The sequence below is a fragment of the Anomaloglossus baeobatrachus genome, chromosome 2, assembly GCF_048569485.1.
Source record: "Anomaloglossus baeobatrachus isolate aAnoBae1 chromosome 2, aAnoBae1.hap1, whole genome shotgun sequence".
In the NCBI taxonomy this organism is placed as follows: domain Eukaryota; kingdom Metazoa; phylum Chordata; class Amphibia; order Anura; family Aromobatidae; genus Anomaloglossus; species Anomaloglossus baeobatrachus.
This window is the reverse complement of record NC_134354.1, coordinates 510,808,383-510,952,561: the sequence shown is the minus strand read 5'-3', so window position 1 is coordinate 510,952,561 and position 144,179 is coordinate 510,808,383. Positions and strand designations below refer to the sequence as shown.

General features: G+C 43.3%; 1 protein-coding gene across 1 annotated transcript; it reads right to left on the bottom strand.

Moving 5' to 3' along the window:
* Positions 1–43,798: 43,798 nt before the first annotated feature.
* Positions 43,799–141,044, bottom strand: IMPG2 (interphotoreceptor matrix proteoglycan 2). The gene is made up of 22 exons (XM_075334291.1): positions 140,966–141,044; positions 138,870–139,127; positions 91,220–91,386; positions 85,469–85,497; positions 84,391–84,393; positions 83,654–83,677; positions 79,073–79,105; positions 67,628–67,677; positions 67,377–67,459; positions 63,587–63,745; positions 63,352–63,410; positions 62,842–62,862; positions 62,307–62,560; positions 61,022–61,101; positions 57,221–59,059; positions 52,243–52,462; positions 51,385–51,595; positions 51,068–51,256; positions 47,217–47,421; positions 45,846–45,925; positions 45,349–45,422; positions 43,799–43,850 (listed from the first exon to the last, which is right to left on the bottom strand). The coding sequence occupies exons 1-21, from the start codon at positions 141,042–141,044 to the stop codon at positions 45,389–45,391; spliced, it is 4,077 nt and encodes a 1,358-aa protein (XP_075190406.1). The 3' UTR covers positions 43,799–43,850; positions 45,349–45,388.
* Positions 141,045–144,179: the final 3,135 nt, after the last annotated feature.

Sequence of the window (144,179 nt, the reverse complement as noted above, 5' to 3'; positions counted from 1 at the left end):
AAAAACGCACACAAGTGCACCTGTACGCTGCCACCGACTGCCACACACGTGCGTTTTTTAAATGCAAGCACGGACGCAATAAGAACCTAACAGGTTTTTAGGAGCGACAATTACTGAGAAGTTTGACACTATCAGACACTGCTGACTGACGTGTATTATTCACTAGACTTGTGCGTTATATACTAGTTTGTGCAAAACGCACACAAGTGCACCTGTACGCTGCCACCGACAGGCACACACGTGCGGTTTTTAAATGCAAGCACGGACGCACTAAGAACCTAACAGGTTTTTAGGAGCGACAATTACTGAGAAGTTTGACACTATCAGACACTGCTGACTGACGTGTATTATTCACTAGACTTGTGCGTTATATACTAGTTTGTGCAAAACGCACACAAGTGCACCTGTACGCTGCCACCGACAGGCACACACGTGCGGTTTTTAAATGCAAGCACGGACGCACTAAGAACCTAACAGGTTTTTAGGAGCGACAATTACTGAGAAGTTTGACACTATCAGACACTGCTGACTGACGTGTATTATTCACTAGACTTGTGCGTTATATACTAGTTTGTGCAAAACGCACACAAGTGCACCTGTACGCTGCCACCGACAGGCACACACGTGCGGTTTTTAAATGCAAGCACGGACGCACTAAGAACCTAACAGGTTTTTAGGAGCGACAATTACTGAGAAGTTTGACACTATCAGACACTGCTGACTGACGTGTATTATTCACTAGACTTGTGCGTTATATACTAGTTTGTGCAAAAAGCACACAAGTGCACCTGTACGCTGCCACCGACAGGCACACACGTGCGGTTTTTAAATGCAAGCACGGACGCACTAAGAACCTAACAGGTTTTTAGGAGCGACAATTACTGAGAAGTTTGACACTATCAGACACTGCTGACTGACGTGTATTATTCACTAGACTTGTGCGTTATATACTAGTTTGTGCAAAACGCACACAAGTGCACCTGTACGCTGCCACCGACAGGCACACACGTGCGGTTTTTAAATGCAAGCACGCACGCACTAAGAACCTAACAGGTTTTTAGGAGCGACAATTACTGAGAAGTTTGACACTATCAGACACTGGTGACTGACGTGTATTATTCACTAGACTTGTGCGTTATATACTAGTTTGTGCAAAACGCACACAAGTGCACCTGTACGCTGCCACCGACAGGCACACACGTGCGGTTTTTAAATGCAAGCACGGACGCACTAAGAACCTAACAGGTTTTTAGGAGCGACAATTACTGAGAAGTCTGACACTATCAGGACTGTTTTAGACTGTGTACACCAGCCCCAGATATGGTGATGAAGGCTGGTATACGGTCACCACTAGGAATGGCTATATACCCTGCCTGCCTGCCTGTATACAGCTACAAAAGTCCTGAGAAGGACTCTTCTGGTCACTAGCCTGTATTCCGACCTGGCTATACCCTGCCTGCCCTGCCTGTATACAGCAACAATAGTCCTGAGAAGGACTCTGCTCCTGTACTCCGACCTGGCTATACCCTGCCTGGCTGTATACAACTACAATAGTCCTGAGAAGGACTTCTGGTCACACTGTTTGCAGCCCTGCTACGTTAATAACTATAAAGGGCCGCAAACCTTTCCCTGAAGCAGCAACACTCTCCCTGCACTGACTGTCTGGATGGCTGTGTGCAGAGCACAGCGCGCCCGCCGGTATAAAGGCTCGGTCACGCTGTGCAGGCCGGCCAATCACTGCAATTCCACAACTAACAGGGCTGTGGCATTGCAGTGGTCTGCCAGCCAATCCCTGCATGAGGGCTGGCTCTCAAAAGAGCGCCAACATGCAGGGATGAAGACCACGAGTACAGCATGAGTATCGCGAGATTACTCGGTCCCCGCCAAGTAGCCGGAGTACAGTGATACTCGTGCGAGTACCGAGTAGTGACAAGCATACTCGCTCAACACTATTCAACATATCTTATGTAGCTCTGCAGTGTGCAGCTCTTTTTTTTGTTACTATGTTTCATATTCAGTTTGCACCTGTTCACATTAGAAAGATAGGATGTGCCATCAGTCTTTTTCTTAACCCAGTGCCCAGTCAGCTAGATGTAATGCCTCCAGCCATGCTTTCCCATCCATTTGTCAGTGGAGTTGTTCAAGGAGAAGGTAATGTTGCCTTTGACATGATGGTGTAGCGCAGGCACAGCTTTATTAGAGAAATAATGGCGACTGGGCAACTGGTACTGGGGGACTGCGATGGCCATCAGGTTTCGGAAACCATTTGTATTCCCCAGGTGTAAAGGCAGTATTTACGTGGCCAACAGTTTAGATATGGTGAAGTTCAAACTCTTCATTTTGGCATGTGTGGGAGGAAATGATCTTTTATGTAACCAAAACTGCAGGACGAGGGCTGGCTGCTGTGCTGAGAGAGGGAAGAGTGGGTGTATACAACCATCTGGTGGACTGTGAGGGAGATGTAGGCGGAGATGTAATGTGGATTGAGAAACATGTGGTGTGCTCGGTGTCTCACATGGGTGAAAAATAAAAGGTCAGTTCCATAACAGCTGACGGGTTCTCATTTACCCCGAGAGTCACGGTTAAACAAGTGGAGGTTCTGTGGTCGGAGACCTGTGTGAAAATAGTTTAGACATTGACACAGGAGGAGGAAGAAGCAGCAGACATGGTTCATTTATTGGACGATGGTTTGGTAGGCCTAGTAGTCAACATTTTAGTGCAGTAAGATTCCCACAGTAATGCATGTTGATTGCCCATGTGCCAGTTTATGCATGTAGTAGTCAAATAATTTGAATTTTTCCTCTTCTGAGTTGTTGTTTACAATGTTCGCAGATACCTAAAGTTGGGTCATCCTTTGCAATCTCAAAAAAGGCCCAAGCTAGTCAACCCTGCCAGTGAACTGCAGACCCTTGACCCCTGCTGGTCCCAGCCAGAGTTGTGGGTGAGAAAGCAGTGCTTCTCATGATTTTATCACTATGTGTTTGTGCAGGAATCCTCAATGTAACATCCCCGTCTTCCTCCTCCTCCTCATCTGCTGAGCTATTCAGCTGCATGCCTCTGGGTTCCCAGCAAGTGAGATCTAGAACTTCATAGTTATGCCCTATGTTGTACTACTCCTCCTCTTCCTGACCTGACATCACAGGACAGTACATGTGCCCCTCAGGCTGATGTACCGTCCTTTTTATAACAGATGTTTCACAACCCTACACCCACATCTGTCAGACACCTGACACAAAAGATAAATTATTTATTTCCTGCCTGAGTTGGCAATATTGTGAAGGCACTAAAAAGTACCAATAACTCGAAATGTGGTCCACTGCGTAATTTGGTGCAGACACTGAAAAGTGCAAAGATATTTTTAGTGAGTACACTAGCAAATTTATAGCAGGCAGTATTAACTAACAATACCTAGAAATGTGATTGACTGTATAATTTTGATCAGGCAATGAAAACTGCCAAAACCTTTTTAGCTAGTTCAGTAGCAAATTTATGGCAAGAAGTACTAGCAATACCTAGAAATGTGATTGACTGCGTGAGTTTGAGCAGGGAATAAAAACTGCCAAGACCTTTTTAGCTAGTTACAGAAGGCAGTACTAACTAACAATACCTAGAAATGTGATTGACTGCGTAATCTTGAGCAGGCAATAAAAACTGCCATGACCTTTTTAGCTATTTATTATAGGTCACTGACCGAGACCTAGCATTCTTGTATAGGAGTCCACCAATCAATACAGTTACAACAGCGAAAAAAAGTGGTACAAACCCAATAATTAAAATTATATTTTTATTTAAATTAATGTAATACACATTATAATAAAAATAGAAAACAAGGAGTCCATAAGGTAGGCTAACCACTGACTTGCAATACAATCATTTAATTTTTGTGTACAGTCATAATAGATCTGTATAAATTATATATGGAGATGAAAGTAGTATGTGTACTGAGTGATAAAAGGGCTGTTGTAAACAAGGTTATAAATTAGTTATCCTATTGTGGACAAAATACCCAATTTATGTCATAGCCAGAGTATTAGAGTATGTATTCCAACATTATTGATCTCACTGAATGTGCCTATACATTATGCTATAACATAATTACTGTAATAAACTATAAATTATGTAGCCAAAATATAAAATTGCCCAATCACAGTTACCAGCATTACATACTCTCCATACATGCTAAGTGAAGGGATAGGGAATTTGCAGTATAGCAATGTAAGTATACACAGTGTAACTAGTATAAGGTGCTCAAGCAAAATTCTCCTAAAATCCTCCAACTATTAGTAGACAATACTGACCCGTAACAACAGTGGTAGAAAAAGGAGATTTCCAGCAACCGATCTTCTAAATTTCCAATTTTTTATTTATAAATTTAAAAAATTAATAGGATTGGTAGTACAAAATAATTATTAGACAGGCAAGGTGTCACAAAACAGATGCATTTCGGAAGATTCTAGTCCTTAATCATTGTTTATGACAAGAAACTTGTGCTGCATGGTGTTTTATGTCGTATCCTCAAGATCATGTGGGATGAAACCACCAATACCGATTCTGATAGCAATATAAGTATACACAGTGTAACTAGTATAAGGTGCCCAAGCAAAATTCTCCTAAAATCCTCCAATTATTAGTAGACAATACTGACCCGTAACAATAGTGGTGTACAGCCTCACTGACCAGTCTCAACACGCGTTTCACCTCTTCATCAGGGTACGTACTAACTAACAATACCTAGAAATGTGATTGACTGCGTAATTTTGAGAAGGCAATAAAAACTGCCCCAACTGTTTTAGCTAGTTCACTAGCAAATTTACAGAAGGCAGTACTAACTACCAATACTTCCAAATGTGATTGACTGCATAATTTTGACCAGGCAATGAAAACTGCCAAGACTTTTTTAGCTAGTTAACTACCAAATTTACAGAAGGCAGTGCTAATTAACAATATCTAGAAATGTGATTGCCTGTGCAATTTTGAGCAGGCAATGAAAACCGACAAGAACTTTTTACCTAGTTCACTATCAAATTTACAGCAGGCACTATTAGCTAACAATAGCTAGAATTGTGGGTCAATACATAATTTGTAGCAGGCACTCAAAAGTGTGAAGACCTATTTAGCTAGTTCACTAACAAATTTACAGCAGGAAGTACTTAGTAACAATACCTGGAAAAGTGATTGACTGTATAATTATGAGCAGGCAATGAATAAAAACTGCCAAGACCTTTTTAGCTAGTTCACTAGCAAATTTACAGCAGGCACCACTAATTAACAATATCTAGAAATGTGATTGACTGCGTTATTTTGAGTAGGCAATGAGAACTGCCAAGATCTTTTTTTACCTAGTTCACTAACAAATTTACCGCAGGCAGTACTAGCTCCCAATATCTAGAAATGTGTTTCACTGCCTAAATTGGAGCAGGCAGTAAAAAGTAGCAATAAGCAATACCTAGATATGTGTTTCACTGGCTAATTTGGAGCAGGCAGTATTAAGTAGCAATGGCTATTTAGATCATTCACTGTCAACTCTTTAGCAAGTACTGACAAGTAGCAATCACTATTTCAATCATTAAGTGCTGCTTTGTGGCACACAACTTTCCCTACACTGCACATCCCTATTCTATACTATTGCTCTCCTATCTATCTCAACTACCTATCAATAAACCCCTAGCTAAGCTAACTGTCTAGGAGCCACTGTGGTAGCACCTTTCCTAATGCTTAACATTCACAAAATGGTGCCGCATGTCCGTATTTTAAATCGCGCCACGTGCCTCTGGCTTCTCCTGAGTCCCCATCTCTTCCACTCATTAAACATATCCCCCCATTCATTATACAGCATTATAATGCTATGTAAAAGCATAGCATGTTAGTTGAAAAGCATTTTTTAAAACGCGATCAGGGATCGAACAAAACCAAACATTGCCGACTTTTGGAGAAAGTGCTCGGTGTACCGAGCCTGAACCACCCAGGCTAAGGCTTGTACAGAATTTGAAATTGGCAAACCTTTATTGAACAGGTTCACTCATCTCTAGAATAGGGTCGCCCACTTGGGGGGTTGGTTAAGGGGGGGTCAGGAGTGTCAGGAGCAGTTCAGTGTAGTGTTGGAGGAGAGAGAGAGGAGGTCAGGAGCTGGGCTCCTTGGAACTACTAGGTAGCAGAAGTTGATCTGGGCCTGGTAGGAGCTGGACCCCGGTCGCAGGGGATCATGACGAGGGGCATGGACTGTCGAGGAGGACAGCCTTGTGCCATCACCGGGCAGGGGCCAGGGCACGATTGGGTTTGTGGACCCTGGGTCAAGGAGTAGCTTTAGGCAACCTGACAATTTACCCGACGAGGACGGAGCCTTCAAGATCCGTTCTCCACCTGCTCCAAAATCGGGGTACTAGCGCAACGAGGGGGATAGGACTTTCCACACATATGGTCCAGAAAATCATAAGCATGAACCCTGAGAGCAAGCTCCCTTAGTTAGCCATACTGGGGAGCGGGACCTGATTAGTTTCAGACTAAAGGGACCAACTAGAAGATAAGGTGCCACGGGAAAAGGTCACAGACTAACAGGCAACACCAACAGAAACGGGACCCAGGCATGCTCCCCTCAGCGGCAGCAGTGTCCAGAACTTTGGTTTACTACAGTTGTCGATGTCAGCGTTATTGGACTGAGTGAGTACGCAAGTGACCCTTACCGTCCCCATGGCACATCCCCGACATTATCACCGAGACCCAGGGCATCCCCCTACCCGTGGAGGGGTTAAAAACCTGGCTGCCCACACCATCTCCACCGGGTACTCCCAATCGCAGCGGTGGTATTCCATCTTACCACGCACCACGGGTAGCGTCACAAACTTTCCACACCATCCCCTGTACATGTGACGCCCTGGACTAGCCAAGTAGTCACAGGTAGACCCCCGCATTACACCTGTCCCCCAATTAGGTAACATCAACCAACAATAAAAACCTAGTCACCTCCCTCAGGGCTTGATGGGCACACCAGGGGGTGGAGCCAGGTGGTAGGCCATGCCCACCGAGGAGTTCAGAGGGCCTGAGGCAGGAAACACATGCAGTTCAGAGATCAGTAGTCAGTGAGTGAGGAGTGAAAGAGTCTGACAGGTGCCGAGGTTGGAGCCCGGGCACCTTTGGCTAGGAGGCATACGGTGGCCTTAGCCTGCAGGAGCCAAGAAGACGGCTCGTGGAACCGTGGTGGACCGGGACAGGGTAATGGCCCACCGGTACCGACCCGGGGAACCGACTCGGAAACCGGAGCACACAGGGGGGTACTCAGACCCTGAAACGAGGTCCAGAACTGACTGGACTGAGTTAATTGACTGATTGCGGTTTGGACTATAGGTCCTTTCCCACCCAAGTCCCGACTGAAGACAACAGCCCACCAAGGGGGATAGAAAGCCACCGTACAGGCAGAGAGATCCAACGGGCCAGCGTCTGCGGGCAAAAGGGCTCTCCCGACACTCACATAGCCGGGGAGCGGACTCCCGTCACTGAAGCGCATGCAGCCCAAATACATTACATGGTGCAGGAGAAAGGAAAAGACCACCAAACCGGGTGGGGGACCAGACGCACGAAGATGGCCGCGCCAATGCAAGACCTCCTCGTGGGACAGACCAAGAATGGTAGATCTCCTGGACCCCCGTTTGTCTGGGGTGAGAAGCACGAGGAGTCCTTCCAGCAGCTGAAGTCGGCCCTGACAGGGGAAGAAATCTTGGCTTATCCTGATTCTGGCCTCCCGTTCATCCTTTACACTGATGCCAGCAATGTGGGCCTGGGTGCGGTCCTGTCCAAGGTACAAGATGGAAAGGAGAAGGTGATCGCCTACGCCAGCAGGAAGCTCCGGCCAACAGAGAGGAATCCTGAGAATTACAGCTCCTTCAAGCTCGAGTTCTTGGCCCTCGTGTGGGCGATAACAGAAAGGTTTAAACATTACCTCGCGGCGGCGAAGTTCACGGCCTACATGGACAACAACCCGTTAACACATCTGGATACGGCCAAGCTGGGCGCCCTGGAGCAGCGGTGGATGACTGGACTGTCCAATTACGACTTCACCATCAAGTACAGGGCTGGCCGCAAGAACACCAATGCGGATGCGCTGTCTCGGATGCCACACTTGCCCGATGAAGGGATGGAGGAAGACCGCCTGGAGGAGATTGAGCTACCCACATTCCATCGGCCATGGGGTGAGAAGCCCTGCGTTACCCAACAGCAGGCGAACCTTGACCCGCTGCCCAGCCAGGGGTGTCAAGAAGCCCAGGATCAGGAACCTGCAGTTCAGCTGGTCAAAACAATGATTGCCCAGGGTTCTTCCAGGATGAACCCCACAGCCCCCTCCGAAGCTCAGCGGTTGTGGTAAGAGAAAGACCATCTGTACCTGCATCAGGGGAAGCTGTATAGGGGGTTGATCAACCCGAAGACCCATGAGAAAGTTCACCAACTGGTAGTGCCCCAGGCATGCGTACCTAAGGTCCTGCAGGCCTACCATGATGGCGCAGGACTCTTTGGCTGGAAGAAGCTGGAGATGCTGTTGAGGGACCGGTTTTACTGGAGTGGGATGCGAGAGTCTGTGGAGGCCTGGTGCCGAGAGTGTGTTCCCTGTACGCTGAGAAGACAGGACAAAGCCAGCCAGAAGGCCCCGCTACAGCCAATTGTCACCCACCAGCCGCTAGAGTTGGTCGCCTTGGACCACGTCAAGCTCACACCCAGCCGAAGCGGGTACACTTATGCCCTGACCATTGTCGACCACTACTCAAGATTTATGGTGGTTGTTCCCGTTAAAGACTTGACAGGTCGCACCGCAGCCAGAGCTTTCCAGGCCTAGTTTTGCCGGCTGCACAGCTACCCCGAGAAGGTGCTCACAGATCAGGGCCCGGCCTTTGAAGCAGAGGTGTTCCAGGAGTTCTGCCACTTGTAAGGATGCAAGAAGATCCGGACCACGCCCTACCATGCCCAAACTAATGGGATGTGCGAGAAAATGAACCATCTGGTCCTTAACCTCCTCAAGACATTACCCCTGGAAGAACGGAATCTATGGCCGGAGAAGCTGCCTGATTTGGTGGACATGCACAATAACATCCCCTGCAGCTCCACTAAATGCACCCCCGCGTACCTGATGAGAGCCCGGCCAGGGCGGCTGCCAGTAGATCTAGAAATGGACATAGAAGTGCCCAAAACGCTTCCTCCCACTGGCAACTGGGATGCCAAGCGACAGGCATAGTACCGACGGATCCAAGAGTATGTGGAAAGGAATCTGCGTTAAAATCAAGAAAAGCAAGAGCAGCACTTCAACAAGCGGGCTCAAGCTGCCCCTTTTGGACTCGGGGATGTGGTGCTGAAGCGCAAAAGGAGAACACATAAGCTCGATGATCAGTGGGAAAGGACCCCCTACGTCATACAGCCAACTGGATGGGAGAACGAGAAGACCTACTTGATTAGTCGGGACCAGGGGAAAACTACGGCCACTGTTTCCAGGGATCACCTGAAGAGATGCCCGGGTCCCCTGAGACTGGTAGATGATGTCCCTGTGCCCACACCAAGCGTGGAGGAGAAAAAAGGGGTGATCCATACAGTGATGGGTGACTTTCCAGCTAACTGGCCTACACAGAACGGCGCGGTGATTGTTCCTGTGATAATGTTCCCACAACCAGTGGAAGAAATGGAGCCGGAGATGCCCGCCAGTGAGCCACCCGAGTAAGCGCCCAGGAATGCACCTACACCACGCCACCGCAGGTCTCTACCCGCCATACCTGACACTCGGGAAGAGGGACCGGATGTTCCCTCTCCCCCCTTGCCTCCACCAGAAAGCGTTGGGCCTAGGAGGTCCATGCGCCTTAATCTAGGTTAGCCCCCGCTTAGATACAGGGAAACTGCCAACTAGGGGTGCAACATGTTGATTGTGTAAATAGATGTATGAATGAATGCCAATCACCCGAGACTCTCACCTGATTCTAAGACAGTTGAGCAAGGTAGCGGTTCCCGGCTACCATACTTCCCGTCCCCGTTGGGACTTTGTTTGATTCCCACTGTTTACCCCATTTTAAAATGAACTTGGCTGAGAACTCGCAAGCCACCCAAAAACTTTTGGGCTTTTAAATAATCCCCGGACCACCCTTTCAGGTCCTACAGTCTCCGGAGAGGCTGGTTGGAGGGAGGGCCTGCGGCAGAGTAGGCCGAGGTCCCGTCACCATTGGAACCGGTGACAACCCTCCGGGTCAGGGGTCCCCTGGACGTGGGGCCTCTGAGAGACTGCTGGGCAAAGAACATTTTACCCGGCCCGTATGGGCAATACCCGGACCTGAATCCGATTCCTGGACTGGGGAAAAGAGGCAGCATCAAGGTTTAGGTTTGCTTGGGTGGGCAAATGAAAGGACCCGGTCCCGTCCCCTTCCTGGTTAATAAAAATGTTTTTATATGTTTGCAACGTTTAAGTAACATGCCTCCCGCAAGGGAAGAAATACCATATGCTTAATTGTAAATACTGTTATTATAATTGTACATCTGTTCTCCTTTTTATCTTTTACGGTTACAAAAGAAAATAAACGGTGGTGGTCGGACAACCCGCGGACGGTCTGTAGTTAACCAAGGGGGAATGTGACGCCCTGGACAAGCCAGGTAGTCACAGGTAGACCCCCGCATTACACCTGTTTCCCAATAAGGTAACATCAGCCAACCATAAAAACCTAGTCACCTCCCTCGGGGCTTGATGGGCACACCAGGGGGCGGAGCCAGGCAGTTGGCCATGCCCACCGAGGAGTTCAGAGGGCCTGAGGCAGGAAACACATGCAGTTCAGAGATCAGTAGTCAGTGAGTGAGGAGTGAAGGAGTCTCACAGGTGCCGGGGTTGGAGCCCGGGCACCTTTGGCTAGGAGGCATACAGTGGCCTTAGCCTGCAGGAGACGGGAAGACGGCTCAGTGAAACCGTGGTGGACCGGGACAGGGTAGTGGCCCGCCGATACCGACCCGGGGAACCGACTCGGAAACTGGAGCACACAGGGGGGTACTCAGACCCTGAAATGAGGTCCAGAACCGACTGGACTGAGTTAATTGACTGATTGCGGTCTGGACTATAGGTCCTTTCCCACCCAAGTCCCGACTGAAGACAACAGCCCCCCGAGGGGGATAGAAAGCTACCACACAGGCAGAGAGATCCCACGGGCCAACGTCTGCGGGCAAAAGGGCTCTCCCGACATTCACATAGCCGGGGACGGACTCCCGTCACTGAAGCGCAGGCAGCCCAAATACACTACATGGTGCAGGAGAAAAGCAAAGACCACCGAACTGGGTGGGGGACCAGACGCAGCCGGCTGCGGGCACCGACCACCATCAACTTTGTTTACCAGAGACTTGTGTGTGTCAATAACAGTGAATACAACAGTGCCACCTGGCCACGCACCGCCCTGCACCGCCCAGCTATTACCAACGGGTCCCAGGGCCATCATCCCTGCCCATGGAGGGGTTAACATCTTGCTGCATAACCATCTCTCCTGGGTGCCCCATAACTGCAGCGGTGGTGTCCACACCTTCACCACATCCCGTGGGTGGCGTCACGAACTCAAGCGTGGCTCCGGCCGTGCACCTACCTAACCTCCACCAAAAGCGCCAGCATCCCCTTTCAGAGCGAAGTGACCCTGGGTCCGGAGGCGCTCGAGCCACCCACCATCGAGTCCGGATCCGAGCGGCTCGGCTGCAGCCGAGAACGGGGCAGTACATACATACCCCCCTTTGTTTGAGGAGCCGCACGACCCCCGGGTCCGGAGCCATCTCGAGCCACCGTGGATCTAGATCCGAGGAGCCCGGCTGCTGACGCGGGGGCGACACATATACAACAAATCTGATCTTGACAAGACAGACTTCCCTGAATTTTCTGTATTAACCCTTGTAGCATGCTGGCTTCATCTTACAAAGTAAAAACCTGCTGACAGATTCCTTTAAGAAAGTAAATGAGTGATGGGTGAAATTTTATTTGGCTTGTGCACAGCACAAGGCCTCTGCAGCCATGTAAGAAAGTTGGGGGGCAGTAGCGAAAAGTGCCAGAGTGTAAGTTAACGAGGTTTTCCAGGGTTAACTTTTTATGTCTATAGACTTCACAAGTGTAAAAATAACAAACTGAACTTTTCTAACCCACTGCTGTTCCAGCAATCAGGGCACAGAAACAGTTCAAATCTAAATCAGAATAAGCACATCCTCATTTCCCTAACAGATTCTTAGAAAATTGATATAAACAGTAACAAGTGCTGTGAAGAGTCACACAGTAATGTATGCAGTTATTGAGAACACATATAAACATGAAAACAAACAGTCTTTTATTGCTGCTCACTCATTCGTGAGTAGATTACAATTTGATCTGAAGACTATGCTCTCTATTTTATGCTATCCATTTATCTTAGAACAAAGGGAGGAATAAAAGCTTGTAGATGTTTACAGCTTCATTAAGATGCAGTACATTAATTACAGTATTCTGCATGTGCCAGTGGTGATTCAGACCAACACCGGACATAAGATTGGATTGTCACCAGATGAACTTTTCTGAACATTCATCTAGAGGCTGTGAGAAAAATGTTTGGCAGCGTTGAACTTTGGTTGGATTTGATGGAAATTCTATTACTTTTTATTTACAGTGATTAAATGACAAACAAAAATTATATACTATTTGTAATGGCATTTATTACATAAGGTATATGCAAAGTTAAAACTAATAAATTATATTAATATACTGTATGAAACAGTACAACTCTTGTGGGATATAATACATTATATTTTACACTATATTCATGGGTAAAACTAATATAACAAAGCATGAAGCAAAATAATACATTAAAATTCTATACAAAATATATAAATAATGTATTATGATTATATACTTCATGGAGAGCTGCATCTGCCAGGAAGCGATCAACGTTATCTCCCAGGGGGTGGCATTTTGCCGTCCCTAGTGCAAGAATTGGAGAGACTAGAGATGCAAATGCAATTGATCACAGAAGCATCACGGGAACGGCAAAGGCAAATAACATGTGGTCATCTGTGACGCCCTGGCGCCGTCAGGTGGTCACAGAAGAATAATTCACCCGACATAACACGATCCCACACTAGGTACCATCTGCCAACAAAATCCTAGCCACCCCCCTCAGGGTAGGAAGGACACACCAGTGGGCAGAACCAGGCAGATTGGGAGCGCCCACCTAGGGGTCTTGAGGATCTGGGGCCAGGAACACAGCAGTTTTTTAAGTTGGGAGTGGAAGTGAGAAGTCTAAGGTTGTAGTTCAAAGTTGGAGGTCAAGGTTGAACCTAGTGAAGGGTAGCCAGGGTAGTGGCCCTGGTCTACTGGCTAGGTGGCAAGCAGTGGACCGTGTCCAAAGGCGATGGGAGTCCGGTCACGGGAAATCCAAAGTGGACCGGGACAGAGTTGGAGCCCGCCAGTACCGACAGCGAAGATCTGGTCCGGAAACCGTGCACAGGCGGGGTACCTGGACCCTAGTTAGAAGACTGTTGCAAGCCCCTTCTCTAATTCACCAGGCAGGGAGCAAGGTTCCAGACATTGCTCTAGAAGTGTTAGCCCAGATAGAGCGAAACGGCAGCCCACCGCGGGGGATAGGGTATCCGCAAACACCCACTGAGATCTCAAGAGTCAGTTTTTGCGGGCACGTCTCCCAACCAGAACATACAGAGAGCGGACTTCCCCGTTCCATACGGAGTTGTCCAGAAGTGAGGAAAATTACAGAGCGCCAGAGGAAGGGACATCAGTACACCAGCCGGGTGTGGGACCCGAGTACACCCGGACGCGGCAGACGGCCACTGACACCTTGGTTTACCAACAGACCCGTGTGCAATTCTTCAACAGTGAGTAAACCAACATTCCCTGGTCCCGACACACCACCTCCGGCCTACATCACTCTCCGTGTCCTGGACATTGAGCCCCAGGGCATCCACCCCTATCCACGGAGGGATTAAACAACCAGCTGCCACTCCATCGCCCCCGGGTGCTTCCCAACAGCAGTAGTGGTACTCCATAATACCACACACCGTGGGTGGCGTCACGAAGTATCTACAGCAATCCATGTACATATACGTCCCCTTTTATTTGAGTGTCCGCGCGACCCCCGGGTCCGGAAACCCCTCGAGCCACTGTGGATTCGGATCCGAGCAGCCCGACTGCTGGCGTGGGGGGCGTCACACATCTATTCCCTGTCCCAATATACCAGCGTGTAGCGGTGTAATGAGGTTGCCTCATCACAGGGATGATGTCACAGATCGGTGTGCCCCATAGGCAGCATGTAGAGAGTGGTCTGTGTTTGGGGGACAGTATGGCGAGGGCAGGTTGTGGGGACAGTTATTATGGAGAGTAAAAAGAAAAACAGCTCACCTGCAAGACATGCACAGGTCAGAAAAAAGGATTGTTGTTCAGCTTACCCCATTATGGAGAGTGGAAAGTGTGTGTGGTAAGTTTGGGAAGAGGCAACATATGCGGACAGTATGGAGAAGGGCAGCAGGTGGGACAGTGTAGAGAGGGGCAGTATTTTTAGAACAGTATGGAGAGAGGGTAGAGGGCAGTGAACAGTATTGAAAGCAGGCAGTATGGGGGGGACAGTGTGGAACAGGGCAGATGATGGGGAAAAGTATAGAGAGGGGAAGCTAGTTGGGGACAGTATGGAGAGGGGTAGCATGTTAGAGGCAGTGTGTGGAGGGCTAATTAGAGAGGGGGCAGTGTTAGGAATAGTAATGAAAATGTGAAGTGTGTGGGTGACAGTATGAAGAGGGGCAATATGGGATGATACTGAAGATGGGCAAATGGGAAATATGTACAACATGGGGTAAACAATGGAGAGGGAGAGGGCACAGTATGAAGTGGGCACATTAGGAAATCCATAATTCATAAGGGGAGAGTGTGGCAGTTAAGGTCCATAAGAGCAGTCAATGTGGAAGTAATATTGTGTAGGAGAGGACAATATGGAGACAATACACCATGCAACATTGTAAGGGTCATGGTTTGTGCAGGGAGCACACTGAGGGGCAACTATTTATTCAGGAGCAAAAGGTAGGGCAGATATTTTTATTCAGCACTGTTATAACAACATTACTTTTTTAAGGGCACCGATCAGAATGTGCTGCAGAAGAGCAGTGATGATGGGAGTCTCCAGAATCCAGCAGTGGATGTAAAAGGTCAACATGGCTTCTGGTACAGATGAAGACAAAAGGGATGAACAGAATTCTAAGAGAAAAAGACACCTATAAGATACCTTAATGTAAATGTTTACTTGTGATACTGCCTGCATCTAATCAGAGTTGTGGTTGCCATGTGGGCTGATGATGGCTGTCAACAACTCAAAGTATCATGTTACTTGTTAAAGACAATGAGAATTCTAGGTTTATGTGATACAAATGTATGTAGCCAATGCTGATTTGATATTGCAAGTGATCGTCTTATTAAAGGGAACATTTCAGGTACAATATGCACCCAGTACCACGAGCAGTTCTGAGTGCATTTCTAATCCCTGCCTAACAGTCCCTGTATCGACTAGCTGACATAAAGAGATCTTTAGAAAAAGTATTTCTAAAGATCCTTTATGATATGCTAATGAGCGCAGGGACTAGTCGCAAGGGCAATAGTTCCTGCGCTCATTCTACCCTCTTACCATATTAGTACACTCCCAAGGGCATACTAACATGCTATTTAATACCCATATCTCAAGATGTCTGGCAGAATTCTATGACATCCTCACTTTTTAAGACCAGTTTTGGCAAAGGCTAGGTAGTTTAATATTAAGCAGCATTGTTTCCTTCACCACAAGTTCGTCATAAATTTGCTGCTACTACAGTCGTTAAACAGGTATCTGTAATCTTTTCAGCTTGTCCTGACTTCCATGCTTCAACCAAAGATATTTCTAATCCTGCTCCAGGATTTTCCTCTGTATTTTGTGTTTATTTCTTTTTACTTAAACGATTAGTAATGGGGGGTCTCATAGACTCATCCCATTACTATCCTCTGGCTGAATGACAGTTGTAATTTTTTGACAAATCACAACTGTCATTAACCTTATATTACCTCGATGTAATGATAGTCCTGGGAGTGGACCCACTGGACCATGCACCGGACTCCCCTGTGGCCTCACCTCAAGCAATCCCCTATACAGGGACTGTCGGGCGTAACCCCAGAGGGCCTAGATGCACGGAAGCAGGGATCATCAGGATTCACAGGATAAAGTCTTATAGATACAGGATCTGATCTGAACCAGGTACAGGTTAACGGGATCAGAGGTTGGAAAGTGGTGGTCGGGACTGGTGCAGGTCACAGGGATTAGGCTGAAGTCCAGAAGCAGAGACTGGTGCAGGTTAACGGGGTCAGGCTGAAGTCCAGAAGCGGAGACTGGTGCAGGTTAACGGGATCAGGCTGAAGTCCAGAACCAAAGGCTGGTGCAGGATACAGGGATCAGGCTGGAGTGTGTGCTCAGCACGGCACTCAGGATCTGCAAGCAGAGACAGAGTTACACCAAGCACAGGCATAGGGGGACCTGAACAACTGGTACAAGAGACAAGCTACAGGGACGCGTTGAACAAGCACTGGCCATGGGGAATAGGAAGTCTTAAGTACCCAAGGTTAATTAGTAGTAATATCCCAGACAGCTGTGCTGGCCCTTTAAATCTAGGTGGGTGCATGCGCGCACCCTTTAGTGTGCATGTGTGAGGCCCGCAACGTGGAAGTCAGAGCTGAAACCACAGGAGGAGAGGCAGGATGCTGGCGCGCAGGTGGCTGCAGTGAGTGTGCGGTGCGGAGCTGGGACCGACAGGGAAAAGGTATGGACGAGGTAGCAGAAGAGCGGGCTAGGCGGGGATCGGGGAACCCAGGGGTTGGAGCGACGGGTGGTGGGCGTAGCGGTCGGACCAGGAGCGTTACACTTGATTGTTACCCCTCTAGGGCAAACGGGATGAGCCAGGTAAGCACCAGGATTGGGGCATCTAGTAGATGTGCGGCAGGCTGCTATTTTTAGGCTGGGGAAGATCCAATAACCATGGGCCTGCCCAGCCTGAGAATACCAGCACCCAGCTGTCTTCTCTACCTTGGCTGGGTATCAAAAATGTTGGGGATCGCCTTCTATTTTTTTAATGATTCATTTAAATAATTAAAAAAAGGCAAAATGGGGGTCCCTTGTATTTTGATACACAGCCAAGACAACGTACATAGCTGGGAGCTGCAGTCTCCAGCTGTCTGCTTTATCTACACTGGGTATCAAAATATGGGGGCCCTACACTATTTTTTGCAGTTATTTATTTATTTTTACACTACACTTAAGATCAAAAATTGATAGTTCTAATTCACCCTTCAACTTTTATTTTCCAAGACTACTCAACAACATGCAATTTAGTTTATTTCACCTTTTCCCCCTCCTTTTTTGCCCGACTTTTTACCATTTATTCCACGTCTAAATCATTATTTCATTGGTGTTGACCCAAATCACAGATGGCAGCTTACACTTTGTCTCTTGTTTAAACTTTTAATGACAAATACATCACGTTTATGGAAAGACTTAGTATTTACAGCATTTTACTAATATTTTTGAAGATTTCTGCAATCTTCCCTGGCATGCAGGATGCCAGCTTCTTGGCGAAATCCTGACTGATGGAAACCCCTCCTTGCCTAATCAATGCTTGGAGTTTATCACAATGTATGAGTTTTTGTTTGTCCATCCACCTTTTGAAAATTAACCACAGGTTCTCGATAAGTTTCAGCTTAAGGGGGATTCCTGGCCATGGGTCAAAAATGTAAATATTTTGTTCACCAAGCTACTTAGTCACCTTTGCGTTGTGCCATGGTGCTCCATCACGTGAGAAAAGCATTGACCATTACCAAATTGCTCTTGCTCTTCTCACTGGGAAAAGCTGCTCTTGGTGGATATTTAGATACCATGCTTCATTCAAGTCAGTGTTCTTAGGCAAAATTATGGGTGATCCTACTCCCTTGGATGAAAAGCAACCCCACACATGAATGGTATGTTTTACTGTTGGCATGACACTGGATTCAAGATAGTGCTCACCTTCACTTCTCCAAACAATAATTCTTCTAGAAACAGTCTAAAGGGGGCTTCATCAGAGAAAATAACTTTACCCCAACTCTGCGGTCAAATCCCTGTACTTCCTGCAAAATGTCAGTCTGGTGAGAGCACAGGGATTGCACTGCAGAACACTTAAAGAATGAATCATTCAAGAGCTACTTCTAACAATCCAGGACTCCAGGAGCAATTTGGTGATGAATAATACCTATCCCAGCATGATGGAGCACCATAGCTGTAGTCATAAAAGATAGCCAAGTGGCTCGGCGAACAAAACAGTGAAATTTGGGGTCCATTGTCAGGAAACTCCACAGATCTCAATTCTACTGTGAATCTGTGGTTAAACCTCAAAAATCGGATGGACAAATAAAAACAGAAATTGTGATAAAATGTAAGCACTGATTAGACAAGAATGAATTAGCATCAGGTAGGAATTTGCCCGGAGCAAAGTGAAGTTCAGAATTCTTTAAAATAAGATTCAACATTGGAAATATTGATTCTTTACATAAACTTGATGAATTTGTGAATAAAAGTTTAATAACTTGTGAAATATTTATAATTGTACTTCAGAAATTAAAGAATCTGACTAAAAGACCTATAAACTTTGAAGCAGCAAACTTTGTGAAAACAAAAATGTGTCAGTCTCAAAACATTTGGCCATAACTGTATATATCACGAAAAGCTCCCAAGTCCCAACGTGTCTAATAGGCTAAGTACATAGTGTGACTGAAGTGATACAGCAAGAAAAGAAAACATTGGTCAAGATGAGCACTGCTGTGTTTATTATCATGGAACATGATAAAATAGAAACACGTTCCTTTTAAAACCCAATGAAATTGTTCACTTTAATTTTAAAGGGGATGCTCAAGTTTAGGTTTTAATACACCAGTCTTACTCTCCTTAAAAATAATAAAATAAAGCATCATTACTTAACCCCTGCCCTTCTGTGCTGCTTTTTTTTGCTGCTCCCCTATACTGACACATCTGCATTGATGACATCATGACTATAACACGTGACCACTGCAGGCTTTTCTGAGTTGGGCTGCAATGCCTAGATTTGTAGCGCCCCTGAGGCTTCAGTCACCATAAGGTACTGCACCTCACTTAAGGTGCAGTATTCATCTCGGGTAAGGAGGGGGTTAACCGCCGGTGTTTCCACATTTCACCTTACATACAGCTTAGGTACCTTTTCACTGGGGACTGGACGAGGGTAGGCTGGGGGGTGGCCATCATGATACATGGGACTTTCCCAGTCAATAGGACAACCACCTGGGGGGGCACCACTTGGGGTAGAAGAAGGAACAACCTGGACACAATCTTCAGTCAAGTCGGGATTTCAGTTCTGGCAGCATGACACCCCTTTCTTCCGTCTTGTTCATCACGGAGTCTGAGGCTTGGAGCGGGAAGCTCAGCCCGGGTTCCTCACTTCTGGAGGGGCATCCCTTGAGAAAGGACACTATCAAATACCAGTGGCTACCTTTAACTTATCCGGGATCGGCTGGAGCCCATCACGGCAGAAACCGGTACCCCTGGGCAACCAAAGGACAGTGAGTAAAGACCTGGAATTGCAACTACCCTGTCCATCCTTCATTGACGTCGCCCCGCAGCTTCGGCGCCAATGGCCACTACTACCACCATCATCCTCCCTGGGGCCTAGCTTCGCCTGTGGGAAGCTGAACTACCCTAGCTGCGACACTATGCACCCCAGAGGACTGCGACCACAGCAGCGGCTAATTCCTGGCCGCATACCGCAGGTGGCATCACGAGACAACTTCAACTTCCTCAACCTCCATCATCCCATCCTCCATCCTCCTCCCTTTTATTGTACAACTCGGGGCCACAAAAGCGGGCAAGGGCCACCCGTGACATCCCCTCACCCGACATCACTGGCTTGGCGACGAGAGAGTTTATCCCTGCCCCGTGGGTGCTACAGATTGATGATACATGGCTGAAGACCTGGAATTGGCTGCAGCCATCACATGTTGTAGACATATCACTTTAACCATATTAATAAAGATTGAAGGGGAGTATCAAAGAAGCAAAGCTAGGGCAGCAATGAATAAGTAATGATTGCTTGGATATTTGGGATATTAACCCCTTCACGATCTTGGATGTATTGGTACATCCAAGGTCGTGTCCCTCCCTTTATGGTGGGCTCACTCGGTGAGCCCGCCTGTTTCCCTGCACGTCAACTGATCTGATCAGCTGACTTGTGCCTCTAACAGGCGCAAGTGAATTAGAGATCCACCTACGCCTGTTAACTGGTTAAATCCCGCTGTCAGTATCTGACATTGAGATTTAAAATATGCCGGCGGAGAGTGCATCATGCGGCTCTGCAAGTGAGCCCCGCCTGTTTCCTTGCACATGTCGGCTGATCTGATCAGCTAACATGTGCCTCTAACAGGCGCAAGTGTAATAGAGATCCACCCGCGCCAGTTAACTGGTTAAATTCTGCTGTCAATACCTGACAGTGAGATTTAACGTATGCCGGCGCGGAGTGCATCATGCGGTTCTGTGACGTAATCACTAGGCGCCAATGTGATGTCAGGATAGCTGATGACCTGTCTGTCATGATGTAGTTCCTGTGAATGTCAGCTGAGTGCTCACATTCATAGGAGGTCAGCATTTCTGCTGTACAGAGCAAGGCTGATGCATTGCTCTATACAACAGTAGCAATCAGAAGATTGCAGCTTCAAATCCCCTAAGGGGACTAGTAAAAACAATAAAAAGTGTAAAAAAAAGTTTAAAAAAAATTGAAAAAAAAAGTTCAAATCACCCCCCTTTTTCCACTTTGAAAATAAAACAATTAAAAAAGATAAAAAAACATTTAGTATTGCTGTGTTCAGAAATGCCCAATCTATCAAACCATAAAATAAATTCATCTGATCGGTAAAGAGCATAATGAGAAAAAAAATCAAGACGCCAGAATTACGCTTTTTTGTTGCCGCAATATTAGTCTAAAATGCAATTAGAGGAGATCAAAACATCACATCTACACCAAAAAGGTATAATTAAAAATTTCAGCTCAGGATACAAAAAATGTAGAAGGTTTTAGGTCTCGGAAATTGATACCAAAAATGCAATTCTTTTTTTTGCCAAATTTCTGAAGTATGTTTCACCACTTTAAATGCCAATGAATTCCTGCTGCCTTAAACCTGTCCCTTCTTGACGGTCTCTCCCTATCTATATATATAATTGCCTTATTCTGTCTGTCTGTCTGTCTGTCTGTCTGTCTATCTGTCTGTCTGTCTGTCATGCTCCAAAATTGTGTCCTTACGGTGACACAAAGCTGATTGGCCGCTGGGCTCGCCATGGCCCCGCCCCCCCACACGGATTGGCCGCTCGCCCAGGCTGCGCCCCCACACGGATTGGCCAGCCGCTCGCCCAGGCTCCGCCCCCCCCACAGATTGGCCTCTCGCCCCGGCACCCTGCAGGCATTGGCAATTCGGCCACGCCACGCCCCGCCCCCCTCACGCAATGCACGTTAGCTCTGGCCCCACCCCCTCCCTCCTCCCGCGCATTTCTCGAACTGACACGGCTGTCACGGAGGTGAGTACGGTACTCCCTATCCCCCCCAACCCCCCCCCCCCCCCCCGCCCCCGCTCGCACAGGATTGGTGTGGATACGTTGCTAACCATGCTCGCATGGTTACAAGCGCTGTCACGGAGGTGAGTACTGTACTCCCTCCCCCCCCCCCTCCCCCCCCCCGGCCCCCGCTCGCACGGCAGTGGTGGGAGTGGTGTGGATACGTTGGTATCAAGCCCATCAAGGTCCTGCTGCGCCAGAAGATCCACACGCACACACACAAACATACACACACATCAGATCACACTCACACTCACTCTTACACACACCTCACACACACCTCACACACACCTCACATCGCATCCACATACTCACAACATCCTGGGATATCGCTTGCTTCTCGGCGGCGAAAATGTGCTGTTGTGATCTTCCAGGACCTGACGGAGGATCACATGGCCAGAAGCATGTGATATCCCCGGATGTTGTGAGTATGAGCGCGTAAGTGCGATATCGTCAGTGTCTGTGTGTGTGAGTGGATGCGATCGGGTGTGTGTGTGTGAGTGGATGCGATCGGGTGTGTGTGTGTGAGTGGATGCGATCGGGTGTGTGTGTGTGAGTGGATGCGATCGGGTGTGTGTGTGAGTGGATGCGATCGGGTGTGTGTGAGTGGATGCGATCGGGTGTGTGTGAGTTGATGCGATCGGGTGTGTGTGTGAGTGGATGCGATCGGGTGTGTGTGTGAGTGGATGCGATCGGGTGTGTGTGTGAGTGGATGCGATCGGGTGTGTGTGTGAGTGGATGCGATCGGGTGTGTGTGTGAGTGGATGCGATCGGGTGTGTGTGAGTGGATGCGATCGGGTGTGTGTGAGTGGATGCGATCGGGTGTGTGTGAGTTGATGCGATCGGGTGTGTGTGTGAGTGGATGCGATCGGGTGTGTGTGTGAGTGGATGCGATCGGGTGTGTGTGTGAGTGGATGCGATCGGGTGTGTGTGTGAGTGGATGCGATCGGGTGTGTGTGTGAGTGGATGCGATCGGGTGTGTGTGTGAGTGGATGCGATCGGGTGTGTGAGTGTCGGCAGAGGACCAGGCCGTGCTGGAGGAGGCTGGGAGCAGAGAGGCTGATCATGGGGAAGAGGGGAATGCTGATGCTGAAGGAGGCTGGGATGGGAAGGCTGGGAGGAAGGAGGCTGGGACGAGAGAGGCTGATCCTCAGGAAGGCTGAGGAGGGGAGGCTGATGCTGAGGGAGGCTGGAAGGAGAGAGGCTGAGCAAACGTGCTCCATCCGCCATACTGCGCACTCCCCATCGTGCTGCATCCCCCATGCTGCGCACTCCCAAACGTGGTCCATCCGCCATGCTGCGCACTCCCAAACGTGGTCCATCCGCCATGCTGCGCACTCCCAAACGTGCTCCATCCGCCATGCTGCGCACTCCCAAACGTGCTCCATCCGCCATACTGCGCACTGGAGCACGTTTGGGAGTGCGCAGCATGGCGGATGGAGCACGTTTGAGAATGCGCAGCATGGCGGATGGAGCACGTTTGGGAGTGCGCAGCATGGCGGATGGAGCACGTTTGGGAGTGCGCAGCATGCCGGATGGTGCACGATCGGGAGTGCGCAGTATGGCGGATGGAGCACGTTTGGGAGTGCGCAGCATGGCGGATGGAGCACGTTTAGAAGTGCGCAGCATGGCGGATGGACCACGTTTGGGAGTGCGCAGCATGGCGGATGGAGCACGTTTAGGAGTGCGCAGCATGGCGGATGGAGCACGTTTGCAAGTGCGCAGCATGGCGGGTGGAGCACGATGGGAGGTGCACACCTCCCCCCAACACACACACACACGCGCACTGCACAACACACACACACTAGGAATCACAAACAACGCCCTACACAGACACCCACACAGACAACGCTGCACACACAAATATACGCACATACTGCACAACACACACATTGCTCAAAACATACCTCCCCCCAAAACACACCACACCCACACAAACCGCACAACACACACACACACAACGCTACAGACACACAGCGCTCCACAAACAACGCAACACACGCAACACACATACAACACCGCTCTCACCCCCCGCGACACTCAGAACATGTACAGCGCCCTACACAAACACTTGGTAACTACACACAACAACATCTATATATATATATAACAAAAATCATACATGAACTACACAATACGTAAATTCTAGAATACCCGATGCGTAGAATCGGGCCACCTTCTAGTCTATATATATAATTGCCTTATTCTGTCTGTCTGTCTGTCTGTCTGTCTATCTGTCATGCTCCAAAATTGTGTCCTTACGGTGACACAAAGCTGATTGGCCGCTGGGCTCGCCATGGCCCCGCCCCCCCACACGGATTGGCCTCTCGCCCCGGCTCTCTGCAGGCCCCGCCCCCCTCACGCAATCCACGCTCGCTCTTGCCCAACTGACACGTAGCTCCGACTCCCAGGTGAGTACACACACACACATCAGATCACACTCACTCTCACACACACCTCACACATCACATCCACACACTCACAACATCCTGGGATATCGCTTGCTTCTACACCGGCTCCGTCACGATCCCAGCAGCGCCAGACATAACCTTGCGATGCTGGGATCTTCATGGAGCCCGTGAACGCTGTTAACCATTATACACATCGGGTAACTAAGGTCCCTTGGTTACCCGATGTGTATCATAGTTAACAGTGTACACCGGCTCACACTCACTCTCACACATACATCACATCGCATCCACACACTCACAGCATCCGGAGATATCGCTTGCTTCTCGGCCTCGATACTGTGCTGTTGTGACCTTCCAGGACCTGTCGGAGGATCACATGGCCAGAGGCATGTGGTATCTCCGGATGTTGTGAGTATGAGCACGTATGTGCAATATCGTCAATGTGTGTGTGCGTGAGTGTATGTGATCGGGTGTGTGTGGGTGTGTGTGAGTGTATGCGATCGGGTGTGTGAGTGTCGGCAGAGGAGCATGGCGTGCTGGAGGAGGCTGGGAGGAGAGAGGCTGATCCTGGGGAAGGCTGGGATGGAGAGGCTGATGCTGGGGACAGAGAGGCTGATGCTGGGATGAGAGAGGCTGATGCTGGGGACAGAGAGGCTGATGCTGGGGACAGAGAGGCTGATGCTGGGGACAGAGAGGCTGATGCTGGGGACAGAGAGGCTGATGCTGGGATGAGAGAGGCTGATGCTGGGGACAGAGAGGCTGATGCTGGGGACAGAGAGGCTGATGCTGGGGACAGAGAGGCTGATGCTGGGGACAGAGAGGCTGATGCTGGGATGAGAGAGGCTGATGCTGGGGACAGAGAGGCTGATGCTGGGGACAGAGAGGCTGATGCTGGGGACAGAGAGGCTGATGATGGGATGAGAGAGGCTGATGCTGGGGACAGAGAGGCTGATGCTGGGGACAGAGAGGCTGATGCTGCGGGGAGAGAGGCTGATGCTGGGAGGAGAGAGGCTGATGCTGCGGGCAGAGAGACTGATGCTGCGGGTAGAGAGGCTGATGCTGGCGCAGCATGGCGGATGGAGCACGTTTGGGAGTGCGCAGCATGGCGGATGGAGCACGTTTGGGAGTGCGCAGCATGGCGGATGGAGCACGTTTGGGAGTGCGCAGCATGGCGGATGGAGCACGTTTGGGAGTGCGCAGCATGGCGGATGGAGCACGTTTGGGAGTGCACAGCATGGCGGATGGAGCACGTTTGGGAGTGCGCAGCATGGCGGATGGAGCACGTTTGGGAGTGCGCAGCATGGGGGATGCAGCACGATGGGGAGTGCGGAGTATGGCGGATGGAGCATGTTTGGGAGTGCGCAGCATGGCGGATGGACCACGTTTGGGAGTGCGCAGCATGGCGGATGGAGCACGTTTGGGAGTGCGCAGCATGGGAGATGGAGCACGATGGGGGGTGCGCAGCATAGGGGATGGAGCACGATGGGGAGTGCGCTGCATGGGGGATGGAGCACGATGGGGAGTGCGGAGTATGGCGGATGGAGCACGTTTGGGAGTGCGCAGCATGGCGGATGGAGCACGTTTGGGAGTGCGCAGCATGGCGGATGGAGCACGTTGGGGAGTGCGCAGCATGGGAGATAGAGCACGATGGGGAGTGCGCAGCATGGCGGATGGAGCACGCTTGGGAGTGCGCAGCATGGGGGATGGAGCACGATGGGGAGTGCGCAGCATGGCGGATGGAGCACGTTTGGGAGTGCGCAGCATGGCGGATGGAGCACGTTTGGGAGTGCGCAGCATGGGGGATGCAGCACGTTAGGGAGTGCGGAGTATGGCGGATGCAGCACGTTTGGGAGTGCGCAGCATGGCGGATGGAGCACGTTGGGGAGTGCGCAGCATGGGAGATGGAGCACGATGGGGAGTGCGCAGCATGGCGGATGGAGCACGTTTGGGAGTGCGCTGCATGGGGGATGGAGCACGATGGGGAGTGCACAGCATGGCGGATGGAGCACGTTTGGGAGTGCGCAGCATGGCGGATGGAGCATGTTTGGGAGTGCGGAGCATGGCGGATGGAGCACGTTTGGGAGTGCGCAGCATGGGGGATGCAGCACGTTGGGGAATGCGGAGTATGGCGGATGGAGCACGTTTGGGAGTGCGCAGCATGGCGGATGGACCCCGTTTGGGAGTGCGCAGCATGGCGGATGGAGCACGTTTGGGAGTGCGCAGCATGGGAGATGGAGCACGATGGGGGGTGCGCAGCATAGGGGATAGAGCACGATGGGGAGTGCGCTGCATGGGGGATGGAGCACGATGGGGAGTGCGGAGTATGGCGGATGGAGCACATTTGGGAGTGCGTAGCATGGTGGATGGAGCACGTTTGGGAGTGCGCAGCATGGCGGATGGAGCACGTTTGGGAGTGCGCAGCATGGGAGATGGAGCACGATGGGGAGTGCGCAGCGTGGCGGATGGAGCACGTTTGGGAGTGCACAGCATGGCGGATGGAGCACGTTTGGGAGTGCGCAGGATGGGAGATGTAGCACGATGGGGGGTGCGCAGCATAGGGGATGGAGCACGATGGGGAGTGCACACCTCCCCCCAACACACACGCACGCGCGCGCGCACTGCACAACACACCACACACACACACACACTGGGAACCACAAACAACTGCCCTACACAGACACCCACACACAGACAACGCTGCACACACAAATATACGCACATACCGCACAACACACACATTGCACAAAACATACCTCCCCCCAAAACACACCACACACACACAAACCGCGCAACACACACACACAACGCTACAGACACACAGCGCTCAACAAACAATGCAACACACAAACAACACCGCTCTCACCCCCCGCCACACCCAGACAACACCCAGAACATGTACAGTGCCCTACACAAACACTTGGTAACTACACACAACAACATCTATATATATATATATATATATATATATATGTATATAACAAAAATCATACATGAACTACACAATACGTAAATTCTAGAATACCCGATGCGTAGAATCGGGCCACCTTCTAGTGTGTGTATAACTAGGGATCTTAGTCTGGCTGAGAAGGCTGACATTTTAAGTTGTACTTTGAAGGGTTTCAGTAGTTTTAAGCGCAAGAATAGTAATGGGCGGACCCGTACTGTAAAAGTCCGAATCCGCACGATTTCAAAAGGTACCCAAGTGCTGGACCAGGTGTTTGATTTGGATCCAGTACTGGGAAAATTAAAAAAAAAATAAGGAAACATAAAGAAAATAAGAATGAAGGAAGCGCTTCATACTTACTGACGCTCCGTCAAGGCTGTCACTGCTCCAGCGGCTTCTCCTTCACTTCCTGGCCCACTCATTATTGTTCATCCATATGCACTACTTTCCCCGCCCACCGTTCGTCCTGGCTTCTGTCATTGGTTGTAGTCAGACGCGCCCCCAGCCTGTCTGACAGCATATGACTGCAACCAATCACAGGCGCTGTCTGCGGATCAGTATCATATAAAAATAAATAAATGAAATATTTGGTGTAGGGTTCCCCATATTATGATACCCAGCACAGATAAAACATACGGCTACAGCTTCCAGCCATGAGCCTATCTTGGCTATATATCAAAATAAGAGGAATCGCATGGGGCTTTTTTTTTTTTATTTTTAATCATTTAAATGAATAATTTTAAAAAACGGCATTTGGTCCCCCCCAATTTTGATACTCAGCCATGATAAAGCCCGACAGCAGGGGGCAGGTATCCTCAGACAGGGTGGGGAAACCCAGCCTAAAAATAGCAGCCTGCAGCCGCCCGGGATTGTCAAATCCACTAGATGCGACAAGCCCAGCGCTTTACCCGGCTCTTCCCAATTGCCCTGGTGCAGTGGCAATCGGGGTCATATATGAGGTTAATGGCAGCCCACAGCAGCACTAAGCAGGCATCTATGAAACCCCCCAAAGTAATCTGTAAGTAAAAAGAAACACAAGCACCAAAAAAATCCTTTATTTGAAATGAAAGACAAAAAAGCACCCTCTTTCACCACTTTAATAATACCAAAACACACCCCTGCAGGTCAGACATAATGTACACGAGGTCCCATGACTATTCCGGCTCTGCTACATGTGAACTCATAGCATGCAGCTAAAGAACGCTGTAAGCTTCTGGCAGAGAGTGATCCGTGCGATCAGCGGTGACGTCACTCAGGTGATTTGCGGTCACATCACATCCTCCACCTGTGACCGCAAATAGCCTAAGTGACGTCACCGCTGATTGCTGCACAGTCTCTGCCTCTACAGTTACAGTGCATAGTCATTGTTCTATGGCTGTGTGCTGTAATGCGGGCGTCACACGAGACGATCTATCGTGCGATGTGTCGTCAGGGTCACGGTTTTCGTGACGCACATCTGGCAACTTTTACGACGTCGTCTCATGTGACACCTACGTGCGACTCCAAATCGGTTATAAAACGTGGATCGTGTACTCATCGCTCATTTTTAAAAAATTGTTTAATCTTATTTGCGCAGGTTGTTCATCGTTCTCGGGGCAGCACACGTTTCTCCGTGTGACACCCCGGGAATGATGAACACAGCTTACCTGCGTCTCGTGGCACCCGCTGGCTATTAGGAAGGAAGGAGGTAGGCGAAATGTTTACGTCCCGCTCATCTCCGCCCCTCCGCTTCTATTGGCCGGCGGCTGTGTGACGTCGCTGTGACGCCGAATGTCCCTCCCCCTTCAGGAAGAGGATGTTCACCGCCCACAGAGAGGTCGCTCAGCAGGTAAGTACGTGTGACGGCGGTTTAACGACTTTGTGCGACACGGGCAGCAATTTCCCCATGACACACAAACGACGGGGCGGGTACGATCGCTCGTGCAATCACACGATAGATCGTACCATGTGAAGCCCGCATAATTTCAGCTGTAGCAGAGCTGAATTGTCGCAGGACCTCTTGTGGATTACGTCGGACCTGCAGGGGTGTTTGGGGGTTAATAAAGTGGTGAAATAGGGTGCTTTTTAGTCTTTTATTCCAAATAAAGGTTTTTTTTGTGTTTCTGTTTATTTACTTTCCCTTTCAGATTAGTGATGGGGGGGGTCTCATAGAAGCCTATCATTACTAATCTAGAGCTTAGTAGCAGCTGTGGGCTGACATTAACCTCTTTTATTATCCCAATTGCAACTCCACTAAGGTAATTTGGAAGAGCTGGGTAAAGCACCGGGATTGTCGCATCTAATGGATGCGACAATCCCGGGTGGCTGCAGGCTACTACTTTTAGGCTGGGTCTCCCCAGTCTGAGAATACCAGCCCCACCAGCTGTCAGGTTTTATCTTGGCTGTGTATCATAATGGGGGGACCGCACACCGTTGTTTTAATAATTTAGTAAAATATTTTGATATACAGCCAAGATAGGCAGCCTGTAGCCGTGGGCATTATCTGTGCTAGATATCATAATATGAGTGCACCCTACTCCAAATGTTTCATTTATTTTTATACCATATATGCACACAGCATCAACCATGCTGTCACTTAGGGTGGGGGTGCGTCTGACTGGAACCAATCACAGATGCTGGTGGGTGGAAAAAGCAGTGCATATTCAATGAGCCTAATGCGTGGCCTGAAAGCAAGGTACAGCCATGGCGGAGCATCGGTAAGTATAGCGTGGTTCCTTCCATCCCCTATCCCTTTTACCATCATTTTTAATCACTGGCTTTTGGTCCCCATGGACTTATATGGGGATCAGAATCCAGCCCGGAATCCGATTTTAGAAGCCAGATCACTGGGATCAGTCGGTCCTGGTCATCTTCGAGTCCGCTCACTACTACTCAAGAATATTCTTCACAAATACACCTAGAGCTAAAAATGGGACCCATATGAAAACTATACAAACCTTTTAAGTAGTAGACACCTAAAAAAATAATATAAGGTGTAGCCAGTCTTGGTGCCCAGTGCAGGATTCAAACAGAGCTTTGTGCCCACAGTTATGTGAACCATGCTTTCTCAAGATAGCCATTGGTATTCTGACCTTCTGGTATACCCTTGGATGCACTCTCTGGTTTCACCTCAGACTGCTTTACCCTTGGCTCGCCTGAATTCTCTCTCGTCCATTCCTGGAATCTGACTTGGACAGATAATAGCTGGGGGGATTCATAGTTATCCCCTCCCCCTGTTAGAATTAGCATAAGTATTATACAATTGATTCAATTTTTCACCTGTCTGAGGTCATATCCATGTGACCAGAAGGGGCAGGGCCTCAGCCAACAAAGCGGATACCAGGAAGCAACATTTTTCTGTTGGCTGAGGCCCTGCCCCTTCTGGTCACATGGGTATGACCTCAGACAGGTGAAAAATTAAATCGATTGTATAATACTTATGCTAATTCTAAAAGGGGTGGGGATAACTATAAATCCCCCTCCCCCGCTATTTTCTGATCCTCAGCTGCTGTCACTCAAGAGGAGGGCACCTATACCAAACATGGTATCCATCCACAGACAGCCCGTTCGGGGTACTTGCCCCTCATCAGTGTGGAGTAGGAATCTGGCTAGTGGGGGCAATGCCTAGTAAAAGACTACTTAAGCAAGCATTGTTGACCTTAGGGAGATCAACATATCCACTGTGGAGACACCATCATGTGTTTCTCAACGCAGTGATTCTAGAGCAACGCCCCCTGGGAAGTATGCAAATAAGAAAGCCGCGGAGACACCATCACGTGTTTCTCAACGCTGCCAGGAAACTAGCCAGGTCTTTCACTGGGAAGGAACAACCACGGGAAGGGCAGTCTCCAGTCAAGGAGACCACCTATACCAAACATGGTATCCATCCACAGACAGCCCGTTCGGGGTACTTGCTCCTCATCAGTGTGGAGTAGGAATCTGGCTAGTGGGGGCAATGCCTAGTAAAAGACTACTTAAGCAAGCATTGTTGACCTTAGGGAGATCAACATATCCACTGCGGAGACACCATCACGTGTTTCTCAAAGCAGTGATTCTAGAGCAATGCCCCCTGGAGACTGCCCTTCCCGTGGTTGTTCCTTCCCGGTGAAAGACCTGGCTAGTTTCCTGGCAGCGTTGAGAAACACGTGATGGTGTCTCCGCGGCTTTCTTATTTGCATACTTCCCAGGGGGCGTTGCTCTAGAATCACTGCGTTGAGAAACACGTGATGGTGTCTCCGCAGTGGATATGTTGATCTCCCTAAGGTCAACAATGCTTGCTTAAGCTGTCACTCAAGAAGCTGATGATTTTATAAACTTTCCTTTCTTGGATTTCAAAAACTAAACATCCGAGCTGACCACTACAGGTATGTATAGAATCAGCCTGATAGTGCCAGTGCAGCACTTGCATTAGGTTATATACACAGATCCTGGTGATTGGTTCACTTTAATAGATTCTGCTAGTGAGGTCAATGCAAAGTCTGTGAGCTGATGATTTCATTACAATTATCAGCAGCTTGGATGCATTTTTTAACATACATGTGGCATAAATTGCATTGTATTGTCAAAATATTGCTTTAATTGCCGTTAAATGGGTTGTCTCATTTTCATAAACGGGTAAAATTGCAAAGTGCTTATAAAAATAAGCAACTTTGCAATTTACTTATCAAAAATCAAGAAAAAAGGGATTTTTATTTTCATGCTTTACTCTTTGCTGCCTAGTTTAACGGTATCTGCAGTCTAGTAGTGTTGGCTGGTCTCCTAGACAATGAGCATAGTGTTTGCAAGTCCTGTAACATAGAGAATGCAAGCAATGCTAAGAAGTGCGCCAGGTCCAATTTTAGTGCAACTGCGCTACGCCGGTGCTGCAGAAGCTCACTCTGCTTGTAGCACTGTAGAGCGCACAGCCCCGGCTAGCAGGTCAAGTATGCTCCAGCCCAAACTATCAATCATTCAGGAGCACACCGCCCCACTGACAAGAAATCAGGAGGCAGGGGAGCAGAGAAGAGCCTCTGAAGGCAGTGTGAGAACAATCACTCAAAATAAAAGATTCTTGGTGCAACATCTCTGAAATGTGCTCTTTCCTCAGTGACAACTTTGTGAATTTACCTGGTGAAGGGTCCTATGTGCTGTAAACGTTTGGTCATATTTGTCTGGTTAGCTAATTAATCTATCACTCCAATATAGCTATTGTCTATTTTTTTAATACTCTGTGTTTAATATCAAATTAACTAACATGGTCCCATGCTATTTTTTATATAAAGAGGGAATAAGGACAGAGTATAATGAAATCCAACATGTGCTTGTAGTGCTAAAGATAATATGATATTAACATATTATTGCAGTTCTTCATTTATTCAATAATAACAGCCTAAATACTCACCTAGGTCTTAAATAGACTGTACATTTCCTGGTACCATTAACAATATATCGGAAAGCTCTAACTCGCCAAGAGAGATCTATACCGAAGTCTATCCTATTAACTAATGCTTTGATGAGCCTTTCCTGACACGTGTGCTTTGCATTCTTACACTTAGGAGGATTGCTGCCCTCACATTATTTGCCTATATATAGGAGTGACACCAATCAGGGTAAATTCAATTATCCACCTGATGGCAAACAGTAATCTCCGCGACACAATGCAACTATGCATTTCCACAAAAATAATCCTAAAAAGGCAGGGATACATCATCAGTAATGCCCAAGGCAGGGAATTCTCCACGTTATTTTTATTGTGCCTAATATTAATTAATAAAAACAAGGTTACTGACGCTTTCTATCTTTCTCAAGAGAGGGATTTTCTTTTTCTGAGATGCTGCAGATGCTACAATAATAGGATGCTCACCTTCCGGTCTTTAGCTTGTCCGTTTTGGTCTCTGCTTCCTGGTCTTACACTTGACATGTATGAAAAGACTGGAAATTTGTACCAATTTTTTTTTTTTTATCAAGTCTTTTTTTTTTATTAATTTTTTTTTTTTTTTTTAATCCCAGTGGATTTTTGCATTTTCACAACCCTGTGGTCCTTCAATTATCCTAGGTAGAGATGAGCGGACCCAGTGAAGTTTGGTTTTGTGGCTTCAGACAGACTTTAGATAAAGTTCAGCTTTGGTCCCAGACTTGAACTGACCCCCATTGGAAGTTACTGATTGGGCAGTTCAGCTCTCTGCCCAACATGGAGCCAGCTATAAACAGAGCACTTCCAGGGAGGGAGGTTTTTTTTTTTGTTTTTTTTTCCATTTTTTGAGGGGGTGCACACTACATCCGATAACATTGTGTTTATCACCAATGTGAGCCATTCAAACACAGTAAGTGGCTCGCACTGGGCTGAGCACCAAGCGTATCCGAGCACATTGAGGCTCGCTCAAGTGGTCAGCATACATATAAAGCACCCAAACGCCAACACTGATTTTTTTTTTTTTGCAACGTCTGTGTTCGGTACAAACACTGAACTTTAAAGATCAGGTCCGCTCATTTCTAATCCTGGGCTGTCAGTATATTTTAGGTTTTACATTTCTAATGAAATGGAGGCTTCACTCAACTTTGAATGTTGCGATTACCATTCATTTATGCAATAATGACATTTAGCCAACAATGACAATAAAATCATTGCTTTGTACTGACCTTTTCAGTAATTATTTCTATAATATACACACAATGTATGAAAACTGTGGGGACTGGGATAAAGAAAAATATTGCAGATTGTTTGGCCAAAAGAAAGCTTTAAGCAACTGTAAGAGCTATGCTCGATATAAGAAGATATCCTGAGTGAGGTCAGCATATTCTGATGTGACCTGGAATATTCAGCCATAGCAATCTGTGTGCCAGCATATAGTACCTCCATATTGATCACCTTGCAAAGATGTTCTCTCCATGAAGCATTGCAGAATACAATGGAATATATGGAGGTACAGTATGGCCACATGCACTTCTAAGGCTGCTCAGTACAAGGCTACCTGAAGCTGCAATTGTGTGCACAATCCCCATCTGATCTGCTCTCCAGCTTATTTTTCTGTCTCCCTTTCTTTTAGTCGTAATGTAATTTGCTACTAATTAAGTATTTAGACCATCCTATAAAACATAGATGAGCAGGATAATATATGAACAGACTATAACGTATCATTTAAAATTATAAAATGGTATGTTGCACAAAATAAAAAAAATTACATCAGAAATAGTCCATTTTTTGTATTATTCATAATGTTGAATAAATAATGTTGAAGGTAATGCATAAGTAAACTAAAGGGCATAGCAGACTTAACTCTACCATTCCCAATAGGAGAGAATTACAACCGAATGATTGACAGGTGGTGACAGTTCAATTATGGGTCATCTGTCTTTTTCCATCTTAGTCGCTAATGTGTAATATGCTTAAAATGTTTTCCTGCTACCTACAGGTCTTCTAATCTATTTCAATGTGCTTTTCCTAATCTGCTTTATGGGAAACTGACTGAGCTGATGAACACTACAAAGTGTAGTGATGGGAAAGGTTTATTCAGGTCTATATACAGTATTTGAATCAATCAAGGAGTGAAGATATTTTGTTTTTAATCATAGTGCATTAGTACACAAAAGAGTAAGAAAAATTGCAATATACCTGAATAGAGAAATACGCATCTTTCTCATCTTGAACTAATTATTCATTCTGAAAAGTTCTCAATGCAAGTGTTAAATTTGTCTTCAGGTAATACAGATTTTCCCAGTACTGAGATAGGAGATGACAGTTGGTGCTCGTAAAGTTCTATGGAAAATTGTAACTATGGATCCAGGAGAACTTGCAGCAGAATGTCTATGTCTGCCTCCTTCCTCTTTTGTCTTCTCCTCTCCATAGAATTTTAAAAGCTCCTATCTCAGTAATGGGAAAGCATGTTTTCACTGGATAGAAATTTTACAGATTTTACCTGTGAAATGAGATTGAAAGATCAGTCCTAGAGGTGAAAGAGTCAAATTTCTCTGATAAGATAGAATACAAAGTTGCATATTTTCATAAGTAATATTGATTTATGAAAATGAAAATGATGGTTACTCTTTAAGTAAAATGTTAGAAAATGAAATTTCATATATGTATTTCTATATCAGTGATATACTTCTGCATTTTGTTTGCATTGTGTCACAAAATAACAACATCTGTACGCAACAAGTATAAACTAAAGATGAAAACAGCCTATATACCTAAATACTTATGTGGTTGCGTGTCTCAAAGATAAATACAAGGGTAAAATTTGGGAATGTCTTTATGAGGCCCGACATCAGGAAACCACATCAAATACTGCTGACTTTAGAATCACCCATAAGATTTCCATTCGTATAAATAAAGGGATAACACGTGCTTTGGTGGACTCAGTATGAAATCCATCAGAAAGGACATAATTGTGATTTGGTTTACTCTGTCATTATGTTTTATCCATAAAAGCTTACGCAGAAGGAAATATTTGGTTCAGAGACAAATATTTCCCCCTGGAACTATTTGAGAGCACACAGGGCTATTTTTAATTTCCTTACAGCAACACATCTCACTGCAAACACACAATTGGTAATATGTTTAACTCATCCATCTACCATTCTACCTCTCTCTACCATATTATTTGTACACATTGAAACTTATTGTCACAAGGAGGTTTTTACAAAACATTGACAATTGTCATGGTGGCATCAGGAGCTGTGGAGGCTAAAGATTCTGGCACTCTGCCTGCTAAAGTACTCTGATGTCTGTGATCAACGCAGGCAAACTCGGGTGTCAACCCACACACTTGTAGTTCACAGGCAGACTAGCAAGAGTTAGGGGTACTTTGCACGGTGCGACATCGCTAGCATCGGCTAGCAATGCCGAGCGCGATAGTACCCGCCCCCGTCGCACATGCGATATGTGGTGATTGCTGCCGTAGCGAACATTATCGCTACAGCAGCTTCACACGCACATACCTGCTCGGCGACGTCGCTGTGACTGCCGAACTATCCCTCCTTCAAGGGGGAGGTGCGTTTGGCGTCACAGCAACATCACCGCAACGTCACTAATCGGCCGGCCAATAGAAGCAGAGGGGCGGAGATGAGTGGGACGTAACATCCTGCCCACCTTCTCCCTTCCGTATTGCCGTCAGGACGCAGGTAAGGAGATGTTTGTCACTCCTGCGGGTTTACACACAGCGATGTGTGGTGCTGCAGGAGCGACAAACAACATCATACCTGCGGTCGACCCGACATTATGAAAATGACCGATGCTACACAGATCACCGATTTTCGATGCTTTTGCGATCGTTTATCGGCGCATCTAGGATTTACACGTTGCGATGTCATTACCGGCGCCGGATGTGCGTCACTAATGACGCAACCCTGACAATATTTCGGATGCGATGTTGCAACGTGTAAAGTACCCCTTAACACTAGAACTACTGGACTCGTGACACCTATATAGAAATACATTGTGCAAAGTAGTCAAAATGACTACCTCAGTAGTTCTAGTGTTAATCTCTGCTAGGCTGCTTGTTAGTCTCCTTTGATGATATGCTGTGGAGTAGCCACTCATATTCACTCCCCTCCTTTATATGCTGGTTGGAAATTTACTTTAATGCCAGCTATAGCTTCTTTATATTGTTCTGGTGAGGTGTTGTCATCCAGACTTACTGGTGGTTGTAGTGAGCAGTTGTGGTGTTAACTCTTGTACTCCTTTTGTTGTTGCCTTACTTCTCTTGCTTTTCTCCTTAGTTTCTGCTTGCTCTTGTCAGTTTGCAGTGTGTCTAAGTTTGTTTTTTCCCTATCTGTAATCATCTGTCTTACCATCACACTCCTGCCACTTCGTTCCCTGGTAGGGAGGAACAGATTAGTTCTGATTAGGAGAATAGCCTGGCACAGGACTCCTGTATCTCCACCATCAGGGGTAATCCAGAGGTTAAGGATAGCCTAGGATTCTATAGCATGAGGGGTAGTAAAGGAGCCCCCTGTCCTTTGCTATTCTACAGTCACAGCGTGATAATTAATTAAATAGTTTTAACATACATTAAAATGGAACACTTCTATTAATTAGTGCCTAAACTAAGTATCATTCCAATCTTAGATATTTATGGCAAAAGGCCACATCTGATAGTTAATGGTCCCTGAGAGTGGACTCACACCTATCTCCATAGCTTAATAAAGATCTGTATCTATTAGGCATGAGGGAAAAAAAGCACTGGGTTGCCACTGCCCAATAATATAACACTGGAGCAAGTGCTACAGTATCTGAGAATACCTTGGAAAGCACTCGGCTGTGATACCCACCTGTGTGAGCGGCCCCTTACAGCTGAAAGTGGCTATCCAGGACTTTGGGCTTCTTGGCTATGGGGCGTAGAACTAAAGGGGGCTTTACACGCTATGACATCGCTAATGCGAACTCGTTGGGGTCACGGAATTGGTGACGCACATCCGGCCGCATTACCAATGCCGTTGCGTGTGACACCGATGAGCGATTTTGCATCGTTGCAAAAATGTGCAAAATCGCTCATCGGTGACATGGGGGTCCATTCTCAAAAATCGTTACTGCAGCAGTAACGAGGTTGTTCCTCGTTCCTGCGGCAGCACACATCGCTCCGTGTGACACCGCAGGAACGAGGAAGCTCTCCTTACCTGCCTCACGGCCGCTATGCGGAAGGAAAGGGGTGGGCGGGATGTTACGTCCCGCTCAGCTCCGCCCCTCCGCTGCTATTGGGTGGCCGCTCAGTGACGTCGCTGTGACGCCGCACGGACCGCCCCCTTAGAAAGGAGGCGGTTCGCCGGTCACAGCGACGTCGCCGGGCAGGTAAGTATGTGTGACGGGTCTGGGCGATGTTGTGCGGTACGGGCAGCGATTTGCCCATGTCGCGCAACAGATGGGGGCGGGTACCCACACTAGCAGTATCGGGACCGATATCGCAGTGTGTAGAGTAGCCTTTACAGGGAGGTACTTGCTTACTACTTGAAAATTCTGCCTGATGCTGATCTTTCTGGTGAGACTGTGGTTCCTGATGACGCCATGTTGACAGAGCAGCTTCTTCTGTCGACATGACATCTCTGCCAATGTCATGCTGATTTTCAGTCAGCTCCGCACAGTTATGCAGTAGGGAACCAGCTGTCAATCAGCATGATGTTGGCAGTGACACTTCGTCAACAGAGCAGACCAGAAGAGCTGCTTTGTTGATATGAGGTCAAATGAAGCAGCAGAATCATCGACAGAAGCGGTACATGACCACTCAGCCAGCAGAGATTGGCTCCAGGTAGAACAGGAAGATAGCAAATACCTGCCTGCAATATCTTAAGGCCCAGTCACACACAACGACTTACCAGCGATCCCGAAAATGGATGCGACCTGATAGGGATCGCAGGTAAGTTGCTGGGAGGTCGCAGGTGAGATGTCACACAGTCAGATCTTACCAGCGATGCAGGAACGATACAGGTCGCAGTAGCGACCTGTATAACGATCTCAGCAGTCACTTGGACTCTGTCACACAGTGTCAAACACAGCGATGGGTCCTGCCCAGCAGGACATCGCCTTTGAAGAAAATGGCCTGGACCATTCTGCAACGACTAGAGATCTCACAGCAGGGGCCTGATCGCTGGTAGATGTCACACATAACAAGATCGCTAACGGGATCGCTACTGCATCACGGAAACCGTGACTCAGCTGCGATCTCGCTAGCGATCTCGCTATGTGTGACGGTACCTTTAGCCCCAAAGCAAAAAAAATAAGCAAAGTCCTGGATAACCCCTTTAACATATAAGCACTTTCCAGGACAAGTGAACAGAAAATGTATACTTTTGTTAAATGGACTTCGCATTGAGAACCATATCAGCCATTTGTATAATGAAATAAAACACAGACAAAACAGGCGCTAGTAAGGATATATTTGAAAGTCATATCAAAGTACAAAAACAGAAACATTTCAGTATGTAATAGTTACAATAATCATTTAACAGACAACAAAGAAATGGACCATTGAATTAAGTCATTGGGTGATTTTCATCAGGTTGATGGTGGACTGTCCAAGAAGACATAATTTAAAGAAAATCTATTAGGGAAATCAGTTCCCAACAAAACACTGTTTAGACAGTGTTTCTAAGTATATTTAGCTTATAATATACAATGTAAAATCTGTTGTATATTTGTTCTGCTTTGTTTTTATTATTTTGGTATACATTGGGTTAGGAGAATAGAAATGCAACCCAACGTAACAAAGTAACATATCAGGGATACATTTATAGATATCGTAGAACTGAAGATTGATGACGTGCACCCTCTATATATACATGAAAACATCTGTTTAGCAATACAGAAGGCACACCTTAAGCATTAAAGTACACAAATACCAGAAACATAAAGCAAACAAGAAAGTAGCAAACAGTTGTGTGAGCAAATTGTATAGTGTGGTTGTAAAACAGAAACATGGTCAGTTTTATGTACAGTGTAATATATGTATAAATCCCACACATATTGATTAAATACTGCTACATATAATAATCCTTAATGTACCATTATCTGGATGTATTCCTTTAGATGGAAACTAGCCAGTCATTTCATAGGATTGTGCAAATTACCTTACCCCAGCCATACACATGAAATACGTTCATGCAAGACGCATGTGATTGAATGTTTTACTTCAATGAGGAGAGGGGCGTAAGCCACTGAATGACACCCCTGAATTCTACAACCCCAATTCCAAATAAGTGGAGATGCTGTGTAAAATGTAAAGAGAAGGAGAATGCAATGATCTGGAAATCTCTTACAGCCATACAGTAAATCAGAAAAGTGAGTACACCCCTCTCATTTTTGTAAATATTTTATTATATCTTTTCATGGGCGGACACTGAAGATATGGTACTCTGATACAACGTAAAGTATACAGCTTGTATAACAGTGTAAATTTGGTGTGCCATCTAAATAACTCAACATGCAACCATTAATGTCAAAACTGCTGGCAACAAAAGTGAGTACACCCCTAAGTGAAAATGGACAAATTGTAATTAATTAGCAATTTTCTCTCCCTGGTGTCATGTGACTAATTAGTATTACAAAGTCTCAGGTGTGAATGGGGGGCAGGTGTGTTACATGTGATGTTATCGCTCACACACTCTCTCATACTGGTCACTGGAAGTTCAACATGGCACCTCATGGCAAAGAATTCTCTGAGGATCTGAAAAAAAGAATTGTTGTTCTACATAAAGATGGCCTAGGATATAAGAAGATTGCCATCACCCTGTTTTATGGTGGCCAAGACCATACAGCGGTTTAATAAGACAGGTTCCACTCAGAACAGGCCTCGCCATGGTCAACTAAAGAAGTTGAGTGCACATGCTTAGTGTCACATCAAGAGGTTGTCTTTTTAAGTAGACATATAATTGTTGCCAGCATTGCTGCAGAACTAGAAGGGGTGGTGGGTCATCCTGTCAGTGCTCAGACCATACGCCGCACACTGCATCAAGGCATCAAATTTGTCTTCATGGCTGTTGTCCCAGAAGGAAGTCTGTTCTAAAGATGATGCACAAGAAAGCACGCAAACAGTATGATGTATACAAGCAGTCTAAGGACATGGATTACTGGAAACATGTCCTGTGATCTGTGGAGACCAAGATAGACTTATGTGGTACAAATGGTGTCAAGCGTGTGTGGCGGCAATCAGGTGAAGAGTACAAATACAACCATGGTGGTGGGAGTGTCATGATTTGGGGCTGCATGAGTACTGCTGGTCGTGGGGAGCTACAGTTTATTGATGGAATCATGAATCCCAACATGTACTGTGGCATACTGAAGCAGCGCATGATCCCCTCCGCTCGTATTCCAACATGATAACGACCCCCAAACACACCTCCAAGATGACCACTGCCTGAAACTGAGGGTATAGGTGCTGGACTGACCAAGCATGTCTCCAGACCTAAATGCTATTGAGCATCTGTGTGGCATCTTCAAATGGAAGGTGGAGGACAGCAAGGTCTCTAACATCCAACAGCTCCGTGATGTCATGATGAAGGAGTGGAAGAGGATTCCAGTGGCTCCTGTGAAGCTTTAGTGATGCCCGAAAGAGTTAAAGCAGTGCTTGAAAATTATGGTTGCAACACAAAATATTGACAATATGGGCACAATCTGGCCATTTTCACTTAAGGATGTACTGATGTACTCACTTTGGTTGCCAGTGGTTTAAACATTAATGGTTGAATGTTGAGTTATTTAGAGGCCAAATCAAATTTACACTGTTATACAAAGTGTACACTGACTACTTTACATTGTATCAAAGTGTCAGCCTTGGTGAACAAAGGAATGATCCAGCTTTATGTTTCCATAAAAACACAGCTTTAATGAAAAACTTTTTTAAAATACAAAGAATATTTTTCTTGTAATAAAGATAAGCCACAAAAGTATACCATCTCTGAGTCAGGAAAAATCCAAAGGTACTTTAAACCGCACACCAGACGCGTTTCGGGCACATGGCTCTTAGACCTTGGTCAAAGTGTCAGCCTTACAGTGTTATCCAATGAAAATATATAATACATTTACAAAAATATGAGGGGTGTACTCACTTTTGTGATGTACTATATATTATTCACAACAGAACATAATACAAATACACTGATAAATTTTAATTTGTTGCCCTTAATTTGTAAAGTGCTTAATTTGTTCAAAAGAAATGGAAAAATGTCTAACTTTAACCTTCTGATCACCTGCTGATCTGTGTTTTGTTGTTTTGTTTTGCTGTGTTGCAAATTAAATATGACTGTAAGAGATATCCAAATGATTGCATACTTATTTTCTTCACTTTTTTCCCCACAGCATCCCAACTTTTTGGGAATTGGGGTTGTAACATGCCCATTGCTTCTTTCTCCCATCACTAGGGGAAGGTCTGGAGGCTAAATGAGTATGAGATGATCTGCGATCACCAGTCTAAGCTGTTTACTCTTAAACATAGTAAAAGATGCCAACAAATCCAACTACTAGTGAGCTTGTTAATAGAGATGAGCGAACCTTTGGAAGTTCGGTTCGCCAGGTACATTGAAACCTCAAAAAAGTTTGGTTTTGATACTGACTTGATCCGAACCTCAATGGAAGTCAGTAATTGGCCATTTTGTGGCTCCAGCCACATGCTGTCAGCCATAAGCAGAACACTTCCGGAGGCGGGTGGGCGGGGTTTTTAATTTTTTTACATTTTTTGTGTGTGCACGCTGACTTTACCCCCACTGCGAGCCGATCAAACACTGCATGCAGCTTGAACAGGGCTGAGTATCAATCATACCCAAGCACAACGCTGCTTGCTTGAATGGTTTGCACTCGTAACTCACTCGAACTTTGAACCCGAACTTTGTATTTTTGGAAGTCGGTTTTCAAACTCGAACCTCGAACATGGAACTTCAGGTTCGCTCATCTCTACTAGCTAACCTCATCGTGTTCCTTTCCAGAGCGCACAGCTCAGAGGGAACATTGCTGACCATCCAATCATTACAAACGGTTTGGCCTGTCTTTTATTTCATGTGTATGGGAAGCTTTAAAGAAGTCCTCCCATTATTATTTTTCCACTAAATCTGTGTGTATGTGTATGTAATGTAATTCCGCTCCTCTTGTGAGTGACATACCCACTCTTCACAATATCCATCTCACTTTATGATCTGTGCATGAGTCGGAAGTCTTTAATACAATGTAAGTCTATAGAGCCTCATTTATCACAGAGGGCAGTGTGACTTGGAGACTGAAGAGAAGTGACGTCACTCTGTTGAGGAGAGAATGGTGCTGGATCCTGGAGGATGGTGGAGGTAGATGAGTATATTAACACACTGACTCTACACTACAAACACATATGCACAAATTTAGTAAAAATAAGCGTCATGGGAGGGCTTCCTAAATCTGTATTCCGAGAGCACATTCAGTTGTCACACTGACATAGCAGATATGGTGCTTGCCAAATTAACAAATACATTTCATTTGGAAAATATTTTTTATCTACTATATTTAGAAAATATAGACATACGAACATGACATTGATAGGCATGAGACAGACGTGAGCCATTCTATAGACAGATATAGACAGATAAATATCCATCTCATATCAGATATGAGCTAGATGTTTTTACCTGAATAAACACTTGTAGGTATAGTGCACCATTGTGAGTTACCCAGACACAGGTTCTAGCAATTGTTTCCACAGCAGAATTATCAATCCTGAAGTTTCAAAGATTTGGACTGTCCTGTTTATAATTGTCAGATGGGGTGAATTGAAATGCACAACCATCCAATATCTTGGAGCCATTGAACCAGAACAGAAACAAAAGTCCTTTCATACATGTGGACATTTCTTCGGCTACACAACGCCATGCTGTCTCCATAATACACTTGTCTTGTCCGCACAGAGTCTAAGCAGTATGTTCCTCCATGCATTATGATATTAAGAACTCAACATTGAAAGAGAAGGTAGATGGTATCATGGATTATGGCCATCACTTTCTGAATTACCATCCCATAAGTAATCCACGGAGCTTACCATCTAGTGGATGATGGCTCGGATGATGTCAAATATTAGAAGGCAGTTATCATGAATGGAAGTGAGAGACATTTGTTAGCATAACACATTTTATCTATGGACTTTTGGTCTGTGCTCTAATTATGACATAAAACAACCATAAAGTCTTACATACATGAGCAAATCCCTTACAACAGTATTCAGACAGCTGACTATTGGTAATGAAAAACTAAGGAACGATCACAAATACAAAAGTAGAAGTGAACATATTAAAAAAAAGTGGTTAGAAACATTTGTCCTCCTAGCGGTAAACACAATATTCACCCATTATTTCACAATCCACAGCTATGTATATACAATTGTGGCATAAACTGCTTCTTTATGAGGTAACTCATTTCTTCAGTAATGGCAAAAAGTGATGTTTCTTCAGAAATACTTTCCTGTATTCCTAAAATCAAGCACAAAGAAATCACATAATTGGAGAGTATTTCCATCAACCACTAGAGTTTTGTTACTGTATAGTGCATATACCAAGGTTGTTGTCTCATGAGTATTGTATGGCCAGCTAAATACCAGTAACTCAATGACTGATCTAAGATGTCCGGATATTTTGTTAGGACTAAACCAATTTTTTTCCTGACTGCTCAACTAGCATTCAATGGGATGGGCTGTTCTTCTCCATAGACTGCTTACAGGTGTCCATAACTGAAGCTAATAACATAACTGATGAGGGGGCAGTGTGATGGACCCCTCAGATCTGATAATACTATTAAAGTATTGGAGAACTCCAGTATTAGGGTTGTCTCAATGTTTGATATGAGTAAAATTGCAAAGTGCTTGTGAAAACGAACAACTTCGCAGTGTACGTTATTAAAAATTCTCTCAAGAATGGAGGGCTTTTTAAAGGGGGTATCCGGGACTTTAATACTGATGACTTGTCTTTAGGATAGGTCATCAATGTCTTATCAGTGGGGGTACGACACCCAGCATTCCCTGCCGATCAGCTGTTCCTAGTGCCATCGCCAGCTTGAATTACTAAGTTGTAGAGCTGCACAGAATAGCTCTGTCAACTGTATGGTGGCCATGGCTGGGTACTGCTTAACTGTCCCCTTTCAAATCAGTGAGGGGTGGATGGGCAGTACCTAGCTGTGGCCACTATTACATCAACGGAGCTGTGCTATGAGTCTCCGCAATTTAGTAGTTTCAGTTGGCAGCGACACTGGAAACAGCTGATCAGCAGGTATGCTGGGTGCCGCCCCACCAACGATCAGACATTGATGACCTACCCCAAGGATAGGTCAATGTAAAAGTCCAGGACAACTCCTTTAATTCAATAGTTTACTGTTTGTCACCTACATTTTCTAGGCAAGGAGTGCACACTTTCAAGCTCTTTTGAACTCCATTTAGAGTAATTAGCTCATGCATCTATTGCAGGAATGCAAACATGGCTACACAGATTCTCTAGTACATGGGGAAGGGGGCAGAATGATTCCTGCTATTGTGCGGGCCAATTAATAAGAACCAGTGTTCTACAAATGGCCACATTAGGTGGATAGGAAGAGATACTTGATAGAATACCAGGTGAGTACCATAACAAGTATGTGACCGCAATCTCTAGACACATTTTTAAAATTATTCCAATTGAAAAAGTGATATATTTTGTGTGATCTACATAATTAAATAATCATAAGACAACCGCTTCAACATTTTCCACATAAAAGGTATATGTAGATGTTTTGGTCAATCATTCTGCATCTAGAGGAAACTCGACATTATACATATCATAAAATATCTCCTGTGTGTCCAGAAAGATTAGGATTTTATACATTTTAACTGATGTATTTAGTTCATTGCCCATCAAAACCTGTCATGATTCATGAGACAGAAGTTTACATTTGTCCCAGAATGCTCACCAAGAATTATACCCAACAATACATAATTTTTACCTTTTATAATCCTTGAAATGATGAAATATAGGATAAAGAATTAGCTTGTTGAACTTGAACTTCTTTCCACAGACCTGCCATATACACAAAAATAAGATTAAGAATAAGACTATGTGCATATTTGTAATATAGACAGTTTGTTGTTAGCAAATCTTTCACCCTTCCACCCATTTTCCTACATAGAAGTGTGCCATATGTAATACTTGTAGTAGCAAGCTTCCCAATGCACTATTTAGATTTTGTGTGTTATACCACTGAGCGGTGTGATTATCTACAATGATCATGTTGGGTATATAGGTGATTCTATTGATGCAGTTATGGGAGAATTGAGTGTGAGGGGCTAAAATGATTGGGATAAAGTGAGGGAGAATTCTTTTTTTAGCTATTTTACCAATAAAGGTAGTTGTGGTAAAGTTTTGTGAAAAACCCGTTCAATAAAAAGCCTTTTAATTAATAACTGTAGAGATAGATCTGTAGGAAGGAGACATGTAACTTACATTTGGTGCTGCCTCACAAATTCAGCAAACTGTCGGTCTTTTGCATAAAGTTCTATTATTCGTATTCGATCTTGAATTTCCTATAAAATACATTAGACAACAGAAAATTACTAGTGAAGGATAAGGCTTAGGGCTCTCTCACACAAGCATATAACTCGGCCGAGGGCTATCCAATGTTTTATCAGATAGCATTCGCTCCAATGTTATACTAAGAGGCGGAGCAGATCTGCGATTTGTTTCTCATGCCGATTCTGCATGAGAAAACAACTGCAGCATGTAACGTTTGGCTCCGATACTCGGATCATGTGCAGCCATACAAGTCCATGAGTGCATGTGAAACATTGGACTGTACTCGGATGTCATCAGACTGCAGTCCGATTACTGCGGACACAGACAATGGAGAAGATAGTGAAATTAAATTCTCCGTCTTCTCCACAATGTGCTCTAATTCTCTAATGCAAGAGAATCGAATCACACGAAGGTAACACTTGGTTCAAACTCTACATAAAAAGGGGAGCCAGAGCAATAGGGTCTTATCCGGTGGATAACATAAGGTGAGAGATAGGCATTGCTCACCTTTTTGGGTTGTTTAAACCCACAACTGAGGATAACAGATGGAACAGCTGCTGCAGTACTTGCTGGCTGGCATCACCCGCCAAAAAGATAAAATAGTGGAGGAATAGAAATAGTAGTCTGTGCTGCTTTTAATTCAAGAGTCCAGGAAGGCGATATGGTAAAATGATTTATTTTCTACGCGTTTCGAAGCTTAACCAGCTCCTTCATTACATGAACCACATTAATAGATAAAAAAAAATGTGCTTCACCTGATGAAGAAGCTGTTAAGCATCGAAACGCGTAAAGAATAAGCCATTTTATCACATTGACTTCCTGGACTCCTGAACTAACAGCAGCACTGACTATTACTTCCATTCCTATACTACATTGTTGTATCAAACACTGGCAGAATTTAATCTCAGTGACACTAGCATAATCGGCCTGATTCTCCCGTAAGGGAATCTACAGCTGTGTGAGTGAGCCCGGCTGTGTCTCATGTTTGGATAAGCTGCTCTGGGAGATTACTGCATGTCCAGCTACTGTTATTAAAATCAATGTGAGTTATGGAATGAGGAATAAATAGTCATCACTTCATGAAATTCACACTAATGTACAGATTTAGGGATACTATATTGTTTCAGATTATTATTATTAGTAACTAGATTTTTTTTTTATTTACTATAAATGTACAAAAAGTCATCTTCAGGCTAATAAACCTCAGTAATAATAGAAATAGGAAGTAATTAGGTAACATATTATACATTTACAATATCTGAAGGGCAGCTAAACCATCCTATGGTGATCTACTGTATGTACCTCTTTAGTGAGCTCACTGTTTTCATAAATGTGCCGGATCTCTTCACTACTGAAGTCTGCAGATGTCTCAGGACTCGTAGATGTGCTGGTTGACGGGAGCTGTGGATATCTCTTGTAATAATGACTGTAGCCAGTGATGTCACTTTCATACATTGGGTTGTATTTAACAGGATTTTCAATAGAGGACAGACTGTCACTTGGTCTCCTACAGAGTAGACAACATTGATAAAAATATATAACAAAAAAGGCTAAGGAAGTGGAAACAGTTTGATGAAAATGGAACATCTATAACAAACTATGCCTAAACAATAATTTACTGTCCATTAAAAAAAAAAAGGTATCCCTATGAATGTTCACTTCAGATTATCACACTTCTGTAAAAGTATAGGCAAACTGGAGACTTGTGTAAAGAGTTGTGTTGCCTTGATTGCAGAGGTTAGGTGTGAACTGCACTAATAAAAGTTGCAAGAAGTTAATAACTTGCTTACTGAGTGGTAGATGTGGACAACACTTTAGCCTGCTTTACACGCTGCAATGTATCTTCAATGTGTTGGCGGGGTCACATCGTAAGTGACGCACATCCGGCATCGTAAGGTACATTGTAATGTGTAACAGCTACGTGCAATTGCGATTGAACGGTAATACGTTCATCGCACGCACATCGTTCATTTCTCTAGAATTGAACGTCAGATTGTTCATCGTACCCGGGGTAGCACACATCGCAGTGTGTGACACCCCGGGAACGATGAACAGATCTTACCTGCGTCCTGCTGCACCCAGCCAGAAATGCGGAAGGAAGAAGGTGGGCGGGATGTCCCGCTCAGCTCCGCCCCTCCGCTTCTATTGGCCGGCTGCCGCGTGACGTCGCTGTGACGCCGAACGTCCCTCCCACTCCAGGAAGTGGACATTCGCCGCCCACAGCGAGGTCGTATGGACGGGTAAGTACGTGTGACAGGGGTTAATCGTTTGTGCGGCACATTCAACAAATTGAACGTGCCGCACATACGATGGGGGCGGTTACGATCGCATACGATATCGTATGCTCGATCGTAAGGTGTAAAGCAGGCTTTTGTAAACTGGATTGAGCCTGGAGATAATACTCCTTATAGCATGGAAGTCAAGAGTAGCAGAATTGATGAAAGACACCTGGTTGGAACTGAGCTAAGTCGAGTACAAACAAACTTGAGATAACTCTATATAATGTTACTTAAGAGCCAAACACTTAGGGTACCTTCACACTTTAGCGACGCTCCAGCGATCCCACCAGCAAGCTGACCTGGTCAGGATCACTGGTGCGTCGCTACATGGTCGCTGGTGAGCTGTCAATCAGGCAGATCTCACGAGTGACCAGTGACCAGCCCCCAGCGACGCGTGGAAGCGATGCTGCGCTTGGTAACTAAGGTAAATATTGGGTAATCAAGCGCTTGGTTACCCGATATTTACCGTGGTTACCAGCGCACATCGCTTAGCGCTGGCTCTCTGCACTCCTAGCCAGAGTACACATCAAGTTAATAAGCAAACCTCTTTTCTTATTTACCCGATGTGTACTCTGGCTACGTGTGCAGGGAGCAGGGAGCCGGCACTGGCAGCCTGAGAGCGGTGGACGTTAGTAACCAAGGTAAATATCGGGTAACCAAGCAAAGCACTTCGCTTGGTTACCCGATATTTACCTTGGTTACAGCTTACCGCAGGCTGCCAGATGCCGGCTCCCTGCTCCCTGCACATTCAGATCATTGCTCTCTCGCTGTCAAACACAGTGATGTGTGCTTCACAGCGGGAGAGCAACGTCAAATAAATGAACCAGCACTGTGTGTAACGAGCAGCAATTTCACAGCAGGGGCCAGATCGCTGCTCAGTGTCACACACAGCGAGATCGCTAATGAAGTCACTGGTGCGGCACCAAAAACGTGACTCAGCAGCGATCTCGCTATGTGAGAAGTACCCCTTAGCCTATGCATAAGCTGGCCTTCAAAAGTAGAGATGAGAGGACCCGTTAAAGTTTGGGTTTCCCAAGTTTAGCTGGAGTTTATCTAAAGTTCAGTTCGGGACATGGACTTGACCTGGCTGAACCCCACTGGTTGGGAAGTTTGGCTTTCTGCCCACATACATCAAGCCCCAGTTAGAGCCATTCATTCAGAGACTGCAAGTGGCTTGCACTGGGTCGAGCACAGAGCATACCCAAGCACAGTGATAATTGATCGAGTGGCTAGAATACTGTATGTACAGCACCCAAATTAAGACACTGATTTTTTTTTAAAGTTACTGTGCAGTATGAATCCTGAACTTTACCATATGGGTTCACTCATTTCTATTCAAAAAGACTAGGAAGATATCAGAGTAGATCACCGGGTTACATGAGGAACCAGGTAAATCACTGAAAAGGAAGGCGGCCATAGGTGAAGAAAGCAAGGCTCAACCCAGGAGCCAGAACAGGAGAGTGAAACCAGAGCCACATGTGGGAATGCTGCAGGGTGAGTAAGCTTCCGTTTAATAAACTGTATCAAATCAATTTATAGCTACAAAATAAAATGCATTCAAGTGTTGGAGATCACATTTATGGTTAATCACTCTCACCTACATTGTTTGATGAACTATAACCATTTTTTCTGTCCCTTTTGTTTGCCATAATATCACTATTCTGTTTAAGTTTTAAGTCAGTTGCAAAAAAATCGCATCACTATCGCATCAAAACCTCAGGGTGTTTTGATGTGTTTTCTTGCAAGGAGGTGTGGATTCGGTGCATGAATATGGTGTAAAAATTTCAGCATCAAATCTGCATCTCTTGTCAAAAAAGGTTTTCTGCCAGGAGGTCACTCAGTTCAATGAGGTCATCTGAAGACCATGGGATTATTTTGGTGGTTATGTTTATTTCTTTTCATTTACAGATTTGTCATGGGGGGTCTCATAGATGCCTCCCACTACTAATCTAGGACATAGTGGCAGCTGTGAGCTGTTATTGACCCCTTATTAACTTATTACCCCAATTGCCACCACACCAGGGCAATCGGGATGAGCCAGGTAAAGTTTCAGGATTGTCGCATCTAATGGATGCAACAATCCTGGATAGCTGCAGGCTGGGGGTCCAATAAGCATGCATATCCCCACCCTGAGCCTGAGAATTTAGACTGGGGGGCTTAATAAGCATGGGTCTCTCCAGTCTGAGAATACCAGCCTCCAGCTGTCAGCTTTATCATGGCTAGGTATCAAAATTGAGGGGGACCGCACACAATTTTTTAAAAATTATTTATTTAAATAATTAAAGAAAGCCACGTGCGGTTCCTCTTATTTTGATACACAGCCAAGATAAGAACAGGGCTGGATGCTGCAGCCTGTAGCCGTATGCTTTATCTGTGCTGGGTATCATAATATGGGGGGACCCTAAGCCAATTTTATTTATTTGTTTATTTTTACACCAATATGGACATACAGTGTCTCTGATTGAAAGCAATCAGACACGCTGTCACACAGGGTTAGGGCGCGTCTGATTGCAACCAATCAGAGAAGTGTGCACTGCCAGTGGGCAGGGGAAACAGTGCATATGCATGAGGGATAATGAGCATCCCTAGAAGTAGCATTACAGCCACGCGAAGACTGGTAAATATACACCACTTGCCCCAATCCCCCTATTCCTTATACCACTATTTTTAAGCACCTGATTCGGGTCCATATAGTCTAATATGGAGACCGGCATCCCACCAAATATCCAGGATCAATTCTGGGCCCAAACCTGGGAGGTTTTTTTTAACCCCATTGGACTGCCAATCCCGGGTATCTGCAGGTGCACCCATCCATTACTGCTTACTTATCTAAATTACATGTGTTGGAAATTATGAGAATTAAAATAATCTTACCCTCCAGACTCTTCTGAATCACCCTTTGAATTCTGTACTCTAAGTGTCCTTGCTAGGAAAAATATAATAGCTGATGCCACAAGAAGAAATCCAGCCACAGATGCAATGGCGATGCCGACTACTAAGGGCTCTGAGACATATTCTTCACAGTGTTCTCCACGATACCACCAGTTTTCACCCACTCGACACCTGAAGAAATACAAAAAAAGAGCTGAATAGATGTATACAGATAATGTATACATGTCTTCAACAAAGACAATGGGATACTATGTACAAAAGAGGTCAAGAAATATAATATGGTGAATAGAAGAAAGTACCTGCAAATTGCTCCTTGTCCGGGGATAATGTCACATTTACCATCGTTCATACAGAAATCTATTTCCAGATCGCACATGCTTTGGCATGGCAAACCATCAATGCTGACATATCCAGGGTTACACACACATTCTCCTTCACCACTCCACTTGTTTATAAGACATTCAGAATATTCATTGCATGCTTGAAATTTACAAGGGTCGGCAACGTCTCCTGATTATAGAGAGTGAAAGAAAACACATTGATCAGGTTACATGAAAATGATCATGATTACTGGAATCTTATAAAAGGTGGGTCTTCTAATCATTGAGTATAGGGAGTTACTAGCCTTATGTAAATAATACTTGAATAATCAATTCTTCCTTACAGCTTGAACATCCATACAGACCGAGACATCTCACGAAAAATGGATATAACATAACCAGTCTAGACAATTCTCTGCAAGCTTTTGCAGCATTTGACAAGTTTACTGCAATATTACAATGTAGGTTAAATGCTGTTCATCAGTCTAGAGTATCGTAGAGGATTGCCTAGACTGGATCGAACAGTTTTCCTATCTCAGATAAGAAACGGATTTGTTCTATACAAGAAGGAAGAAAAACATGTTTCCAATCATGGAAACCACGCAAACACCTTGAAAAGTGTGGGGAATTGCTCTGCATGAACTATCAGACAGTTGCAAGACTTTTAATTTTACATTTTTAATGGAATTTTCCAGTTTCAATGTGTTTATTGTGCCACCTTCTAACTGATTTTCCATATATTTATTTTCCCATATTAATATTTTACAGAATACAAAGGTACATGCATCCATTTTTTGCCATTTGGTTAAATAAAAGTCAAAGCCTTTATTTGAGTACCTGATTCAACATCCAAGGAATATTTATCAATGGCCAGGTTCATGGTTTGGTACGCAGTGTTACAGAAGTCTTCCAGAATAATGTAGACGGCATTTGTTACATTTCTAGGAACAGGTTTTGCAAATTTCATTCTGCTATTTACAATGATGCTGCCGTTCCGAAAATTCAATATTTCAAGGTTTTGGAATCCAGTCAAATTGGACTGTAGATAAGGAACCAACTGAAAGAAAAAAAGGATGACAAAAGTAATCTGTGCAAAGTGTACTTTATTGTTCAGGGCAATAGTGTGAGCACTAGTATGTTATTTCAGATACATTTATACAACCAATAGCTTTTACATAATCTTGATATTGTCTTTTATTCTTTTATATAATAGAAAAACAAAATGTCAGAGAGTTCTGGTATAAAGTCTCACTAAATAACCATGTCACGCTACAAGTGTGGCAAGCGGGTTCAGACCAACTGATATCTGGCGCACAACGAAAAACACATAACACCATCACAAATAAGGGAGACATCGGGAATACAATTACAATGGTGGGCCCTGTCGCCGAGCAGCACCCTGAGACCCTGGGAAACCCTATAAATGGCCTGACTAGTGAGAGGTAGGTGAGGTTCACTAGAACCACCACTGCACTAATAAAACAAGAGGGTAGGGAAGACTAAAAGGAGATAAGCAACCAAAATTGAGAAGATACGATATCAGGACGAATCCAAAGCAGCTCCTTCCACCCAGGCAGCCACAGTACAAATGGTTTTGTTTAATCAGCAAAGATTGCTGGGAAACCCTGTTACTTAAACACAAGGAGGTGTGGATACAGAGCAGCTACAGCTAGCAGCAAAAATTACATTAACTGTTTCAGAACCAAAACAAATGAAACAACATTTAAATGTAAAGTCCCAAATGGAGATGAGAGGCTCCAATCCTAACACTGTCACTAGTCTCCAAAAATAGGGAGATGACGGCAAAAGAATATTAATTCTCAGAAACTAGAAGTATTTCTAAACTTTGGATCATTTTGTTTCTTTTACTTAGAATTGGCCTATTCTACAGCTACAGAAAACATTTGTGCACCCTGCCTTGAATTAGATTCTCACTATGATTTTATTTAAACAGCCGATAGTGTTGGCACCCATGAAATTGTTCAGGAAAATGAAGTATTCCTCAGAGAAAATTATTATATTATTTTGTGAAATTATGTCCAATTTGCCTTTTTTCCTCAGTTTTTTTGTGTTGTTCCAATACACACAAAGGAAACAACCATGCATATAACAAAACATGTGCCATTACAATAATTTTCTGGGAGAAATACTTCATTTTGTGGAACAATTTCAAGGGTGCCAACACTTTCAGCCATGATATTTTCTATCTATTCTCCATCTCTCTACAGACACATCATGCTGGTAATTACTTCAGAAAACCTTATTTCTAAGCAAAAAGAACAATTTTAACAGTTTCACTTACACAAAATCTGCCAGCAGATCTGACAATAATATTTCCAGTAATTATTAAACTTGTCCGTTAGACCTGATAAGGTTGGTATATTTACTTTCACAAATCCTTTTATAAATCCGCACATTGTGAGTTGTGCTGAAGGTTGAGATCATGAGCTCATGAGTAGAGTTGAGCGAGTACCTAACTATTCGTACTCACTCTTCTTATAACGAGAACTGTCTAATACTCGCATATTCGTTCCAAATAGCGTGTGCAATGCAAGTCAATGGGGAAAAACTCAAAAAGTAACGAGTAACCCAAATGCTGTACTATTCGCTACTCGAACAAATAGTACGGCATTTGGGTTACTCGTTACTTTGCAAGTTTTTTCCCATTGACTTGTATTACACATACTATTCGGAATGAATACGCGAGTATTAGACAGTACTCGTTATGAGTATAGCGAGTATGAATAGTTAGGTACTTGTTCAACTCTACTCATGAGGTCAGAGTATTAATGGAGTACACTCAACATCTGGTGGCCCAACCTGGCTGATAAAGTAGGAGGGCACCGAGAGCTGAGTAGTACAACTTGGTGCGGTCAGGCAAGTTGTAAAGGGCAGATTTTACTTAGCAAATTAATACACTGGACTCAAGAGCTCTTTCCCTATCTTACTGACTGGAGTCATAATTTGTCCATCCTCATATCAGGCAAGAAGGTTTCCAATAAGTATTAGATAGCAACATTCTGCAATGTATTTTCAAAGTCAGTATACCAATCTCATCTGGTCTGTGATGTCTTTATTAGTACACACAGTTTGTATTGTGAAATCTGGCGACAGATCTTCTTTAAAATAAGGGAGTCTGTCAGATAGGGCGCTCCTGTTTAGTTCTCTGTATGGTTATCCAGAAAATGATGTTTATTTAGTATGTAGATGAGTGTGCTGGGTGATCAAACTCTCATTCCGCCTTGTTCTTTGTTGGCTGACAGCACCTAGACCAGACCAGTTGCTGCCTGAACTAAAAACTCAGCCATGTGCACACACTAACAATGCTGGAACAGGAAACACACAGTGTGAGCGCAGGAGAAAAGCTGCCACAGACATGACTCTCTCCTGTGTGCGGTGGCCACTCGCTGCACTAATCCAGGAAGGTGTAACAAGCGATCATCTGCAGCACACAAATGGACGGATGTGTGCACACCTGCTTGGCTCCTGCAGTGTCGGTGTGTGCACAGAGCCAAGTATTCCGTTCCAGTAGCGCTCAATTTTGGCAAGGGAGATGTGTCATTCAACAAAGGGGAGGGGGTGAAACAGTGCACTGAGCGGTTGGCCAAGAGTGCATCCAGTGCCGTGATTTGATTAACCCCTTCAAGGAATAGCCCATTTTTATTTTTGAGTTTTAGTTTTTCCTCCCCTTTTTCCCAGACATATCGTTTTTATTTTTCTATCCACATAGACCTATGGAAGCTTGTAATTTACAGGACGAGATGCACATTATTCATTTTATCGCATAGTGTACTGTAAAAGAGAGAAAAAATTCCAAATGTGGAGAAATTATAAAGAAAACAGAATATTGACATGGTTTTTATTGGGTGCTGCTTTACGGTGTATATTTTGTGGTAAAATGAATGGGTAAAATTACTCTCCTCATCAATACGATTATTGTGATACCAAACATGTCCAGTTTTTTTTATTATTTTTGTGTTGAAAAAAAATCAAGTTTGTAAAATAAAATTGGGGTGGGGGTTCTGGCTTTGTGCAAATTCCAGGACACATGACATTTTTTGGTTGATAGAGCTGAATAACGTCTTATTTTTTGAGGGGCGAGACAACGTTTTTATTGATACCATCCTGGGATAGATGTGACGTTTTAATTGCTTGTTACAGCATTTTTTGTGGTATTGCAGGAACTAAAAAAAAATAATTTTGGCGTTCTTGAATTTTTTTTTGTTTACAGTCTTTACTGTTCATGTTAACTATTTTTATATTTTGATAGATTAGACTTTTCTGAAAGAAGTGGAGGTGATAGCACATACATTTTTTTATTATCTATTATATTTAGTGGGACAAAAGGGGCGTGGATTTGAACTTAGTTTTTTTATTTGTTTTATTTTTCGTTTTTTTATTTACTTTTCACTGTTTTTAGGAACCCCCTTAGGGAACTATAAGCTGTGATCATCTGAACTCTTGTGCTATATACAGAAATACCATAGTATTGCTGCATATAACGATAGTAAAAATCACAGTCTCCTTTGAAGCCCGCGGTAACAGGCAGGTTTCGAAGGTGCGCTGCTATGACAAGCACAGAAGTCATCAGCAGACCCCCCTGTTGTCATAGCAACCCATCAGTGACCTGCACGTGACGGTTGCACCAATAGGAGCTTAAAATAGCGTGACCCTATGCCAGCATTTGTTAAATCCCGCTGTCAGAGTTTGACAGCAGAATTTAACCGGTTAACAATTGTGAGTGAAGCTCTGCTCTACCAGTGATTATTAATGGCCGGTCCTGACTGTAATACACAGCCATTACTTTCCAAGTAAGGGGTGAGCTCACACGGTTAGCCTGCTCCACATACCTGCTTCTAATGTGCCGTACATGTACGACAGATGTCGTAAATTGGTTGAAGCGTAATTGTCATATTAATTTTTATTTCATAATTATATAGTGCACATGGAAATAAGCAACTTTGTAATATTTCTTATCAGACAAATTTCATCCTTTCTCTGCCAGAATTGATCAGTCATTATCAAAATTCTCAATTCTGAGGTAAAATCTGTATTCAGTGAAGACTTTCCCATTACGGAGATAGGAGATGGTGGTTGTTACTGAAAAGATTCTGTGTACACTGGACAAAAATATAAGCACAACATATTATGCTTCTATGGACCCAGGGTTGGATACCATATGATGCCCAAAATAAAATTATAAAAAAAAAAATCTTTTCAATTTTACTAACACAGAAAAGCAGATTTAAAGGGAACCTGTCACCTGATTCATGCTGCTCAAACCCCAGGCAGCATGAATCAGAGCCTGGCTGCACAATTGTAAGGGAATATTTAATCTATATGTTTTATATACTATAAGGATCCAGCCAGGACCCATAGCCAGGGCCGACTGACTTACCGACTGACCCGAGCACTGCCAGAGATGACTGACAGATCTCTCCCATAGCAGGCAATCTGCAAATCGCATAGAGCAGTGAAAAAAGAACTAGCTGGGGGCATAGCCGGGCTAATCTGATCTCCTGGCTGGCAAAATGTATCTGGCTGCAATCATGCAGCCGGAATCTGATCCATTCTGCCTGCGGTATGGGCAGCATTAATCAGGTGACAGATTGCTTTAAATAAAACACATATTCTGATCATTTATCAAATCAAACTAAGCATTTACGCTATGTATAACACCACAGTGGAGACAAGATCACAAACAATAAAGCCTCTACAATAACAAAACATCTGCTGAGTAGGTGTCTATATCCTTCTAGTGGTTGTGCCTGCAGACCACCACTATTTAAAGCAAACATGACAGGTTACTACTTACCAGCTCGAGAAATCTTTGTTCCAAAGCCTTATATTCAGGGGAGTGCTTATTAAATAAGTCCTCTGAGAATATCATATTAGTGACCCGCAGACTGAAGAACACCACAAGCGCCCGTGCCTTTGCTGAAGTATTGACACTGTTCTCATGAGTAGAAAACACAACACTTGTCAAATCCGTAGAATCTATATTCTTTGCTATCATGCTTCTGTCTTCCTGACTCATGTCGGGGTGAAAATATACTGTACTCATGTGATCAAGTTCCAGAGATATATCCTGAACATCGACCGTTATTTCTATTTCTTGAAAACTTGTTGGGCCTACAGAAGTACCGCTGGGAAGTTGTTCATGCTGTATAGGATCTGTTATGGCCACTCCGTTTTGGATGATAGGGATTATATTAGGTATGTTGTTTTCTCCTGTTGAATCAATGGCACTGTGTGACTGAGTGGTGTTGGCATCTGGGATGGGTATGATATTTAACATTTCCTCATGTGATTTAGATGATGGCACCAATACATTTTCTTCATTTTTAACATCATTACTTGATGTATCAAAACCATTTACAGTATGATGTTCATTGGCTGTTGGAACTGTGTGTGTAGTTAAACTATCGCCTACAAAATGTGACTCTATTTCATTAGATACTGAAGTCTCTGGAGTTTTTACATCATCATGTTCTACAGCTAAGCTTGTTTGTGATGGAGGTTCTGGTGCTTGTGTAGACCACAATGTGTCTTTTGTTAAAGATGGTGAATAATCCACTGTGCTTCCAAGTAACACATTTGGTTCAGTAGTGACAATATCTGTATACAATATCTCAGAGGATACTGGTGTTTGCACTGACAACTCAGTATTCCAGTATTCTGGTGTCCACAACACTGGAGGTGGCTTAGCTGAGGATTGATGTATAATCTGCAGTTTTTCTAGACTGGCTGTGGAAACAAAGTTTTGAGGGTGTGAAGCATCAGACTCCAGGTCTAAAATTAAGCTACCCTGGGTGCTAACCAATATAATGTTCTCTAGGGATTTATCTGTCAAATGTTCTTCTATTAGATCTTCATTGTTTTCTGTTGTGTCCATCAAATCAACATCTATTGGCTGTCCTTTAAAAGCAGTAAGTGGATCCACTGTGGTTTTTAACCAAGACCATGTAACAATGCCTTCTTCAGCCTTATGTTCAAATCCTGAGCCAGACCCCTCATCTAAAGGTTTAATACTTTCCGAGGTTGGCAGTAAGTTATCTTCTATAAGGATTTCAGCTGTTTCTTGCATGTTTTCAGAAGTAACTTGTGAAATCACTGTATCCCCATCTGCATTTGTTTCTTCTGTCTTTATTGGTACACTCCCCAAGGAGGATTCACTTAGTGCAGGTTCCTCAGCTGCTATAGCAGAAGTCACAATGTTTGAATTGTGTTCTCCAGCTGATGAAGTAATTGGGGTTGGCGGCAGATTGGTGGTAATTAACTGGATTTCATTAGGAATGACCTCCTTAGAATCAAGCCCATGATCAGTGCTTACAGCCGGATCTTGGAACAATGACATGCCATTGTCCCCTGATTCTTCTTGAATTTCCAATAAATTGATGATTGTGGTAGATTCAAGTGCACTTAAGGTTGTATTCAGCTGCACGATTAAGTTATCTGCTGGAGTGGTAAAACTGTTTTCCAAGGCTGATGTGGCATATATATTAAAATTCATGTCTTCTGTGACAACAGGACTTTCTGCTTCCAGGGCTACCTGACTTCTTGATGTAAGCTCTTCACTTGTTTCCTCATAAGAATAGATGTTCTTTATAGTTGAGAAATCAGTTGGAAGCCATTCAGCTTGTAAAGCGTTATCCTAAAATATAGAGATGAATAAAATGTTTTCATATAGAGTCAGCAAGTAGAAAGTAAAGATAGACATGGGCCATCCCTGAAAGAAGTTAAAAAATAAAATTGAAAACTTCTCCAACAATTATTTTTTTTCTCAATGGTGAATTTAGTGGTACCAAAGCAATACAATGCAAAGTAAGGAATATATATTTGGTAATCTAATATTGTGTTTGCCATAAAATGTCAACATAATTATTAATAATGTAGTGTGATATGAATACAGTCAGGGCCAGAAATATTTGGACAGTGACACAAGTTTTGTTATTTTAGCTGTTTACAAAAACATGTTCAGAAATACAATTATATATATAATATGGGCTGAAAGTGCACACTCCCAGCTGCAATATGAGAGTTTTCACATCCAAATCGGAGAAAGGGTTTAGGAATCATAGCTCTGTAATGCATAGCCTCCTCTTTTTCAAGGGACCAAAAGTAATTGGACAAGGGACTCTAAGGGCTGCAATTAACTCTGAAGGCGTCTCCCTCGTTAACCTGTAATCAATGAAGTAGTTAAAAGGTCTGGGGTTGATTGCAGGTGTGTGGTTTTGCATTTGGAAGTTGTTGCTGTGACCAGACAACATGCGGTCTAAGGAACTCTCAATTGAGGTGAAGCAGAACATCCTGAGGCTGAAAAAAAAGAAAAAATCCATCAGAGAGATAGCAGACATGCTTGGAGTAGCAAAATCAACAGTCGGGTACATTCTGAGAAAAAAGGAATTGACTGGTGAGCTTGGGAACTCAAAAAGGCCTGGGCGTCCACGGATGACAACAGTGATGGATGATCGCCGCATACTTTCTTTGGTGAAGAAGAACCCGTTCACAACATCAACTGAAGTCCAGAACACTCAGTGAAGTAGGTGTATCTGTCTCTAAGTCAACAGTAAAGAGAAGACTCCATGAAAGTAAATACAAAGGGTTCACATCTAGATGCAAACCATTCATCAATTCCAAAAATAGACAGGCCAGAGTTAATTTTGCTGAAAAACACCTCATGAAGCCAGCTCAGTTCTGGAAAAGTATTCTATGGACAGATGAGACAAAGATCAACCTGTACCAGAATGATGGGAAGAAAAAAGTTTGGAGAAGAAAGGGAACAGCACATGATCCAAGGCACACCACATCCACTGTAAAACATGGTGGAGGCAACGTGATGGCATGGGCATGCATGGCTTTCAATGGCACTGTTTCACTTGTGTTTATTGATGACATAACAGCAGACAAGAGTAGCCGGATGAATTCTGAAGTGTACCGGGATATACTTTCAGCCCAGATTCAGCCAAATGCTGCAAAGTTGATCGGACGGCGGTTCATAGTACAGATGGACAATGACCCCAAGCATACAGCCAACGCTACCCAGGAGTTCATGAGTGCAAAAAAGTGGAACATTCTGCAATGGCCAAGTCAATCACCAGATCTTAACCCAATTGGGCATGCATTTCACTTGCTCAAATCCAGACTTAAGACGGAAAGACCCACAAACAAGCAAGACCTGAAGGCTGCGGCTGTAAAGGCCTGGCAAAGTATTAAGAAGGAGGAAACCCAGCGTTTGGTGATGTCCATGGGTTCCAGACTTAAGGCAGTGATTGCCTCCAAAGGATTCGCAACAAAATATTGAAAATAAAAATATTTTGTTTGGGTTTGGTTTATTTGTCCAATTACTTTTGACCTCCTAAAATGTGGAGTGTTTGTAAAGAAATGTGTACAATTCCTACAATTTCTATCAGATATTTTTGTTCAAACCTTCAAATTAAACGTTACAATCTGCACTTGAATTCTGTTGTAGAGATTTCATTTCAAATCCAATGTGGTGGCATGCAGAGCCCAACTCGCGAAAATTGTGTCACTGTCCAAATATTTCTGGACCTAACTGTAGTTTAAATCAACTTTTAGATGTAGAAGTATGAAATCAATGTAATCTGGTACTTACAACATCAGCTGTGGAAGGAAATGGAAATGCTGGTTTCTCAGTTACATATTCCTTATAAAGATGTAATGGAACAATCTTGACTAAAGAATAGAATGAAAGCATAATTAATGAAATTAAAAAATATTTTAAGAGGTATTAAAATCTTATACATAATAGTAAAGTAATGTACTATCAGACTAAAGCCCCTCATACACAGGTCCAACCAGTCAATATAGCTGGGTGGTTGACAGTCTAAAGTGTATGGTCGATCCAGAAAATGGATTATCTAGGAAGTTAAGGAACTGTCATGTCCAAATTCAAGATGACAATACTTTTGCTCTCTAAGAGATAAGCCGCTGCTAGATATGTCTCATAGAGAACATCGGAGCGCTTGGCCAAACGAGTGCTCCTGTGTATGGAAGAACCGGCTGAACTATTGGCCGAACCATCTAACATGTATGGTAGGGTTAAGAATAGAAGGTAATGATTGGGTGAATAAACAATGCAACATGTAGGGTATATTGTACTATAATTGGCAAATAACATTATGTTTAGTTACCCATCTCTCATTTTAAGGAATTGTCTTGGAAAAACTCCCAGTAACAAACTACTCTGTGGAGTAGCCTGACAGCTAGTAATTAATTCCATAGGAGACATTATGCACTACAAGAATTTCAGAAAGAACTTTGTAGCTGCACTTCACTCTGACTAAATCTTGATGGTTATGGATTTTTTTCGAACCCAAGGAACCACTTTTCTATCTTTTGACCTATGTTTTCCTATGGTAGCAAAACAATCAGCTTTCCTTTTCTAGGTTATAATGGAAAAAAAAGAAATATAGATTCTGATTGTTTTTCATAAACAATACAAGCTGTCTCTTAACCTACTGATCTGGTTAGAACTGGGGTTTTAAAGCCCCCCGTGTAAATGGAACACAACAATCCGTTCACTTCTATTGCTCTTGCTCTTGGGAACAATAGATGTAACAGCAGTTGGACACCAAGAGAGCAAACATTTATCACTTTTCCTATGAAAATATTAAAAATAAAAAAGCTTATCCTCACTGTGGTAATCAAGAGGAAGTGAGAGCTGAGGATAGCCACTCACTTACTGTTGATTTCTTATACGTCTAAAAGCAGGTACAGTGAAGTCAGCGGAGAGGGAGTACCAACACCAATGGAATGGCGTTGGCAGAGGTGGTGAGCAAAAGCTTTTTTATTTAAATGGAGACAAACATAGGGAATCAGGAAAGGATGTCCAAGTCATGGACAACCCTTTAAGTGGAAATCCCTCTTTAAATGCTTACCATTAACAAGCTGCAGAGAGTCCGCATCTATATCCAGGGTGCCTTCTCCTAATAATATCTGCTTGCTTAGAGCATCTACTATGTAATTCCTAAAGCTGCTGCCTGTGTAAACCACTGTGGGATTATCTTCAACATCATTTAATGAGACATCTTCAATTATATTGGAATGGAGATTCATGAGGTCCAAGGTTGCACTGTTAATGGCATCTGCATCCCCTTCAAAAATAACGGCATAGTGGACTTGTAAAACAACTCTGCATCAGAAAGAAGATGAAAAATATTAAAACACGAATAAAAACAAAACACAAAAAAAATATTTTTGTAAAAGAAATCAGTTCCATTGAGTAAGTCAAGCTGTTACCATTCCTTATTTCTACTTCTATACCTTGATAAAAAGTGACAGATTAAGTTTCTAAATTATGTTGGAAAAACTTGCTACAAGGAAAACTAAAGGCAAAGAAAATTTACATAAAAAATAGAATAGAAAACCAAAAATGTACATAAACATATCAATAATTGTCCATGTTCACCATACCTATCATCCATTACTGGAGGGCTGAAAGTAAAGAAAATGGTATATTAGAAACAAAACTTCATTGGTTAAAGACTATGCCATGTTTTATTACCACTAGAAATGAGCGAAGCTGAGGTTCGGTTTTTGAAAAGGACTCCAACTTAAAAAAACCAGGGCTTGGGTTCAGAGTTTGAATGCTTTATGTGTGAACTTTGTGCTCAGGTACGCTTGGTGTTCAGCCCTATGCGAGCCAGTTGAGTGTTTGAACAGCACACACTGGGGTTAGCAACAGCGTGATCACAAGTAGTGTGCAACCCCCCAAAAATCTTTGAAAATGCCCGCCCATCATTCCCCGGAAGTAATCTGGTTATGGCTGGCTGTATGTGGGCTGAGACTCAAACTGCCAATCAGTGTTTCCAAACCTCCTTGGTCAAAGTTCAGACATGTGGAGGCTCAGTTTGTTTCCTGCCAGCGAAGCAAATCTCCAAAGGTTCGCTCATTTTAAATTACTTGTAAAACAATGAGCAATACCTGATTTTTTGCACTATGATTCTTTTATATCCTGGCAAATCTTGAAATACAGGTTCAATCTGAGAAAAGTGAAACAAACCATATTACAGAAACAAAAGTGGCATGCCCTGTCCAATAGTAAGAAGACAGAATGACAATAACCATAAATAGCCGGTAGGTTCATTGTTCAAAATCAAAACAAAAAAGCAGATTTAGGTATTCAGTACCAAAGAGTCTGATCTCACCCAGATCTTACCTCAGCAATGAATCTTTCAGTTAACTCTTTGTACAAATCACTAGACTTGTCGGCCAGCTCCATTTCATATGGCTCATTTATAATAAGGATACTAAATTCAACCATTTTGTCTGCTTGTTTTTTTGCAGTTTCCGTCACCTTTAATATTTCATTGTCAATCTGAAAGTAATGAAAGAAATAGTTTGAGCATTTTAGTGATTACCTAGATTATCCTGGATGTTTTACAATTTTCCCATAGAACCCACCTCTGTAATTTGAAATGAGCAAAATAATAACGTTGTGCAAATATTCAATATCAAAGCTAAAGATTTGACTCATAAAGAGAATCTTTTATCAACAATGAAGAGGTGCTAAAATCAGCTGATCAATGTGGGACCAGCCTTTATAGTCAAATAGTCAGCAGTCAGCATTTACGGCATTGGCAAGCCATAGGCAACCACACGGTGAAGCAGCATGCCAGACAGACCAGACAGATTGGCTGCTCTTTTAATGCATGGATACAGAGCCCACCAGAGCAGGAGCCACTCTTATTCTCCAGGCACATGGAAGAAAATACTGAGCAGCCACTAACTCCCCAAAATGATGAATATATCCCATAATAAAGTATTTGGATAGCTCCAATGATATCTCTGCCACCAGAAAAAATTCTTTATTTTTCAATTTCGATGACATGTATGTTGTTGCTGGCTGTCTTAGTTCATTAGCTAAGCAGCAGGTCCCCTACTTTGCCTGTGAATCAGCCTTGAAAGAGGTTAGTTTAGCTAATGAACTAATCCAGACAGACAGCTTCCTTCATGCCGAAGCATGGGGGAGGAGAAGTTCCCTGCAAACAGATCCTGTACAATTATGTCACAGCTTACATAAGTAGCCCAGAACTACTGGAAAAAGAAATTCTGCATCCATAACATTTTTGAAATTTTACATTTGCAAAAAAATGAAGAGCTCTTTCCTGGTGTCAGACAACTTCTCTAATACAATAATTTACATAAAATAAATACGGTACATTGCATAATCATTTTACTCTTGTATCCAGTATTTCAGAAATTCTGCTGCTGACCTTACATATTATGAAGCTGTAGGGTTTCTGGTAGATTTAGGATCTCAGTCAGTGTCAGTCTAGCCCTCCGGGACACTGAACGATGTTTTGGTGGGCTCCGGTCCTCAGAGCCTGACGTTGTGGGGGCCTGCCAGTAACTGTTGCTTGGTCATTAAAATGGCCACCAGCCTATAGGCCAGGATCTGACATCATCGTGATGTTAGTGCGCAGTACATGACAGTGACGTCATTGCCATGCACTAAGCACTGACGTCAGCCACAAGCCTCTGATATGCCACCATCCATTTAAACAGCAGGATTTGAACCAGCAAGGGGATGCTGTTCAGGAATGGGTGCAAGGTGAGCATGCATGGTTTTCATTTTCTATGAGTTTTTTTCTACCTGTCCTGTAATATAGGAGGTTATATGAGTGCACATACTGTCTATAAAGGGCTAAGTAGGACTCATGCTGTATATAAAGGCTATGTGGTGGTGAATACTGTATATGGAGCTATGTGGGGGGTCATACTGTAAATAGTGGTGCTATGTGGGAACTAATGCTGTATATAGGGAGGCTATGTGTGGCTCATCCTTTATATAGCAGCCTATGTGGTGGCTCATCCTATGCATAGGGAGGCTGTGTGGGCTCATTTTGTATATAAAGTGTGGCTTTGGTAGGCTCATGTTTTTTATAGGGGGCTATGTGTATGCTCATACTTTATATAGGGGCTATAAGATGGCTAATACTGTCTATAGGGGACTAAACTTGCCTTAAGCAATGTCGCATCCACTAGTTGGGTTCTGGCTGGGAGTATACATATTGCATACTTGGCAGCCATTCCCATCCCTGACACCAACAAATAGAGGACATTATTAATTAAAAAGGGCCCAGGATGAGGGACCTACATTATTAGTTTATGGTCGCATTTGGGGGACATAATTACTGTACGGGCAAATTAGGAGACATTATTACTACTCTGATATATTTTAGGGTTCACTCACACTAGTGTATATTTTCTCATGCGAGAGCATCAGATGCTATGTGCTAATGACATTCAGCTCAGACTCTGCTGTGAGCGTGAGCAGAGTGTCATCTACTGTGCTCTGATTCTCTCGCATTCAAGAATCAGATCACAGGTGCGGAGAAGATGGAGAGATTAAATTCTCAATTGTCTGTTTCCATGTATACCAGACTGCACTCAGATGACATCAGTGTAGTCTGATTTTCTGATATTTTGTAAGCACCCATAGACTTCAGCATGGGGAACTTTTATCCCCATTAGACTAGAGCTCATGGTTGACTCGACCACTGATCCACTCATTCCCTATATGGCTGTGAGCGCTTAACTTTACTTTTTCTGGCAGCCCCAAAGATGAGGAATGGAGCTGTGGTCAGACATCTGACCTGCCGTTACATTTTAAAATGATATTAAACGTGTACTCTTAAGGTTATCAGGTCCACATTCTTCCAATCGGAGTGGATTCCAATGGTCAGATTCCACTAATTAATAAGTAATTACAGATCCTGTGGATCCCATAGATTTGTGCTAACATGTTTTCACCCCTTAAAGGCAAAGTACCATAATTATACATCCCAGTTATAGTGTGCACACAGTAGATATGCAGGAGCTGCCTATATTTTACTTCTCCAATTTAATGGGGATAATGGCTAAGAGGTATTTGTATATACCATGTTTCCCTGAAAACAAGCCCTACCTTGAAAATACGCACTAGCAGGAATTGTCGGCCTTTTCGGAGTATGGCTTAAATATAAGCCTTACCAAGAAAATAAGCCCTACTTGCTGTTTAATAATGAAGTGTACATGCAGCTAAAAAAGTTAAAGAATACAGCAGGACACTTCATTAAAGAAAGCAGACACCCCAAAAAGAGAGAAGACAGCCCCAAAAGAGAGAAGACAGACCTCATATTCACCAGACCCAGAACAGCAACAGCTGGTAGGTGCCGATGGTGATTTGTGTCATTACACTCAAACACACATCCATCGCAGTAACATCAGACACACACATACACCCACTGATACCGTACTGCTTCCAACCGGCAAGGAAACCTGGGACGCTGTGGATCACGAGGACCTGAGGTGGAACGCATCAAAGTCCTCAATGCAGTCTACCACAGATCCTCATTCCGCAGCATCCCAGGTCCCCCTGCAGCTGAAAGCACTGCGATATCATCGGATGTGTGTGATGTTACTGCAATCGGATGTGTGTGATGCTACTATGATCGGATGTGTGTGTGTGTGTGGTGTGTGTGTGTGGTGTGTGGTATGTGGTGTGTGAGAGTGGAGGGATGCCAGCCGGAAGCTGGGAAGGACCACTGTGGAACACACGAGGACCTTCTGGGAGCGCCCGCTGTCGATCGAAGTGGCACCTGGGAGCGCAGATGTCCAGTGTCTGGTAAGTGTGATTCTTCTGGGGAGCATCTGCCTTTTTTGTTGGGTAAACTTAACCCCAACTCCTGTTTAACAAATGTTTAAAAAAATAAGCCCTACCCCGAAAATAAGCCCTAGAGCATTTTTCAGGGCAAAAGATAATATAAGACAATGTCTTATTATTTGGGAAATACAGCAGCTGTTGAGTGGGGCGGATAGATTCAAATCTTTCTGTGGGCTCCAGACACTCCAGTTCAACCCTGGTTAACATTTATATGACTTTAATAAAAATAAAATAATATAATTTTAAACATGAATGATCCAGAAAAAAAATATTTAGTTGCACAATACATGCGTTAACTTACATCTTCTTCAGTTTGCTTTTCTGCCAGAAAGGTTGTAGATGAATAGTTCTCAATAGAGATGTCTTGTGGCGTTATATTGGCTTCTGCATTAAACAAAACAAGACAAACAAACAAATTTATTTTTAGACTTTGATGCTGTAAAATACTATAAGCATCCTCTCACAGGTTTACAATGTGTAATACAAAATATCAATTGAATTGAGATATCAAAATCTAAATCATGAACATTCCTTCTTTAGATCAATAAGTACCTTCATCTGTTGTACTATCCACGATTTCAGGTGCCATTGTGACATCTGATCTGGAAGATATAAAAGAAATCAAAACATAAGAATAAAACAAAGAAATCAAAATGTATTGCAATTTTATATTAGCAGAATTTTCTTAAAATTAATTGTTTTCAATTTAAAGTAATTGTCTAAAAGAGGAAATCCAATGGAATGTCAAAGGATGTCATTTGTCATACACTGAAATAACCAAATATATTCCCTTCCAAAAAAAACATTTTTGAACTATAGCCATAAAAAAGAAAAAAACAGATCCATAGCGAATCTATTTTTAAGTCCAAAATGAACTAACTGTCAAGATGTACAATGGGTCAAATAGTGGTAAATGAGTGAGCCAAAGTTTTGTTTTTACGACTGAATCACTAACTTGAGTTCACGTGACATTTTTCTTGTTTTTTTTTTTTTTCATCCCAAAAATCACAATAGAGGTAACAAATGTGCAAAAAAGAAGTGCACCAATGTTGGTTGTTACCCATTATCAACCTAATGGTGAGATATTATTCTGTTAGCATGAATGACAAAATAACTTTTCACTTAATTTTTTGTAAAGATAATTCAAACACTTTTAAGATACCATGTACAATAATATGAAAACTTGTATAGTTGGATATTCTGTTGTAACTATAGAAAAAATTTCAACCACAATAAAACAGAAAGCTACTTTTATGTGCGTATTATTCTTTTCCTCCTTTTCTAGAATAGAAATAGCATGTCAAAATTCTACTCCAATTAGCATGGATAAATATATCATATATCCAACTCCTCCCCAATCAGTGGAGTACAAGAGCACTGATTATGGTCATCACCCTAAAAAGGACAGTTGAGGCTAGCTCCCTCAAAAGGAAGTTTGATTATCACATCTAATGCGAGTACTGTTGACCACATACAGTTGAAACCAGAAGTTTACATACACTATCTAAAAAGATACATCTACATGTTTTTCTCACTATCTATTCAGAATAATCCTTTCCCGTTTTAGGTGAATTAGGAACCAAAATTATTTATATTTGCCAAATGCCAGAATAATGAGAGAAAGAGAATGCTTTAAGGCATTTTTATTATTCTCTGCAAAGTCAAAAGTTTCCATATCTTTCATTAGTATTTGCTGCCATTGCCCTTAAACTGTATGACTTGGGTCAAACATTTTGGATATCCTTCCACAAGCTTCTCACAATAGTTGGTGGGACTTTGGTTCCATTCCTCCTGACAGAACTGATGTAACTGAGCCATGTTTGTAGGTCGCCTTGCTTGCACCTGCCTTTTCAGCGTTGCCAATAAATTTTCAATAGGATTGAGATCAGGGTATTATGATGGCCACTCCAAAACATTGACTTTGTTATCCTTAACCCCTTAATTTCCTAGCAGTCATAGGGTTAATCTCCCGCTGCTGCCGGCGACAGGAGCAGGAGATCGGCGCACATCTCAGCTGATTTTTACAGCTGAGATGCGTGCCTGCTAGGCACAAGCGGAATCGTTATCCGCCCGTGCAGTTTAACCCCTTAAATGGCGCTGTCAATAAGTGACGGCGCTATTATGACCACGTCGCGGCAAACGATTACATACCGCCGATACCGGAAGTCACATGACGTGATCACGTGACTTCTGGTGGTTGTCATGGTAACACAGGGTCATGTGATGACTCCTGTAGCTCACATGACTCACTTTCAGCTGGGTGAGACATGAAATGAGCATATCTGCTATTCACATCTGTGTAGCTGTGATTAGCAAATATGGCAGAGCGACCAGACAGCTGATCCATATAGTCCCCTAGGGAGACTATTAAAATAAAAAAAAAAGTTTAAAAAAGTTTTAAAACATAAAAAAATAAAAAAACCTAAAAGTTTAAATCACCCTCCATTCGCCCCATTAAAAATTAAAGGGTTAAAAAAAACCCAACATACGCATATTTGGTATCGTCGAGTTCAAAAATGCCCGATCTATCAAAATATAAAATCAATTAATCTGATCGCTAAACGGCGTAGCAGTAAAAAAAATTCCAATTGCCAAATTTTTTGGTCACCACAAATTTTTCCGCTAAATGCAATAACAGGCGATCAAAACGTAGCATCTGTGTAAAATGTCAGCTTGAGACACAAAAAATAAGCCATCACTGAGCCATAGATACCGAAAAATAAGAACGCTACGGGTCACGATTTATGGCGTAAAATGTACGCCACTTTTTTGGACAAACTTCTGATTTTTTTAACCCCTTAGATACAAGTAAACCGATACATGTTTGGTGCCTACGAACTCGCACCGTCCTCAGGCATTACACCAACACATCAGTTTTACCATATAGTGAAGACAGTGAATAAAATATCTCATAAACAATAGAGCTATCGCACTTTTATTTGCAATTTTTCCGCATTTTAATTTTTTTTGTCGTTTTCCAGTACACTATATGGTAAAACTCATGGTTTAAGTACAGCTCGTTTTGCAAAAAACAAGCACTCACATGACCATATTGACTGAAAAATAAAAAACGTACGTCTCTCGGAAGAAAAACGGCAAAAAGAAAAACAGAAAGCGAAAAATCGGCCGGTCGTGAAGGGCCACTTCACTTTGTAACCAGTTTGGCAGTATGCTTTGGTTTAATGTCCATTTTGAAGACCCATTTCCACCCAAGCTTTAAGTTCCTGGCTTAATATGTTGCTTCAGTATTGCCACATAACGTTCTTTTCTCATGGTGCCATCTATTTTGTGAAGTGCCCAAGTCCCTCTTGCAGCAAAACAACCCCACAACATGATGCTGCCAACCCCCGTGTTTCACAGTTGGGATGGTGTTCATAGGCTTCAAAGCTTCTCCGCTTTTCCTCCAAAACATAACAATGGTCATTATGGCCAAACATACCAATTTTAGCTTTGTCAGACCACAGGGCATGTCCCCAGAAATTAAGGTCTTTGTTCCTGTGTGCATTTGCAAATATTATTCTGGCTTTTTTATGTTTCTTTTGGAGTAATGGTTTCTGCCCAGTAGAGTAGCCTTTCAGTCCATGTTGATACAGTACTCGTTTCACTGTGGATAATGACACAATCTTACCAGCTTCCGCCAGCATCTTCACAAGGTCTTTTGCTTTTACTCTTGGGTTGATATGCAAATGTATGACCAAATCATATTCTTCTCTGGTACACAGAACCAGTCTTCTTCCTGAGCGGTATGATGGTTGGACATTCCCATCTTGTTTGTACTTGCGTATAATTGTTTGTACAGATGAACGAGGCACCTTCAGATATCTAGACGGCTCAAATATCAGAGGCCAGTTAGTTGTATTCATAGTGTAGTTTCTAACCTAATGTGTGTACTAAAGTTTTCTTGCTGTATGTGTGTCCATAACTGTTAGGGTGCTATAGTTTGCATGGCCCAGCTATAATCTGAAAGAGTTGTTACCTGTATTGTTGATATCTCAGATTTTACCATATTATTAGTGTTGAGCGAGTAGTTGACTATTTGTACTTGCTATGCTTTTCCTGTGAGTAGCGAATAGTACGGCTTTTGGGTTACTTGCTACTTAGCGAGTATTTCCCATTGATTTACACTGCGCCTGCTACTCGTAACGAATATGAGAGTAGTTGACAGTATTTGCTAACAGCATATCGAGTACGAATAGTCAACTACTCGCTGAACACTACATATTATTGCATCTTTTTCTCCTATCCGGTAATAAAACTGTCATCTTGTTTCTGCACCCTTGTCTCCTGTACCGTAATTGAACTCTGCCAAGCAGAGGTACATTTGCCTCTGCTACAATGGTGCATGTGGTTCACAGTACATGCTTGAGAAGCAGTAACCACCTTCCTCTTGAAGGTGCTACCCTCAAATTTCCTTTGAAGATGTTAACCATTAGCAATGCACTATGTACTCCACTGATTGGGGTCAAATTGATTATATTTATCCATACTAACTGGAATAGAATTTTATGAGTGCTATTCTACCCTCAACTACTTTTGCCAATGGGTATGGCTCCTTGCCTAAGCTGGCATAAACAATACCTTGTAAGGTTTTCGATTTTTCTGCTGTGCATTCTGTTGTTTGGTGTACTGATTTACCAATGACTTTAATAGTTTATTGAAAGTGCAATTTTATGTGCATGCTCTACAATCAGTGATTTTATTTTATCTACCTTTATTGAATTTTGAGAGAGAAATAAAATTACAAGGCACTGAATGTGCCAAGATGTAAGAAACAACAGAAAAATAAAATAAAATTTGTAGTATCAATAAAAAGAACTCAATCTCTTAACAGTTATACCATCAAGGTAATCCAAGTCAAAAACACAAGTTCCACATTAAACAAACAGGATTTAACCCCTTCACGACCGGCCAATTTTTCGCTTTCCGTTTTTTTTTTCGCCATTCTTTTTCTGAGAGACGTAACTTTTTTATTTTTCAGTCAATATGGTCATGTGAGGGCTCATTTTTTGCGGAACGAGCTGTACTTTTAAATGAAACCATCAGTTTTACCATATAGTGTACTGGAAAACGGCAAAAAAATTCCAAATGCAGAAAAATTGCAAAAAAAGTGCGATAACACTATAGTTTTTGAGATATTTTATTCACTGTGTTCACTATATGGTAAAACTTATGTGTGGGTGTGATGCCTCAGGTCAGTGCGAGTTCGTAGACACCAAACATGTATAGGTTTACTTTTATATAAGGGATTAAGAAAAAATCGGAAGTTTGTCCAAAAAAAGTGGCGGACGTTTTACGCCATATTCCGTGACCCGTAGCGTTCTCATTTTTTGGGATCTATGGCTCAGTGATGGCTTATTTTTTGCGTCTCGAGCTGACGGTTTTAACGGTACCATTTTTGCGCAGATGCTACGTTTTAATCGCCTTTTATTGCATTTTGCGCAAAAGTTGTGGCAACAAAAAAACGTCGTTTTGGCGTTTGGAATTTTTTTGCCGCTATGCCGTTTACTGATCAGATTAATTGATTTTATATTTTGATAGATCGGGCGTTTCTGAACGCGGCGATACCAAATGTGTGTATATTTTTTATTTTTTTACCCTTTAATTTTCAATGGGGCGAATGGGGGGTGATTTGAACTTTTATGTTTTTTTTGGTTTTTTTTTTAAAATTTTAAAACTTTTTTTAACTTTTTTTTTTATTTTACTAGTCCCCCTAGGGGGCTATTGCGATCAGCAGTCCGATCGCTCTGCACTATCTGCTGATCACAGCTGCATAGCTGTAAACAGCAGATACGCTCACTTTCTTTTTCACTGTGCCGCGGGCACAGCAAAAGTGAAAGCAATTCATGTGTAATACAGGAGTCATCACATGACCCTGTGCTACCATGACAACTACCGGAAGTCACATGATCACGTCACGTGACTTCCCGTATCGGGCGGTAAGTAAAAGTTTACCGTGATCGCGCTTATAATGGCGCTGTCACATATTGACAGCGCCATTTAAGGGGTTAAACGGCACGAGCAGATAACGATTCTGCTCATGCCTAGCAGACACACATCTCAGCTGTGAAAATCAGCTGAGATGTGTGCCGATCGCAGCATGCTGCCAGCAGCAGACCGCGGGTAGTAACGTTATGACCGCTAGGACGTAATTTTACTGCCCGTGGTCGTTAAGGGGTTAAACTTCCATGAATACAAATTGAGTAAGAGATACGATCTGTGATCTTTATCTAGCATTTGATTTTCCAATATATGGCCAAGTGTATGGACCGCTTTACACGCTGCGACATCACTAGCAATTGCTAGCGATGTCGAGCGAGATAGCACCCGCCCTCGTCGTACGGCCGATATGTGGTGATCGCTGTCGTAGCGAACATTATCAAACGTAACATCCCACCCACTTCCTTCCTTCCTCATTGCCGGTGGACGCAGGTAAGGAGATGTTCCTCGTTCCTGCAGTGTCACATATATCGATGTGTGCTGCCGCAGGAACGATGAACAACATCGTACCTGCGATAATTGGGAATGGACCCCCATGTCACCAATTAGCGATTTTGAACATTTTTGCAACGATTCAAAATTGCTCATAGGTGTCACACAGAACGACATCGCTAACGCGGCCAGATGTGCGTCACAAATTCCGTGACCCCAACGATATCGCTTTAGCAATGTCGTAGCGTGTAAAGCGGTTCTAAGATTCAAGAATATAACATGTTCATTAACGTTGATTACCAATACATTTAGAAGGACAAACAAATTTGAGGTGGATCCAAAAGATCATATGTGAAGCAGTTTTGAGGCTCCTAATTTGAAAAAAAAACACTTCCAGAATATCTAGGCAAATTGATATCTTAGTGGCTGGCACTATTTGTCTTGCAGTAATAGAATCTGGAGTTTCAATTCACCTATGGCATTATCTTACAGTATGTGAGTTTACATGTTCTTCCTGTTTGTATGGGCATCCTTTGAAACTCCTTTTTACGCCTACAATCTATAAACATACTGACAGATTAATTGGTTTTCTATTAAAGGGAAACTGTCAGTCAACTCATACTTCCTAAACAACAATTGCAGCCAGATACATTTTTCTGTGAAATGATCTTGCATTTCAGAGAACACATAGTATGAAGAGCCGGCTGGTGTCCATAGAGAAAGATCCACCCATACTGTTCTGGGTGATTGACAGGTGTCACTCCTGTTTGTGCATCAGAAGAGAACTGTCAATCATAGAGACCGGTGCATAAAGAAGATGCGCGGGAGTGCTGCCGGGCAAATATCACCTCTCCCTATAGTGCCTGGTCGGCTTTTAAACTATGTTTTAAAGTATTTTTATTAAAGGGTTTAGAAAATAAAGAGGGAAAGGGGAAAACGATGTTTACTCTGAAATGCCGAAGTGTTTCAGAAAAATACATACTTGTCCCCAATCATGCAGCCAGGCTCTATTCATGCTGCCCGCAGTTTGAGCAGCATGAATCAACTGAAAGGTTCCCTTTAAATTGACCAGAGTGCTTCCAATTCAGAACTATTGTCAAATAATATTTAATCTTTATACACATACTCTTTAAACTGAATGCAATTTATAAGAAACCATCTGCATATAATTTGATAGAAAAAAAATGTATGACAAAACTCAATATTAGTAAGAAAGAGTAAGCCAAAGATGGTAGGAGCCAGCAACATTTTGGACAATGGCATGGGAAATATCACATGGAATTCATCCACAAATATTAATGAGAGAAGAAGGTTAACTTAGTTATCCGATAAAAATAATGACATTTTAAGACTAGAATAACAACCAATTCCCAGTGCTGTACTAAAAAGAAAGATGAACACTGCCATTAGATTTATTCACAATTGGTTATTTTGTGTCCTCAGCCTTGTCACACAGCGGCCTCTATTTTATTGGGAAACATTTGCTTTAGTAGATTTAGGGGCACTTTGCACACTGCGACATCGCAGGTGCGATGTCGGTGGGGTCAAATTGAAAATGACGCACTTCCGGCATCGCATGCGACATCGCAGTGTGTAAAGGCTGGATGATACGATTAACGAGCGCAAAAGCGTCGTAATCGTATCATCGGTGCAGCGTCGGCGTAATCCATAATTACGCTGACGCGACGGTCCGATGTTGTTCCTCGCTCCTGCGGCAGCACACATCGCTGTGTGTGAAGTCGCAGGAGCGAGGAACGTCTCCTACCGGCCTCACTGCGGCTTCCGTAGGATATGCGGAAGGAAGGAGGTGGGCAGGATGTTTACATCCTGCTCATCTCCGCCCCTCCGCTCTGATTGGCCGCCTGCCGTGTGACGTCGCAGTGACGCCGCACGACCCGCCCCCTTAACAAGGAGGCGGGTCGCCGGCCACAGGGACGTCGCACGGCAGGTGAGTGTGTGTGTGAAGCTGGCGTAGCGATAACTTTCGCTACGCCAGCTATCACCACATATCGCTGCTGCGACGGGGGCGGGCACTATCGCACTCGGCATCGCAGCATCGGACTGCGATGTCTTAGTGTGCAAAGCCCGCCTTAATCAAGCAGCAAATGTATCCAACCTATTTGATATCATATGGAATGACCCTGCTGCTCAATCTGAGCGTTAAGTGAGCTGGTCAAAGTAATTTGTCTTTTTCTGTCAAGTGAGTGATCCCTAAAGCTGGTAAATTTGGTAAAGAAAATTGACCTGCTAAATCCCCATTAAAGGCTCATGTGCCTTAATGATTGATTAAGTTATTTCCATGACAGGGATTGTCTCATGAAAGCAACTCCTGTCCAAATACAGTATATAAACCTGTGCACTTTTCAGGAGGCGAGCATACTCAGATGGAGCCGGCATGATGACTCATAATTAAGCAGACAACTGTTGAGCATCATTTGGTATATACTAATGTTTTCCTATATCCTTCATTTGTGCAGCTACTACCTGAAGGTTCTGTAGACATAGGTGAGCATGACGTTCTTCTGGGTTCAACTTGTGCTTTCCATCGGGGATTCTAAATAATTCCACAGACCAGGGGTGGACATATCATTGGTGCAACCTTTTGCAGCCGCTGAGGGGCCCAAGAGCTGAGGAGGGCCATTTCTACCCCCAAAGCTGGTGGAATTGTGTATTTTCATGAGCTCTGGGGCTGCAAAGGGCTCATATATTGTTCTTGCACAGGGGCCCTCTGCTGTCTGTGTCTGCCAGTACCACAGATATAAAACAGATTTGGTGCATCACCCCTCCAATCAGGTTCCAGCATGCAAGGAGTCTCTTTGCATCCCCTGACAATGCAATCCCAGCGAGCAGCTGTGGGAGTGCACTGATGTCACACTCCCGAGTTATGGCTGAAGTACCGCATTGTGATAAGCTTCTTTTCTGATAGTCAAGACAACATTTAGCTCAATTCTTACAGACCTCATGCTTATTTACTACCTTTGTCACCTCCTTCTCCCTCAATTTTTTGCCCTGTACTCAAGGAAGAGTGCCTGCCATCCTACCAAGTATTAAAGGGAACTTGTCAGGTAATTTATGCATTCTAACCTAGTAGCAGTGTGATGTGTGTGCTAGTAACCCCTTCCTACGCATCCCTGTGTTGTAATAATGTGTAATGTGAATGTATAAAAATGTGTTTTATTACTTATGTGTTCTGTATGTAAATGAGCAGGGGCTCTAGCCGCATGAGCGTCGCATTGCTCTGTGCATGTTCGCATGTTTACCATAGTATCACGCACCTGTAGGCGTGATACCATGGATTTACATCAACGACGTGACTGTCGCTACTTCAGATCCCGCGCATGCACACTTACCATTCCCGCATCCTTGTCATCCGGGTGCTTGCTTCTCGTCTTCAGACGCGCTCTGCTCATGTCCGGACTTGCAGGAGCCTTCTAAGCATGTGCAGAGCGCGTCTGAAGACAAGAAGCAAGCAAGGCTGCGAGAACGGTAAGTGCGCATGCGCAGGATCTGAAGTAGCGACAGTCATGTCGCTGATGTAAATCCATGGTATCACACCAACAGGGGCGAAGCGACGCCCATGGGGCTAGAATCCCTGCACATTTACATACAGAACACATAAGTAATAAAACACATTTTTATACATTCACATTACACATTATTACAACACAAGGATGGGTAGGAAGGGGTTACTAGTACACACATCACACGGTTTGTAGGTTAGAACACATAAATTACCTGACAGGTTCCCTTTAAGGAGACTAGTTTTCTGTGCAGCTCAAGAGAAAATTTGAAAATACCCTTTTAATCAGAAATGTTATGTGACATTTAGTCTTTCTACCATAAAAATACCGGTAATAATAATAATAATAATAATCTTTATTTCTATAGCGCCAACATATTCCGTAGCGCTTTACAATTCAGGAGGATCATATACAAACAAGTAACAGTTATAGAAATACAATATTTAGAGGGGAAAAAAAAAATACAACCCTGCTCGTGAGAGCTTACAATCTACAATGAGATGGGGGGAGAGGCAAGGTTCAAGTGCTTATTTACAATGACAATCCAACCATCTCACGGAAATGGGGCTGGATAATGGTTTCCTGGACCAGTGGGCCCGAGCCTTGAGATGCCTTTGGGTGCCATGGAGTTTGATGTGGAGCTATGTTGTGAGAGGTTGTAGAGGGACTATGTGAATCGAATCTGATTAGGGAGTGTGATAGGCCGCCCTAAAAAGATGCGTCTTTAGGGTGCGTCTGAAGCTGAGTAAGTTGTGATTTGTCCTAACTTCTTGGGGTAGAGCGTTCCAGAGGGTTGGTGCAGCTCGGAAGAAGTCTTGGATCCGGGAGTGGGAGGTTCGAATTAGTGTGGATGTTAGTCGAAAGTCGCTTGCAGAGCGTAGAGAACGGGTGGACTGATAGACAGAGAGGAGGGTGGAGATGTAGGGGGGTGCTGCACTGTGGAGAGCTTTGTGGGCGAGAACAAGCAGTTTGAATTGGATCCTATGAACGGTATGAAGTTATACTTTGTAACTATGAAAACTAAGTCTAAGTGACAGAAGCAGCCACAGAACTGCATAATGTACTCTATTTCCATTGGTGATATTTCATTTTTATTTCACTACAGCTGTGGATTTTATACATGTATTCTAGTTGTATATATATTATTCAGTAAATGCATGTAATTTTATACAATTTGATGCAGCTCTACCAGGATACTAAAACCTTTACATACATGTAAGTGTATATCCTGATTAAGGTGTTTATAAATCCATGTGATGCTCATGTGGAAAAATGGATAGCACATCTGGCCTCGTTAGCGACGTCGTTGTGTGTGACATGTACGAGTGACCGCTAACGATGAAAAATACTCACCAAATCGTTGACTGTTGACACGTCGTCCATTTCCCAAATATCATTGCTGGTGCTGGACGCAGGTTGTTCGTCGTTCCTGAGGCAGCACACATCGCTACGTGTGACACCCCAGGAACGACGAACAACACCATACCTGCATCCTATAGCAACGAGGTGGGTGTGACTTTCATGCGGCTGCTCTCCACCCCTCCGCTTCGATTGGACGCCTACCGTGTGACGTCGCTGTGACACCGCACAAACTGCCCCCTTAGAAAAGAGGCAGTTTGCTGGCCACAGCGACATCGCTAGGAAGGTAAGTGCATGTGACGGGTACTAGTGATTTTGTACGCCACGGGCAGCGATTTGTCCGTAACGCACAAACGACGGGGCCGGGTGCTTTCACGAGCGACACGCTAGCGATGTCGCTGCGTGTAAAGCCCCCTTAAGGTCACAGTATGTGCAAGTCTGGTCTGAATTACTTGAATGGGGACACAGAGCTGCACATGTAGCTAGTCAGACATGCAATTGTCAGAAATGATTGGTGTGATAAATTTAGCGGCCTGTGAGAATGTAGCCATGGTGTGTTGTTTCCCAAATGTAAGTGTTATTGTTTTGGAAGCTAAAGAATATCTATCCTAAAATTATAAAGAATTTCACTTGAATATTTCTTACATCTGCTAAGACTATGAGCTGCTAAACTATATCTTCTTCTTACCTGCACAGATGAAGCCATAGGGCATTGCCTTTTCTGCATGGTATTCAAAGTAAAATAAAAAGGTCTAAACTTCAAGAGGCAGCGATATATTTGACATTCATTCATTGCTAACAAACATATAAACGACTGTCTATGACATATTTATGCTTAAATGTGTTCTACATCAGGAAACGTCCACCAGACTGATCAATCTATATCTAATAAATGTAGCTGTCACTGCTAATCTATCATGATAACCATGAAAAATGATTTGATGAAAGTCTTCAACAGCTGCAATCTAATAAATCATATCGGCTGACCAATCGAATTAGTGGGCTTATGAGTTAGATCAGATGGATGAACACCATAACGGCAAAGCATCACAAAAAACCACGGATGGAACTGTTAACTTTGGTGCTTTATAAGGGTCTCCTCCAGAAGCAATACTGGCAAAGAAAAATGGTATCCTATACTGATATGGATTCCTAAACTATATACAAAAAAAACCAAAAAAAAAAACTTGTTTTTTTATTAATTTGATAATTTGCTTTAAACGTTTTGTGATTGTTCTTACAGGATTTGTCCCATAAACAAAAGTACTTTTTAAATAATAGATCTTGTAATAATATTAAGTTCCACAATTGGCACATACCACAGGACAGCATGGGATTGCGGCTGTTTCTTTCTGTGAGGCAAAACATTTTGCAGCCTGTTTTATCATGAGTGAGTATTTCTGCTAATTCTACAGCCCCCTGATCACATTTTAAATCAAGTCAGTGACAAATAAGCTCAGCAACAGCAGGAGCTCGTACCTGACTGACATGATTTATGATGAAATTAGGGGACTGAATACGCTGCAGAAACTCTCACTCATTATAAAACAGGCAGGGAAATGTTTTACCTCACAAAAAGCAGCAGCTGCAAACCATTGCTATGTCATCTGTATATCACTTCCACCCCTGCCCATCAATTGTGGTATTAGTTGTCTGTGTCCCTCTACGGTCAGACATGGCCATTACACAGTTCATAAAAGGGCTCATTTGTCAGATCATCTCAGCACAGGAACATTTCTTTAACACATCTAATTGTGGAACTTAATATTATATCAAGATCTATTGATTAAAATGTAGTCTGTTTGTGGGACAACCCCTTTAATATCAGTACTTACAGCTGAAGATGTGAGAAAAGATAAACCAGAAAATGGGGTAAAATGTCACAGTAGACACTTAGAGATTTCCAATCATTCACTGAATCAGGGAACATATTGCAGTTACATGTCACCTGAGTCTATCATCCTGCTCTCAACTAAAAAGCATAGTTGAGACACCTTACTGTAAAGTTGTCCATACACATGAGATGTGAGGTGCCGGCTAAACATTTCTCCCGACTTTACCCTACCTGAACACTCAGAAAATAAAACTGGCTGATCCTTCCCTCCGCCAACTTCATCCATCAGAGGAGGCCCCTATACACACGGTAGAGGGCCATTCCTGTTGAAAGTGGTAGGTTTGTCCAACTATTCTATAATGTGTAATGGAGCTTTATGGTGGTTAAACACAAAGGATCCAGCAATATAGTGGAGTAGAAGTTCTTTCTTTATACTTCCCATACCTCCTAGATCCACTTCTTGCTTTGGCTCAAAAAACTGCGTAAACAATTTGCACAAAAATGATGACATATATGTACAGGGATTATTATTTGTGCCATTAGGACATAGTCAGGATGTCCTTTATTTTGTTGGTGCCCAGAGGATTTATTCAAGAAGCGTAAATTGTGCAGCTCACAATCATGTAGTTAAAGTAATTTCATCAAGTCAGATTTGCAAAATGTACTTCTAATTTCATTACAATTAAAGGACAGTAACCAAACTTCCTAAAGATTTAGATGGATTATCTAGTTTTCTAAATCTATAAAATACTACCAATAACAATAATCTTCAAAGCTATAATAGTAATACCAATATAATATTAACACTTCCAGTCGCATCTATTGAATAGATACATATCCTGAACTCTTCACCACTTCACCTCCACCTCCTGACATTGTTCCTCTAAAGTCGGAGTCACACTGGTGAGCGACTCGTGAGTGACTCACGCGAGTGTCGTATCCCATCAGGCCGTGCCGGGTGTCATATCTCATCAGGCCATGCTGACACAGCCTGATGCTCTCCAGACAGGAGCGTCTCAGCTACATAGAAATACATGCTACTGACCGGCTCCTGTCAGGAGAGTGTGTGGCCGTGCCGGGTGATGCGATGCGAGACTTGTGTGAGTTACGCGTGAGTCTCTAACAAGTGTGACTCCAGGCTAAGTAAACATATAACATCTATTCAGCTGAATCAAGTAAATTTTTAGGACAAGACCTATTAACCTAATCACATAATTATTATGTATCTGAAAACAAAATGCTACATTATAAGAAAATGTTATCTGATACTGAGCAACAACATAGTTTTGGGTTAACTTATTAAGACCTGTCACTTGCCAGTAACTCCTTATTTGAGTAATATACTAATTTGGGGTTACCGTTGTTGTTTTTCTTATATTAAAAATCTTGACCAGATATTTGTTGTGAGTGTGGCTTTCCTATGTATGTGCATATCAAATAATTGTATATACTTTATTAGGTAACACTAATGACAGCCGTCAGTAAGCTGTAAGCGGGGGCCATGTAGTTGACGTTTAGGGTGCCAGCCTCCATGGCTAGATAGAATCACTTATAGAGATTAATAGAGCACATTATCAATTATACCTTGTAATTAACATTGTCCTATATTATCTTGTAGAAATGTAATGATAATTTTCAGTCTGTTTTGTCCTAGCAACGTTTTATTGCATATCAAGTACAGATTGAATGTTTATGTGATGATGTGATACATTAGAATTGAACTGATGATCCTCTTGACACCTTATATTTTTGTTGATTTTCCCCCCAAATACAGAATTGGTGACCACCACAGGAGAAATGTAGTTTTACATGGTGAACATTCATATAAACTGCCATTATAAAGTAAAAGACTGGTGGGAGCCTAATATTGGAGCTGATTGTACAGCATGTTTTGTCACATAGAAGAAGGGTCCCATATACATAACACATGGACAGGGGGTGCCTTTATGGGAACACTGTGTTCTATGGGAGTAGTGCTACTTATTACCATTTGCCATTGGTGCACTATTGCAGGCTTCCACATGCCCAAAACTGAGGAATACCAAAACATGTAACATTTTATTGATCAAAAGGGAATTAATCACACATTTTAGGTGTGCCAGATTCTGAGAAAAAGTTGAGAGACTTAAAAAAGCCTTCTCAAGGGGAAGAAAAAGGGTTTTTTTGGGTTTTTTTTTTAGAAATTGCACTTTACTTAGAGACCAAGATCCTATTGGAAGCAGATTTTAAATATTCTAACAGTACTAGTACTCTGCCATAAAACAACAGCAGAAAATGGCTACATATACATTAAAGGGGTTGTCCCATAAACAACACATATCACTCATCCATAGGCTAAATGACAAATTTATGATCCCAGGGGGTCCAACTATTGGGCCCGTCACCAATCATGACACGGAACCCTATTGTCACCTATCTGCAAAAAGAGGAAGTGAGGATGGGAGACCACTACTTGATTCACTGTATATAAGGGTGGTTGTTCCAATGCTCTGTATTTGGGTACATTCAGACGTCCATATAAGAAATATGATCGCAATGCATGGACTGGCCGCTGGGACTGCAAACCTGAGCATGACAGCTTCATATATTTCTATGAATAAGTCATGCTGGGGTTGGGAGATCCACCGGCCAGTCCATGCATCATGATCAGATCTTGGATCGAGTTATATAGATGTATGAATATAGCCTATCAGTAATCATACATTTATCATCCAACCTGTGGCTAATACGTCCGCATGCCGTCTCTTATCCATATATCTCACCCAATAAACCAATTTAACATGGTCTCTTATGTCGGCTGAGTACATTGGTCTTTGGAAATCAATGGCCAATGCATTTTGTATCATTCTTCCAAGTAAAATGTAAAAATAATGACTTCTTTACATACCTATCCTTCATTTCCATTCCTTAGGATGTTGGCTAACACTGTCATTATTTCCAGTAATCTTCGGGAATCTGGGGATCTATATAGTCTTATCCTAATCTCTCCAAATCTCCTAGCCTGCTGTGGCATGCATAGAGCAGAAGGGACCCCACAACACAAATAAAAATCTGCCTCCCTGCTGCTAAATGTCACCATACATCTCCATCTTAGGACCAGACAGTCTCATGTCGGTTGCTCTTCCTCACCATCTGCTAATAACTTATAGGGGAAATGGAGAGGCTTATTAAAGGACGTAATAATAATGGAGTTGTAGAGTAAAATGTAGTATCTGACACAATAACATCCTGCTCCTTAGTTACGCTGATGAATAACAGATGGGATCCTCAGAATTCACAAAGTGGTGGCTCATACTACGGTCATCAATTTGATAACCTGGAAAATCATTTTAGTTAAAAAAGTATGATCAGTTTGGTATGGGTTATTATCTCTGGATACCAGTAATATTACCAACATTCTAAATAATAATCACACATAAAAGACCAGTAACTTACCCGCATGTCCAATCACTGCAAGAACTTAAGGCAGAAAAAAACCAGCAAGCATTAATTATCAATAATGACGGCATCATGTAAATAAGTTGGAATTGCAAATGGTTAAAGTGTGCCTACTATATTAGTTATAGTGTACCTACTATAATGGTTGTAGCATACCTTCTATAATGGTTATAGTATACTTAATACCGTATCATGATTATAGTGTACCTACTGTCATGGTTATAATGTACCTACTACAATGGTTATAGTGTACATACCATAATGGTTATAGTGTGGCTACTATAATGGTCTAATGTACCTACTATAGTGGTCATAGTGCACTTACTAATGGTAAAAGTGTACCTAGTATAATGATTATAGTGTACCTACATTCATGGTTATAGTGTCCCTACTATCATAGTTATAGTGTGACTACTATCATGGTTATAATGTGCCAGCTATCATAGCTACAGTGTGCCTACTATCATGGTAATAGTGTCCCTATCCATCATAGTTATAGTGTGCCTACTATCATGGTTATAATATACCTACTATCATAGTTATAATGTACCTACTATAATGGTTATAGTGTGCCTACTATCATGGTTATAGTGTACCTACTATAATGGTAAACGTGTACCTATTGTAATGCTTATAGTGTGCCTACTATCATGGTTATAGTGTACCTACTATAATGGTAAACGTGTACCTATTGTAATGCTTATAGTGTGCCTACTATCATGGTTATAGTGTACCTACTATAATGGTAAACGTGTACCTATTGTAATGGTTATAGTGTGCCTACTATCATGGTAAACGTGTACCTATTGTAATGGTTATAGTGTGCCTACTATCATGGTTATAATGTACCTCCTATAATGGTAATAGTGTACCTTCTATAATGGTTATAATGTACCTACACTTTTACAAATAATGATATATGTTGTGGATGCTGAAGAAGCTCATAGTTTTCCATTGAGCTCTGAGTGCGATCACTTGTGCTGAGCAATTCTGCCTCGAGCTGTGCGCTTCTGAACAATTTATTGAGCAATCGGTGGGGGTCTTATGGTACCCCCCAGTCTAAAGGAAGTCTCAGCGTCTACAAAATATGTTTATAAAAACCTTGGAAAAAGGAAGGTACATTTTAAGGGAAAAAACATGTTGAAGTTTGAGAGTCGATACTGACATTAAAGTGTAGGATCTAAGGATGATTAGTAATAAAATATTTGTAGAAATGATATAGTGAACTCCATTGTTACAGAAGCTGGTAAAGAGGATCTGTCACCAGATCAAAAGTGGCCAATGGTTGCTTTTATTTTATTGTCACTGCTTCCTTTTAGTGGTCTGTACAAGAAGGTGTTGCTTACAGGATCCTCTGGGGTTGTATCTTCAGGCTACTTAGCATAATTACCCTTTGATAACACACCCTTGGTAAAGGCCATAAAAATTAGCATGTTGGGATACTAAGTAAATAGGTCTATGTCTCTGGAACCATATCACTCAAAAAATAAAAGAATACTCAGGACAGCAGTGGGATTAAATAAGGGCAAAAATTACCAACTTCAGTGACAGTTCCACATTACCTTAGCATAACACTAGTAATACCTACATTAGTGTTAATGCCGTCAAATAGTTTAAGTTTTGTGTCATTTGTTCTGAATTGTAATATTTGGATTGAGTAAACCTTAATGCAAGGTGTTGCACCCTTATACTGCCTGGATAAATGAGGTAAAACAATTGATAGTATACACTATAGAAAAACGTTTAAAAGAATCTAACAGAAAATTCCCAGCGAAAAATATTTGGCAAGATAAAGTATATATTGCGACCTACCTGCCGGCATGTTTAGTCATAGCCAGTTTCTGTAAGAGAGGATTAGAATTGTGAACTTTGGCAATCTGATGCAAAACAGCATTTGATACACAGTTCTAACAATGTTCTGTGTCCATGCTATGAGGTATATTTCTGAATTACTTTATGGTCATTGAAACTGTTCTAATTTACTTCAATTTGATCTTGTCTATCAACGTAAGGCAATTGAATAAACCAGTTTTGATTACAGGTATTGAATCTCAATAAATCAATCATGAAGTCCTAATAGAAGTATTGAAACATGCAAAATATGTTATCAATCATGCAATGTTTAGCCACAAACACGAATATCCAATATATTGGACAAGTTAAAAGGAACCTGTCAGTTGCAATACGCACCCAGAACCACGAGCAGTTCTTGGTGCATATTGCTAATCCCTGCCTAACCGTCCCTGTATCTAGTAGCATTGATGAAGAGATCTTTAGAAAAAGTGTTTCTAAGGGTACCGTCACACTTTAGCGACGCACCAGCAATCCCACCAGTGATCTGACCTGGTCAGGATCGCTGGTGCGTCGCTACATGGTCGCTGGGGAGCTGTAAATCAGGCAGATCTCACCAGCGACCAGTGACCAGCCCCCAGCCAGCAGCAACGCGTGGAAGCGACGCTGCACTTTGTAACTAAGGTAAATATTGGGTAACCAAGGGCTTGGTTACCCGATATTTACGTTGGTTACCAGCGCACACCGCTTAGCGCTGGCTCCCTGCACTCCTAGCCACAGTACACATCTGGTTAATAAGCAAACATTTGCTTATTTACCTGATGTGTAACTCCGGCTACGTGTGCAGGGAGCAGGGAGCCGGCACTGGCAGCGTGAGAGCGGCGGATGCTGGTAACGAAGGTAAATATCGGGTAACCAAGGAGAGGGCTTCGCTTGGTTACCCGATATTTACGTTGGTTACAGCTTACCGCAGGCTGCCAGATGCCAGCTCCCTGCTCCCTGCACGTTCAGATCGTTGCTCTCTCGCTGTCACACACAGCAATGTGTGCTTCACAGCGGAAGAGCAACGTCAAAAAAATGAACCAGAGCTGTGTGTAACGAGCAGCGATCTCACAGCAGGGGCCAGATCGTTACTCAGTGTCACACATAGCGAGATCGCTAATGAGGTCACTGCTGCGTCACAAAAACCGTGACTCAGCAGCAATCTCGATAGCGATCTCGCTATGTATTAAGCACCCCTAAAGTTCTTTTATCTTGCTAATGAGGCCAGGGACTAGCTCCAAGGGCATTTCTCCCCTTAGCTAGATGGCCCACATAGCATGCTAGCATGCCACTGTGGGCATACTTACATGCTAATCAACATGCAGCGACACCGCACATACCTCACTGTTCATGGCGGCCGGTGGAGGATGGCTCCGCAGTGCACATAATCCGGAGTACCCGAGGCTTCCAATCATGCGCACTAACTGATGCCGGGTGTAAGCTTCTCGGCTTCGGCGAGGTATAGCGCGCATGATCCATCCTCCGCCGGCCGCCATGAATAGTGAGGTATGTTCAATTCGCTGCATATTTATTAGCATGTTAGTACGCCCACATGGGTGTGCTAGCATGCAATGTGGGCCGACTAGCTAAGGGGAGAAACGCCCTTGGGACTAGTCCCCGCTCTCATTAGCATAAGATAAAATATCTTTAGAAATACTTTTTCTAAAGATCCCTTTATCTATGCTACTAGATACAGGAACGGTTAGGCAGGGAATAGAAATATGCACCCAGAACTGCTCGTGGTTCTGGGTGCATATTGCACCTGACAGGTTCCCTTTAACATAATTCTAATTTTTGGTTCATGTAAAAAATACTATGTCAGTAATTCTCTTTAATGACTCCCCAGAATCTGATGTTGTTGCCTAAATTTTGAGCTCTAATGATTATTTAATTTAATTTTTTATTTTTATTTTTGGTATCTCTGGAATCCTTTGATATTGTGGATAGAATTAGACAAAATAATTTGTAAAGCTGTTTAAAAGCTACATATAATATATATTGTAACTGTCAGACTAATTTTTTCCAATAGATTTCTTATAAATATGCACTGTTGGCTTGTCCATGTTGGGTGAAGGGAATAAGTTGTTTTCAAACACCCATTCATATGATTACTCCAGCCAACTAAATAAAGGTTGGGTGCAGCTCTGCAACAGCAAGAGATATAAACATAAGATTAAAATGCCCCATAAACATGTGTTTATGATGAAAGTGTTTCATTATCTGCATTTTAAAATCTTACATGCAAGGGCATAACGCCCTTGGAACGTCCTTGGACGCACATCCAACTGAAATAATTTGCGGCATAAAGACCCATTGAGTCCCTCCCAAAACATAGGTTGGCAGCTGACGTTGATGTCGCAAGACATGTGTCGGCATAGCAGGCATGGCGATGTTAGCTGCCAGCTGCCAGCTATTGCTACAGAGGTGGACGGTGAGTGATGTGGGTGGGGAGCAAGGTGAGTAGAATGTGTTGGTGTGTTTTTTATGCATTAGGTGAAAGAACAGGGAACATATATAACAGGAAGGAGCCCAGTATGGGGACATATATACAAGGATGGGGAACATTTATGGGGAAGGGGTCCAGAATGTGAGACGTATAAACCAGGATGGGGCCAAGGATGGGGTACATACAAGTGGGTGAAATAAGTATTGAACATGTTACCAATTTTCTAAATAAATATATTTATAAAGATGCCATTGGCATGAATTTCTCACTAGATGTAAGTAACTAGTCATCCAATCCACAAAAAGAAATCAAACCATAGAAGTCCATAAATTAAATTATATGTAATAATGAAAAATGACACAGGGAAAAAGTATTGAACAAATGAATAAAGAGAGGTGCAAAAACCAATGGAAAGTCATAATACCAGCTGAAATAGTTCAGTAATTAGAAAGAAATCCTGCCACTTAATGAAAAATATATCAGCTGGTTCGTTTGATGGCCTATAAAAAGGTATCTCATTTCCAAGGTGCCACACAAGAAACATGTCATGATAGGTAAAAAAAAGTGAGCTGGCAGAAGATTTTTGCACTCTTATTGTTACAAAACATACTGATGGCATTGGTAGAATTTCTAAACTACTGAATGTTCTAGTGAGCACTGTTGGAGTTATAATCTGGAAGTGAAAAGAACATAAATTCACCATAAACCAGTAATAACCAGGTGCTCCCCGCATGATTTAAGACAAAGGAATGAAAATAATTATCAGAAGAGCCAAGGATCACCTCTGGAGAGCTACAAAAAGACATGGAATCACCACAAGCAATTATTTCAAAGAAAACAATAAGTAATACACTCAACCTTCATGGCCTGTATGAATGCTCACCTCCTAATGCGGGCATCACACGATACGATCTATAGTGCGATCGCACGAGCGATCGTACCCACCCCGTCATTTGTGCGTCACGGGCAATTAGTTGCCCGTGGCGCACAAAGTCGTTAAACCCTGTCACACGTACATACCTGCTGAGCGACGTCGCTGTGGGCGGTGAACATCCACTTCCTGAAGGGGGTTGGACGTTCGGTGTCACAGCGACATCACACAGCCACCGGCCAATAGAAGCGGAGGGGTGGAGATTAGCGGGACGTAAACATCCCGCCCACTTTCTTCCTTCAGCATTGCCGGCGGCCGCAGGTAAGCTGCAGTTCATCGTTCCCGGGGTGTTACACGGAGCGATGTGTGCTACCCCGGGTACGATGAACAACCGGCGGCGAGAAGAATAAACAATTTTTTAAAAATAAACGACGTGTAAACGATACACGATTTGTAACAGATTTGCGAGTTCTGAGATGCTCGTAGGTGTCACACGAAACGACGTCGCAAACGATGCCGGATGTGCGTCACGAAAACCGTGACCCCGACGACATATCGCACGATGGATCATCTCATGTGACGCCCGCATAAGACTCCATTGCTGACCAAAAAGCATGTTCAAACGCATTTAAAGTTTGCTCAAGCCTGTGAAATACTGGGAGAATATAGTCTGGTCAGATGAGACCAAAATTAAACTCTTTGGATACACAGCATGTTTAGAGGCTAAAATGCACTGCATATCACTGACAAAACACCATACGAACAATGAAGTTCGGAAGTGGAACATCATGGTATGGGGCTGGTTTTTAGCAAACGGCAGTAGCAAACTTCATGTAAATAAAGGAAGAAAGAATGGACAAATGTACAGAGACATTTTTGATGAAAACATGCTGCCATCTACCATGATGTTGATGATTATGATGATGATGAAGAAACAACGGTGGACAATTCTGCAAGTCATTGATCCGAAACACACAGGCAAGGAAACTCTCAATTGGTTTCAGAGAAAGAAAATAAAGCTGCTAAAATGGCCCGGCCAATCACCTGACTTGAATCCAATAGAATATTTCTAACCCTCAGAGTTCATAGAAGGAGCCCATGAAACCTTCAGGATTTGAAAAGTGTTTGTGTGGATGACTGGGCCAATATCACACTTGAGCAATGCAAGAGACTAGTTTCTCCATACATGAGGCATCTTGAAGCAGTGATCACAAAAACTTTTCTACAATGTATTAAATAAATTTCAGGAAGCGTGTTCACTACTTTTTCCTTGTGTCAGTTTTCGTTATAGCACATCATTGCATTAATTGACATTTATGATTTGAATCTTTGCCTGTGGGGATTAAATTGGGTTGCTACCAACAACTGGTGACAAATTGATATCAATAGCATCCTTAGAAACATTTTTACTTAGAAAATTTGTGACATGGTCAATATTTTATTTCTCCTACTGTATATATCAGTATGGGGACTAGAATGGGGATATATTTCCCAGGAAAATAGATGTATTCAGCTCACCCCTCTTCACTCTAGGATCCACCACCGATGCACGGAACGCCCTGGCCCGGGCGGAGAGACACAATCATGGAGAGAAAAAATATCCAGCATCGGATAAACGGAGAGATTAGGATAAAACTGAAAAATTTATTAAATCCATTAAAAGCAGGATGCAACACGCAAAAAGAGCATGGAGACACACAGTGAAAAGACTTAGCCTACGCGTTTCAACCTTGCAGTCTTAATCCATGACTAAGACCGCAAGGTTTAAACGCGTAGGATAAGTCTTGTGTTTTTCACTGTGTGTCCCCATGCTCTTTTTGCGTGTTGCATCCTGCTTTTAATGGATTTAATACATTTTTCAGTTTTATCCTAATCTCTCTGTTTATCCGATGCTGGATATTTTTTCTCTCCATGATTATGTTTCCCAGGAAGGGGCTCAGGATGGAGACATATTTAATAGGAAAGGACCCAGAATGGGGGACATATTCACTAGGAAGGGAGACTGGATGGGAGACATACTGTATATACTAGTATGGGGGACATATGTGCCAAGATGGGCTCAGGATGGGGACATATATTCCAGGATAGGGGTATATTTACTAGGAAGGGCCTCAGGATGGGAGACAATTATATCAGGATGGTGGACATATATACCAGGAAGGTGGACATATATACCGGGATGGGAGACATAATTACCAGGAATGGGGACATATATACCAGGATGGGGGGCATATTTACCAGAATGGGGCCAAGTATGGGAGAAATATATATCGAGATGGAGGACATATTGAACAGAAAGGGGACATATATAGCAGGATGGGGGACATATTTACTAGGAAGGAACCCAGGATGGGGGACATTACTACATAATTAAGGGGGGAAACTCACAATAATTAATAATTTAGACATTTACCTCAATGACCAACTTGTGATGATCATCTGATTGACTGAAACTCTCACCGATCTCAAATACTGGCATTTTCCCCTCCTCACACAAATGCATCCAGTGCTGATATTCTGCTTGGTCTGGAAGTCGATCCCAAAATATCTTGAAAACTTCCCAAACTGTTTCTTGGCAAACTGTACAAATACACAATAACAAAGAAATGCTTTTCATTGCTGAACACAAAATAAATGTCAGTGAACAAGCCCTGTGAGACGGGGTTAATGGACCTCCAATTGAGTTTTAGAATATTAGGGTCAGTGCTGAGGGACTATTTCTCCAGCAGTATGACATCAGCTGAACAAAACAAGACCTGTGTAATATAGATTAAGAATAGTTAACATTTTAGTGTATATGGTAAATTATTAAAGCGATCCTCTATCTAAATTGTCTGATTACTAAGCCTGAGCCCACGAATGACACAGAAATACTGCTGCCAAGTGACCTAAGCTGCCAGCAGTCCAACAGAGATCTAAGTGCAAAAATATTCGAGGCCTTTTCAGGAACAGGGTTATATAATCCAAGACTATCTTACAGTGGGGAAATTAAGTATTTGACAGACTGCCGATTTTGCAAGTTCTCACACCTGCTAAGAATGAAGAGGTCTGTCATTTTTATCGTAGATACACTTCAACTGTGACAGACAGATTAAATACAAAAAATCCAGAAAATACATTGTATGATTTTTTAATAATTAGTTAGCATTTTATTGCATGAAATAAGTATTTGATCCTATAGAAAAACAGAAATTAATATTTGGTACAGCAACCTTTGTTTGCAATTACAGAGGTCGAGCACACACAGCAGCAAGGATTTTCACCCACTCCTCCATATAGATCTTCTCCAGATCTTTCAGGTTTTGGGGGCTGTTGCTGGGTAACATTGAGTTTCAGCTCCCTCCAAGGATTTTATATTGGGTTCAGGTCTGGAGACTGGCTAGGCCACTCCAGGACCTTGTATAACCCAAGACTAATGATAGTAGGAGAATATTTATAGAAAACCAAAAAGAGAAAACTCCTAAAATGTATACCTTTATTAATTAATTATTAAAATTTATCAATATAAAACGAAATTGCTTTTACGTAGTTTTTTTATAAAAACACAAAGATTAAGTGCGTGTAGAGAGGTGATAGATCCAATTCGTGGGAGCAGTGTTTATTATTTTCCTATTCTCAAGGTAGGGACAACTCAGATAGTTGCACTTCTTACTCCAATTGGTTCTTATGGGGAGATGGGAGATATACTATCTATCCCTCCCTTTCCCCTACCTACCAGCGGAGGTGCACCATACGTTTTTGGGTACCCCCCGCTCCACGTCGTCTCTCCCTAATTTCTCCCTGCAGCTTATCAGTTGCAATCGGGAGACCCGCCACCAAGAAAATAGTGCAAATAGTCACAAAGCTGTTTAGCTGTACATAAAATATGTGCCAGCCATATTATAAATATTACAGAAATTAATGCAAATAGTCACAAAGGCTGTTCAGCCGTACATCAATGTGTGCCAGCCGTATTGTAAATATTACATATATCTCAGACCAAAAAATTGTAATCCTTATATAAATCCGAATTCCCAGCAGGGATAACTTATCTGCCAGAATCATCCTTGAAATGCTTCTTACAGAACCAATCCTTAGTGGCCATTAGCATGCTGGAAGACCCAGCCATGACCCATCTTCAATTATTTTACTAAGGGAAGGAGGTTGTTGGCCAAAATCTCACGATACATGACCCAATCCATCCTCCCTTCAACACGGTGCAGTCATCCTGTCCCCTTTGCAGAAAAAAACCCGCAAAATATATTTCCATCCCCCTGCTTCACGGTTGGGACAGTGTTCTTGGGGTTGTACTCATCCTTCTTTTTCCTCCAAACACAGCAAGCGCAGTTGAAAACAAAAAGTTCTGTTTTGGTTTTCTATGACCACATGACCTTTTCCCATGCCTCATTTGGATCATCCAGATGGGCATTGGCGAATTTAAAACATTCCTTGAGATGTCCTGGCATGAACAGGAGAACCTTGCGTGCCATGCTGAATTTTAATCCGTGATGGCGTAGTGTGGTACTAAAGGTAATCTTTGAGACTGTGGTCCCAGCTCTCTTCAGGTCATTGACCACGTCCTCCCATGTAGTTCTGGGTTTTTCCTGGCCTTTCTCAGTATTATCCTTACCCCACGAGGCAGAGCTTGCATGGAGCCCCATGCCAAGTAAGATTGACAATCTTCATGTGTTTCTTCTATTTTCTAATAATTGGGGCCACAGTTGTAGCCTTCTTACCAAGCTGCTTGCCTATTGTCCCATAGCCCAACGGAGCCATATGCAGATCTACAATTTTGTCCCTGATTTCCTTAGACAGCTCTTTGGCCTTAGCCAGGGTGAAGATGTTGGAGTGTGATTGATTGAGTGTGTGGACAAGTGTCTTTTATACAGGTAACGAGTTCAGGCAGATGCAATTAATTCAAGTAATGAGTGCAGAGTACGAAGGCTTTTTAAAGAAAAAATAACAGGTCTGTGAGAACCAGAATGTTTGCTGGTTGGTAGGTGATCAAGTACTTATTTCATGCAATAAAATGCAAACTAATTACGTAAAAATCATACAATGTGATTTTTTAGATTTTTTTTTTATTCTGTCCTTCACAGTTGAAGTGTATGTATGATAAAAAATGACAGCTGTCTTCATTCTTTGTAGGTGGGAAAACTTGAAAAATCAGCAGTCTATCAAATACTTATTTTCCCCACTGTAAAATGGTATATCCATGTTAAGCATATGTAAATGGTTGCATAGAGGCTGAAAAAACACACACATCCATCAAGATCAACGTTTTGTAATTATACAATATTTCTTGCTAGGTTACATAGAACCTAAGAAATAATTTTTCATTAGATTGGCATCCTGACCTTTTTTAAATGGTTATATACAAGTACACATGCATTAGCATGAGATATTTTTTAAAACAGCAGAAATCATATGATACAAGGAATACCTATGTTTTATTGCTGTGCACCATTTTTTGGACTTTAAGTGGTTGACCACTTAATCTTAAATTATTTTGTGGCACCTACTGATCTACAAGTGCATCTCAATAAATTAGAATATAATCAAAAAGTTAATTATTTCAGTAATTCAATACAAAAAGGGAAACATATTATATAGAGTCATTAAAAACAGAATGATCAATTTCAAGTGTTTATTTCTGTTAATGATTTCTGATGTTTCTGATGATTATGGCTTACAGCCAATGAAAACCCAAAAGTAATCTCAGAAAATTAGAATAATTAACACAAAACACCTGCAAAGACTTCCTAAGCATCTAAAATACTTTCTCAGTCTGGTTCAGTAGGTTACAATATCATGGGGAAGACTGCTGACCTGACATATGTCCAGAAGGAATTGCCACTCCACAAGGAGGGTAAGTCACAAAAAGTCATTGCTAAAGAAGCTGGCTGTTCACAGAGTGCTGTATCCAAGCATATTTCTAGAAAGGTGTATTAATTGAAAAACTGGGTAGATAAAGGCGCATAAGCAACCGGGATAACCGCAACCTTGAAAGGATTGTTAAGAAAATGGCATTAAAAAATTTGGGGGAGAATCACAAGGAGTGGACTGCTGCTGGAGTCAGTGCTTCAAGAGCCACCACACACAATCGTATCCAAGACATGGACTACAACTGTCGCAATCCTTGTGTCACGCCACCCATGACCAATAGACAATGCCAGAAGTGTCTTAGCTGGGCCAAGGAGAAAAAGAACTGATGCTTATTGGTCCATGGTGTTGTTTTCAGTTGAAAGTAGATTTTGCATTTCATTTGGAAATCAAGGTCCCAGCATCTGGAGGAAGAGTCGAGAGCCCACAATCCAAACTGCTTGAGGTCTAGTGTGAAGTTTCCACAATCAGTGACAGTTTGGGGAGCCGTGTCATCTGCTGGTGTAGGTCCACTGTGTTTTATCAAGACCAAAGTCAGCACAGCCAGCTACCAGGAAATTCTAGAGCACTTCATGCTTTCCTCTGCAAACAAGCTTTTTGGAGATGGAAATTTAATTTTCCATCTTGACTTGGCACCTGTCCACACTGCCAAAAGTACCACTACCTGGTTTAATAACCACAGTATCATTGTGCATGATTGGCCAGCAAAGTCGCCTGACCTAAACCCCATAGAGAATCTACGCAACAATGCAGATGAGCGAAAGGCTGCTATCAAAGCAACCTTGGCTTCCATAACACCTCAGCAGTGCAGGCTAATTGCTTCCATGCCACGCCGCATTGATGCATTAATTCATCCAAAAGGAGCCCCAGCCAAGTACTGAGTGCATTTACTGTACATACTTTTCAGTAGGCCAACATTTTTGAGTTTAAAATCAATTTTTCAGTTGGGCTATATAATATTCAACTTTTCTGAGATAATGACATTTGGGTTTTCATTGGCTGTAAGTCATAATCATCAAAATTAAACAAGCTCTGTAAATTTACGATCCTGTGGAGCGATAAGAAGGAGATGAAGGGTTTCTTGCTTAAATTTCTTTATTAAATCCATCTTCTGCTTAGTGCTCCACAGGACCATGAATTTACATAGCTTGTTTTACTCCCCCCCCCCCCCCCCACCCTCGGGATTCACGGCAGGAGCTGCTTTTTGCCTGGGGCTGCAAATTTCCATCTGGGATCCGCAGTGACTCGGACTCCATGTGACCGGTCACATGACCGTCCCCGCAGGATGCAGACTACTCGGGCAGAGGAACATCATAGTGGTGGCTGGGAATATTCCCAGCTCCACAACAATCGCTGTAACCGGTAACTCTGCAGGTGAGCGGCTATACTACAATACCATCTAATGTGTCCCTGAAATCCTGTACATGTGCTCCTCCTTTATTCTCCTGTATACCTATAATCATCAACATTAACAGAAATAAACACTTGAAATAGATGACTCTGTGTGTAATGACTATATAACAGACTTGGCCCTATCCTGGATCTCTTCATACCTAACCGACCGAACTTTCAGCGTCTCACACTCTCACACCACCTCCTCATCCCACCCTGCATTCATTGGTGTAGCCCAAGGTTCAGTTCTTGGACCCCTGTTGTTCTCCATCTACATCTTCGGCCTGGGACAGCTCATAGAGCCCCACGGCTTTCAGTATCATTTCTATGCCGATGATACACAGATCTACCTCTCTGGACCTGATATTACCTCCTTACTAACCAAAATCCCACAATGTCTGTCTGCTATTTCTTCCTTCTTCTCTGCGCAATTCCTAAAGCTTAACATGGACAAAACAGAATTCATTATCTTTCCTCCTCCTCATTCAACTCCTCCACCAAGCCTATCCATGAAAGTTGATGGCTGCTCACTCTCCCCAGTCTAACAAGCTCGTTGCCTTGGAGTAACCCTCGACTCTGCTCTATCCTTCAAGCCGCACATCCAAGCACTCTTCACCTCATGCCAACTACAACTCAAAAATATCTCCTGGATACGTGCCTTCCTTAACCAAGGATCTGCAAAAATCTGCTCTCTGGCCTCCCTTCCAACACTCTTGCACCCCTCCAATCTATCCTGAAATCTGCGGCCCGATTAATCCACCTCTCTCCTCGCTATTCCCCAGCCTCACCACTCTGCCAATCCCTTCACTGGCTTCCCATTGCCCAAAGACTCCAGTTCAAAACATTAACCATGACCTACAAAGCCATCCAGAACCTGTCTCCTTCTTACATCTGTGACCTAGTCTCCCGGTACCTACCTGCACACAACCTCAGATCCTGACAAGATCTCTTTCTCTACTCCTCTCTTATCTCCTCTTCCCACAATCGCATACAAGATTTCTCCCGTGCCTCACCCATACTCTGGAACGCTCTACCCCAGCATATCAGACTCTCTCCTACCGTGAACAGCTTCAAGAGGAACCTGAAGACCCACCTCTTCCAACAAGCCTACAACCTACAATAACCCTCAGTCTAGTACACCACTGCGTAACCAGCTCTGTCCTCACCTATTGTACCCTCACCAATTCCCTGTAGACTATGACCCCTCACGGGAAGGGTCCTCTCTCCTCCTGTACCAGTCTGTTTTGTACTGTTAATGATTGTTGTACTAGTTTTTATGTATACCCTTTCTCACTTGTAAAGCGCCATGTAATTAATGACGCTATAATAATAATAAATAATAATAATATAATATATGCATTTCCCTTTTTGTATTGAATTACTGAAATAAATTAACTTTTTGATGATATTCTAATTTATTGAGATGCACCTGTAGTATCTGAAATTATAATTTTTCACGGTATAAACTCCTCTATGACTTCTGCCACATAGAAATACATATATTTCACATTTCTAACTGCTAGGTCTTCCTGCAAGCAATATCTGAGAATTGCTGGCGGGAACTGAAAAGTGCAGGGGCATAGTAGATGGATGTGTCCTATAATTTGGCATCATTTTTTATATTCTTATTAAGTACACGCAGTCTGTCAACCACATGTGTCTCAATGAACCAGTCAAGTGGCACTTTTCTAACTGTTTAGTCTCGTATTAGTCAACTCTTGCTCTTTTGGCAAAATTAACATTAAAGTGAGGGAAGAGCGAGGGGTGACGGCTGTAAGCTTGTCTTTCTCTCCTTTTAACTAGCACATTTCTAATAGCTTTGAAAAAATAAACATCTTTAATATTGATAACTATTTTATTTTGCAAAGTTACGGACGAGAGCAAGGTGAAAGTAGAACAATTTTTAATGAACAGAACATTAGCTTTATACATGGCAAGCATCCCACGGATGCGGAAGTGAGAGCTGAATTACCCCATTAATTCACATGCACATGACTCCATTTGGCTCTTTTAACCCAGTCTTCTTGTAGAGACACATTAGATACCAGTGCGTTGGGCATTTGCAGTACCTCAAAATGCTTCTGAAATGGCAGACACATAATGGTAATTATTCTGTTGGATTTTGTACAAATCTGTTTGATGGAAACTCATGTCATATTCCGCTGGATGCTACAAACAGACGAGAATATCTCCCACTTATGGTACTCCATGGAGCATGGTAAGTTAGCATGCATGGCTCAAGTTCTAGGGGACATATAGCCCTGGTGCAGTCTTTTCCATAGATTTGCCGAGAACACACTTTGGTATGGTAAGTTATGTTTTACAGTAGAAGAGACTTATGGATAGAGTTGAGCGCGGTTCGTGGTTCGTGGTTCTCCAGTTCGCGGCTCGAGTGATTTTGGGGCATGTTCTAGATCGAACTAGAACTCGAGCTTTTTGCAAAAGCTCGGTAGTTCTAGAAACGTTCGAGAACGGTTCTAGCAGCCAAAAAACAGCTAAATCATAGCTTGGTTTCTGCTGTAATAGTGTAAGTCACTCTGTGAATCAAACTATTATCACATTTCAGTGTATAGTGTGCGTGAACAGCGCCTTCAGATCACTGCTGTTTCTATAATGGCGATCGCCATTTTTTTTTTTTTTTTTTCTTGTCTTCCTTCCCTAAGTGCGCGCGTCTTGTGGGGCGGGCCAGCATGTCAGCCAATCCCAGACACACACACAGCTAAGTGGACTTTGAGCCAGAGAAGCAACGGCATGTGTGATAGGATCTGCATGTCACATGTCCCTGCATTATAAAACCGGACATTTTCTTCACGGACGCCATTATCTGCCTTCTGCGTCTTTGGTGTCAGACATCACTGTCGCAGCTCCGTCTTCCTGAGTCCTATAGCCGATACAGCTGTATGCGCTGCATACACAGCGTTAGACAGCTTAGGGAGAGCACTTTATAGCAGTCCTTTTAAGGGCTCCAACCGGCAGGGTCAGAGAGCCATAGGTGACAGGTCCTGCAAACAGCAACAGCGTCTGTGTAGCCCAGGTCAGGGATTTCCTACCTGCATTTCACCATTAGGAGGGAATAGAAAGGCAGTCTTCCATTCCTCTACCCAGAGCACCACAATCCTGCCACTGTACCCTCTTGTCCTCTGCACACTCCAACTGATAACTAAGCCATTATACTAGCAAACACTCAGTGTACCTAGTGGCATCCTATACGTGGCTATTGGACTTTGCTATAGTCCCACTAGTGCAAAGACATTTGCAGAGCGCGTCTGCCTGCATTGCACACTACAACTCATTCTAACCAAGCCATTATACTAGCAAACACTCAGTGTACCTAGTGGCATCCTATACGTGGCTATTGGACTTTGCTATAGTCCCACTAGTGCAAAGACATTTGCAGAGCGCGTCTGCCTGCATTGCACACTACAACTCATTCTAACCAAGCCATTATACTAGCAAACACTCAGTGTACCTAGTGGCATCCTATACGTGGCTATTGGACTTTGCTATAGTCCCACTAGTGCAAAGACATTTGCAGAGCGCGTCTGCCTGCATTGCACACTCCAACTCATTAAAACCAAGCCATTATACTAGCAAACACTCAGTGTACCTAGTGGCATCCTATACGTGGCTATTGGACTTTGCTATAGTCCCACTAGTGCAAAGACATTTGCATAGCGCGTCTGCCGGCATTGCACACTCAAACTCATTTTAACTAAGCCATTATACTAGCAAACACTCAGTGTACCTAGTGGCATCCTATACGTGGCTATTGGACTTTGCTATAGTCCCACTAGTGCAAAGACATTAGCAGAGCACATCTGCCTGCATTGCACACTACAACTCATTCTAACCAAGCCATTATACTAGCAAACACTCAGTGTACCTAGTGGCATCCTATACGTGGCTATTGGACTTTGCTATAGTCCCACTAGTGCAAAGACATTTGCATAGCGCGTCTGCCTGCATTGCACACTCAAACTCATTTTAACTAAGCCATTATACTAGCAAACACTCAGTGTACCTAGTGGCATCCTATACGTGGCTATTGGACTTTGCTATAGTCCCACTAGTGCAAAGACATTAGCAGAGCACATCTGCCTGCATTGCACACTACAACTCATTCTAACCAAGCCATTATACTAGCAAACACTCAGTGTACCTAGTGGCATCCTATACGTGGCTATTGGACTTTGCTATAGTCCCACTAGTGCAAAGACATTTGCAGAGCGCGTCTGCCTGCATTGCACACTCCAACTCATTAAAACCAAGCCATTATACTAGCAAACACTCAGTGTACCTAGTGGCATCCTATACGTGGCTATTGGACTTTGCTATAGTCCCACTAGTGCAAAGACATTTGCATAGCGCGTCTGCCTGCATTGCACACTCAAACTCATTTTAACTAAGCCATTATACTAGCAAACACTCAGTGTACCTAGTGGCATCCTATACGTGGCTATTGGACTTTGCTATAGTCCCACTAGTGCAAAGATATTAGCAGAGCACATCTGCCTGCATTGCACACTCCAACTTTTTTAAACTAAGCAATTTTACTAGCAAACACTCAGTGTACCTAGTGGCATCCTAAACGTGGCTATTGGACTTTGCTATAGTCCCACTAGTGCAAAGACATTTGCAGAGCACGTCTGCCTGCATTGCACACTACAACTCATTGTTACTAAGCCATTATACTAGCAAACACTCAGTGTACCTAGTTGTATCCTAAACGTGGCTATTGTACTTTTGTCTATTCACAGTATTGGAACGATATTTGCAGCACGTCTGCCTGCATTGCACACTCTAACTTTTTTAAACTCAGCCATTTATAGTAGCAAACACTCAGTGTACCTAGTTGTATCCTAAACGTGGCTATTGTACTTTTGTCAATTCACAGTATTGGAACGTTATTTGCAGCACGTCTGCCTGCATTGCACACTCTAACTTTTTTAAACTCAGCCATTATACTAGCAAACACTCACTGTACCTAGTTGTATCCTAAACGTGGCTATTGTACTTTTGTCAATTCACAGTATTGGAACGTTATTTGCAGCACGTCTGCCTGCATTGCACACTCAAACTTTTTTAAACTCAGCCATTATACTAGCAAACACTCACTGTACCTAGTTGTATCCTAAACGTGGCTATTGTACTTTTGTCAATTCACAGTATTGGAACGTTATTTGCAGCACGTCTGCCTGCATTGCACACTCAAACTTTTTTAAACTCAGCCATTTATAGTAGCAAACACTCAGTGTACCTAGTTGTATCCTAAACGTGGCTATTGTACTTTTGTCTATTCACAGTATTGGAACGTTATTTGCAGCACGTCTGCCTGCATTGCACACTCTAACTTTTTTAAACTCAGCCATTATACTAGCAAACACTCAGTGTACCTAGTTGTATCCTAAACGTGGCTATTTTACTTTTGTCTATTCACAGTATTGGAACGATATTTGCAGCACGTCTGCCTGCATTGCACACTCTAACTTTTTTAAACTCAGCCATTATACTAGCAAACACTCACTGTACCTAGTTGTATCCTAAACGTGGCTATTGTACTTTTGTCAATTCACAGTATTGGAACGTTATTTGCAGCACGTCTGCCTGCATTGCACACTCAAACTTTTTTAAACTCAGCCATTATACTAGCAAACACTCACTGTACCTAGTTGTATCCTAAACGTGGCTATTGTACTTTTGTCAATTCACAGTATTGGAACGTTATTTGCAGCACGTCTGCCTGCATTGCACACTCAAACTTTTTTAAACTCAGCCATTATACTAGCAAACACTCACTGTACCTAGTTGTATCCTAAACGTGGCTATTGTACTTTTGTCAATTCACAGTATTGGAACGTTATTTGCAGCACGTCTGCCTGCATTGCACACTCAAACTTTTTTAAACTCAGCCATTTATAGTAGCAAACACTCAGTGTACCTAGTTGTATCCTAAACGTGGCTATTGTACTTTTGTCAATTCACAGTATTGGAACGTTATTTGCAGCACGTCTGCCTGCATTGCACACTCAAACTTTTTTAAACTCAGCCATTTATAGTAGCAAACACTCAGTGTACCTAGTTGTATCCTAAACGTGGCTATTGTACTTTTGTCTATTCACACTACTGCAAATCTATGTGCAGCACCTCTGCATGACAACCTCGTGCTCTGTTTTTAATAAGCTATAATGATAGCACAAAATACTGCCATTTTGTGGCATCATAGAACTGGCTGTTGTATTCCATTAGTGCCCCACTGGTGACAAGCTATTTCTAGCACCTCTACATCACACCCTCATGCACATTTAGCTACGCTAATGTTATAGCAAACTCATGGAATTCATTGCTGCATTTCATAATTCGGAGGGATAGAAAGTCAGGCTTCCTTTAGCTTTTCCTTCTGTTCATAGACAGCATCTCCAAGACAAATTTCCCCTCCACGTCTAAGTGTGGAGAGGCAGCTAGTGCGCATGCGTGTGCCGATGTACCCCAGCTGCAGCATAATTACAGTGTTTCGCCTAGTGAGTATGCTCAGCCTGACTGTGCCATTCCTGACGCTAAGTCTTCATTTCGGGATACAGCGCATGCTCCCACACTAAGTGTGAAAAGCCTCTTTGCACAGGTGCTTGCATTCTGTGCCGGGTCTAAGTCCTGTTTTGTGCCTAGACACCATGCTAAAGCTGATAGTCTTTTTTCAGAGACTGTATTTCATGCTACTGAGCATGCTCAGGCACTTCCTGCATCAGAGACTAGGTCCGGTAATGAACTCTTTGGCCCTGGCCCTGATGTGGGGGTCCCATATAGACCACAGGGCATCAGGTGTCCTCCCAAATGGCTTGCAGAGGCCCACACCTATGACTTGTCACCGCATTATTGATGGTCAGACGATGACTGGTGAGGTGTTTGGGTCATGGCAGCCATGAGGTCATCATTGAAGTTGCGTTTCCAAATAGGACGCTAGTTATGCCACTCATGACGTGTCACTCTGCTTTTGTCTCCAGGAGGTGCATTGTGGTTCACCCTGGTTTGGGGCGGACCCAGGTTATAAAAGGGGCTGGAGCCAACAAGGAGGTGCGCAGTCTTCTATTATGCTCCGAAAGAGCACACCTCCATGTGTTGAACCCATTGCGGCTTTAGGCCAGAGGTAGGCAGGGATAGGGTGGTGGATGCAGGCCACCACCACAGTTGGTAACGCAGAACGGTTAAGACCAGCTCCTGTCCTAACAGTCCTGCTTGTGCAGCCCAGTGGCATTAACAGGCCTGCTGCTGCTGATGCGCCTGCTGTCCACAGGTGTGGCCCCTACGCACACGGTCAGCGTACTCAATGGCCCCTGTGTTGTTAACAGGGAGTTCCTGGGCTGGGTGGGCATGTGGACCCTGTGACGCTAACAGGGCTCACAGTCTCCAGATCCGAATGGCGTCTAACTCGGTTCAGGCTACTATTAGTTTCATAGCCACACAGCTCTGTATCCTCCACCAAACCTTCAAGTTGCCAACCTCTCCTTTTCCAACTGGGAGCACGGTGGACACTGACTGCTGAAGGTGATATATACCTTTCTCTTTCTTTTCTTATTAATTTTTGTTATATAGCGGTCACAGATTATATACCACTTTATCCAAATCTGCCAGTCCCACTGTAACAGATGTTGTTTCTTCAGCAAATGTTACAGTTGTTTAACCACCAAATCCACGGACCAAAATTTTTTTCCCCTTTCCAACACACCTGTTCCCCTTTCCAACAGCATCTGTCCTTTTTCAACTCATTTTGGGATATGACCAAAAGTGCAACTGTGCAGGGACACCGTACTCAACGCCATCTCAGCACAGCAGCCATCCCTCGGTCCCTCCGATGTGGACAAGTAAAAGACCATTTCCTCCTATCCATGACAAAGTGTTGAGATTCACTCTGTGCAGCACTGGTGTTTAGTGGAAAAGTAGATCTAAGATTGCGTACCACATTCTGCAGATACTCCTGTATACGTGCGTCTATTTCTATGGCAGGAATTAGTTCGCCAAATTTTGTCTTGTACCGGGGATCTAACAGTGTGGCAACCCAGTATTCAGGATTACTTCAAATTCATACAATCCGAGGGTCATGTAGGTAGTGCAGCAAGAAGGCGCTCATGTGTCTTGTGCATCCAGGAGGACCAAGTCCTTGGTGTGTTGGTGGCAGAGAGGTGAGAATCGTGCATCCTTCCTCTGCCCTCTACCCACAACCTCGCACAACCGAAATGTGAGCAAGCTCTCACTCATCTGCTGAGTCTTCCATGCCCATCGCCAGTTCGTCCTCCATTTCTTCATGGGCTCCTGCACTTTCATCAACACTTTTTGCTGATACTATGCGCCCTTGTTAATCCCTCTCCCTCACCATGACTGCCGCATAGGTGCCGCTGACCATCTGGACCTCGTAGATCTTGTTATCCCTTCCGCATATGACTCCTCCTGTACTTCCTCCCCTTCCTCTTGTCCCAACACCTGACTCCGAATAATAATTACAGTGTGCTCCATCATGTAGATGACCAGAATTGTCACGCTGAGAATGACATTGCCAGTGCTAAACATCTTCGTCGACATTTCAAAACTGTGTAGCAGGGTGCATAGGTCCTTGATCTGACACCACTCCAGCAGCGTGATCTGCACCACCTCTGGATCAACTTATCCCAGGCTATATGTCTTACCGTATTTCAGCAGGGCTCTGCGGTGCTGCCACACACGCTGCAACATGTGCAGATTCCAATTCCTGCGTGTCGGAACATCGCATTTCCGACGTTTAACTGCCAGACCCTAAGACTTCCGGAGTGATGAAAGTTGTTGAGCTGCTGTGTGCGCACGATGGAAGTGAGCACATAGCGAGCGTGCCCGCTGCACAAGGCCATGTAGGCCGTGATGGTGTTTTAAAAATTGCTGGAGAATTCGGATCAACACGTGAGCCATAAAAGGCACGTGTGTCACATTGCCCTGAGGATGGCCCGCAGCCAGGTTTGCATCATTGCCGCACACGGCTGTTAAGTCACCAACGGAGTCCGCTCCGTCAATTTGTACTCCGGTCGCCAGGTGACAACGTGTTCCTTTCATGAATAGTGCTGATGATGGGAGAGTAGTCGATGCCAGCGGCGCAGGTGGACGCAGGTTATGCTCACCCACTGGGCTGCATTACCTTGACAGATGCAGAATCTCTGGCTGAATGTAGCTGGTGGGTATCTCACAGATGAAATACCATCATTCAGCTACAACCAATGGGAAGACACCACACCCTTTTTTATGCCCATCCTGTCTGCAGACCACTGCCAGACATAGCTATGAACCTCTGGTTAATTTTACCCCCAGTTCAGTTTTATGATTTTGTGTGCTTGTTACCTGACTACTTTTCCTGCTTGCTGTTTATGTACCTTGTTGGCCGATACGCATTTCACCTCTGCTTGTTTTCTGATTAAGTCCTGGCCGTCCCATTCTGTTCCTGTTCCTCAATTAATGTTTTGACCCTGCCTGACTACTATTCTCTGTAATAGCGGTGTGACTCACATTTCCCATACATTTCAAAGTAAAACTTTGACCGCCTGATGGCATTGAGCTCTGCTGCCAGCATAGTAAGGAGGTGTGTGGTAGTCCTTGTGCGCAGTTGCAAGGAAGGGTGGCCTGACCACACAGGGTTTGCGCAAAGGTAGAGGACCCACACGAGGTTGAAGAGGCAGAAGCAGTGTATTAACTTCTACATACAGAACAAGGATTGAAACAACTCGTGGGGACGGCAAGACTTGTACAGCAGACCCTTCTCCATCTCTCACCATAGTTTGCCAGTGCCCAGTCAGTGACATGTAATGACCCTGTCTATGCTTACTGGTCCAAGTATCTGTGTTGAAATGCACCCTGTCGCACACAGATTTTCTCAAGGAAGTGGTGATGTTGTGTGCGACATGCCGGTGTAGCGCGGGCATGCTTTTCTTGGAGAAGCAGTGGTGATTGGGCATCTGGTACTGGGGCACAGCGACAGACATAAGGTCTGTAAAATCCTGTGTGTCCACTACGCGTAAAGGCAGCATTTCGGTAGCCAACAGCTTACAGAGGGATAGAGTCAACCACTTAGCTTTGTCATGGGTCGCAGTAAGTGGCCTTTTATTTGACCACATCTGAGGGACAGAGATCTGGCTGCTGTCTGTAGACGGTGTTGAGTAGGGTGTCCCTGGAAAAATGCAGGTTTGTGAGAAAAGTGCAGGCGGAGACATGATGTTGGCTTCATCTTGCCTTCAGATCTGTTCATCTTGTATCATTTTTAAAAAACACAGCAAGCAAGGGTTACTCCAAGCGGAGTCTCCCTTTTTTTCCAAAAATTGGGCCCCACACAGACACCTTATCAGTGGCAGCACTTGTGCCCTAGTTGCAAACAGGATGTTTTGATTTGCATCAAGCACATTCCAAATCCACAAGCATTTACTCTCCCCAGGATGACACAGGGGTAGTAAATTCCTTCTGGATCCATGACTTGTTCATTTTGATGAACGTCAGTCTGTCCACATTGTCACTGGACAGACGCGTGCGCTTATCTGTCAGCACACACCCAGCAGCACTGAAGACACGTTCAGAGACAACGCTGGCAGCTGGACACGACAAAATCTTCGAGGCGTAACTGGAGAGCTCTTGACATTTTTCTAGATTTGAAGCACAAAAGGAGCAAGGCTCCATTTGCAAAGTCATTGCATCGATGTTCATTTGGAGATACTCCTGTATCATCCTCTCCATCCGTTGACTATGTGTCAGACTTGTTGTCTCTGGTGGCCTTGCAAAGGAGGGTCTAAAAAAATTATGAAAAGATTCCATAAAATTGCTGTTACCAGCACCAGATACGGTCCTACTGGTACGGGTAGACTGTTGAAGATGACGAGGCCGTCCCATGTTTGTCAAGTTACAACTGGGAGAATCACTCCCTTCACCTGCACGGTTGTTTGGTGGAAAAGCCGAGCTAAGATCGAGTAACAGCTTCTGCTGATACTCCTGCATACGTGCGTCCCTTTCTATGGGTGGAATTATGTCACAAAATTTGGACTTGTCCCGGGGATCTAATAGTGTGGCAAGCCAGTAGTCATCATCACTTCTAATTTTGACAATACGAGGGTCATGTTGGAGGTAGTGCAACAAGAAGGCACTCATGTGTCTTGCGCAGCCATGCGCACCAAGTCCACGCTGTGTTTGTGGCATAGAGGTGCTAACCGTTCTTTCTTCCTCTGTCATCTCCCCCCAACCTCTTTCAACTGAAATTTGACCAAGGTCCCCCTCATCTGCTGAGTCTTCCATGTCCATGGACAGTTCGTCCTCCATATCTTCATGTCCTCCTGCACCTTCCTCAACATCTCACCTGCTACCATGCGCCCTTGTTGATCCCTGTCCCCCATGGTCCCATGCCTGCCGCGTTGGTGATGATGAACGTCTGGACCTTGGTGATGTTGTTGTGTCTTGCGCATATGAATCCTCCTGTAGTTCCTCCCCTTCCTGTTGTCCCACCCCCTGACTACGAATAGTGTTTAGCGTGTGCTCCAGCATGTAAATGACTGTAATCGTCATGCTGATAATGGCATTGTCAGCGCTAAACATATTCGTCGCCATGTCGAAACTGTGCAGAAGGGTGCATAGGTCCTTGATCTGAGATCACTCCATCAGGGTGATCTGCCCCACTTCTGCATCTCGTTGGCCCAGGCTATACATCATGACGTATTGCACCAGGGCTCGCCGGTGCTGCCACAGTCGCTGTAACATGTGGAGAGTTGAATTCCAGCGTGTCGCCACATCGCATTTCAGGCGATGAACCGGCAGGCCGAAAGACTTCTGGAGCGATGCAAGTCGCTCAGGTGCGGCGGTTGAACGGCGGAAGTGAGCACTGCAGACAGTTTCCGTGCCCTGGTCAGAAGGCCATCTAGGCCGGGATAGTGTGTTAAAAATTGCTGGACAACAAGGTTAAACACGTGAGCCATACAAGGCACGTGTGTCACCTTGCCCAGGCGAAGGGCCGCACCCAGGTTTGCAGCATTGTCGCACACGGCCTTACCAGGCTGCAGGTTGAGTGGAGACAACCATTTATCAAAATCAGTCTCCAGAGCTGCCCACAACTCAGTCGCTGTGTGACTCCTATTTCAAAGACATGTCAAGCTAAAGACCGCCTGATGCCGTTGCGCTCTGCTACCAGCATAGTAATGAGGGGTGCGTGATTCCTTCTGCGCAGTGAGAACGCTGGTGGCCTGACCAGGCAGGCTTGGGGCGGAGGTGGAGGACCCAGATGAGGTGGAGGATGCAGAAGCAGTGGCGGAACTTGGACAGACAGAGGATTGACACACAAGTCGTGGGGACGGCAAGACTTGTGCAGCAGACCCTTCACCATCTATCACCATAGTTACCCAGTGGCCAGTCAGCGACATGTAACGTCCCTGTCCATGCTTACTGGTCCAAGTATCGGTGGTGAAATGCACCCGTTCACACACAGAGTTTCTCAAGGAAGCGGTGATGTTGTGTGCGACATGCTGGTGTAGCGCGGGCACACCTTTCTTAGAGAAGTAGTGGCGACTAGGCATCTGGTACTGGGGCACAGCGACAGACATAAGGTCTCTAAAATCCTGTGTGTCCACTAGGCGGAAAGGCAGCATTTCTGTAGTCAACAGCTTACAGAGGGATAGAGTCAACCTCTTCGCTTTGTCATGGGTCGCAGGAAGTGGCCTTTTATTTGACCACATCTGAGGGACAGAGATCTGGCTGCTGTGTGTAGACGGTGTTGAGTCGGGTGTCCCTGGAAAAATGAAGCTTTGTGAGGAAAGTGCAGGCGGAGACATGATGTTGCCTTCATCCAAAGTTGGTGCTATCGATGTCTGAGAGAGCTGTACACACTCACTTGTTTCCCCTTCCAAACCAACTGACGACCTACCAAGCAAACTGCCTGTTGCGGTTACAGTGGTGGAAGTTGTGGGTGGAAAAACAGGTGTGACAGCTGTCCCCACAGTCCTAGAAGATGACGAGCGCGCGGATGCACTGGAAGGGGCAGGCGGTGGATGGTTCGCTCCGCTAGGCCGCATTGCAGCACGGTGAGCTTCCCATCGGGCCATATGATATTTATTCATGTGACGATTCATGGAAGAAGTTGTCAAACTGCTGAGGTTTTGACCTCTACTAAGAGAACCATGACAAATTTTACAGATCACATAATTTGGGCGATCTTTTTCTATGTCAAAAAAGGACCTGGCTAGGCAAGGCTTAGAGGCCATGCGACCTGTTGATCCACCCCGAATAATGCTCAGAGGCAGAGTGGTGGCTGAGGATGCAGTTGTAGACGTGCTACCAGTGCTCCGACTGTGTCCAGGAAGGCGCCAGGTTACTTCGACGTCGGTTGCATCCTCCTCCACCGCCTCTGTTGACCTCCTCGAGTGTCTGACTGTGGGTTGACAGTAGGTGTGATCTAGAACTTAATCATCAATTGTTGTGTTTGCACTCCCCTACCCCTCAGACCGAGTTTCTTCTTGCCCTGACCGAATATTTAAGTTGTCATCCCAATCGGGTATCTGCGTCTCATCTTCATCAGTATGTTCCTCATTGCCTATAACCACAGTTGTTGGAAAGGCAGCATTTTGGTAGCCAACAGTTTGCATATGATGAAAGTCAACCTCCAAGCCATTTCATGCCCTTCTAAAAGCATGTAAAACACAGCGAGGGGACTCCAACCACAGTCTCCCTCGTTGCCACTAACTGGGCCACACACACCCCACTTGACTGGCATCGGTTGAGCCCCCTTTTGAAAAAGAAAAAGATGCTTTGCATGAAGCACTCTCAAAAATACGCGTGCCTTTCCCGTCCCCTGGCTGACCCAGGGGAAGAAAAGTCCTCTGAGAGCCATGACTTGTTCATCTTGGTTCTTTTAGAGACACAGCGAGGGGACTCCAACCACAGTCTCCCTCGTTGCCACTAACTGGGCCACACACACCCCACTTGACTGGCATCGGTTGAGCCCCCTTTTGAAAAAGAAAAAGATGCTTTGCATGAAGCACTCTCAAAAATACGCGTGCCTTTCCCGTCCCCTGGCTGACCCAGGGGAAGAAAAGTCCTCTGAGAGCCATGACTTGTTCATCTTGGTTCTTTTAGAGACACAGCGAGGGGACTCCAACCACAGTCTCCCTCGTTGCCACTAACTGGGCCACACACACCCCACTTGACTGGCATCGGTTGAGCCCCCTTTTGAAAAAGAAAAAGATGCTTTGCATGAAGCACTCTCAAAAATACGCGTGCCTTTCCCGTCCCCTGGCTGACCCAGGGGAAGAAAAGTCCTCTGAGAGCCATGACTTGTTCATCTTGGTTCTTTTAGAGACACAGCGAGGGGACTCCAACCACAGTCTCCCTCGTTGCCACTAACTGGGCCACACACACCCCACTTGACTGGCATCGGTTGAGCACCCTTTTGAAAAAGAAAAAGATGCTTTGCATGAAGCACTCTCAAAAATACGCGTGCCTTTCCCGTCCCCTGGCTGACCCAGGGGAAGAAAAGTCCTCTGAGAGCCATGACTTGTTCATCTTGGTTCTTTTAGAGACACAGCGAGGGGACTCCAACCACAGTCTCCCTCGTTGCCACTAACTGGGCCACACACACCCCACTTGACTGGCATCGGTTGACCCCCCCTTTTGACAAAGAAAAAGATGCTTTGCATGAAGCACTCTCAAAAATACGCGTGCCTTTCCCGTCCCCTGGCTGACCCAGGGGAAGAAAAGTCCTCTGAGAGCCATGACTTGTTCATCTTGGTTCTTTTAGAGACACAGCGAGGGGACTCCAACCACAGTCTCCCTCGTTGCCACTAACTGGGCCACACACACCCCACTTGACTGGCATCGGTTGAGCCCCCTTTTGAAAAAGAAAAAGATGCTTTGCATGAAGCACTCTCAAAAATACGCGTGCCTTTCCCGTCCCCTGGCTGACCCAGGGGAAGAAAAGTCCTCTGAGAGCCATGACTTGTTCATCTTGGTTCTTTTAGAGACACAGCGAGGGGACTCCAACCACAGTCTCCCTCGTTGCCACTAACTGGGCCACACACACCCCACTTGACTGGCATCGGTTGAGCACCCTTTTGAAAAAGAAAAAGATGCTTTGCATGAAGCACTCTCAAAAATACGCGTGCCTTTCCCGTCCCCTGGCTGACCCAGGGGAAGAAAAGTCCTCTGAGAGCCATGACTTGTTCATCTTGGTTCTTTTAGAGACACAGCGAGGGGACTCCAACCACAGTCTCCCTCGTTGCCACTAACTGGGCCACACACACCCCACTTGACTGGCATCGGTTGACCCCCCCTTTTGACAAAGAAAAAGATGCTTTGCATGAAGCACTCTCAAAAATACGCGTGCCTTTCCCGTCCCCTGGCTGACCCAGGGGAAGAAAAGTCCTCTGAGAGCCATGACTTGTTCATCTTGGTTCTTTTAGAGACACAGCGAGGGGACTCCAACCACAGTCTCCCTCGTTGCCACTAACTGGGCCACACACACCCCACTTGACTGGCATCGGTTGAGCCCCCTTTTGAAAAAGAAAAAGATGCTTTGCATGAAGCACTCTCAAAAATACGCGTGCCTTTCCCGTCCCCTGGCTGACCCAGGGGAAGAAAAGTCCTCTGAGAGCCATGACTTGTTCATCTTGGTTCTTTTAGAGACACAGCGAGGGGACTCCAACCACAGTCTCCCTCGTTGCCACTAACTGGGCCACACACACCCCACTTGACTGGCATCGGTTGAGCCCCCCTTTTGACAAAGAAAAAGATGCTTTGCATGAAGCACTCTCAAAAATACGCGTGCCTTTCGCCTCCCCTGGCTGACCCAGGGGAAGAAAAGTCCTCTGAGAGCCAGGTCCACATTGTCAGTGGACAGACACGTGTGCTTATCTGCCAGCAGACCCCCAGCAGCACTGAAGACAGGTTCCGAGAGAACGCTGGCTGCAGGACACGACAAGATCCTCAAGGCGTACGTGGCGAGCTCAGGCAATTTATCCAGATTGGAAGCCTAAAATGAGCAGGGCTCAAGTTGCACAATAATGGAATCGATGTTTCTTTGCATATACTCATATATCTGTGTGTCTCCCTCTTTTTCCTTGTCCAGCTGTTTTGTTTTCACATGAGTATATGTCCTTGTCACTTTCCCATGTGTTTGTGTTATGTTGTGAGTTGTTTGTCACCTTTTGGACACCTTTCAGGGTGTTTTCTAGGTGTTTTACTGTGTTTGTGATTGCCTGCCATTGTTTCCTATGGGCTCGAGTTCGGTTCGTCGAACGTTCGACGAGCCGAACTCGAGCCAGACCCCCCGTTCGGCGAACCGCCTCGAGCCGAACCGGGACCGGTTCGCTCATCTCTACTTATGGATATTTTTAGTTAATTTTATTCCCATTCTATTCACTGTAGCACATTATATGATCAGTTTCTGCTTTCAGTATAATATTGTATCATACTCCACTTTCTTGCTACTAAATAAATAATGCTGTACTAATACAGTTAAGCTTTACTAGGTATGACCATGGTGTCTGAAAACGTTTCTACGTGACAATGATCCAAAACACACATCAGTTGGCTTTCTTAAGTACAGGGTGAAAATGATTGTGGGGTCAAGCATGTTTCCTGGTCTAAACCCAATGGAACACCTATGGGGAATTCTGAAGAGACAAGTTGTCATCACTCTCCATCCAGCATCCAGACTCGAAAAGACGTAATTCTTGAAGAATGGAGAAAGATAGATGTTGTAATATGTCGGCAACTTGCTCACTCCATCCCTAGAAGATGTGGTGCAGTCCTTAACAATCATGGAGGTCATGCAAAATGCTAGATGTAGTAGTTTTGATGTGGGGTGCATTCATTTTTCTATTAACTAATTTGAATAAAACTGAGGTTTTTTTAATGAACGTTCTATTATTAAGCTTACTCGTACTATGGGTTAAAAAAAATGATCTATGAAAAGCAGTCTTGTCAAGATATTGAAAACTGTTCTTGTGTTCAGTGAAATATTGATTAAAATCTTACTTTTCCAATGGGGTGTACTCATTTATGCTGAGCATAGTATATGGGTGTTGCCTTTCATTGTAATCCCCTCTTGGATGATAATGAGATGATTCCAATGAAGTGACCTTTATGGGAAGTGTCAGCCTAATATTAACCCCTTATTAACCTAGGACATATTATTATTATTATTATAGGGTCATTTATTCCATGGCACTTTACATGTGAAATATATCCACATCTTAGGTCACTCCCTCCATTTAATGTGGGTTCACACACAATCTAATCAGCTGACGCGTGCAGCTAACAATCGCACGTGGATCTCCTATCCACCCACTTTTAACCCTTTAATAGATCGCTCTGACCATCTAAAGCGATCACAGGGTGCCAATGGGGGTGTCATGACAGTGCAGGGCCAGCTAATGACCCCTGTCATGACTCACTTCCTGTGAATGCCAACAGGAAGATGACTCACAGAAGAACAGCATTTTTGCTGATCAGAGTGATGCTTCAGCATCGCTCTCATCAGCAGAAGCGATCAGATAGTACAGGCATAAAATCTCTTAGGGGGCTAGTAAAATCAATAGAAATGTAAAAGTGACACATTACAGTTTAGCTTTTTGTTTTACTATGTAATAACTTTCAATTCGCTGGAAGAATATAAATATAGACACTGCATGTGTGTAGGGTATTTTGCCTCAGTAGGTCAAGCTCTTGATTAAAATGTATTTTCACTGACACAGATATAAATACAGTGCCTTAGGTCTACCTTGGCACTAACACAAGTTTACACTGCGACTCACAAGAAGCGGATCAACACTAATACTAAGGTCAGCTATGAGATTGCAAAAGGCATAGATAGTATATTGGAACAGAAAAGCTGATAAGGGAATATCGTGAAATGGTCAAATAATGAAATAAAGAGAAAATAAAACTCATGCTAACAGGAGAAAAGACCAGGACCCTAAAATGTTTGTTTTGTTCTGCTAATTTATAAAGTGACAATACTCTGGATATTTAAAGGGGTATTCCCATTTCCAAGATCCTATCCCACCCTCGCAGAAATCTCAAACACCTTGAGTCCTCTCACAGACATTGCTTCCTTATATGATGCAGATGCTGCTGCCACTTTATATAACACCACAATCTCTGCTGCTCTTGAATCGTCCGTCCCCTCACACATACCAAAACTCACACAATCAACAGGAAACTTTGGCACACGAGCGAGACTAAAGAACTGAGACGAGCTTCTAGAATTGCTGAGTGGAGATGGAAGAGGTCCACCGAGCACTTTATTTCATACAAACAGTCCCTCATCAATTTCAAGATCACACTTACTGCTGCAAAACAAACCTACTTTTCATCCCTCATATCCTCCCTGTCTCACAACCCTAAACAGCTATTCAACACTTTCAACTCTCTCCTCTGTCCCCCAGAACCACGTCCCTATCCTTTCATCTCAGCTGAAGATTTTGCCTCTTTTTTTCAAGCAAAAGATTGATAACATCAGAGCAAGCTTTGGCCCACAATCCCCACAGCCCCTTCTCATAACTACTCAGACCTCTACCTCCAAATCCAGCTTCTCCACCATGACAGAAGAGCATCTCACCACTCTACTCTTGAGATCACATCTCACTACCTGTGCACTTGACCCACTCCCATCCCAGCTCATCCCCAATCTCACAGCAGTCCTCATCCCGACCCTTACCCATCTTGTCAACCTATCACTAACAATTGGTGTATTCACTTCATGCTTTAAATATGCCTCCAACATTCCCATTCTCAAAAGCCCTCACATGACCCAGCCTTTGTGTCTAGCTATTGCCCCATACCACTTCTTCCCTATGCCTCAAAACTACTAGAACAGCATGTCCACCTTGAACTGTTCTCCCACCTCTCCTCTCGCTGCCTCTTTGACTGGTTACAATCTGGCTTCCAACCGCATCACTGCACTGAAACTGCCCTAACTAAGGTCACCAACGACCGATTAACTGCCAAAGCCAAGCAACACTACTCTGTCCTCCTCCTCCTGGACCTGTCCTCTGCCTTTGACACAGTGGACCATTCCCTCCTACTATAGATACAGATTCTCTCATCTCTTGGCATCACAGACTTGGCCTTATCTTGGATCTCTTCATACCTAACAGACCGGACATTCTTTCACTCTCACACCACTTCCTCATCTCACCCCCTATCTATCAGTGTTCCCCAAAGTTCTGTTTTTGGACCCCTCCTTTTCCATCTACACCTTCGGCCTGGGACAGTTCATAGAGTCCCATGGCTTTCAGTATCACCTCTACACTGCTGATACATAGATCTACCTCTCTGGACATGACATCTCATCCCTACTAACCAAAATCCAACACTGTATGTCTGCTATTTCATCCTTCCTCTCTGCGCAATTTCTAAACCTTAACATGGAAAAAACTGAATTGTCTTTCCTCCTCCTCACTCAACCCCTCCAAGAAGCCTATACTTCAAAGTTGATGGCTGCTCACTCTCCCCAGTCTCGCAAACTCGTTGACTCAGAGTAACCCTCGACTCTGCTCAATCCTTCAAGCCACACATCCAAGACCTCTTCACTTCCTGCTGACTACAACTCAAAAATATCTCCTGGATTCAAGCATTCCTTAACCAAGACTCAGCAAAAACACTAGTGCATGCCCTCATTATCTCCCATCTCGACTACTGCAACCTCCTGCTCTCTGGGCTCCCTTCAAACACTCTTGCACCTCTACAATCTATCCTAAACTCTGCACCCCGACTAATCCACCTCTCTCCCAGCTATTCCCCAGCCTCACCACTCTGTCAACCCCTTCACTGGCTTCCCATTGCACAAAGACTCCTGTTCAAAACACTAACCATGACGTTCAAAGTCATCCACAACCTGTTTCCTCCATACATCTGTGACCTAGTCTCTCAGTATCTACCCACACGGAACCTCAGATCCTCACAAGATCTCCTTTTCCACTCCTCTCTTATCTCCTCTTCCCACAATCGCATACAAGATTTCTCCCTCGCTTCCCTCATACTCTGAAATGCTCTACCCCAGCAAATCAGACTCTCAGCTACCATGGAAAGCTTCAAAAGGAACCTGAAGACCCATCTCTCTGACAAGCGTACAAGCTACAATAATCCTCAGACCAGTACACCACTGCGCAACCAGCTCTGTCCTCACCTAATGTACCCTCACCCATCCCTTGTAGACTGTGAGCCCTCGTGGGCAGGGTCCTTTCCCCTCCTGTACCAGTCTGTGCCTTGTATTGTTCATGATTATTGTACTTGATTTTATGTATACCCTTTCCACTAGTAAAACGCCATGGACTAAATGGTGCTATAATAATAAATAATAATAATAATAATAAATAGTAGTAGGTATAATAATGATAATATTAGCAAATACCTCCAATTAGAAATTTAGTATACAGTTGAAACCAGAAGTTTACATACACTATGTAAAAAGACACATCTGCATGTTTTTCTCACTATCTGACATGAAATCAAAATAAACCTTTCCCGTTTTAGGTGAGTTAGGATTACCAAAATTTTTATATTTGCCAAATGGCACAGCCCATATGATGATATCATTTCTTTAGAAGCTTCGGATAGGTTTATTGGCAACATCTGAGTTAATTAAAGACACACCTGTGAATGTATTTTAATGCTCATCTGAAACACAGTCCTTCTTTGTGTAGTCTCATGGGAAAATCAAAAGAAATCAGCCAAGATCTCAGGAAAAGATTTGTGGACTTGCACAGGTCAGGTTCATCTTTGGGTGCAATTTCCAGATACCTGAAGGTGCCTCGTTCATCTGTACAAACCATTATACGCAAGTACAAACAAGATGGGAATGTCCAGTCATCATTCCGCTCAGGAAGGAGACAGATTCTGTGTATCAGAGATGAACGTGCTTTGGTCAGACATGTGCATATCAATGCAAGAACAAAAGCAAAAGACTGTGAAGATGTTGCCAAAAGCATTGTGTCATTATCCACAGTGAAACGAGTACTGTATCAACAGGGGCTGAAAGGCCACTTTTCCAGGAAGAAGCCATTACTCCAAAAACAAACATAAAAAAAAACAGATCAATGTTTGCAATGATTACTTGGCAATACTGAAGTATCATCTGAAGACATCAGCCAGGAACTTAAAGCTTGGGCAGAAATGAGTGTTCCAAATGGACAATGACCCGCAGCATACTGCCAAACTGGTTACAAAGTGGCATAAGGATAACAAGGTCAATTGTTTGGAGTGGCCATCACAAAGCCCTGATCTCAATCCTATTGAAAATTTATGGGCAAAGCTGAAAAGGCAGGTGCGAGCAAGGCGACCTACAAACATGGCTCAGTTACACCAGTTCTGTCAGGAGGAATGGGCGCAAATTCCTACTAAGTATTGTGAGAAGCTTGTGGAAGGATATCCAAAATGTTTGACCCAAATCAAACAATTTAAAGGCTAAATCAGGAAAACTTTACTACATTTCTAATTGAAGGCCTTTGCTAATATTATTATTATTACTACACCTACTACACACTGAGATAGGATCCTGGAGGTGGCAATAACCCTTTAATTCTAAGTTAAGAGTTTGTCACTGTTCACGATCATTAAACTTTCACCATCACAAAGTAAATCTTTAAGCAAGGGTCTGTCCATCTTAAGAAAACAATGTCTACTTTTTAAAAACAGTGCCACAACTATGATTGAAAGTGTTGACTTATATATATTACAGCTCAGCTGTACTGAAGTGAATAGGACTCAACTGAAATACCACACACACAACCTGTAGACAGAGAACTATATTAGAATAAAACAACATTTTTGTACCTAATTCTGTTATTCAAATTGCATCTGCAGAGGAGAAGAGGACTTGAACTCTAGCGCTACCTATTGGAAGTACCAATCCTTAAAGTCAATGGTGACCCTTTAATGACATATGACGTAAACGTATTTCCAGAGATAAGCGGTCCAATGGAAGTTTGGGTTTGTCGGGTTCAGCTGAACTTGGATAAAGTTCTGTTCTGGACGCGGACTTGAAATGAACCCTATTGAAAGTCACTGATTGGGCAGTTTGTTTCTCCGCCCACACATTCATCCCGGGATAAACAGCACTTTAGGAGGAGGGAGGGCGGGGTTTTTTCACTTTTCTTTTTTTTGGGACACTACATCAGATAATGCTGTATTTACCCCAGTGAGATCCATTGAAAGACTGTAAGCAGCGCCCACTGGGCTGAGAATCGAGTGTAACCAAGCACAGTGATGCTGGATCAAGTGGTCAGCATACGTAAAGCACCCAAACGCTGAACTCAAACACTGATTATTGTTTTTTTGGAAAGTCCGTGTTCGGTACGAACACCGAAGGTTACTGATCGGGATTGCTCATCTCTACTTATGCTATATACAGTATGTCATAACCTTTGCTTTGATGCAGGCTCACACGCCCAACCCGCATGTTTTCCCACATATGAAGGCAGATGCATTCAGTTATTACATCTACAGGTGGCTCAGAGATCTGCCCATGGCTGTAAATCTCTGACAAGTGGATTTAACATACTCCGGTGGGAATTGCGTCATTCCCTGCTCCCATCGGCGCACCTGTGATGCGATTGTCGGTTGACGTGACAACTGGGGGTCAGCTAATAACCCATGTATCTGTCATAAAGATCTTACTGTGAGTACTCACTGCTAGCCAGCATTCATAGGAAATCGTGATTTCTGCTATACAGAGGACTACTGATGCACTGCTCTACAGCACAAGCGATCAGGCGATAACAATTATAAGTACCCTAACAGGACTAGTAAATACAATAAAAAGTAAAAAAAAAATGTTAAAAAATATGAAAACCCTATAAAAGTTCAAAATACCCCCCTTTTGCCCTATTGAAAATAAAACAATGAAAAAAAATAAATACACATATTTGGTATCGCTGCGTTAAGAAATGTCCAATATATCAAAATATAACCTAAAATAATATGATCACTAAGCAGCACAATGAAAATAAATTCAAAACGACAGAATTATTTTTTTTTTGCCTCTGCAATGTTGCAAAAAATGCAATAAGAGGCACTTATCTACCCAAAAATGTTATCAGTAAACACGTCAGCTCAGGGCGCTAAAACTAAGTCATCATACAGCCCCAGATCCCGAAAAATAAAAACTCTATGGGTCTTGAAAAATGAAAAAAAGCAAAAAACATTTTTTCCTAATAAATTTCCCCAAAATTTTTTACCACTTACCGGTAAATAAAAAATAAAAAATTATACATATTTAGTATTTATGTACTAATAATGACCTGGAAAATCATGCTGCCAGCTTAGTTTTACCATCTAGGGAACATGGCAAATAAAAAAAACAAAAAACAATTGCAGAATTATACTTTTTTTGCAATTTTACCACACTTGGAATATTTTTTCCCATTTTCCAGTACACTATCTGGTAAAATGAATGATGTTATCCAAAATTAAAACTTGTCCCTCAAAATACAACAAGCTCTCATATGGCTATCTTGACAGAAAAAAAAAACAAAACAAGTTATGGCTCTTGGAAAAGGGGAGGAAAAAAGTAAAACTGGAAAATGGCCATGGCATGAAGGCGTTGTCATGTGATTTAGGATAAAAGCCAAACCAGAATCTTAATTTGCAGACACTGTGTTTCAGGGTGTTGCCTCCAGTCAGTACAAAGTATGAGATCTGATTTAGCTATATGAGAGACTTATGACTTATGACTTATGGGCCATGCAATGCTATTTCCAATAGGTGGCACTAGAGTTCAGTTCCTCTTCTTTTCTGCATGGGGCACTGAATGGCTCATGAGCCTCCTCACACAGGCATGCTAGGCATGTCACTTTCTACAAGGAGAAGCGTTACCTCTTAGTACCTAATTATTAAAACCTCTAACATAATAAAACCCTATGGACAAGAATATAAATCTGAGCAGCCAGGGCAGCAGTTTCCAGCTCTTTAGGGGTCTACTGATGAAAGAATACTATTCAAGTTAGTAACTATGGCGAAAAGAATTTCATACTTCAAAATGTCTTTGATCTTTATCAGATGAAATAGTATTTTTGTTATCGTTATGTACTTCTGCATTCACTGCCCAGCCATTTTTTACCCATAGAACTGTGTATAAGTAATAGAGTCAAACCTAGTCCTAATTGCATGGGTAAATAATGCAGAGGCAGACAATGCATATATAACAAAGCAATATAATGCATGAGAGAATGTACATAAAAAACAAATAATAGGACCATAAACCTGAACAGCGTCATTAACACTGTCATGTTCCGTGTAAGTAGCAAAACAATACACTGCGAATGTAACGGAGCCATGTCATGCAAAAAGAACAGATACGTGTAATGTGAGCAATGACATTAGTAAATAACACTGCCATACAGAGCTAGGAAAAAGTGGTACACAATGTTAATTATAGGATTTAAAAGGCTAAGTATCTGTAGGGTTATCGCCCCTACAAATGGTGGAAAGCACTTTGTCTTTAAGAGACAGTGCTCCCCTGTTTCCTGTGTATTATTGACTGTCTGGTGCAGCCGGTACCTTCCATTTGAACTGAGAGTTGTTTGGACTAACCTGGCCTAAAAAGTAAGGGAAAGAGAGAAAGAGGAAGCGAGGCGTTTTAGGCAGGAGCTGGAGAAGTGTGAGAGAAGGGACACTGTCTGTGTGACTTGTCCAAGTACGATGATGGAGGAAGAGGTGCGGTGTCGGCTGTGAGAGATATTCTGAGCTAGACAGTGAGAGAACCCCTGGCTGCCGTGAAGTGAGTACCTTACTGAGATGCCCTAAAGCCGGCGAAGCCGATCAGAAGAGCAAAGATGTCAACCTGAGGAATCAAGAGGCCCCGGGTCCATGGAGAACAGTTCTCCCATCCCTGCAAGGACAAGTGTGCACCAATGAGCATCACAACTCCTGTGAATAGACTTGTCCCCCGTCTACAGCGCCGTGAATTTTTACCAGTGTGCGCACTACTAGGGCATAGAGTAGGCCTCAGTAGTCAGTGCACGATGTCCACGCGGCCCCAGTAGTGGGGGCCAGCTCGATTGTAGCATAGCATAGTTAAACGTATATTTTACTTGCCTGTGTTGCTGTTTAGTGGTTTTTGAGATAGTTGGGGCGATGACTGTTGTACGCTCCAACTAGGAAGTAAAGTTGTTACAACCTTTACTGTTGCTTTTTGCATACCCCTGTTTGTTTGCATATACGCTTTATTCCTGCTTCTAAGTAAATCTCCCTTGTTTCTGCAACCCTCATATTATCCCATAATTAAACTCTGCCATCACTTCATATCAAACCATAAAAAGTGTATACATACAGGAAAGCATAAACACAGACAAAAACAGAAACTTTATTTTTAAAATGAACCTGTCACACAATTGATGCTGCTGAAACCACGAACAGCATGAATCAGAGACTGGCTGCACAATTGCAGCTACTGTAGGTATATTTTTCTCTGAAACAGTATTTTAGAGAAGGTATAGTTGTAAGATCTAATTGGGGATCATAGCCAGAAACAAGTCTGGTGCTGCCCTCAGCTGGTGATTGACAGGTCTCTTCCGTGTGTGTACTTAGTGAGTGACCTGCCAGTCACCTGGATCACATCTTTACCCTATTTTTTCTTCTGAAACGCTGGAGCACAGAGTTATACCTGGTTGTAATCGTGTGCCAGGCTCTAATTCATGCTGCCCCAGTTTGGGTAGCATAACTAAAGGCTGCTTTACACGCAGCGACATTGCTAGCGATGTCGCTCGTGAAAGCACCCGCCCCTGTAGTTTGTGCTTCACGGGCAAATCGCTGCCCATGGGGCACACTATTGCTAGAAAGTGTAACACATACTTACCTTCCTAGCGACATCATTGTGGGCAGCGAACAACCTATTTTTTTTTAAGGGGGAGATTCGTGCGCCATCACAGCGATGTCACACAGCGGCCCGCCAATAGAAGCAGAGGGGTGGAGACCAGCCGCATTAACGACACGCCCACCTCGTTGCCGGAGGATGCAGGAACGCTGCTGTTCGTCATTCCCGGGGTTTCACACATAGCGATGTGTGCTGCCTCAGGAACGACGAACAACCTGCAACCAGCACCAGCAACGATTTTTTGAAAATGAACGACGTGTCAACGATCAACGATTAGGTGAGTATTTTTGATCGTTAACACTCGCTCATAGGTGTTACATGCAATGACGTCGCTAACGACGCCGGATGTGCTCACGAATTCCGTGACCCCGACGACATATCATTAGAGATATCGTTGTGTGTAAAGCCCCCTTAAGATGACAGATTCCCTTTAATGAGACAAACATTAAGAATTATGCTCACTTATTGAAATAATCATCCATCATAGTAATAGATTGTGGTCAGTTAGTGAGGCTGGCAATGGGCTATAATGGAAATGTGTTACATTATGTATAATGTATCTACAGTTATCTCTGTTGATTTTTTATCTATTATGATATATAATATATATTGTTCAGGTGAGTACTTGGGTTATGGATGGAGATGATGAATAATAAGATACCACCTTTATCTGATACTTTCAATATATAGCACTAATGATATACCAAGAAATGCCCAATACCTTTGGTGTTTCTAAATTCTACACTTCATTTTTGATTTGTGGCACAATGAGAGTCTATCGGTTAGAAATATGACCCTATGCATAGTTCCAATGTGTAAAATTTATCAACAAAAAAACTGATCAAAAGGAAAAATAGATTTATTGTTGTGCACATGACTGCAATTTTGAGGTCATTATGGGTTTTCAGGCCAGAAGTGAGAGTAATGTTAATGGCTAGAAAAGTTATTTTATTCCAAGATATCAATTTAATTGCCCATAAGAAGGATAGTGCTCACTAAGAGCCTAGTAAGATCTGCCCTGGCATCACAGGCTACAATGCTACTTGGTAAAGATTATTGTATTCTTAATGTGTACACCTTCCAAGATGATATTAGACTTCACTAACATCATGTAAGGCCATTTTTGTATTCTGCTAAAATATGCAATTTCCAGGTTAAAAAGGCATCATAAGGCTTCTCGTCCTAAATCTAAAGTCTGTAACAGGCCCCCACCTACTATGTGCCATTTATAATACTAGTGTCTTCTTATGTAATTTCTCTCTCCCCCTGCTTAACCTCAGCTTAAGGACTTTCTCAGTCTTGCGTGTGTTGACTTGTAATTCCTAACCTTACAACATTACTGTAAAGGATTTTATTTCAACAGCTCTAAAATGGGTTGTCTGGTCCTGGGTAATTCAGCCAAATTTTCAGTATATTTTACATTATACCTCAAATATCTTGTAAATAATTCAAAGTTCATTAAAAAAAAGTCAAAAAAGTTATAAGAACAGTGAAGACGTATGAAGACAATTTGACTACCATTATTCAAAAATCAACTTCCTTTTACAGTGGCAAGAAGATTAGCAATGATATATGCTACTCTCCCTACCCAGCTAAGAGCAGCACTTCTGCCATCACTTCTTGACATAGCAATGTAATAATGATTTCCTGTATATAAAGTAGCAGTAAGGCATTTTACACTCTTAGAAAACTTTAATATCATATTTCTCCCAATATCAATTTAGAAGAAAGTTGGCAGTTACAATAAAATGATATATTGCATAATAGTTTACTTCAAACACCAAGGTTACAGTTATATAACTGACATCCCGCTGTCTAACACGTCTAAATCCTGCTTCTTCCATCCATGACCAAGTCAGCCCTTTATCCAGCTTAGTGTAGGGATATGTCATAGTCTTAAAAGTAGCGAGAGCTTAAGTTTGCATTCTCTACACGCAGAAGCCCCATCTAAGGCTACATTCACACATCAATGTGACACGTCCCAGTGATGTCCATTTTTTAATCCGGACAACACACTGGCTTACAGAGTTTCATTGAACCATAGACATAATTTTTTAAAAATGGGACCATGAGACTGAGAGCATGTCCTATTCTCATTTGTTTCATGAATCAGACTCAGCCACTGAATTCCAGGTAAACAGATAAAACTAGGAAAACATATTCTGTACTTCAGAGCTCCATCAATTTTTAACTAAAAGTCAACAGATAAACAGTTCAGTGGAAAAAAAACCCCAAAAACAAAAAAGAATAGAAAAAAAACAAATGCATCTGAGATGATACCTGAGAATAAAATCAGTCAATTCTCTCAAGGTAAAACTCACGTGGATGTGTAAATGTAGCCTTAAAGGAGTTGTCCACTAGTAGGACAACAACTTCTAATTCCACTTTTGTCCTGTGGAAATAAAAAGCTTATACTTACCTCCGCTGCCATTGTCTCTCAGTGGTCTTTGCACTCACATTCCTGGGGCTCAAATAAGGTTGTTACGTCACACGAACCCCTTGCCCACTCAGCACCAGTTTCACTCTCTGCGTCTTCAGACATGAGTAATCAACAGGAAGTGAGTGGCCAGCCGAAGCCCTCACATCCTCTTGATTACTTATATGTCCGAAGGCGGAGACAATGAAGCTGGTGTTGCGGGGCTTGTGTGACGTAACAACCTCATGTGAGCCACGGGAACATGAGAGCCAACACCAATGGAAAGGAGCTGGCATGGGAGGTGAGTAAAAGCTTTTTTTATTTTTAGCAGTGGCAAACATGTGGAATGAGAACTTTTCTTGTTGTTTGATAAATCTGAGAAGTGTCAAGAAAGTGACAAGAGTCTATGTTTTGCAAAGGACACATAGTTAATATCAGATGTATTGACCAGCATAGATGCAAATACTGGACATTTTGGATCCAATGATTGACTATTGATTTAATTTCGTATTAGGTAAAAATGAGAAACTTATTTACAGATTTGCATCTTTTAATAACTACAGTCATATAAAAAAGTTTGGGCACCCCTATTAATGTTAACCGTTTTTCTTTATAACAATTTTGGTTATTGCAACAGCTATTTCAGTTTCATATATCTAATAACTGATGGACGGAGTAATATTTCTGGATTAAAATGAGGTTTATTGTACTAACAGAAAATTTGCAATCCACATTTAAACAAAATTTGACCGGTGCAAAAGTATGGGCACCCTTATCAATTTTTTGATTTGAACACTCCTAACTACTTTTTACTGTCATACTAAAGCACTAAATTGGTTTTGTAACCTCATTGAGTTTTGAACTTCATAGGCAGGTGTATCTAATCATGAGAAAAGGTATTTAAGGTGGCCACTTGAAAGTTGTTCTCCTATTTGAATCTCCTATGAAGAGTGGCATCATGGGCTCCTCAATACAACTCTCAAATTATCTGAAAACAAAGATTATTCAACATATTTATTCAGGGGAAGGATACAAAAAGTTGTCTCAGAGATTTAAACTGTCAGTTTCACTGTGAGGAACATAGTAAGGAAATGGAAGAACACAGGTACAGTTCTTGTTAAGCCCAGAGGTGGCAGGCCAAGAAAAATATCAGAAAGGCAGAGAAGAAGAATGGTGAGAACAGTCAAGGACAATCCACAGACCACCTCCAAAGACTTGCAGCATGATCTTGCTTCAGATGGTGTCAATGTGCATCGGTCAACAATACAGCACACGTTGCACAAGGAGAAGCTGTATGGGAGAGTTATGCAAAAGAAGCCGCTTCTGCAAGCACGCCACAAACAGAGTCGCCTGAGGTATGCAAAAGCACATTTGGACAAGCGAGTTACATTTTGGAAGAAGGTCATGTGGACTGATGAAACAAAGATTGAGTTGTTTGGTCATACAAAAAGGCGTTATGCATGGAGGCAAAAAACATGGCATTCCAAGAAAAGCACTTAGTACCCACAGTAAAATTTGGTGGAGGTTCCATCATGCTTTGGGGCTGTGTGGCCAAAGCCAGCACCGGGAATCTTGTTAAAGTTGAGGGTCGCATGGATTCAACTCAGTATCAGCAGATTCTTGACAATAATGTGCAAGAATCAGTGACGAAGTTGAAGTTACGCAGGGGATGGATATTTCAGGAAGACAATGATCCAAAACATGACTCCAAATCTACTCAGGCATTCATGAAGAGGAACAATTACAATGTTCTGGAATGGCCATCCCAGTCCCCAGACCTGAATATCATTGAAAATCTGTGGGATGATTTGAAGCGTGCTGTCCATGCTCGGCGACCATCAAACTTAACTGAACTGGAATTGTTTTGTAAACAGGAATGGTCAAGTATGCATTCATCCAGGATCCAGGAACTCATTAAAAGCTACAGGAAGCGACTAGAGGCTGTTATTTTTACAAAAGGAGGATCTACAAAATATTAATGTCACTTTTATGTTGAGGTGCCCATACTTTTGCACCGGTCAAATTTTGTTTAAATGCGGATTGCACATTTTCTGTTAGTACAATAAACCTCATTTCAATCCATAAATATTACTCAGTCCATCAGTTATTAGATATATGAAACTGAAATAGCTGTTGCAAAAACCCAAATTGTTATAAAGAAAAAAGGTTAACATTAATAGGGGTGCCCAAACTTTTTCATATGATTGTATAGCACAATAAAAAAAAAATTGAGTCTTAGTATATGTGGACTAGTATGTTTAAAGTTGGCAAGTCACCAAGTCAAAAGTGACCTATATTTGCGTTTTCTTTTCCCACTGTTTGACTGATCATTAAAGGGAACCTGTCAGGTGCAATATGCACCAAGAACCACGAGCAGTTCTAGGTGCATATTGCTAATCCCTGCCTAACTGTCCCTGTATACACTAGCATAGATAAAGGGATCTTTAGAAAAAGTATTTAAAAAAGTATCGCTGCGTATTCATTAGCATGATAACACACCCACAGGGCCATACTAACATGCTAATGGAGGCGACTGGCCGGGGAACTAACGCCCAGGGGAATAGTGCCCTCGCTCATTAGCATACGGCAAAAGATCTTTAGAAATACTTTTTCTAAAGATCTCTTTATCTATGTTAGTGTATACAGGGACGGTTAGGCAGGGATTAGCAATATGCACCCAGAACTGCTTGTGGTTCTGGGTGCATATTGGACCTGACAGGTTCCCTTTAATTTTTTTTTAGTTTTTAATTCACCATATGGATATGACATTGTTTAATTAGTGCTAATTTGTATGGTCTTTACCTTGGGGTAGGAGCTGCACACAAGATTCTCTAGAGATATGTCTTTAGGCTGCTCAGCATTATTACCCTGTGAGAATCACCCCCATGGTAAAGACCATAACAATAAACACTAAATAAAAAGTCTCATATCTCTGGAACCGTATAGTGGATTTTAAAATAGATGGATTAATAAGAGGAACAGCAGGAATAAAGCAACAAAAATTGGCCACTATTGATCTGGTGAAAGGTCTTCTTTAAAGGGAACCTGTCAGATGCAATATGCACCCAGAACCACAAGCAGTTAGTAATTAGTAGTGCTGAGCGGATCCGGACTGTAAAAGTCCGGATCCGAGCGGTTTCAGCGCTATATCTGTGCCGCACCCGGGCGCGGGATTCCGGGTGCACGATCCGGATTCAGCAATTAATAAAAATGAACAAAATCAGAAATAAATTAGCGTTTCATACTTACCAAGACTCTGTGTCATGGCGGCACACTGCTTCCGGGTCGCGCTTTCACTTCCTGTACTGTCCATCGCATACACACAGCTTTCCATGTTTTCCCCGCCCACCGGCCGTCCTCTCATCTGTGATTGGTTCCTGGCTGACGCGCCCCCCAGCCTGTGACAGCTCTGCAGTACAGTCATCGCTTATTGCGGCTCAGTAATAGGCTGCACTCAGAGCGGGCAGTCGTGCTCTATGGCTGCTCGCTCTGACATGTAGCAGAGCTGGATGTGTCTTCGCTGGATCTTATGTGGATTACGCCGGAGCTGGAGGGTGTGTTGGGGTAATAAAGTGGTGAAGGAGGAGGCTGCGTTTGTACTTTATTCCAAATAAAGATTTCTCTGTGTCTTGTTTATTTACTGTTATTTGCAGGTTTGTGATGCAGGTATCTCACAGACACCAATGCGATCACAAACCTAGGGTTTAGTAGCAGCCGTGCGCTGTTATTAACTCCTGCTATTACCTTGATTGCTACCACACCAGGGCAATCAAGATGAGCCGATATCGCACCGGAATTGTCACATCCAATATGGGCACCGGATTCCGGAGCGGATCGGACTTATTTTTAAGTCTGTCAGTGATCCGCCGGCCCTGGTTTTTTGGGCGTTCGATCAGCTCTAGTAATTAGTAATCACTGCCACACTGTCTCTGTATACACTAGCATAAATAAAGGGATCTTTAGAAAAAGTATTTCTAAAGATCATTTTTTATATGCTAATGAGGCCAGGGACTAGTCGCAAGGGCGTGAGTTCCCATGGCTAGTCAACCCCCTTAGCATGTTAGCATGCCCCTGTGGCTGTACTAACATGCTAATGAATGCGTAGCAACGTCACACAAACCTCAGTCTTGATAGCGGCCAGTGGAGGATGGATGCACACTGCACATGATCAGAGTCCCTGGGACTTCCGGTCATGCGCACTATACCTCACTGAAGCTGGGAAGCTTACACCCAGCATCAATTGAGTGCACATGATCGGAAGTCCAGGGGACTCCAGATCATGTGCAGTGCGCATCAATCCTCCGCCAGCCACCATAAAGAGTGAGGTATGTGAGGCAAAGCTGCACATTCATTAGCATGTTAGGACACCCACAGGGGTGTGCTAACATGCTATGTGGGCCGTCTAGCCAAGGGAACTCATGCCCTTGTGACTAGTCTCTGGCTTCATTAGCATATAATAAACGATCTTTAGAAATAGTTTTTCTAAAGATCTGTTTATTTTTGCTAGTATATACAACGACAGTTAGGCAGGGATTACTAATACGCACCAAGAACTGCTCGGGTTCTGGGTGCATATTGCACCTGACAGGTTCCCTTTAACACCTTCGCCCCAAAGCCTGTTTTCATCTTCCTGACCAGGCCAATTTCCTCACTGACCAGTGTCACCTCATGAGGTAATAACCCTGGAACGCTTGAATGGATTCCAGTAATTTTAAGACTGTTTTTTGTAACATATTGTACTTCATGTTAGTGGCAAATTTTTAAGCCTCAGAGTAATGGGAGAAAATTAACAATTCAATTTGTTGTGCAATTTCTACTGAGTGCGCAAATACTCCATATGTGGTTGAAAACTGCTTTTGAGGCACAGTACAAAGCTCAGAAAGAAAGAAGTGCCCTATTGGACTTCAGATCTTCCTGGAATGGTTTGCGGGTGCCATGTCACATTGGCAGAGCCCTGAGGTACCAGAACAGCAGAACCCCCCCTATACGTGACCCCATCTTGCCAACTACATCTCTCAATGAATTCATATAGGGGTATAGTGATCACATTGAAACCACAGGTGTGTCAAAGAAGTTTATACAATTGGGCGGTGAAAAAATAATATTTTTTTTTACCACAACAAAACTTGTTTTAGCACCAAAATTTGACACACAATTTCTGCTGAATGTGGCAATACCTACATGTGGCTGTACAGTACTGTTTAGCCACATTGCAAGATTCAGAAGGAAGCAGTGCTATCTGAGCCTTGAAATTTTCATACAATACTTTGCAGACTCCATATGCAAAGCCCCTAAGTGCAAGAAGAGCAGAATTCCCCTTCAAGTGATACCACTTTGGAAATTACACCCCTCTAGGAAATTTAGGAAAATTCTAGGAAATTCTACAGGTGTAGCAACGATTTTGACTCAATGGCTGGTTTCCAGAAACATGCAGGAATGGATGTTGCTGAGTGCAAATTACAAATCTGCTATTGTAGTGGCCAGCAATTTATAGTCTCCAGTACGTTGCAGATTTTCCTGGATTTCTTTTTTTCGGGGTGGGGTAACGTTATAGTGCTTGTCCTAAGCTTCTATGCTACCAGTAACGTGGAAGCCCCCCTAAATCTCTGTTTACAAATGACAGAACAGAGTGGGGACTTTTTTTTGTGGATTGAGTTGAAGCTTTTATTGGGCACATGTTACATAAAATTTGGGATCACATTTATCCTGTGCTCTATAGTAAGACCTTACAATTGGGTTTCCATCTAAGTCTCTGAATGACAGGATTCAGATGCTACCCCTGAGGGATCAATTCACTATAATGAGGCAGTTAATCTGGACATCTGGCGGTGTCCTTTTCAGAAGTGCACAGAACTGTGGCCCACTATGCTTGTATGCACCATGGAAAAGACGGACACCACCGAATCATAGCACAGTGTCTCCATCTTCCTTATTATAGGGAATCTTAAATCAGGTGTTCTGTCCTGTATTTCAGAGATTTACATAAAAACCCAATGTAAGCGCTCAGTGTAGAGCGCAGGATAAAGGTGAGCTGAGCCTTACTGTGATCCTTGGGAGCGAAAAGGAATAAATCAACAGCAGGTCAAGAATTGCTTTTATTTATTTTTAATGCCTTTCACTGTGTGATATATTATCGAGTAGTCGACTATATTCTCCAACTTTGCTTAATTAAAGTGATATATTTATTTATTTTTATGTTTGGCTACTATCACACACAAAAAATATTTGTTTTTGTTAACAATAAAACTTTTTGCAACTTCATATTTTGAGAGCTATTATTTTTCTGTATTACAGAGTCATGTGAAGGCTTGCTTTTTGTGGGATGAGTTGACGTAATTATTGTTACCATTTTCGGGCACATAATACTTTTGATCACTTTCTCTTCTGTTTTTTTGGGAGGCAGAATGAAACAATTCAGGAATTGTTTTTTATTTTCTTCTGGTCAGTACAACTACTGCAATACCACATTTATTTTTATTTTGGGTTTTTTTTTATGTATTGTCGCTTTTCCACAATAGCATTTATTTTATAGAAAAAAATAATTATTTTTGCATTGCTATATTCTGAGAGCTATAACTTTTAAATTTTTCTACCAGTGGAGCTGAGTGGGGGCTTATTTTTTGCGGGACAAGATGATGTTTTCAGTGATACCATTTTTATTTACATGCAACTTTTTAATGATGTTTTATTCCACTTTTTTGGTGGTATTATGAAAAAGGGGTTCCATGAAGGGATTAATTACTGTGACAGTTTTACAGATCTCATCGTATCGGGCACGGGGATACCTAAACTGTGTATTTTTTTTGTTTATTTTTTTATTATTAAAAAATATATATGTATTTATTGCTATATTATTTTTATGTTCTTTATTTTGTGATTTAAAAAAAAAAAAAGATTTTTACTATTTTTAAAGACTACTTTTTACTTTTTTTTTAACCTAGTCCCATGATGGGACATCAACTTTCCTTGCCTTGATCACTGATCTAATGTTCTGCAATAATTTGACATTGAGTGGCATCAGATCAGTGACTGGTACACAGGCAGGAAGTGTCTCAGGCCCTGCTCGATGCAAGACCTCAAAGGCCACCTTACCTGGGAGACACCATGGCCATTAATCGGCCCAGGGTCACCAAGAAGACTATCAGCACAATGTGACTGCAATCACGTTGTGCCGATTGGAGCAGAGAGCGAGCCCAGTCCATCTACAAGAAAATTGATACACAGGAACGTTTCTTTTTAAACACATCCAATTGTAGAAATTATTTTATCCCAAGATCTTTTTAATTAAAATGAACTTTGTTGGTGGGATAAAAAAATAATATAAAAAGTAACACAAAGTACATTTTTATAATCAGTAAAATAGAGCCACATAAGTGATTTTACGTGCCAGTGCCATACATTCTTTCATACTTGCCTTTCATTTGCATGTTTTCATGGTGTTCTCTATATTATAGCTCCTTATAGAAGCATATCGATAGCAACAAAAGTGAGATCTCACAGACTTCCAGTTATACCCACCTCCTGTATGTACTCTGATAATACTGAACGTTCTCTGGGTACTTACAAATATATTGTCTTTATTTCTGGCACAAATTTAAAAGAACACAACTAAGATTGAGCAGAAAGCTCTTGGCCTTACCAGTGTAATTTGCAAAGTTCAGTCAGCAAGTTGGAAGAGCAGAAAGTCAACGGTACAACTCGGATAAGTTAAGCCTGCTTTACACCTTTCAATTTCGCATACGATATCGTATGCGATGTGACCCACCCCCATCGTATGTGCGGCACGTTCAATTTTATGACCGTGCCACACAATCGATTAAAAGCTGTCACACGTACTTACCCGTCCATACGACCTCGCTGTGGGCGGCGAACATCCACTTCCTGGAGTGGGAGGGACGTTCAGCGTCACAGCGATGTCCCGTGGCAGCCGGCCAATAGAAGTGGAGGGGCGGAGATGAGCGGGATGTAAACATCCCGCCCACCTCCTTCCTTCCGCATTGTCGGCGGGAGCCGCGGACGGAGGTAAGCTGTCGTTCAATGTTCCTGGGGTGTCACACATGCGATGTATCCTGCCTTGGGAACATTACACAACCGCACGTTCAATTTTTGAGGAATGAACGACGTGCATGCGATGAACAGATTTTCGTTCAATTGCAATTGCACGGAGGTTTTACACTCTACAATCATACTTACGATGCTGCATGTGCGTCACTTACGACGTGACCCCGCCGACACATCGTAAGATTTATTGTAGCGTATAAAGCGCCCTTAAGACGCTAACAGAATATTTCTATAGGCATACATTTCTGATCATACAATTGCCATAGTTGATTATGCTGAACATTAAAATGTTACCACTAGCTAAAGTTAGAGTGATTTGACTTTTAAGGACACGGTACTCTGTGGTGGGAGCCCCGAGACCCACTTCCCAGCTTCTGCAGCTCTTCCTTTGATTAGCTGGTTGACACAATGTCACGCCACAATGATAATGTTGTGTCAGGCCAGCTAATCAAAAGAAGAGCAATGGATACCATCTGGTAGGAAGTGGTTCTTGTGGCTCCCATCTGATGGATATAGATTACTGTCCAGACCGCTGGATTGCTTCCTACGTACCGAACTACACCAACTCTACCACTAACCTTTTAATTGGAATTACAAAAACTGAAATAGCCACAGTTTATGAAAGGCTATACCTAAAAGAGGTCCTTTATACTACAAAATACTTAATTAAATTAAAATAATTAAAGTAATAATATAGAATTTCCCTTAATGGTTGAATTAATTTCCCATAAACAACAAAAAACCACAAGAAAAGGCATTACCGAGAAAGACACAAGTTGAGATTCTGTATTTCAATGCCCTGTACAGATTGTTATCCTCTGAGAATAAGCAATGTAGAATACTATTAAATGACAACAAGCAGAGATTATATTGTGTGGAACAGTACACATGGGGTAGAGTTTAAATACGCTAACCCAAGACACATATCTCTTAAATTATGTTCACCCTTAATCAGCATTTTGTCACTTCTGTGAACTGTATGTATGGCTTCTCTAAGGGGTACTTCACACACAGCGAGATCGCTACTGAGATCGCTGCTGAGTCACGTTTTTTGTGACCTCATTAGCGATCTCGCTGTGTGTGACACTGAGCAGCGATCTGGCCCCTGCTGTGAGATCGCTGCTCGTTACACACAGCCCTGGTTCGTTTTTTTATTGTTGCTCTCCCGCTGATAAGCACACATCGCTGTGTGTGACAGCGAGAGAGCAACAATCCTGAATGTGAAGGGAGCAGGAGCCGGCGTCTGACAGCCTGTGGTAAGCTGTAACCAAGGTAAACATCGGGTAACCAAGGTGGTTACCCGATATTAACCTTTGTTACCAGCCTCCGCAGCTCTCACGCTGCCAGTGCCGGCTCCTGCTCCCTGCACACGCTAAGTTAAGCAGTGTGAGCTGGTAACTAAAGTAAACATCGGGTAACCATACCCGATGTTTACCTTAGTTGCCAGTGTCCGCAGCTTCCAGACGCCGGCTCCGTGCAAGCGCAGTGTCGCTTGCACATCGCTGCTGGCTGGGGGCTGGTCACTGGTCGCTGGTGAGATCTGCCTGTTTGACAGCTCACCAGCGACCATGTAGCAATGCAGCAGCGATCCTGACCAGGTCAGATCGCTGGTCGGATCGCTGCTGCATCGCTAAAGTGTGAAGGTACCCTTAGTCCAGATCTGCATTCACAGTTAATGGATCTTACTTGATCTTACTTAATCTTTGTTGACATAGACATCCCTAAGAGATTAGTTGAGATTCTATAATGCAGTGACACAGCCAGTTTATCCTACATCACATTGCTATTCATGCCTCTTACACATCCCAGAATGCAAATGGCAAGGGCTAGTTTGCCTGTGTACAGACCCTCAGCCAGCAAGAAGGCAAGTGGGTCTGAGAAACCTTAAAACTGCAGGCAGAATTGTGAATACTGCTCTGGGCTAGAAGATACTCAGTAACTGACAGATGCAAACTTACTATCGGTATTGTCTAAGAGTACGGTTGCATTAATATGATTGGAACATAGGAATGTGGTTGGAAAGACTTCCCTGTTTCGCCCTGAGAGTATCCAATATTGTTCTTGGGTGAGCTATATTTTGAGGTCACTTAGTAACTGGAAAGGCATATATGCTTGTATCTGTGTTTTGCCATGGTTTTCTTTAATTTTTAGATTGGGCTACATCAAAAGTAAAATCAATAGGATGAATCACTATACGATCTCATGATTGCTCTATTTGCTCATGTTCATAAACCAAACTGTCAAATCCTCATCCAACAAAATGGTATGTCACAATGTAAAAACACACCATTTGTAGATTATTTTTCTACAATAGCATTCCAAATTCAATATTTCTGATCAGGCTGAAAATGTAACCAATAATTAACATTCTCATTGGCTGCATATTGGCCGTAAATATACTGTATGAACCTGCAGGAGCTATTTATGTTAGCCCATTCTAAATCCAAATACATAAATATGGAGAAGGTTCCACCTTTGCAGCCAAAACATTGTTCTGTGAATTCTCTCAATAAGATTTTGGAGTGTGCCTTTGGAAATTATTGACCATTCATCCAGAAGAGCATTTGTGAGGTCATATGATAGAGCCTGGCACGCAAGTTCTGTTCTAAGTCATCCACTAGTATTCGGTGGGATGAGATCAGGGCTCTGTGCGGCCAGTCATGTTCTTCCAGTTCTTCCAAACTATACTCATCTAACTATGCTATTCTGGATCTTGATGTGTGCACTGGGAGACAATCATATTGGAACAGAAAAGGACCTTCCCCAAAGTGTTGCCACAAAGCTTGAAGCATAAAATTGTTCAGTATAACTTGTTACGCTAATTAGGATTTTCCTTTGCTGGAACTAAGGCGCATAGGAAACTCCAGAAAAACAAACCCTTAGTGTTACATCTCCTCCACCAAACTATACAGTTGGCATAATGCACAATGTAATCATGCAGGTAACATTCTCCTGGCATTTGCTAAACCCAGACTCATCCATCAGACTGCTAGTCAGGATAGCATGATTCATCACTCCAAAGAACACTTTTCTACTGCTTGAAGGCAATGGCAGCATGCGTTACAGCACTCCATCCAATGCTTGGTGATGAAAGCAGATCGGCCATACCATCAAGCTCCTGGTGCACAGTTTTTGTGTTAATGGTAATAAGAGAGGAGGTTTCGAATCCGCAGTGTTTGACTTATGCACTATGCGCCTCACGACTCAATGACCCCATTGTTTTTTATGTAGTCTGCTTCTATGTAGCTAAGTTGTTCTGGTTCCTAAATGCTAGCCGTTTTCTGTAATACCACTCACAGTTGATCATGAAATATTTAGACTGCCATGTTATGACAGTGATATTGTATTACAGTACCACACTCAAATTCAGTGATCTCTTTATAATAACCCATTATTTCACAAATGTTAAGCCCACTTTACACGTTGCAATTAGTTGTACAATCGCATTTGCGATGTGACACGCCCAGGTTGCATATGGGATCTTATGAGATTTCACGTTGGTCGTTCATTTGCTGTCACACGTGCGTTAGTAGTCTATGTTAAATTGATCAATGTTATGTGCGATCCTTTAGATCATGTGTTCTGTGACGTATGCATTGGGCACCTTTTTTTTTTTATTTATTGACTTGACAAGCGTGTGTAATGTGTAGGGATGTGTTTTTACTATGTCATCTGCCATTCAGCTCTGCTACATGGCCGCTGACAGCAGACTCAGACAGCCATGTAGCAGAGCTGAATGGCAGATGACAGCAGACACAGACAGAGCCGCACTGTCAGAATGAACTCGGGTGAACTTCACCCGACTTCATTGTCATGCTGCGGCTCTGTCTGTGTCGCGTCCTGATTAGCGGTCACCAGTGAAGGACTCACCGGTGACCGCTAATCTCCTAAATTACTGAAGTTAGCAGCCCTCTCTCATACTCACCAATCCCCGATCCCCGGCACTGCACGGCGTTCACACTGCTCCGGCGGCTTTTACTGTTTTGAAAAAGCCGGCCGCCCATTAAACAATTTCGTATTCCCTGCTTTCCCCGCCCACCGGCGCCTATGATTGGTTACAGTGAGACACGCCCCCACTCTGAGTGACAGGTGTCACACTGCACCCAATCACAGCAGCCGGTGGGCGGGTCTATACTGTGTAGTGAAATAAATAATTAAATAATTAAAAAAAACGGCGTGCGGTTCCCCCCAATTTTAAAACCAGCCAGATAAAGCCATACGGCTGAAGGCTGGTATTCTCAGGATGGGGAGCTCCACGTTATGGGGAGCCCCCCAGCCTAACAATATCAGCCAACAGCCGCCCAGAATTGCCGCATACATTAGATGCGACAGTTCTGGGACTGTACCCGGCTCTTCCCGATTTGCCCTGGTGCGTTGGCAAATCGGGGTAATAAGGAGTTATTGGCAGCCCATAGCTGCCAATAAGTCCTAGATTAATCATGTCAGGCGTCTATGAGACACCCTCCATGATTAATCTGTAAATTACAGTAAATAAACACACACACACGAAAAAATCCTTTATTAGAAATAAAAACACAAACATATACCCTGGTTCACCACTTTAATCAGCCCCAAAAAGCCCTCCTTGTCCGGCGTCATCCAGGATGCTCCAGCGTCGCTTCCAGCGCTGCTGCATGGAGGTGACCGGAGCTGCAGCAGACACAGCCGCTCCGGTCACCTCCACGCAGGTAATGAAGACAGCCGCGCGATCAGCTGCTGTCACTGAGGTTACCCGCTGTCACTGGATCCAGCGGTGGCCGCGGGTAACCTCAGTGAAAGCTCAGCTGATCGCGCTACTCACCTCAGTTGCTGCGTGGAGGTGATAGGAGCGGCGGTGAGTAGCGCGATCAGCTGCTGTCACTGAGGTTACCCGCGGCCACCGCTGGATCCAGTGACAGCGGGTAACCTCAGTGACAGCAGCTGATCGCACGGCTGTCTTCATTACCTGCGTGGAAGTGACCGGAGCGGCTGTGTCTGCTGCAGCTCCGGTCACCTCCATGCAGCAGCGCTGGAAGCGACGCTGGAGCATCCTGGAGTACGCCGGACAAGGAGGGCTTTTTGGGGCTGATTAAAGTGGTGAACCAGGGTATATGTTTTTGTTTTTTATTTCTAATAAAGGATTTTTTCGGGTGTGTGTGTTTATTTACTGTAATTTACAGATTAATCATGGAGGGTGTCTCATAGACGCCTGACATGATTAATCTAGGACTTATTGGCAGCTATGGGCTGCCAATAACTCCTTATTACCCCGATTTGCCAACGCACCAGGGCAAATCGGGAAGAGCCGGGTACATTTTTAATTATTTAATTATTTATTTCACTACACAGTATAGACCCGCCCACCGGCTGCTGTGATTGGGTGCAGTGTGACACCTGTCACTCAGAGTGGGGGCGTGTCTCACTGTAACCAATCATAGGCGCCGGTGGGCGGGTAAAGCAGGGAATACGAGATTCTTTAATGGGCGGCCGGCTTTTTCAAAACAGTAAAAGCCGCCGGAGCAGTGTGAACGCCGTGCAGCGCCGGGGATCAGGGATCGGTGAGTATATGAGAGAGGGGAATAGACTGACATGGACAGAGAGTGAGGGACAGAGATAGTGACCGACTGACAGAGATTAGTGACTGACAGACATTGTGAGGCGCTTCAGAACGCAGCTTTTCAGCTGCGCTCTGAAGCGGACCTTTTTTAAGCTGCGGTGCAGAGCGCACACCTGCGCACATAGCATCAGACACCAAAATCGTATGAGGGATGTCACACGTTACAATTGACTAGGTTCGTGCAACAAAACGCTCAATTCTAGAGAATGATACGATGTGTTTGCGATCAACGGTTTTGCGTTCAATCCTGATCGCAAGTAGATGTCACACGCAGATACCTCACAAACGATGCCGGATGTGCGTCACTTACAACTTGACCCCAACGACAGATTGTGAGATATATTGAAGCGTGTGTAGCGGGCTTTAGTAAAGGCAGGCTGCATGGTTAGCGGCTGGATGTTGTACACCTCTGGCAATGGGACTGAATGAAATATACATATACAGCATGTACTAGGTACATTTTAGGAGCAAACAGTTATGTTGGAGAATGGATGGTTACTTTCAGTTTTATATATTATGTTGGGTCGACATATATGGCTGCGTGTCCTAGCTGCTACATGATATTATACAACTAAATTTATATATGTGTGTGTTTGTGTGTGTGTAATTACTGTGCACCATCTATTAAGATGGAAATAAAGCCAATATGGAAACCAGTATGATACTAAAACGCATTCTATGGGTCATATGATGGCATTACAAGCTCTTGGCAAACTAGGTGCCAAACGAAATGGATCACTGCAATAATCTTCCCGAGATCTAGCTTGTGCTGATTCATGCTCTCTCTACAGTAGGATATTAGCTGATGACTATATGACTAGATGAGTCTTGTATCTAAAATGGTCAGAGACAAACACCTTCAAGGATTCCTCTGAAGAATTTTTACTTACCCCTAAGTTTAAAATAATTCATATGATTCTCAAGAGCTTGTTCAAATGTTTCTTCTGGGCACACCTTCACTCCACTGGGAAATAATATGGCTCTCTTTTTCCTTTTGAGGAAACTCCTATAGCGGCTGTGTGATTCCGCCAGAGATGGACTGGATTCTGGTACTGATCCACTGCCTTCTTCCATGCCATATTGTCCATATTGTACATTTGGAAGTCCTTTATGTTGAATATCGTCAAGTCCTGTTCTGGATTCTATAACTAAATATGGTAAAAAGTGCAATGAGAAAAGGGGCAATGACGAATTATAAATCACAATATTATAGAATACAATATGGATTTTAAAGTGAAAGAAAATATATTTGCACCATATGAAGTTACTAATGGAAGAAATATACAATTTCAACTCCATCACAAGACCACCATAGATCATAAGATACCTAAAGAGTTTAGAGTTAGCAAGAGCCCAATCTTGTCAATGGACCACGTTAGCTGAACCCTATTTACTTGAAGAAGGTTGCAATACCTGACCCAGCCTATAAACAAGAGTGGCACAGAGTTTTATCCTAAATAGCCCTTTAGTCATAATAATAAAGTGCATTTAATATCATAGTAGAATTTGAGTTATAAGATAAGTATTTTTATGGTTAAAAATCAAAGTCACTGCAGAAGGTGGGTGACAAAAGTATACAAAATAGTGTTCTAAGATCTCTATTATCAGATAGAATTTGGCTGAATCATTATTATCTATTATCTTAGTGTCTAACATATACAGTTATGAATAGTTATGACAACAAACACATCTAGACTCCAATTAAGTATTTTACTTGGTAATATCAAAGGATTCTTTGTTTGAGAATTTTAGAATTCAAAGCTTTGCCCATTTGTTAGAATCTGTATGACAAAGGGGCAAAAGTTCAGCATTTTCAACATTACTGCTCTGCATTCACATGGCGTGCCAAGTTTTAATTGATGGCAAAAAATGTGCCATATATTGTGCTTGATTGGAATGGTTAATAATAGAGATTGCCTATTCAGCAAATAAGGACGTTAGAACATCAACCATAATCACGGACAGAATCAGACATAGAAATAGACATTTCTTCCTGTAAACTCCAAGTCTGTGCAATGGGATCGTAAAGAAGATCATAAGATGCATGACTGCAAATTGAAAGCACACAGTCAACACATAAATGCAAAATGTATGTGTGTATCTGTTCATCTATGTATATAAAAAATAAGCATAGCGTTACACACATTTTATATATGTGTGTAACGCTATGCTTATTTTTATATATAGACACACAAATCTGCATCAATATTGACATATAGCGTTAAAGGCATACATGTACAGCCATATATATACACACACACACATATATATATATATATATATATATATATGCACATACACACACACACACATATACCGTATATATATTCATCTATACATTCAACGTGCATATGTACATGCATAGACAGATGGCTGTGCATGCACAGAACTCAACCAATGCAACCAATATAAAGACTTATAGAAATGTTGGTATAAATAAAATTGTTTTTATTGTTTCATCACTGGGTGTTCTATATTACTTAATAGTAAAGCCCATGTAGTGGCCTTAAAATGTAATCTGCCAGGTTCCCGTGGAAAAATTAGCTAATCATCTAGTAAAAGAGTTGTTTAGGCTCATTACATTTTTAGGCAGCTTAAATTCAAAGCTAAATTATAGTCTATTATGTGAGAAGTATGGATATTATTCTAATTTTGTTATACAGTATAATACACAAAGACTAATAAATGGATGTATTTATGCGAGTTGCTTTCTAGGCAAATAGTATCTAGTATAACAAAATATTTCTGTACTTATCTAAGAGAGTGCAATGCACAGTCATAGAAAGAAGCAATGTTTTTGTCCATTGATGCATACTAAACATCTTCAGGCACAATTGATAATACAGTAGGGCATCATGTACACATCCAGAGATCTAAAACGGTCATTGATGGTCTTTCCTTAATACATGGTGACCTCCAATCCAGTGAAAAACTATATTACACTCATTGGTACAGTACACTAAGATAAGTAAGTGAAGTCTGTTACCTGTAGGAGGTTGTAGTTGTCCTTCAAGTACCGTCATACAGAAAAAGCCCAAGATGCTTACCCAAGAACAATGATTCATTCTTCTTTCCTTACCTAGGGACACAAAGCGCAGGCATATTCACCATAAACATGTAGAGAGTAATTAGGCGAGGGTCCACAGTCTTGACAATGTGAAATTTATAATTACTTACTCAAACTTCCAACTTAGTTTGGACTCCCTGTTGAATGCGAATGACAGCTCCTCCGGTTAACAGATGGTAGACAATTTTTTAAGGTTTAATCTGCATGGCTAAGCTCTTTAGCAGAGCTTGTCAAGTTGTTAGGAGACAGACAGCCCATTGATAGGCTGAGCATTTCACACCTAACTGAACACATCACTTATTGGATCCGAAGTGCTGCGGATTGTCAGCAGGCCTGTGCCACTCTGCTGTCTGGACACAACCCAGCACAATTTTAGTTATAAGAACTTATTGTTCTAGATTTTTCATGAACACGATCAGTGCAAGAATTTCCACATTTAATGATTACAAATTCCGAGTGAAAATCACAAATAAAAAAATAATGGGGCAGATTTTCTAATAGAGTCTTACAATTAGCTCAGAATTAGACTGAATACATAAAATGTATCCTAATGGCTCCTGCTGGATGATAAATTTGGTATTTTTAAATTAAAGGGTTTTTCCAATTTAGGAACACTCTTGGCCGCAGATTGTTTTAAAAATAATCTATGCATGACTCACTCTCCCGTGGAACAGCATTGAATCACTTCAACTGCTACCGGTGTCTATTATAATCTGCGATGCTGATGTCACATCGACTGTGCTGCAGCCTACCATTTTGCTCAGTGGCTTTGACTGAGTTGATGGCATGAGCCTCTGAGCATACTGTACTTATTAACTGGAGAGCTATTGACATGTTGTCAGAGCTTCCGACACGAACAGCCACTAGCAGCAGAGACTCAGTGGTGGGCCTCGGGAGTGAAGAACAGATTTTTTTTTTTATTTTAAACAAACTGTACCCAGGGAACAGAGTTTCCAAAATCAAAAAACCCCTTTAAAGGGAACCTGCCACTAGATTTGTCCTCTATAGGCTGCAACCACCACCAGTAACCCCTTATATACAGTATACTAGAATGCTGTATATAAGTGCCCAGAACGCTCTGCATAAGATAAAAAAAATGTTTTATTATACTCACCTGGGGGCAGTCTGCGTCCTACTCTCTTCCTTGCTGAGGGCAGGTCAAAGTATTGTATTACATGTGTATGGGGGGTCTTTAACCTTTCCCCGTGCCTGTGCATTACAGTACTTTACTCATCCCGCAGCAGATAAGTGTGCATGCGCAGGAGTGCAATGGATGACTATGTGTGGATGACATAGGATGTGTCATCCACACACAGAGGAGTTAAGAAGTACAGCGATGGAAGGAAGAGAGAAGGCACCGGACTGAGACCAGCAACACCCATCAGACCGGGCCGCCCCTCAGTTGAGTGTAAAAAAATTATTTTTACATTATACAGAGCGGCCTGGGCATTTATATACAACATACACTATTCTAGAATGCTGTATATAATGGCTTACTGGTGGTGGCTGTGACGCCCTGGGCAAGCCAGGGGTCACAGGTCATCACACCACCACACCCGACACCCCAGTTAGGCACATCTAAGCTAACCCAAAAATCCTTGTTGCCTTCCTCCAGGAGCTGGTGTCCACACCAGGGGGTGGGCCAGGCGGTTGGCTCCGCCCACCGAGGAGTTCACAGCCCTGGAGGCGGGAAGAATCAGGCAGTTTAGCCCAGGCAAGGCTTGAGAGAGGAGTAAACAGTGGAGTTCAAGTTTAGGAAAGTGAAGTAAAGTAGAAGTGAAGTTGTAGTACAGCTAAAGAGAGAAGCTGATGTGACAGGAGTAAAGCCTGAAGTTGGTCCGGCTGTTTGCCCGGACAGTGACAGCAAGGTCAGCAGACGGCGGTGACTGTCTGGAGGGGTGACTGCTCGGAGGTTGCTGGAAGGATCGCGGACGGGTGGTGGCCCGGCGGTCTGGAGCAGTATACGAAGAACAGTCAGCACCAGGGCAGGGGCCTCTCGGACCCCGGCAAGGCTAGGAGTCGCCATAATTTGCCAAATCCGTCAGTGAAGGGGACGTCTGTCTCCAAACAACCAAGTCCCGATTGAAGGCAACAGTCCAACCGTGTTAGAGAGACACCACCACCGCCAGGGCACCAGTTTCTCAGGACCAGCGCCTGCGGGCAAAGTAGGGCTCCTCCGGCCCATATCCAAGCCGGGGAGCGGGTTACCGGTGGGAACCCATCGCAACCATAATCAACATAGGTGCAGGACAGAGGGACCGTCACCGTCACCTACTGGGGAAAGCAAGTGCAGCCGTCCGTGGGAACCGTCTTTCCAGCCGTGTGTTTTACCGAGAACTGTGTCATCGTCTCAGGCTGAGTGAGTACCACAGTGCCGCCAGGCACAGCACTGCCCCCGCGTCCCTGCGCCCACCAAGCCCTGCATCTCCCACCTCATCACTGGGCCCCGGGATCACCAACCCCTACCCACGGAGGGGCAACACAACAACTAGCTGCTCCCTACCATCATTCCCGGGATCCTCATACAGAGCAGCGGTGGTGCCAACAAATCACCACAACCGCCCGCGACATGGCCGCAACTTATGGGGACAAATCTGGTGACAGGTTCCCTTTAAATTTACATCATATTTTCTTGATCGGCTTTTTCGCAGCAAAATTTTGGAACAGTATAGCCTATCTTAAGTCATTGCCGTTTGTCTGATAAGGAGTCAGAAAAGTGTTCAAAAGTTATTTTAGAAATAAATGTGATTCTAGACATATATTCTCCAGAATTCTGGCACTTTTGATTAGTAGATCTGTTCCATTTAATAATGAGTTGCACATTTGTTTGAAGATACCAGCAGCTATAGCCTCTAGAAGTGCAGAATTTCTATTAATTGCAATTATGTCATAAAATGTTATTCCAATGTTTCTGCTATTTTCAAGTAATAAATCAAATTAGTCATGGTAAAAATATTATATACGTAATTTAAAGACTAATTAAAATACCATAGTTCATGTTTATTATTAGAATTACAAGCTTCTTTTGTAGTTGAATAAATGGCACTAAGCTTTTTTCAGGCTTCGTGTTCAGAAGTTTGATTTATAACCTGGTTGCGTTCACTGGGTGCACAAATCCCTCAATGGTTGTGTC

Bases quoted from the DNA above. Each gene is read 5' to 3' on its own strand.
- IMPG2 (XM_075334291.1), bottom strand. From the start codon at position 141,044: ATGAATCATTGTTCTTGGGTAAGCATCTTGGGCTTTTTCTGTATGACG. The intron at 91,387-138,869 runs GTAAGTAAAAAT...GTATTTGTACAG, and splicing joins GAATTATTTTAAACTTAGGG to TTTGCCAAGAAACAGTTTGG. The intron at 67,460-67,627 runs GTACTTATTGAT...TGTTTAATGCAG, and splicing joins GGATAGTACAACAGATGAAG to AAGCCAATATAACGCCACAA.